Source organism: Meles meles, chromosome 1, assembly GCF_922984935.1.
Source record: "Meles meles chromosome 1, mMelMel3.1 paternal haplotype, whole genome shotgun sequence".
NCBI lineage: Eukaryota > Metazoa > Chordata > Mammalia > Carnivora > Mustelidae > Meles > Meles meles.
This window is the reverse complement of record NC_060066.1, coordinates 123121612-123243507: the sequence shown is the minus strand read 5'-3', so window position 1 is coordinate 123243507 and position 121896 is coordinate 123121612. Positions and strand designations below refer to the sequence as shown.

At 40.7% G+C, this 121896-nt stretch overlaps 2 protein-coding genes and 1 pseudogene across 2 annotated transcripts; 2 read left to right on the top strand and 1 right to left on the bottom strand.

Moving 5' to 3' along the window:
- The first annotated feature begins 209 nt into the window (after positions 1-209).
- FAM102B (family with sequence similarity 102 member B) lies at positions 210-95638 on the top strand. Its single transcript, XM_046005659.1, has 11 exons — positions 210-710; positions 43248-43368; positions 54757-54786; positions 59880-59996; positions 64011-64057; positions 79175-79278; positions 83524-83619; positions 83762-83951; positions 84048-84175; positions 84960-85029; positions 91825-95638. Exons 1-11 carry the CDS (start codon positions 571-573, stop codon positions 91865-91867), a joined length of 1086 nt encoding a protein of 361 aa, XP_045861615.1. The 5' UTR covers positions 210-570; the 3' UTR covers positions 91868-95638.
- Positions 44412-44530, top strand: LOC123927732 (annotated as a pseudogene).
- A 6053-nt stretch (positions 95639-101691) lies between the features above and the next one.
- On the bottom strand, positions 101692-110964 carry HENMT1 (HEN methyltransferase 1). Its single transcript, XM_046005649.1, has 8 exons — positions 110923-110964; positions 110179-110254; positions 108711-108830; positions 106954-107066; positions 106194-106328; positions 104003-104182; positions 103148-103322; positions 101692-102284 (listed from the first exon to the last, which is right to left on the bottom strand). Exons 3-8 carry the CDS (start codon positions 108819-108821, stop codon positions 101850-101852), a joined length of 1149 nt encoding a protein of 382 aa, XP_045861605.1. The 5' UTR covers positions 108822-108830; positions 110179-110254; positions 110923-110964; the 3' UTR covers positions 101692-101849.
- Between the last annotated feature and the right edge of the window lie 10932 nt (positions 110965-121896).

Sequence of the window (121896 nt, the reverse complement as noted above, 5' to 3'; positions counted from 1 at the left end):
TTTTGGTTGGGTTTGTCTTTTTTTAACCCCAGAGAGGCGTGACGCTCTAACTGCCCTTGTGGGTCAGTTTCCCGGCGAAGCGCCCGGCCGCCCCGAATTTCCTCGCCCGCCCTCTCGCTTCCGCCCCGCGGTGCGCTGCTGGGCGCCGCCTCTAGGGGCGCCTTGGGCCCCGTGGCTCTGAGGCGGCGGCTGCAGCGGCGGTCTTCCAGTCTTCGCCTTTCCCGGCTCTCAGACGGGCGGTGGCGGTGGCGGCGGCGGCGGTGGTGGCCAGCTGCACAACGAAAGGGCACCCACAGCCCAGGCGAGCTGCAGCACGACCGCTCCCCGCGGGCGGGCAGGGTCCGCGCCGCCGCGCTCCGGCCAGGGCTGCCGCGAGAGGCGGCGGCGGCGGCGGCCCCTGCCCCAGCTCCGGCCGGCCCGCGGCGCCCTCCGGCCGCGCTCCCGCGCGCAGCTCGCGGCCCGGGCCGTGGGGATGCGCGGGCTCGGGGCTTCGGCGAGCTGAGGCGGCGGCGCCGGCCCGCGCGCCCCTTGGGGCCGCCCCCGCATCCCGCTCGCCGGCGTCTGGCTCTCATGATGATGAAGAAAAAGAAGTTTAAGTTTAAGGTGGACTTCGAGCTGGAAGAGCTCTCCTCGGTGCCCTTCGTCAATGGGGTCCTCTTCTGCAAGATGCGGCTGCTGGACGGCGGCAGCTTCACCGCAGAGTCCCCCAGGTAACGCGCCCTCCGCGCCCCGCGAATCGCTGCGCCCGCCCCGCAGGGGTTTCTTCGATGGGCAGCTTGTCGTTCCTTGGCCCATTTGCTCTCTTCTCTTTCTCTAGAGCCTCTCTTTCTCTAGAGGCCAGTCTGAAATCAGGAGTTCATTGATCTGCCCAAAGTGCTTCGCAAATGGCCCATCTCAGCTGGGCTTGGCTCCTGGTCTCCTGATTCCAGATGGTTCCTGGTATCTGCGCTTCCCTCCTCAGTGCTCTGGGAATAGGAGCCATTGGCCAGAAGGGAGAGAATACTTCTGGTTTCTCTTAAGACATCTTCATATTTGCGAAATGCAAAGTGGAACTCGAATTGTTGTTAAAACAAAACCAAAAAGAACCCAAACTGCTTGAGTTTCAAGAGCCCTGGCCCTGGACGGAAACATGTGTTTAGTGTAACTCCTTTTCTCTTGGTGCGTATTCGGGGACTCTGAAGCCCAGGATGCAACCACAGTAGGCCCAATCAGGCTTGACTTGAGTCAAGTGTTCCCTGGCAGATGAGACAACAGTCTGTGCCTCATAGGAGAGCTGTGTCTCCAGTTACGCGCTAACACTCTCTGAATTACCAGTCTTGAGGTTGCCACTAGTGGCTCTCAGTGTGAAGGACTTAGAACCAGAAGGAGAGCCCAGACCTGCCCTCATTTTGAAATGAGGCTCTGGGCACTCTCCGGGAGAGTCATTGGCAGGTTACAGAATGAAGCCAAGGGTGATAGTGTTCCTTGAGTCACTTAAGGTCTGTTTGGCAGGTTGACAGATTTATCCTTAGGTTAGTTTTCCTTAAGAAAATAGGAGATTTATGGAATTTTTAAAAAAATGAATTTTAAAGTTCCTGAGATCAAAGAAAGAGATGGACAGTTAATGCTTATTTTGCCTAGATTTACGACTCATAGACTTTATTTTTATCCTAGAAATATTCTGCTTTCTTTTTACCTGTCATCCCTATTAGTATAAACCCATAAGGTCGATGGGTTGTGGAATTGGGATCAGAAATTGTCTGCAGTGGCAACGCTGAAGCCTATAGATGCCAGAAAATGTAAATGGCTAGTTGGCCAAAGCAAAGGATGTATAAAGCGTTATCGACTCTCAGAATTAAGAAAAAACAGTTACCAAGGATACTTTTTAAGATTAAACTGTGCTGCCAAATCTTTTGTGGTTATCCAGCTAATTAATTGCAGTACAATCATTTTTTTTAAAGATTTTATTTATTTTTTTGACAGACAGATCACAGGTAGTCAGAGAGGCAGGCAGAGAGAGAGGAAGAAGCAGGCTCCCTGGTTAGCAGAGAGCCCGATGCGGGGCTTGATTCCAGGACCCTGAGATCATGACCTGAGCCAAAGGCAGAGGTTTTAACCCACTGAGCCACTCAGGCGCCCCGCACTACAGTCATTTTTAACACACTGGTGAGAGAACAGTGTAACTTAAAATGGTACAGCAAATACTGTACCAGCTCCTCAAGTGTGGAAAAGCCAAAACCAATTCTTGAATGTCCTGTGGGTGCAAATGACTGCTTACCCTGGGTCTTACCCTTTTCTTTCCGGGTCCCACCTGGCCACTTCGGGCTGTTAGACCAGCTCTTTTGGGTCAGTGGTGACACCTGGTGGTCAGGGTACCTCTCTCTTACCTTTCTCCCTCAGATTATTGATTTGGCTTGCTACTCACAAATCAAGTTATTCCAGTATTGCACACAGCCATTTATTAAGCAAATACGTGTAGGTTGGGTCCTTTAAGTATATTATCTTATTTCATGCTCATAGCAAACCTGTAAGGTAGGGATTCCCATTTTGTGGATGAATAAACTGAGACTCAGAAGGCTCAACTTAACCAAGGCCTGCAGATCTGGTAAGTAAAATGTCAAAAATCTTGATACAGGTCTGCCTGATTTCAAACAGATTGATGCCAGATGAAGGAGAAAATTATGTGTTGTGCTGAATGGGGAGATCCCTAATAGTCTTAATAAGCAAGGGGTGTAATTTGATTTCTAATTTGCAAGAGTTGGAAAAAACAGAGTTTTCTGGGTTCAATTTACCCCTTTCTCTTCCAACAAAAATGTGGCCTTAATAAAAATCAGTAAGATTAAGAATAGTGCTCTATATAGCCAAACAAACAAAAATCCCTACAGTTTGGAAGGAAATGACTCATAATAAGGAGTCTGTGCCTTGTTAGTTAGAGGTAATTGGTGTAAATAAAGCTAAGAGCAAGGATTTAGAATGAGGCAAATCTGAAACTGAATCCCAACTCCATGATAAACTTGGGTGGGTTGCTCAGCCTCTCAATTTCCATCTATAAAATAGAAACCATCACTGGCATAATAGGGTTGCTGTGAGGATTTTTAGGAAGATGATGTACTCAAAACAGCTCTCACAGTGCTCTGGCACCCAGTCAACATTTTTTTTAAAAGATCTATTTGTCAGAGAGAGAGTGAGTTCACGAGAATACACACAAGCAGGGTAAGTATCAGGCAGAGGGAGAGGCAGTCTCAGCACAAAGCAAGGAGCCCAATGTGGGACTTGATCCGATGACCCTGGGACCATGACCTGAGTCGAAAGCAGACACTTAACCGACTGAGTCATCCAGGTGCCTGCATCCAATCAACATTTAAAGAGAAGACAAAGAGCTTGTCCAAGAGGGTTTGCTTCCTTTAAGATATTGATACTTAATTCCTTTATTCTGACAACTATAAGAGTGTTGGTTTGAAAAAGATACCTAATTTTTACAAGAAAAAATGAAACACCTAGGATGTGAATTATTTTTAAAATTGCATAACTTAATTTTTGGATGCTAGTCTAGGCATTGCATCTCTGATTAAATGCTAGATTTTAATTAAAAAAAATAAAATAAAGGGCACCCAGGTGGCTTAGTCGGTTGTGTCCCATTCTTGATTTCGGCTCAAGTCATGATCTCAGTGTCCTGAGATCAAGCTCCGATTTGTCTCCATGCTCACTGTAGATTCTTCTTGTCCCCGCACTTTGCTCTTCCCTCTCTAAAATAAATAAATTAATTAAATCTTAAATCTTTATGATAAAAAACTTGTTGCCAACCCCCCCAAAAAACACTTTATAGCCTCTTATAAATCAAATATGTTTACCATTATAACATTTCTCCCTTAAAAATATGAAATTTAACTACATAGAAAAGGGTTAACATAGCAAGCCCAAGACTACTTTTCTTAGAAAGACCTGCTTACAGTGTTTTTGCTGGCATCTGAGAACCAGTTCCCTACACTGATGTAAAACTTTTTTGAGTGTCTCACTGTGCCTAGACTACAAACAATGTGAATTTTGGTCTGTGCCAGGGGGAGAGTGCCTGTATGACCAGCTCCCAGATAAGCTTTCTTGGGAGACAATATGTGTTCCTGTAATTCGATGCTGGAGAAACTGAGTTCCGGGTGACTCTACTGGGAGAGGACTCTTAGAAGCTTCTACTTGGTTTCCCATGACTTTGGTCCATGGACCTTTTAGTAGGCTTTACTGATTCTGCTTTGTATCATTTCACTATAATAAATCTTAGCCATGGGGCTCCTGGCTGGCTAAGTTGGTGGAGCATGCAACTCTTGATCTCAGGGTTCTGAGTTTGAGCCCCATGTAGAGATTATTAAAAAAAAAAAAATCTTAGACACGAATACGACTATATGTTGAGTCCTATGAGTCTTTCTAATGGATCCCTCAACCTGGGGATGGTCTTGGGGATCACTGATACGTGAATGTACGTAAAATAATAATTCAATTTTTAGAAAAAAGGCTTAGAGGTACATTGTAAATTATAGGTGTATTTGACTTTATACAGAAACTAAAGAGGCAGATCATTCATTGCTCAGCACATGTAAATGAACATTTACCAGGTTTCAAGCTGTGTGGCAGGGGCTCTGAGAAGCATAACAATTATAAAGGCCCCATAAGGGAATTAGCTCTACTTAATGAAATTAGATCATAGATATATAATTACTTGACAGTAGGAGACAGTATGATTTCGTGCCTAATCAGTGGGTCAGTTTGTGAGTGTTGTTGAAATTCTACAGGTAAAGAATTTATTTGCAGCTGTAATGGTTGTGGAAAACCACAGTAGCTTTTCCCCTGAGCAGGCTGGGAGGATGAATTTGCATTGACAGGGAAGTGAGGCTGAGAGGTCAACTTGAACAGGTCATCAATAGGAGCTGGTGATAGAGCAGCCTGATTGCAGAGAGAGTTCACATTGAACAGAAGAAGATAAGGACTTTGAATACGATTATAGTTTGCTTTCCACTGCTCATAGGACAAAAGTCCTTTTGAGATTCTTGCACAAAGTTGTTTTATGATTAAAGTGGTATTTAAGCTGGATAGCTGACTGATTTTTGTCAGATTCAAGAGTGGATAGACTAGAAATGAGACAAATTAGGAGTCTGTTCAAATAACCCAGGCAGGAGCTAATACGAACCTGAATTTGGAGGTTTTTCATCTAAGTGTCTGATAAAATAATAATGCTATGACAAATGCCTTGATGCCATGCCAGAGTAAGGGAGTCAAGAAGAATCTTTTTTTTTTTTTTTTTTTGTCGAGGTGTATCACAGTATATGTGAGGCATGTTTGTTGATAGTATATTGTGAGGAGGATAAAGGAGGTAGGTTGTATGTTGGACGCAGTACATTGAGGTGACAGTGAGCCTGATTAGCAGTTGGAGACATAGTTATTGTGGATTTCGTAGATTCTGGTCTATTGTAAGTAAGCCTGCTTACTGAACTTTTCATCTAGAATTTCCTTACCCGTTTTGCCTTTTTAAAGATTAGCAGTGAAAATTAATTTTAGAAGGATCCAGTTTCTGCTGGAAAAGTGTGTTTAGTGGGACACCTGGATGGCTCAGTTGGTTAAGCCCCTGCCTTCGGCTCAGGTCATGATCCCAGAGTCCTGGGATTGAGTCCCGCATCGGGCTCCTTGCTCAGCGGGGAGCCTCTTTCTCTCTCTGCCTCTGCCTGCGCTCTGCCTGCTTGTGTTCACTCTTTCTCTCTCTCTGACAAATAAATAAATAAATAAAATCTTAAAAAAAAAAAAGTGTGTTTAGTGAACAGGTTAGAAAAAATATAAAGACTAGAAAGTGTTTATTTGTCATAAATGTTATTAAAATTGTCAAGTTTTATATACCATAGTTAATAAAACATTCAGATAATACATTATGTGATTATAGTAATCTAATAAACTGAAACCAAATTATTGCCTAATAATTTTTGAACCTTTCAAAAAGATAGAAAATTACACTATTTAAATCTTTTAAGTGCATCCTTCCTTTGTAAAAGCATTTAAATCTCTTGAGGTGTGTTAAGACTGTCAGAACAGGTTTCATTTCTGGTCTGCTTTAGTAACAGAATAAGGAAGAAAAATTTCCTGTATTTTTAGGATTCCCAAGTTTGCCTTATTTTGTTCATCTTGTTTTGTACTCATAGCTAACTACTTTCCCAGGTTTCACATGAGCTTGTGGCAAAAAACCGTGTGAATTCAGGGAGTGTCCAGGAAGCTAATGAGCACATCTGTGTATTAGATCTTTTACTTTGTAAACAAGCTGAAGAGATTTCTTCTCTTTGGCCAGAATATGTCTTCATGTTTTCAAGATTTTAGTTCATGCACATTATGTTTTATTATTTTGCACGTCCAGTTTTCTGAACACCATTTGTTGAAGAGTGTCCTTTTCCCACTTCATATGTTCTTATCCCGTTTTCTTGCCTCCTTTGTCCTATTTTAATTGAACATACATACAAGGGTTTATTTTTGGGCTCTCTATTCTGTTTCACTGATGTATGTGCTTTTATGTCCGTGTCATAGTGTTTTGATTACCATAGCTTTGTAAGATAGTTTGAAATCAGGTGATATGATACTTTTGGCTTTGTTCTTCTTTTTCAATGTTATTGTTTTGGCTATTTTGGGTCTTTTGTGGTTCCATACAAATTTTAGAATTATTTGTTTTAGTTCTGTGACAGAGGTCTTTGGAAGTTTAATAAGGATTGCACTGAATATGTAGATTGCTTTGGGTAGTAGAGACAGTTAAACAATATTAATGAGCCCAGAATTCTTTCCATTTTTTTAATGTCATCGTCAGTTTCTTTTATCAGTGTCTTATATTTTTCAGTGTATAGGTCTCTCACCTTCTTGGTTAAATTTATTCCTAGGTATTTTATTCTTTTTATACAATTATAAATGTGATTTTTTCCCCTGATTTATCTTTCTGCTACTTAATTATTGGTGTATAGAAATGCAGCAGATTTGGGGGCATCTATGTGGCTCAGTTAAGCGTCTGCCTTTGGCTTAGGTCATGATCCCGTCGTCCTGGGATGGAGCCCCACATGGGGCTCCCTGCTCAGTGGGCAGTCTGCTTCTCCCTCTCCCTCTCTGCTCCCCCTGCTTGTGTTTAGTCTCTCTTTCGCTCACTCTCTCTCAAAAAAAAAAACCAAACCAAACAAAAAACCTTATATAAAAATCTGTTGCATTTCTTTTTTTTTTTTATTATTAATTTTGCATCCTGCAGCTTTACTGAATTCATTTACTAGTTCTAACAGTTTTTTGGTAGTCTTTAGGTTTTCTATTTATAGTATCATGTCATCTGTAAATAGTGACAGTTTCCCTTCATTTTCAAATCGTTTGCCTTTTATTTCTCTTTTTTTGTCTAATTGCTGTGGTGAGGCCTTCCAATGCTGTGTTGAATAAAAATGAGGATAGTGGGCATCCTTGTCTTGTTCCTTAGATGAAAAGCTTTTAGATTTTCACTGCTGATGGGTGTCTGTGTAGCTCAGTAGATTGTTTGACTCATGATTTCAGCCCAGGTCATGATCTCAGGGTCAGGAGATTGAGCACCACATCAGGCTTTGCATTAGGCATGGAGCCTGCTTGAGATTCTCTCTCTACCTCTCCTGCTGCCCCTCCTACCCTAAAAAAATTAGATTTTTCACTGTTGAGTATGATATTAGCTGTGGTTTTGTCATTTATGGACTTTATTATGTTGAGGTACATTCACCTTATACCAATTTGTTGAGAGTTTTTATCTTAAGTGGATGCTGAATTTTATCAAATGCTTTTTCTGCTTCTATTGAGCTCATTACATGTTTTCGATCTTTCATTTTGTTAATGTGGTGTATTATGTTGATTGATTTGCAGATGTTGAAACATCCTTGAGTCCCTGAAATAAACCCCATATGATCTTGGTATATGATCTTTTTAATATGTTGTTGAATTCGGTTTGCTAATATTTTGTGAGCATTTTTACACCTGTGTTCACCAGGGATAATGGCCTGTAATTCTCTCTCTCTTTTTTTTTAATGATGTCATGGTCTCAGTTTGATATCAGGGTAATGCTGAGCTCATAAAATTAGTTTAGAAGCTCTCCCTTTTCAGTTTTGTTTTTGAAGAGTTTGAGAAAGACAGGTATTAATCTTTGAATTTTTGGTGGAATTTACCAATGAAGCCATCTGGTCCTGGACTCTTGTTTATTGGGAGGTTTTGATTATTGATTCAGTTTCCTTACTAGTAATCAGTCTGTTCAGTTTCTATTTCCTCATGATTCAGGCTTGGAAGATTGTAAATTTCTAGAAGTTTATCCATTTCTTCTGTGTTTACAATTTGTTGGCATATAATTGTTCATAGTATCCTATTATGGTCCTTTCTGTTTTGGTGACATAAGTTGTAACTTCTTCCCTTTAATTTTTTTTTTTTAATTTTTTTAGAGGGAGAGTGGGGAGGGGCAGAGGAGGGGGGAAGAGAGAATTTTTTTTTTTTTTTTAAAGATTTTATTTATTTATTTGACAGAGAGAGATCACAAGTAGGCAGAGAGGCAGGCAGAGAGAGTGAGAGGGAAGCAGGCTCCCTGCTGAGCAGAGAGCCCGATGCGGGGACTCGATCCCAGGACCCTGAGATCATGACCTGAGCCGAAGACAGCGGCTTAAACCACTGAGCCACCCAGGCGCCCCGGAAGAGAGAATCTTAAGCAGACTTCATGCCCAGTGCAAACCCCAATGAGGGGCTTGATCTCTTCACCCTGAGATCATGACCTAAGCTGAAATCAAGAGTTGGAAGCTTAACCAACTGAGCCACCCATGTGTCCTCCCTTTTAATCCCAGACATCCCCATTAATTCTGATTTTATTTATTTCAGCCATCTTTCTTTTTCTCTTGGGGGGAGTCTAGCTAAAGTTTTGTCAATTTTATTTACCTTTTCAAAGAACCAGATCTTAGTTTCATTGACTATTTATCTTCTTAATCTCTATTTCATTTATTTCCATTCTGATCTTTATTATTTCCTTCTTTCTACTATGGACTTCATTTTTTCTTCTTTCTTTAGGTGTAAAGTTAAATTGCTTATTTTTTTTTTAAGATTTTTATTTATTTATTTGACAGACAGAGATTGCAAGTAGGCAGAGAGAGAGAGGAGGAAGCAGGCTCCCCACCCAGCAGAGAGCCCGATGCTGGGCTCGATCCCAGGACCCTGGGATCATGACCCGAGCCAAAGGCAGAGGCTTTAACCCACTGAGCCACCCAGGCGCCCTTAAATTGCTTATTTGAGATTTCTCTTATTTCTTGAGGTATTGCTGTGAACTTTCCCTGTGTAACTTTTACTGTATCACATAGATTTTGGTATGCTGTATTTCTGTTTTCATGAGTCTTTAGGTATTTTCTTACTTCTCCTTTGATTTCTTCAGTGACCCAAGTGTTGTTTAGTAACCTGTTGTTTAATTTCCATGTACTTACAGTTTTTCCAGTTTTTTTCTTGTGATTTCTAGTTTCATACCATTGTGGTCAGAAAAGATGCATGATATTTCAGTCTTGAATTTGTTGAGACTTGTTCTGTAGCCTGAATGTGATTGATCCTGGAGAATGTTTCATGTGTACTTGAGAAGAGTGTATATTCAGATGATTTTGGATGGAATGTTCTGTATATATTTCTTAAGTTCATCTGGTCTAATGTGTCATTTAAGGTTAATATTTCCTCATTGATTTTCTGTCTGGGTGATCTGTCAATTCATATAAGTGGGGTATAAGTAAAGGTGCTGATATAATTAGGAATTAGTAAATTCTTACTAAATTATTATATTGCTATCAATTTCTCCCTTCAGATCTGTTAATATTTGCTTTAGATATTATGGTGCTTCTATGTTGGGTGCCTTTATATCTGTAAATGTTATATCTTCTTGCTGTCTTGTGCCCTTGATCATTTTTATTATAAATAGACTGTTTTAAAGTTCATTTTATCCAATGTGAATATAGCTACACCAGCATTCTTTTTGTTTCCATTGTTTTGGAACATCTTTTTCCATCCCTTCACTTTCAGTCTCTGCGTGCCTTTTTTTTTTTTTTTTTAAATATTTTATTTATTTATTTGACAGAGAGAGAGGTCACAAGTAGGCAGAGAGGCAGGCAGAGAGAGAGGGAGAAACAGGCTCCCCACTGAGCAGAGAGCCCGATGCGGGGCTCGATCCCAGGACCCTGAGATCATGACCCGAGCCGAAGGCAGAGGCTTAACCCACTGAGCCACCCAGGCGCCCCTCTGCGTGCCTTTCTGAAGTAAGTCTTGTAGGTAGTATATAGATGTATCTTATTTCTTTAACCCACTGAGCCACCCAGGCGCCCCAGATGTATCTTATTTCTTAAGCTAATCATTCACTCTGTGTCTCTTGATTGGAGAATTTAGTCCATTTACATTTAAAGTAATTATTGGTAGGTATATACTTACTGCCATTTTGTTAATTGTTTTCTGGTGTTTGTAGTTCCTCTCTTGTCTTTTTTTTTCCCTTGTGATTTGATGACTTTCTTCAGTATTGTGTTTAGATTCCTTTCTCATTTTCTTTTGCTATTTACCATAAGTTTTTGCTTTGTGGGTACCAAGAGGCTCACATATATTATCCTATATATATAGCAGTCTACTTTAAATTGGAAGCAGCTTAGATTTGAACATGTTCAAAACCCTATGCTTTTATTCTCCCCACCACATTGTATGTTTTTGGTGTCACTTTTTACATCTTTTAATTTTATGTATCCCTTAACTAATTCTTGTGGTTTTAGTTAATCTTATTACCTTTGTCTTTTAGCCTTTTAATAGCTTTATAAGTTATTAATCCACTAACTTTGCTACATATTTACCTTTTCCAGTGAGATTTTTACTTTCATATGTTTCTTATTATTAATTAGTTCTATTTCTTTTCAGTTTAAAGAAATCTCTTTTAATATATCTTATAAGGCAAGTTTAGTAGTGATGAATTTTGCTTTCACTTGTCTGGAAAACTCATTCTCTCTCCTTCAAATCTGAATGATAACCTTGGCAGGTAGAGTATTCTTGGTTGGAAGTTTTTTTCCTTTCAGCGCTTTGGTAATCTCATGCTACTTCCTTCTGACCTGTAAAGCTTCTGCTGATAGCCTTATGGGGTTTCCCTTATACATAACAATTTTATTTTTCTCTTGCAGCTTTTAAGATTCTCTCTTTAACTTTTGACATTTTAATCATAATGTGTCTTGGTAGCTCTCTTTGGGTTCATTGTATTTGGAACTCTCTGAGCCTCCTGGACCTGGATGTCTGTTTCTTTCCTTATGTTAGGGAAGTTTTCAGCCATAGTTCTTCAAGTAAGTGTTCTGCCTCTTACTCTCTTTCTAACCATTGTGGGACCACTAAAACACAAATATTATTTCATTTGATGTCCTAGATATTCCTTAAATTATCTTCATTTTTAAAATTCATGTTTCTGTTTGCTGCTATGTCTGGGTGAGTTCCATTTCTTGAACTAACAGCTCACTGATCCACAGTTCTGCTTCATCCAGTATATTGTTGAGCCCCTATAGTGTATTTTTCAATTCAGCTATTGTATTCCTTAGCTCTGTGACTTCTGTTTGGTACTTTTAAAAAACGTTTTCTATGTCTTTGTTGATGTTCTCATTGGGTTCATCCATTCTTCTCCAGAGTTCGACGAACATTTTTATGACCATTACTTAGATTTTTTAAAATCAGGTAGCTTACTTACCCTGCATCATTAAGGCCTTTTTTCTGAGGTTTTGTCTTGTTTTTCTATTTGGGACTTGTTTCTTTGTTTCCTTATTTTACTTGACTCTCTGTATTTGTTTCTATGTATTAGGTAAAACAGCTACCTCTCTATCTTGAAGGAGTGGCCTTGTGTAAGTGATCTTCCTTCTCATTTAACATTTCCCTAACTCCTCGATGTTTCTCAAACCTTTGTGATTGTCTAAGCCACCTTATTTGTTCTTAATATGCCCCAGTTGTTGAGGCTGCGTCAAGACCTATTATGATCCAAGGACAGGAATCTCATTTAGCACCTAGTTTGGAAGCCAGACCCTCAGGCAGGAGCTTTTAAAGTTTGCAAATATATTAAAATCCTGTGGAGGCACAGTTATAATCTCTATTAGCCTCCAGACCAGGAGATTTTGAGGTACCCCCTGGGCAACAGTTGCAAAAATCTGGGAAGGTTGGGGCACCTGGGTGGCTCAGAGGGTGAGCCTCTGCCTTTGGCTCAGGTCATGGTTACAGGGTCCTGGGATTGAGCCCCACATCGGGCTGTCTGCCCAGCATGGAGTCTGCCCACCCCCTCCCCCCACCTGCCTCTGTGCCTACTTGTGATCTCTCTCTCTGTCAAATAAATAAATAAAAATCTTAAAAAAAAAATCTGGGAAGGCTTGTTGAGCCATAGCAAGGATTGTATTTCCCTGCTTATATTCCCTGGATATGCCTCCTTAGCCTCTAGATGTATGGGAAACCTGAAGCCTATCCCTCAGGCTGAAGCTCCCAGCTAAGTAAATAGGCCTTTTTCACAGGAAGACTAGGTTGTGTTTCAATCTGCTGTCTTTGCAGCACCCAGGGCATGGTAGCCTACCAAGAGCTTTCTTTTGGACTGTTACAGTCCTGTGGAACTCTAGAATACCAGTCCTCTTGGCTACCAGGGTCAGACACTCAACTGAGGTTCCCTATATGGATGGTACATGCCCATTGGTTTTAGTAAAGGAGCTGGAAGGTGTAGGGGGTTGGACACAGTGGGAAAATGCCTTAACTTCTTGCACTGGTAGCATTCAACAGTGCAGCAAGAGAGTGAGTGCCTTGTCTCTATACATCCACTGACTTTAGGCTTGGGAATGGGAGGATGTCCCAACTACTCATACTTGCCAGCCCCAGCCAGGGAGTAAGGGGATGGGTTGCAACAGCCAGTGCTGGCAGACTTTAGCTAGGGAGCAGGAGAACTCCACAACTGTTTATGCTCTCTGGTTTTGGCAGGTGCCACGACTGGTCACCTGACCCATCCCAACAAGGCAGTGAGAGGATACCACATCCAAGGTCACTCACCTGTGCTAGTAGGCAGTGTGGAGAGTTAACAGTGGTGTCTGCCAGTGCCTCTACATCTGGGAAGCATCTAAACTGTCCCTTACTCCTCTGGCCAATGCCCCCAGTTCAGCGAATGAATCTCTCCCACACAAAACCTTGCCTCTTTTCAAACTACTGTTTTTTCTTTGGGTCACAGGGTGAGTGAGACTGTATGTGAACCCTCCAAGAGGGGAATCTCCCTTTCCTATAGCACTTTGGGATGCCCTGACATCAGACCTATTGTTTTTACAAGCCAGACATTCTGGGGGTTCATCTTCATGGTTCGGATTCCAGAGACTGGGACCCATTGTGGAGCACCCACCCCTGACTCCTCCAGAACTTTCTGTCTGGTGAGATCCCTCCCTGTTCTATATCTATATGGCATCTTTGAGGTCGATACTTCCGGGTCACTAGGAGAGTGCGGGATTCCGGGGCCGAGAGCGGCTGGCGGATCCGGGACCTCGCGTGATTCTCGGAACCCGAGTAGGAGCGGCGTCTGTGGCTATGGCTGTGACTCTGGACAAAGACGCTTATTACCGGCGAGTGAAGAGACTGTGCAGCAATTGGCGGAAAGGAGAAGATGAATATGCCAACGTTGATGCCATTGTTGTATCAGTGGGTGTTGATGAAGAAATTGTTTATGCCAAATCAACTGCCTTACAGACATGGCTCTTTGGTTATGAACTAACTGACACCATCATGGTCTTCTGTGATGACAAAATCATCTTTATGGCCAGCAAGAAGAAAGTGGAGTCGGTTTTTGGTTTGCTTGGTTTTTTTGTTTTGTTTTGTTTTTTGGGTGAGACTATTTCTCTGCCTCTCCTACCCATCTTGATGTGGTCCTTTTTTCCTTTGTTGTGGAGAGTACTTCATCTAGTTTTTAGATCTTTATCAAAGAGAAGTGATCCATATGTGGCTATAGATTTGGTGTGTCTATGGGAGGAAGTGAGTTCAGGATCTACCTAGGCTCCCATGTTGGACCCTACCACCCCCATCTCAGAATTCTTTTTTTTTTAACTTATTTATTTTTAAATTCTAGTGTAATTAACATATAGTGTTATATTAGTTTCAGATATAGAACATAGTACATCAACAATTCTATACATTACTCAGTGCTTATCATGGTAAGTGTACTCTTAATCTCCACCACCTACTTCACCAATTTTCCCACCCATCTCCCCTCAGTAACCACCAATTTATTCTCTACATTTAAGACTGGTTTTTTGGGCCTCTTTTTTCCTTTGTCCATTGTTTTATTTACTAAATTACACACATGAGTGAAATCATATAGTATTTGTGTTTTTCTGACTGATTTATTTCTCATTATACTGCCTAGATCCATCCATGTTGTTGCAAATGACAGAATTTCTTTTTTATAGCACACACATATGCCACATCTTCTTTATCCACTCATCAATTGATGAACACTTGGGCTGCTTGCATAATATGGCTATTGTATTTAATGCTGCAGTAAACCTAAGGGTGCATATATCCCTTCCAATTACTGTTCTCATATTCTCTGGGTAAATACCCAGTAGTGTGATAACTGGATCATATGATAGTTCTATTGTTAATTTCTTGAGGACCCTCTATTCTGTTTTCACAATGGCTGTACCAGTTTGCATTCCTACCAGCAATGTACAGGGGTTCCTTTTTCTCTGCATCCTCTCCAATACTTGTTTTTTGTGTTTCTGATTTTAGCCATTTTGACTGGTGTGAGTGATAGCTTATTGTGGTTTTGATTTGCACTTCCTTGATGATGAATGATGTTTAGCATCTTTTCATGTGTCTGTTGGCCATCTGTATGTTCTTCGGAGAATTGTCTGTTCATGTCTTTTGCCTATTTTTATTGGATTATTGGGGAACGGTAATTGAGTTGTATAAGTTCTTTATATATTTTGGATATTAACCCCTTATCAGATAGATTACTTGCAGATATCTTATTCCATTCAATACATTGTCCTTTGTTTGGTTGACTATTTTCTTTGCTGTGCAAAAGCTTTTTATTGGGGCGCCTAGGTCGCTCAGGGGGTTAAATCCTCTGCCTTCGGCTCAGGTCATGATCCCAGGGTCCTGGGATTGAGCCCCGCATTGGGCTCTCTGCTCAGTGAGAGTCTGCTTCCATTCCTCTCTCTCTCTGCCTGCCTCTCTGCCTACTTGTGATCACTGTAAATCAATGGAATCCAAGTAAATAAATGGAATCTAAAAAAAAAAAAAAGCTTTTTATTTTGACGTAATCCCAATAGTTTATTTTTCCTTTTGTTTCCCTTGCCTGAGGAGACAGTCTAGAAAAATGTTGCTACAACTGATGACAGAGAAATTACTGCCTGTGCACTCTTCTAGGATTTTTATGGTTTCAGGTCTCACCTTTGGGTTTCTAATCCATTTTGAATTTATTTTTGTATATGATATAAGAAAGTGGTTCAATTTCATTCTTTTGTATGTAGCTGTTCAGTTGTACCAACACGATTTATTGAAGAGACTGTCTTTTTCCCATTGCATATTCTTGCCTCCTTTGTTGAAGATTATTAATTGACCAAATAATCATGGGTGTATTTCTGGGCTCTTGCTTTTGTTCCATTGATTTGTCTGTTTTTGTTCCAGTTCCATACTGTTTTGATTACTACAGCTTTGTAGTATATCTCGGTATCTGGGATTGTGATATCTCTAGTTTTGTTCTTCTTTTCAAGATTACTTTGGGTATTCAATAGGGTCTTTTATGGCTCCAGTCCTGTGAAAAATAGGGATTTGATAGGGATTGCATTAAATCTGTCAATTGCTTTGTGTTGTATGGACATTTTAACAATATTTTTTCTCTCAATTCATTAGTATGAATATCTTTCCATTTATTTGTATCGTCTTCAATTTCTTTCATCATTGTTTTATAGTTTTCAGAATATAGGTCTTTCACCTACCTCCTTGGTTAAGTTTATTCCTAGGAATTTTATTTAGTTGGGTGCAATTGTAAACGGAATTTTCTTAATTTCCTTTTTCATTATTAGTGTATTTAAATGCAACAGGTTGGGGTGCCTGGGTGGTTCAGTGGGTTAAAGCCTCTGCCTTAGGATCAGGTCATGATCTTAGGGTCCTGGGATCAAGCCCCATATTGGGCTCTCTGCTCAGCAGGGAGCCTGCTTCCCCCTCTCTCTGTGCCTGTTGTACTGCCTACTCGTAATCTCTCTCTGTCTCTCTCTATGTCAAATAAATAAATAAATAAAAACTTTAAATGCAACAAGTTTTTGTATATTGATTTTTAAAAAATCTCTTTTATAGGGGTGTTATCTCCTCTTAGGTTAGGATATATGTTGGATACTGAATACATATATTAAAAAGTAATAAGTGGCTTAAAAGATATAGAAGTTTATTTCTCTCATTAAAATTCTAAGCTGATGTGGTGGCTCTCCATTGTCAAGTTGTCAGGGGCCCTGGCTTTATCTTGTTGCTCTGTCATGCCCAGGGTATTGTTCTCATCCACAGGGACTAAGTTAGTTCAGCCCACATCCGAATTTTAGCCACTAGAAAGAAGGAAAGGGGAAGGGGAGGTTCCTATTGCCCAGAGCTTATTGACCAGAACTTAAGCAGAAAGCCAAATCCAGCCCCAAAAAAGGCTGAGAACTATAGTCTTTGCTGGATATCCATGTGCCCAGAAAAAGATTTAGTTATGATATAGAGAAGGGGAGGACAGATATCAGGGGACAGTTAGCCTCTGTCATACCACTGTTTTGTTTGGGTTTTGTTTGTTTTAAGTAGGCTCCATGCCCAGCCTGGAGCCTAACATGGGACCAAACTTACGACCCTGAGACCAAGACCTGAGCTGAGGTCAAGAATCGGACGCTCGGGACACCTGGGTAGCTCAGTTGTTTAAGGATCTGCCTTTGACTAAGGTCATGATCCCAGGGTCCTGAGCTCGAGTCCCACATCAGGCTTCCTGCTGAGTGGGGAGCCTGCTTCTCCCTCTGCCTGCTAGTCCCCCTGCTTGTGTGTGTGTGTGCGTGCGCGTGCATGTGTGTGCATGTGCACGTGCATGCTCTCTCTCTCTGACAAATACAGAAGTAAAGTATTTTTTTAAAAAAGAGAGCGGAATGCTTAGCCTACTGAGCCACCCTGGTACCCCTGTCACACCACTGTTTTAGAAATGGGAAAGTTGATCCATAGAAAACAACATAATTTGTTCAAGGTCACCAATCAGTTAAATGAAAGATATTTGAAAGACTGTCCCATAAAAGAAGAATAGGTTTATGCTGGGTACATCAAAGGATGGAACATTAGATTAGTGGGGACATGTTAAAGAAGGCATGTCTCTATCCAATATAGTATTAGAAAAGTAATCTCTAATATTTAGAAGAGTGCAGTAGTGAATATGCTATCTTGGTACCCTGTTCATTTGTCAGGGACGTTGTCCTTCATAGAAGGATTGATGACCTAGATTATTCTCATGACCCTTTCTGACTCCAGGGTTCTATGATTAGGCTTTCCGTTGTATTTCCTAATACCGCTCTTCCTACATCACCCATTTTAGCCCAGACTGGTCAGCTTATAGTAACCAAATGTTGGCATGTTTCTGTCTCCTTTGTACTCTCCTTTTCTCACCTCTTCTTCCCCATTCTTGTCATTGATTCAAATTCCTACCATTCGTCAAGAGCTGAATCAAATATCTCATCGGCTTTATGCCCATACTTGTCCCAACCTACAATCCACCCACTGCTTTCCTGCCATGTTTACTACACAGTGTGTCCTTAATAAATGTCTGTTACCTGTTGGATGAATGAAATCCTTCCTCACTGTCTCACTCTGATTTTACCTTTCACTCAATTTCTGTAGTTCTTGTTTTTACCCACCAGTCATTTTACCCAAATTTGTTCTTTTAATTGCCTTCATAAAAAATTTCCATGCAGTGTAAACTTATGGTAGTAAAAATAAATACAAGAAAACGTAGAAAGAAGTATTTAACTGTTTATCGGGGTGGGGGGTGGACAGGGGAAGTGGGATGGAAGAGAATTCCTTAGCAAGGTTCTGAAAAAAGTCTAACTGGAGAAGGAAATGAAATGATAGAAGAAATAGTACATATACACAGTGGCAAGGCACAGCGACATGGTATGTACTGGGAGCACTGTGAATCCAGGTTTGCCCCGCCATCCAGGCGTAGAGCATTCCTATGAAATCTTTCCTAAGGCAACGGCATAAGGTAGAGAGTACCACCCTGCTTTCCAAAAGTTCACATTCTGCCACTTAACATTTAGGAAAGATCTACCTTATTTAACGGTAACAGCTTTTTTTGTGAAAGCAAAAAATCCTCTTCAGATTTCTTTCCATTAGCAGGCACTAAGGTAGGTCTCTCCTAAATATGAAGTGACAAGACACAAACTTTCAGAGTGAGGCATAGTATTAGAGTATTTTCCACCCTTATTTTCTGGTTCTGCTTTCTATAGTTTTGATTACCAGAGATAATGTGCAGTAAGGAAGATCCTCCCTCTAACATGTAGTCAGAAGGTGAGCAGTAGCCTGAGGCTGTGGCACAATGCCTGTGTCACTTGACTCACTCAGCTCACACATTTCGTCATCTCACATCATCACAAAAAGGGAGAGTACAGTACGCTATTTTAGGAGAGAGACCACATCTGTTTCTTGTTAGTTATCTTTGCCAGTCTCTTACTGTGCCTACTTTATAAATTAAACCTTATCATAAATACGCATAGGAAAAAACATAGTACAAATAGGATTCCATGCTATCGGGTTTTAGGCATCCACTGGGAGTCTTGGAACATATCCCCCTGGATAAGGGGGGGGCACTGCTATAATCGTGTATTATGCTGACACATTAAAAGAGGGAGAGAGAATGGTCTCTACAAGGAGTCTCTCCCTCTGCCCCACCCCCCATGATTGCTATCTCTCTCTCTCTAAAGAAACCATGAATTTTAGTGATGGCAGTGTGTATGTTCATGCATTCTTCTCCAGCAGTGCTCATAGGTTTGAGATAGGAAAAAAATGGACAGAAAGTTTGATCCAGGTTTAGATATTGTAGTTATGTGTAAAGGCCAAGGAGGCAAGAGAATTAGAGTGTTGGTGAGAAAGGAATTTTAAGCAGTTGCTCATGGGGTCCATACTTCATAAGGAAAGAAGCCAGGCCAGGAAGATAAATCAGGAAAACAAAATGGTTAGATGATACAGGTCTCAGTGAGTGTAAAGAAAAGTACGTGTGAAAGGAATGAGGCTGTGACAGAGTTGCTGGAGTCAGAGATGTGCTTAGAGAGCAGGATATTGAAGCTTTGAGGATCCTTCCTTCAGTTTTGAGTCAGGAGGGTTGGCAAGGAGCAGTGTTACTAAAGTGGTGGGTGTGAAGACAGGCATAGGGCAAAGAACTCTGAGCGTAGGGTGTTAGGTCATTTGCATGGTGTTAAAATAGCCGGTATGATTGCAGGTGTTGGGGCCAAAAGAGATAAAAAAAAGCAGTACTTCATTGGGACATTAACTAGGAGAGGAAGAAAGTAGTCTTACATTACGGCCTGATGTTACATGCCTCAGGCTTGGAAGTAGAAGAGTTACAGCTTACAAATAACATTACGGGGTTAGGAATATGCTAGTGCTGCCTTCTGTGGAAGATGGGGATGGAAAATAAACATCACCTACTCTCAAAGACTTCAGCACAGTGTTCTCATGAGATAGTTGGTTTCGGTTAGGCAGTGAGTGGAGTGTTGTTACATGAAGAGGTTGAGACTGTAAGAGTTTACTTAACCCTCTGGGATCAAGGTTTCAGGTGACACGACAGATGAGTTGGAAAGGAGAACAGCAACAGGAGAATGAATCAGAGCGAGGAAGAATAGAGCAGTAGGAAAGAGCCTGCTGGGGATTCAGAAGGGCTAGGCAACAAGGACCTGCATCTTGGTCTTTTCCTGTGGATTACAGGGATGAGAGCGTATGCATAGAACTGAATAGCCTGGAGATTTCTAATATGGACATGAAATAATTTAGTGCTCTAAGGCCCAGGTAATACAAGACAGTTGCTCCAGCTGTCTCTACTACTTCTAGGCATGCAAGAACAAGGTCATGTGTGTCTTGCCTTCCACTTCCTAGAAAGCCTTCTCCTTGATCATCTGTCTCTGTTTCACAGCCCCTACCTACAGATTTGATCTTTACCTTCCCTAATCTTGTCGCCTTGTTTCAGAGGATAACTCTTCTTCCTTCTGTTTAGTGCCAACGCACTCCCCTGCATCGCTGACCCCACCTCCACCTAACTTCCCTCTGTCTCTCTCTTTGTTCAGTTCCGACCCAAACTTCATGAAAAGATAATCCACATTTGCTGCCTCTTAAGCATTCCTTCTTCCTGCCTCAACCCTATACTCTGATATCTGCCCCGCCAATCAGTGGAAACCCTCCTTGCTGACCTCATCAGGCACCTCTAATTGCCATATCTGGTCAATATTTTCTCATTCTCATGTTTGTGCTCTATTTGAAGTCACCTGGTAAGTACCAATTTCTTGAAACTTGGCTACTTTTGTTTCCATGAATTTTCGTCTCCACCTCCACTTCTGATTCCTCTGAGGTCACTTCTGTTCATCTTCTTTTCTTCTCTTCTTCTTCCTTCTTCTTCTTTCTTCTTCTTAACTGACTTTATTTTTTGAGCAGTATTATGTTCCCAGCAAAATTGAGTGGGAAGTATAGAGAGTTCCCCTGTACCCCCTGTCCCACACATGCACATCTCCTCCATTGTCCACATCTCCCAGCAGAATGTATGTTTGTTACCATTGATGGAGCTACATTGACACATCATTATCACCCAAAGTCCATGGTTTTCATTCAGGTTCACTCTTGGTGTTCTATATCCCATGGGCTTTGACAAATGTGTTCTGACATGTATCCACCTTTGCAGTGTACAGAATGTGTCAGTGCCCTCAAAATCTTTTTTTTTTTAAGATTTTATTTATTTATTTGACAGAGAGAGAAAGAGAGAGATCACAAGTAGGCAGAGAGAGAGGGGGAAGCAGGCTCCCTGCTGAGCAGAGAGTTTGATGTGGGGCTCGATCCCAGGGCCCTGAGATCATGACCTGAGCTGAAGGCAGCGGCTTTAACCCACTGAGCCACCTAGGCACCCACCCTCAAAATCTTCTCTGTCATCTATTCATTCCTCCTTTTCCCTAAACCTAGACTCCATAGATGAGCCTTTTCTAGAGTTTCATATAATTGGAATCATACAGCAAGTAACCTTATTCAGATTGGCTTCTTTCATTCAGTAATATGCGTTTAAGGTTCTTCCATGTCTTCATAGCTTGATAGCTCATTTCTTTTTATCACCAAATAATAATTTGGTGGTCCAAGTGTACCAAAATAATCTATTCACCTACCATTCATTGTATATGCATGTGTATATATATGTGTGTGTGTGTATACATTTATATATATTTATTTTTATATTTAATTTTTATATATTGTATATTTATATTATTTATAAATTTGTGTATATTAATTTATATATATGTGTATGTATAAAATTCCATTTATGAGAGTTACCTAGGGTGGTCATATTCATAGAGACAGAAAGTAGAATGATGGTTGCTAGGACCTTGGGGGAGGAAGGAATAGGAGATTGTTTAATGTGTATAGAGTTTCACTTTTACAAGAGGAAAAGAGGTTTTAGAGATTGATGCAGCATGAATGTATTTAAGACCACTGAACTGCACACTTAAAAATGGTTAAGATAGTAAATTTTATGTTACATATATTTTACCACAGGTTTTGTTTTTAGTCTTTTTTTTTTAAGATTTATTTATTGGACAGACAGAGATCACAAGCAGGCAGAGAGAGAGGGCGGGGGAAGCAGGTTCCCTTCTGAGCAGAGAGCCTGATACAGGGCTTGATCCCAGGACTCTGAGATCATGACCTGAGAAGGCAGAGGCTTTAACCCACTGAGCCACCCAGGCGCCCCTCTTTGCGCGTGTGCGGGAGGGGCAGAGGGAGAAGGAGAGAATCTCAAGCAGACTCCAAGAGCCTGACATAGGGCTTGATCTCACAACCCTGAGATAATGACCTGAACCAAAACCAAGAGTCAGATGCTTAACTGACTGAGCCACCCAGATGCCCTTTACCATAATTTTTAGATGAAAAAGTATTTCAGTCCCCCCATTTTTATTTGATCAAGCCAATTACTTACATATTAGTATATTTAGGTAATATTGATTAGTATTAAGAAGAATGTTTTCTCCTTTTTAAACTTCATGGTGCAGGAACATTTTGCCATGAATTTTCTGCATTGATGAATCCATTCAGTTATTCTGCAAACTATGTGATTTCTTAAAATTAAGACATATAGGTTTATATTGTAATTAATTTTTACCTAACAATTTTAGGCAATTCCCTCTTTTTCTCACTTGTATTTGTGCTTTCTAAAGCCATTTTTGCTTGTACTATAAGTCTTGAGATATATCTTATTTGTTCATCAACAAATAGCATTTATTGATAATGTCATGTCAAATTTATCCTTTATTAAATGTATTACCTTAATAAATTTGTTCTTTTTTATAAAGATTTTTTAAAAAAAATTATTCTTTTGAGAGAGAGACACAGACAGCATGAGAGAGAGAGAGAGAGAGCATGCACGCAAGCAGGAGCAGGGGGAAGAGGAAGGAGAGAGGGAGAAGGAGCCTTTTCACCAAGCAAGAAGCCTGATGTGGGGCTCGATCCCAGAACCCTAGGATCATGACCTGAGACGAAGGCAGATGCTTAATGGACTGAGCCACCCAGGCACCACAGTAAATTTATTTTATGAAAGTTCTGTATAAGACATTTACTTTCATCTTCTGCATGAGCCCTTTTCATGATCTCAAAGCATATATCCTTCATAACCGTTTATGAATATAATAAAATAATATATATTAATATATAATATAATTGTTACTGTAAACATAGGTATAAAATATAATTTTTAATCATCAGAAAGTCTGTAGTTTAGTGAGAGATACTGACACATATTGTTAAATGCAGTACAGACAAAGTCTGTGACAGAGTGACAAAGTACAGTAAATGTACAAATCAAATTGTATGGCAGTCAAAGGAGAAAGAGAGTATGTGATCTAAGCTTTGAAAGATTAGTAGGACTTTTCCAGTAGGGGTAAAATGGGATGGGAGAATGTCAGACTTTTTGACTTGTGTTTATTATTAAAAACTGTCTTAGGGATGCCTCGGTGGCTCAGTCGGTTAAGCATCTGCCTTCGGCTCAGGTAATGATTCCAGTGTCCTGGGATTGAGCCCCACATCTGACTCCTGGCTCAGCAGGGAGCCTGCTTCTTCCTCTGCCTCTGCCTGCCACTCTGCCTGGCTGTGCTCTCTTTCTCTCTGACAAATAAATAAATAATATCTTTAAAAAAAGAAAAACAACTATCTTAAAGAGCAGTACATTTATACTGAATCTTCATCAGGAAAGCATTTTCTAGTGTAGCCTTTTTGTAAAACAGACTGGCGATTCCTCAGATGTGAAAACAGAATTCCATATAACCTGGCAGTTCCTCTTAATATACCTAATTGAAAATGAAAACAAGTCAACACAGGGGCGCCTGGCTGGTTCAGTCAGTGGAACAGAGGACTCTTGATCTTGGGGTTGTAAGTTCAAGCCCCACTTTGGGTGTGCCGATTACTTAAAAATAAAATCTTAAATAAAAAGAAAAAACATCAACCCAAACACTTATACATGACATTACGTAGCAACATTAATCATAATAATCAAAAGTCAAAACAACTCCAGTGTCTGTCAGCTGATCAAATGGATAAATGTGGGACATCCATACAATAGAATATTTTTCAGCAATAAAAAATGAAGTGCTGATACATGCTACAACATGGATGAACCTTGAAAACATCATGGTCAGTGAAAGAAACCATCACAAAAAGCTATATATTATATGATTTCCTATTCTGGACATTTCATCTAAATTCAATCTATAGAGACAAAAAGTAAATTAGTAGTCACCCAGGCCTGGGGGTTTGGGGGGAAAAGGGGAGTGACTGCTGATGAGGTTTCTTTTGGAGGGGATGAAAAGGTTCTAAAACAGATTGTGGTGAGTTCACAATCTGAATACACTAAAAACCATTGAATTTTACATTTTAAATGGATGAAGCTTATCATGTGGGAATTATATCTCAATAAAGTTGTTTTTAAAAAGCATTTTATGGTGTACCTAGCCAGCTCAGTCCATAGAGCATGCAGCTCTTGATCTCAGGGTCATGAGTTCAGGTCCCATGTTGCAAGTGGAGCCTAATTAAATAATAAAAATAAAAATAAATAATAATAATGGGGCACCTGGGTGGCTCAGTCGGTTAAGCATCTGACTCTTGATTTCAGCTCAAGTCGTAATCTCATGGATTGTGAGATTGAGTCCCGTGTTGGGCTCTGTGCTGAGCATGGAGCCTGCTTTAGATTCTCTCCCTTTCCTCCATTGCTTATGCTTGAGCTCTCTCCCTCTCTCCAAAATATAATAATAATAATAATGATTAATAAGAAAGCATTTTCTGACAAAACTCTATTAAACCAATCTAATGTGTGGTAGGCAGCTGAAAGTTTGTGTCTGAAACTGAGCAAGATTATCAGGATTGCATAATTAGATTTTTAAATAATCCATATGGACAGATAATAAAAGCCAGAGCTGACATATAGAATAAAACATAAAGGCCGGAGGATAGAACTTTGGTAGACAAAGATCTAATTAAGGAAAATGAGTCTAAAATTTTCAAGAAGAATGTGGTTATCACAGAAGCTACCTGAAGAAAAATCTTTAGAGGAGAGTGTTCAGCTCTGCCATAGTAAGAGAGAGAGAGAGAGAGTGGTGTGAGAACTACTCTCTTTATTTGACAATTAGCAAGTCTGGTGAACTTTTTTTTTATTGAGGCATAACTGACATTTAACATTAGTTTCAGATGTACAGCATAATGACTTGAGACTTGTATACATTACAAAATCACCACCAGTACAATAAGTCATTTGCCACCATATGTAGTTACAAAATTTTTTTTTTTAAAGATTTTATTTATTTATTTATTTGACGGCGAGAGAGAGAGAGAGAGAGAGAGATCACAAGTAGGCAGAGAGGCAGGCAGAGAGAAAGAGGGAAGCAGGCTCCCTGCCGAGCAGAGAGCAGAGAGCCCGATGTGGGACTCGATCCCAGGACCCTGAGATCATGACCCGAGCCGAAGGCAGCGGCTTAACCCACTGAGCCACCCAGGTGCCCCAAAATTTTATTCTTGTGATGAAAACTTTTAAGATCTACTCTCAGAAATTTTCAAATATGCAATACAGTATTATTAGTATAGTCACCATGCTGTACATTATATCCGTGTGACTTAAAACTGGAAGTTACCCATTTGATCCACTTATCCAGTCATACATCAGGACACTGAGGCTATTTTCATATCTTGGCTATTCTAAGTACAGCTTGTTTGTTATTGTTAATAATCTTTGTTTTTGTTTTTGTTTTCTATAAATACTCAACAGTGAAATTGGTGGATCTTATGGTAGTTTTATTTTTAATTTTCTGAGGAACCGCTGTACTGTTTTCCACCATGGCTGCACCAATTTACATTCCCACCAGCAGTGTACATGCATTTCCTTTTTTCCACTTCTTTTTTTTTTTTTTTTGCCATCCCATTTTAATTTATTTATTTTTTCAGTGTAACAGTATTCATTGTTTTTGCACAACACCCAGTGCTCCGTGCAAAACGTGCCCTCCCCATTACCCACCACCTGTTCCCCCAACCTCCCACGCCTGACCCTTCAAAGCCCTCAGGTTGTTTTTCAGAGTCCATAGTCTCTTATGGTTAGCCTCCCCCTCCATTTTTTTTTTTTTTAATAAACATATGATGTATTTTTATCCCCAGGGGTACAGGTCTGTGAATCGCCAGGTTTACACACTTCACAGCACTCCCGATAGCACATACCCTCCCCAATGTCCATAACCCCCTCCCCCTCTCCCAACCCCACCTCCCCCCAGCAACCCCCAGTTTGTTTTGTGAGATTAAGAGTCATTTATGGTTTGTCTCCCTCCCAATCCCATCTTGTTTCATTTATTCCCAGTACTTATTTCTTGTCTTTTTGATTCTTCCCTTTCTGACAGGTGTAAAGTGGCATCTTGTGGTTTTGATTTGCATTGCCTTGGTGATTAATAGTGTTGAGTATCTTTCCTTATACCTGTTGGTCATCTGTATGTCTTCTTTGGGAAAATGTCTACTCATTTCCTCTGCCCATTCTTTAATCAGATTTTTTTTTTTATTATTGAGTTGTAAGAGTTCTAATTTTGGATCTTAACCCCTTATTGAACATATGATTTGTAAATATTTTCTCCAATTCAGTAGACTGCCTCTTCATTTTGTTGATGGTTTCCTTTGTTCTGCAGAAGCTTCTTAGTTTGATGCAGTGCTATTTGTTTTCGTCACCTTTTCTTTTAGAGTCAAGCCTGAAAAATCATTGTCAAGAACGATGTGAAGGAGCTTACTACCTGTGTTTTCTTCTGGGAGTTTTATGATTTCAGGTCTTATGTTCAAGTTTTTAATCCAGTTTGAGTTAATTTTTGCATATGCTGTAAGATAGTGGTCTAATTTCATTCTTTCACATGTGGCTATCCAGTGGTGAATTTCAGAGTGTAGTTTCGTTAGAGTCATAGGAGCAGAATCCAAGTTTCAGGAAGTCAGGGAGTGAGCAAGTGGTGAAGCAGCAGAAGTATTAAGTGTAATTGTGCTTTTGGGAACTTTGTTAATGAAGAGGAGAAAAGTGAATTAGTTAAAAGGGGGAAGAGGAAAGAACAATAGTTTTATGTATTTATTTTTAGAACGGAGACCCAAACATTCTAGGTTGGGGCAAAGAAACAGTGTAAGAGAAAATAGGGGTAGAAATATTTAAAACAAACCCATGACTGAACACCTTTCTGTTATATCAAAAAAAAAAAAAAAAAACAAATATTTTTTTCCTCTCCTGAAACTTGTTTATTAGTTTCAGAAGAAATTCTCAGGTTTTCCCTAATGAAATTCTATTCCCAAACATTGTGGCTTAGAAACTAGCTTACACCTAAGTCTTATTTTATCTTAATGAAATGAGAAAGTAACCATAGTATTGATTTTGGACCTTACATGTTCGCTTCATTTCATTTTAGTGAGTCATCATTAGCATAGCATTGGAATAAACTAATTTAGTGACATTTTCTTTCTAGTTAAAATGCTATATATTTCCTTGTTTAAAGACTGCAGCCACATTTCAGTAGCAATTTTTGGGAATTCTCTAGTGCTGGTGTCTAAACATAAAGTTGTTAACATTTTTTTTTAAAAGATTATTAACATTTTATCTTGTCTTGTTATCGTTTGAGGCCAGGTCAGGGTCCCATAGGGTCTTGTTTTTGTTTTGTGTTTTTTTTTACAAACACAAACGCCCCTTGTTACACAGAGATGTACCAGCCTGGACACGAAGGTCTCCGCATTTTGGTCATTTCATATGGGTAAGGATGACTTTCAGAAAGCTCAAATGACTGTCTTCCTTGGAGTGTCCTAGAAACATCACTATTTTCTCTGCGTCCAAGGCAGAGACAATTTTAGAAATAACAGTCCCAGGAACATAGAAAAGATTGTTCATAGTCCCTGCAAAAGAAAATAATTGGAACCAAAATTTTTCTCACAGGCTAAATTAGTGAAGTGCTTTTTATAAGCAACCGTAAATGTCCTTTACAATTTCTATTAATGGATTTCTATTCATGAAAAAATTAACTCAGTCATTAAGTTACTAAGGCTAAGCATTTTTTTAAAAAGATTTATTTATTTATTTATTTGACAGGCAGAGAGGGAGAGAGGAGGAAGCAGGCTCCCAGCTGATCAGAGAACCTGATGCGGGGATCGATTCCAGGACCCTGAGATCATGACCTGAGCTGAAGGCAGAGGCTTTAAACCACTGAGCCACCCTGGTGCCCCAGCATTTGTAATTATAGACAACTGAGCCCTATAAGGTCTCTCATTTTACTAACACAGTGTAAGTCTTCATGAAACAACTAAGAATTCAGTAATACCTGCCGTATTAGCTCTTGCCAGCTCCTCATTTGAGAAACTATGTGTGAGTGCCAAGTAAACCAAAATGAATTTGAGAGTTATTTTTGCTAAGGTCACCCATATAAAACCAGCATCCCAAAAAAAAAAAAAAAAAAAAAAAAAAAAAAAGTTGAGAAGCTATTTAAGTATTCATTGCAGTTTTTCTAACTCACCTTCTCTGGCCCCCCTGGGGTTTCCTTCCATGTGAGGAATGGTATCAGACCTGTCAAGCAATGCAGTATGATGCATAATCATGGAGCTTACACTGACTGTGGTAACCGTCAGCAGGAGATACCACGGTGGGTTTCTACCACTCAAGAAATCTCCCAGCCCACAGGCTCAGTATTGTCCTTCTCTGTTCTACCCTGGACCGCATCCTTTTGCTCCCATCCAGATCTCTCCCTCTTCCATCTCGTCCCCAGACCTCCCTTCAAAGTGTTGCCATGACTTATTTTAATTCACTTGTTTTGCATTAGTTTTTCTTCACTATTATATCATTATCATTATTTCTAAGAATTACCAAGACAGGGGCACCTGGGTGGCTCAGTGGGTTGGGCCGCTGCCTTCGGCTTAGGTCATGATCTCAGGGTCCTGGGATCGAGTCCCGCATGGGGCTCTCTGCTCAGCAGGGAGCCTGCTTCCCTCTCTCTCTCTCTCTGCCTGCCTCTCTGTCTACTTGTGATCTCTCTCTGTCAAATAAATAAATAAGGGCGCCTGGGTGGCTCAGTGGATTAAGCCGCTGCCTTTGGCTCAGGTCATGATCTCAGGGTCCTGGGATCGAGCCCCGCGTCGGGCTCTCTGCTCTGCAGGGAGCCTGCTTCCTCCTCTCTCTCTGCCTGCCTCTCTGCCTACTTGTGATCTCTCTCTCTGTCTTAAAAAAAAAATAAATAAATAAAAATCTTTAAAAAAAAAAAAAAAAAGAATTACCAGGACAGCCAGAGTAGACCCTTCACAGCACAGTTTTCCTGCTGTTTTGTCACATTCCAGCTGTGTGACTGGCTCATTTCACTCCAGAACTCAAGAATATAAGCGTTCTACATTCTTCTCCTCCTTATCTGTATCTCCAGATCAGTCCTAATGGGCGTGCATGTTCTTTTGAATTCACTATTTAATATTACTGAAGCAAATAAGCCTCTTCTAATACTCTAGAGTTTCCTTTCAATAATTATGCTTGTGAAAATACCCAAGGAGGAGTACTTCCGTAACACACAGCAAAACTTCACTGAAGTCCCATCTTTCTTGCTCTCAATATCTTTTAATTGCAAGGCAGCTCCCGACACATATAAAATGTCTCAGGAATTTATCAGAACAAGAGAATAATTTTACCCAGGGGCTCAGGAATGGTGTCATAGAAAAAGCTTTTGAGTGAAGTCTGGATTTACAACATTTTGTTCTTTACATGGTGCTATATATATGTAAAATCATAGTACTATAGGTAAAATATATATGATTTATATATGAATAATGTAAGTAATTATTTATATTTTATATATGACTTACCTATATAACATATATATAAATTAAATATCATTTGATTTTTGGGTACCTGGGTGGCTCAGTGGGTTAAGTTCCAGCTCTTGATCTCAACTCAAGTCTGGATCTCAGGATTATGAGTTCAAGCCCAACACTGTGCTCCACACTGGGTGTGAAGCCTACTTAAAAAAAAAAAAGAAAGAAACTAGACTTGAGCCCAAGTCTTCTGAGCCTAAACTTTTTTCCCAGTAGACTGTGTAGATTGGGTTGGATGGTAGGAAAAGAACAGAGCACATTTGGGAGGCACCCCAAAGGAGAAAACATCCCGAAGGCAGGTGTGCAGTGCAGGGACATAAAGCCCAGGTAGGGAATAGTGGGTAATTCAGTTTAGTGAAGAGTTGGTGAAAGTAAATCATAGGGAATCAAATTTGGGAGATTAAGGGCAGGCTGCGAGGGCTGAAGAAGTAGTTGAAGAATTGGCCATTTAATCTACAGACAAAATGGAACCATGCCATTTCTTGATATGGAAAGTGGCTAATTGAATGTGTGATGGAAGATGCAAGCTGTTTATAGCTTTTATTTTTACATGTTTTTAGACTATGCAGAAAGAAGAGAAAGTCCTTTTTGTTCGAAAGCGAAGTATTTTTGAAAGAATAGGTAACTCAGTAACTTGGTTTCTTGCCCTTTTTTTGAATCTTAAGGTCTAACTTTTAATTCATGTTTCTTATTCTTGCACAACATTCTTGTCTTATTTAGAAAGGATACCTGTGTAGTAACTTTTTGCTTTCCTTTGCTTTGTTGTTGTTTGGGGTTTTTTTAGTCCTTGCGTGTCTGACAGAATATCCTTTTTTCCTTCAAACACAATGGGTTGTTTGGACTAGGCATAGAATTCACAGTTCACATCTGCTTATTAGTTCTGTGAAGTTAATCCCTTTTCCCTTTAAGAGTTGTAGAGAACATATTTTCATTCCTATGTATATAACTTGATTTTAAGTACATGTGTTCATGAAAGATTTCACCTTATTGAAATAGGGAAGCTTTGTATAGTATTCTTTTTTTCCTCAATTAAAGATTTGGCTTATTCAAGTACCTGAAAACATTCTACAATGGAAACTGTTATTAGATGCTGCTTGTACTGTGCTATGGCCCCCACACACACTACCACGCTGTTTGCAGAGGACTTGAAATGCCACTGATAGTTTAAAAACTGTACACCTAGTGGAGAAGTGAGGAGGACAGTTTAACGCTTCATTTGGATCCAGAGGTGCATCAGATTAAAGGACAGCTCCCATCAGCAAACAGGTGTTTCATGATGATATCCAAGAAGAAATGGTTAGTGGTAGACAATTCAGAAACTCTTCCTTTAAAAAGTTTCAGATCACAACCCTTGCAGAAAATGCTGATGCCCTACACACTGATTCTTGGTCCAGGAAACATGGGTCTTCCAGGTTCCACATGGCCAGGGTCCCCCTACAATCCCATTTGTGTGCTGTAACTGTGAGGCTCCTTTGGACCAGACGGAGAGCAGGTGGATTCTGTACACCATCATTCATCATGGATGGCAGTGTAAAAAATGATCCAAATGACCATGACCAAGGCAAAAGATGTCTTAAACCCTTCTTTTGTGAGCTCCCATGTGCCACCATATTCATCCTCACCTATCTGTAGGTAGTTGCTGAAGTAGAGGTACAGGACTCCTGCACTGATCAGCAGAATCCTGCTATTGCCAGGAAACCTCACAATGGTAACACTCCCCAGATGACACCCAGGACCACAGGGATGATCTGTTGGAACCAGTAGATCGCATCTAAAAATTCATCCTGTCCTCCTAGGCTGCAACGCTCTGCAGCACCTTGCTCCAGACACTTTGAGGGTCCTGTTGGCCAGCTGCTCTGAAGCGGCTCCTTTTTTTTTTTTTTTTTAAGTTTTTTTGTAATTTTCATTAAATTTTCTTAAATTATCCTGTGCATTCTTTGTAGTATACGGTCTTTCCTTAGATTAGGAATGGGTTTTTCTCTGTTACTTCATTTTTTAAATTATTTCCTTCATCTGTACTGTCCTTTCTAGAAAGTAGGGAAGTAATGCTATATAGGATGTGTATATTTATAGCAAAATAAATTAATTTTCTTGGGTGATAAAATATTCTTGTCAAGGTTGCCTGGGAGGCTCAGTGGGTTAAGCCTCTGCTTTCATCTCAGGTCATGATCTCAGGGTCCTGGGATTGAGGCCTGCATCGGGCTCTCTGCTCATCAGGGAGCCTGCTCCCCCTCACCCCCACACCGCCTGCCTCTCTGCCTCCTTGTGATCTCTCTCTCGCTCTGTGTCAATTAAATAAATAAAATCTTTAAAAAATATTCTTGTCAAAAATATTTATTTTGATACATTAGAGTCATGAAATTTTAGCATCTAGTTTAACACCTGTTTCTAAATGAAGATGTTGAAGTGTTAGGTTAAATGTCTAGTTAGAACTCACTTATCTAGTTCATAATAGAAAACATCTTGCTTTTCTATCCTGTGCTCTTTCTGTATATCATCCTGCTTTTCTTTCACTGGCTGTTAAGCTGAGAAGTTATAAATAGAAAAACTGTGTGTTAACTGACTGGTGAACTGGGTATTAGTCTTCCTTTTTTATATTATTCTAATGGTTTCTATTAAATGCTTAGAAATGTGACCAAAAAGTATATAGAAAAAATAATCTATGACTATATATATGGGAACTTAAATACATGTCTCTTTTGGCAAACATAAATTCATATTTTACTCATAAAAACAACTACTCAGTTATCATACTATAAATATTGGCATAATTTTGCATACTTTTTAAAAAAATGACTTTTCCTGTTAGGACATCTGCTAAATCACTGAATGACAATCTTTCTTGCATGTGACTACAAAGATTTTAAAAAATATATTCAGATTATGAACACTTAAGTATTCAAACATTTATTTGGGGACCTACTGTATGCCAAGTAGTAGCGTGTGTCTCTAAATGAAATGTCTCTAAATGAACCCAGGACAGTTCTGGGTTGGGGAGCCTGGATGGCTCAGTCAGTTGAGCATCTGACTCCTGGTTTTGACTCGGGTCATCATCTCAGGGTTGTGGGATCGAGCCCCACATCAGTCTCCATGCTCAGCAGGAAATCTGCTGGAGATTCTCTCTCTCCCTCCCCTTCTGCTCCTCCTGCCCACCCAGTTCCTGCTTTCTCTCAAATAAAATCTTAAAAAAAAAAAGGAAAAGGAAAAATTCTGGGCAATGAACAGTGATCTGTGGACAAACTTGGCTGAATTAGAGCATATTTTCTCTTCCCTTCCTCATGATGAAAGAGGATCCCCTTCTTCTGTTGAGAACCAGTCCCCCCAACTATTGTTCGATCCACATTTCTTTTGACATTCTCAGAGATGGGTCCTCCCTGGTGCCATTATTCATACCTCCTCAAATCTTTGACTTTTTCTTTTTAGTGGTTGTTTCCTATCAGCACTAAAACATGCTTAAGTCTCCTGCATGTTAGTTGAAATCTTCTTTCTACCCCATGTCCTTATCTGACTGTCACCTCTTTTTCTCCACTATATTACTACTATCTCTACCTCCTATATTGATCTGCCTTCCCCCCTCACCTTTGCATTGAAACTACACTTGCTGGTGTTCTGCATGTTCTCAGTGACTTCATTTTTGCTGCTTTTTCATCATTATCTTACCTGCCCTCTCTGAAACAATTGATATTTTTGGGCAACGCTTTCTTAAAAATCCTTTCCTTGGTTTCAGTGACAACAAGATCTGCTTTGCCTCTCCCTTTACCCTTTGGTTTCCTTTGCCTGCCCCTTTCTCCTCCCATACCTTCCATATCAGTGTTCCCTATAGTTCCAGACTCTGCCCTCTTACCTTCCTACTCTACCCACTCTCCCTGAATGGCCTTATCCATACCCATGATCTCAATAACCATTAACATGCTGAGGACTTAACATTTGTATTTTCAGCCATGTGCTCTTTTTGAATTCTAGGTCTGTATATCTGTCTACCTACTGGACATTTCTGAATGAGGGACTCTCAGGCTCCTCAACCTCAAAATGTCCAAATTCTGGATCATCATTTCCAGCAGAATGAATGAATAAATGAATAATGAATGAATGAAAATCCTCTGTGTTCAATTTTTTCTGCTGAATGATGATACTGTCCACCCAGTTACACAAGTCAAAAATGCCTCTAGAGTGCAAGAGAATCATGTATGTTTAGTGTTGTAATTAAAAGTCACAGTTTTATAGATCTAATTTATCATTGGATTCTTTTTTTTTTTTAAAAGATTTTATTTATTTATTTGACAGAGAGAGAGATCACAAGTAGGCAGAGAGGCAGGCAGAGAGAGAGGAGGAGGCAGGCTCCCTGCGGAGCAGAGAGCCCGATGCGGGGCTCGATCCAAGGACCCTGAGATCATGACCTGAGCCGAAGGCAGCGGCTTAATCCACTGAGCCACCCAGGCGCCCCTATCATTGGATTCTTAAAAAATATATATATTTTTGCTTCAGTTCCCAAAGGTTCATTTTCTCATGAATCTGTATCACTTATCCTTTGATTGTTGAAAATAATTCCCTACTTATAAATTTAATCATTATTTCTCTCTGGTGGGCAAATGTAGGTAGACTTAGAACTACTTATATTCTTAATAATAGCAACTTCTAACATTTATTATTGAGATCCACTGTAAGCCAGACACCATTTCAAACACTGTGTGTAATAATTCACTTAGTTTCCAAACACTGCCTTGAGGTGTAAGTCCTGTTACTACCCCTGTTTTGTGGAGGAGGGGACAGAAATGCAGAGAGGTTAGGGAATGTGCCCAGTATGACAGCTGACAAGTAGCAGAGGCAGGATTTGAACCCCAGCAGACTGGCTCCGGATATAAGCCCTAACCTCCATGCAATAATATTGTCTGGCAAACAGCTTGCATTCCTTACAGCAGTTTTTGATCACTGTTTCTAAAAAGTTTAAAATACTTTAAATTACCAAGGCATGGCATAATTTTAAATATATGTGTAGAGTATACATATGCAAGTTATTCTTAGAATATTAAAAGTGCAGTTTGCTGGTATAGTAACTAAGTTATAAAAAATGGATCCATAATTTTCACTTTATATTAATTTTTAAAAAACTTTTTAGACTTTTTTTTAATCTTGAAGGATAAACAGTGGTCATAGCAACATTTATCTTCTTTTAAGTCCTTTGCTTATGTATTTTACAATCAGCAACTTTATCGTTTATCTTAGAAATACTTGACTTTCCACAGTATCAACACAAATCCTATTCTTTTGCTTTGTTTCTTGAAAGTGGTTAAGCAACCATATAAAACTCATAGGAAATTAATGACTCATATAACGGAAAACATTACTAAATGTGACTTTTGTCTCAGTTGCCAAGTAGTCTGGGTTTGTTTCCATGGTAACCCATCAGTATAACAAACTGTCACGAACTAGCTTTGCCACTTTTTTTTGTTTGTTTTTGTAGTTTGGACAGCTTTCTGGCAGCTGTGTGTATGTGCATGTATATTTGCGTGCATGTGTGCACATTAAATATTATCACAAAAAAATCCGAGTAATTGCCTAGGGCATACAAAATTTTTTCTTTTTTAGAGAAATTGTTTAATATTCCAGGACTATTACTCTCATGACATAAAATCAAAAAGATCCCCTAAATTATCATCTTTTTCTACTTGAATTCCTTTTAAGAAAGGACAGCTATTTTTAAGCTTGTAATTTTTTAAAAGTTGTTTCAAATATTGGTTCATTTGAAATATATGTAATCATAGAAGCATCTGCCGACCGAGAGAAAGGCAGAGAAAAAAGGAAAGTAGGACTGCATCCTGGGAAATGAGGACTGAATGGAATGAGGGAGGAAGCCAATTCAGCCAGTTCTTGGCAGCCCCTCCCCTGGGTGGCGGTACCCAAGGATACAGAATGACACTGAGGCATTCAAGGGAACTAGGCAGACCACATCGTACATGACACCAGGCTTTCACCTGAATCTGAGTTGGGGAATGATTCTTAGAGTAGGTCATTTAATTCTTAAGTAAGAATTAAACGGGTAAATGTAGAAAGTTGAAAGGGAGAGTAGATGGCATATAGAGGAAAGAAAACAAATGGGCATACAAATGAGAAATAGTGTGAAGTACATGGGGAATGACAAGCAGTATGAGACAGTCAAGAGACTAAAGATAAGCAGAACCTAATCATGGCCATGTTAAGTAGGTTGGAGCTAATCCTCCAAGATGGGGAAGTGGGGAATGATTTTATTATTATTATTTTTTAATTTATTTACTTATTTTAGAGAGAGAGTGAGGGGGAGAGAGACTCTGAGGCAGACTCTGCACTGAGCACAGAGTTGGACGTGGGGCTCAGTCCCATAATCCTGAGATCAGGACCTGAACTGAAACCAAGAGTCAGACACTTAACGGACTGAGCCACTCAGAACCCCCTTCAGTGAAGAAGGATTTTAAACAGAGGAATGACATTATGAAATTTGTTTCTTCACTTCGAAGGAGCTCTCCGGTAGCAATGAGAAAGGTTGATTTGAGTGAAGACCATTTAGGAGGCTGTTGCCATATTTCAAGGAAGAGCTATTGAGGGACTGAATGAGGGTAGTGGTGCTAGACACAGAAAAGGGGTTGATTTAGGAATAATTGTGAAATAGCATAGGCAGGAGTCGGTAGTTGGGACTGTTTATTTGTAACTGATGCATGATATTTATTTATTCAGTCAGCAACTATTTATCTAGTGTTTACTGTGGTTGGCAGTGTATTGTCCAGAGTGTTTTGCTTGACCGTTACTTTTGCCTTCACCATTTCTGAGTTTGTCCTCCAATAAGGATTCTTTGTTGTGTGACATCATGAGTTAATTAATGATCATGTACACTTTTCATAGCCTTAGTTCACCCCAACCTGATCTCTTGGCTCATTACTTTCTTACTTTCACATAAGAACCTGCTCCCGAGTCTTAGCATATATGTCAGTCTACTACTTGGGAGAGAGTATTCATGTGTCTGGATAGTGTCTTGATTCCTAGCAAGTGGATCTGAGCTTATTTGTGGTTTTGTTGGGTGGGGCTCTACAGGTCATGAAAAATATGTACAATATATACAAAAATGTGCACAAAACATTTCATCCGTAATATTTTATTTTTTAGCTTTATTGAAGTCTAATTGACTAATTTTATATGCTTAAGGACAAATTAATTATATATGCTTAACAACTTGATGGGGTGCCTGGGTGGCTCAGTCAGTTGGGTGTCCAGCTCTTGATTTTAGCTCAGGTCATGATCTTAGGGTCCTGGGATCAAGCCCCGTGTTGGGCTCCTCACTCAGTGGGAAGCCTGCTTGGGATTCGCCCTCTCTCCCTCTGCCCCTCCCCCTAGTCATGTGTGCACTCTCACTCTCTTGTGTTCTTTCTCTTAAATAATAAATAAATGTATTATTTTTAATAAAATAATCAAGTATTTTTTAATATTTATAAATATTTATATTTATATAAACATGTATATTTATATAAGTAAATATCTATAAATATTTATAATTAAAATAATTAAAATTTATTATTTTATAATTTCTTAAAGAAATCTTTTAAAGAAGGTAATTTGAGATGTTTAAGATTTATGTACACATTCTAAAATGATGACGACAATCAAACTAATTAACATATCCATCACCTCACATAATTACCTGTTTTTTCTGGCGAGAACACTTAAGATCTGCTCTTTTAGCAAATTAGCAGTATGCAATACAACATTGTTAACTATGGTCACCATGCGGTATTTTAGATCTCTAGAACTTACTCATCTTGCCTAACTGAATTCTGTACCCTTTAGCCAAGATCTTCCCTATTTCTCCACTTTCTAATTCCTGGCTACTACCATCTTACTCATTGAGTTCCACTATTTTAGATTCCACATATAATTGAAGTCAGGCAATATTTGTCTTTCTGTGTTTGACTTCGTCACTTAGCGTAATGTCCTCCACCCTTACCCATGTTACCACATTTACTTCTTTTTTCTGGCCAAATAACATTCCTCTCTGTGTGTGTGCCCACGCGCGTGTGTGCGTGTGGCATACCTTCTTTAGTCATCCCTTGACAGACACTTAGGTTGTGTCCATATCTCAGCTATTATGAACAATGTTGCAGTGAACATGGGAACACAAATATCTCTTCAAGATGTCAGCTTCATTTCCTTTGATATGTATCCAGAAGCAGGATTGCTGCATCATAAGGTAATTCTATTTTTAATTTTTAAGAAACTGCCATACTGTTTTTCATAATGGCTATAAACAATTTACATTTCCATCAACCATGTAGGAGAGTTCTTTTTCCCCCACATTTTTTTTTTAAGATTTTATTTATTTATTTTTGAGAGACAGAGCAAATGGGGGAGAAGGGCCGAGGGAGAGCAGACAACCCACTGAGCAGGAAGCCCGACGTAGGGCTTGATCTCAGGACCCTGAGATCATGACCTGAGCCGAAGGTGCCACTCAACCAACTGAGCTAGCCATGCACCCTTTTTTCCACATTCTAACCACACTTATTTTTTGTCTTTTTGATAAAAGCCACGCTAATAGACATGAGGTCGTATCTCACTGTGGTTTTGATTTGCCTTTCCCTAATTACAATCATATATCTGTTGGGCTTGTATCTTCAGTTAAGAAATGTCTTTCAGGTCTTTTGCCCATTTTTTAAATTGTGTCGTTTGGAGGTTTTTTGGTTGGTTTGCCATTGAGCTGCTTGAGTTTCTTATATATTTGAAACATTAACCTCCCATCAGATAGCCGGTTGGAAAATATTTTCTCCCATTCCATAAGTTGCCTTTTCATTCTGTTGATCATTTCCTTTGCTCTGCAGAATTTTCAGTTTGATGCAGTCCCATTTACCTAGTTTTGCTTTTGTTGCCTGTGCTTTTTGGTGTTAGACCCAAAAAATCATTGCCCAGACCAATGTCAAGAAGCTTTTTCTCTATTTTTTCCTAATAGTTTTACTGTTTTAGGTCTTATGTTTAAGTTTTTAAATCCATTTTGTATTGATTTCTGTATGTAGTATAAGAGTCCAATTTCATTCTTCTATTGTGAATAACCAGTCTTTCCCACACCACTGTCTTTTTTCCATTATGTTTTCTTGGCAGTGTTGTCAAAGATCAGTTGAGTGTGAGTGAGTGGAATTTTCCTGGGCTCTCTATTCTGTTCCGCTGGTCTATATTTCTAGGGGTTTCCCCCCACAATTCCATATTTTTTTAAATTGCTGTGACTTTGTAATACATTTTGAAATTAGAAAGTGTGATGCCTCCAGCCTTGTTCTTCCTCAAGACTGAGTTGGGATCTTTTGTGGTTACGTAGGAATTTGGGCATTATTTTTTTCTAGTTCTATAAAGAATCCCATTGGGATTTTGATACGGATTTTGTTGAATCTGTATGTCACTTCGGGTAGTAGAGCCCTTTTTTTTTTTTTAAGATTTTTATTTATTTATTTGACAGAGAGAGATCACAAGTAGGCAGAGAGGTAGGCAGAGAGAGAGAGGGAAGCAGGCTCCCTGCTGAGCAGAGAGCCCGATGCGGGACTCGATCCCAGGACCCTGAGATCATGACCTGAGCCGAAGGCAGTGGCTTAACCCACTGAGCCACCCAGGCGCCCGTAGTATAGCCCTTTTAACAGTTAATTCTTCCAATCCTAGGCTATCTTCCCATTTATTTATATATTCATTACTTTCTTTCATCAATGTTGTATAATTTTCAGTGTACAAGTCTTTCACCTCTTTCGTTAAATTCATTTCTAGGTATTCTTTTTGTTGCTGTTGTGAATGGGATTGTTTCCTTAATTTCTTTTTCAGGTAGTTCATTGTTTATGTATAGAAACACCACAGATTTTTTTTCTTTGTATTTTGATTTTGGGAGGGGTCTTTAGTGTTCTCTATATGTACAGTCATATTGCCTGCAAATAGAGCTAATGTTACTTCTTTCTTTCTGATTTGGTTGCTTTAATTTCTTTTCTTGACTAATTGCTCTAGCTAGGATTTCTAGTATTATATTGAATAGAAATGGTGAGAGAGGGCATCCTTGTATTGCACTAGATCTTAGATGAAGAGCTTTCAGGCTTTCCTTGCTGATTATGATGTTAGCTGTGGGCTTTTCATATATAGTCTTTACTGTATTGAGGTTAGTTGTTCTTATACCAGTTTTGTTGGAAGTCTTTATCATGAGTGGATGCTGCAGGAGAAGCGTGCTAAATTTCATCTATTCAGATGATCATGTGGTTTTCTTTTTTTTATATTTTATTTATTTGACAGAGAGAAAGAGAAGCAGGGGGAGCATCAGGCAGAGGGAGAAGCAGACTCTATTTTTTGGAAGAGTTTAAGAAGGATTGGTAAAAATTGTCCTTTGAGTGTTTGGTAGCATTCACCCAAAAACTACGTGGTCCTGGGGCTTTTTGTGGTGGTGGTTGTTCAGAAGTTTTTGATTATTGATTCAGTCTCCTTATTTGTTATTGATCTATTCAAGTTTTCTGTTTCTTCTTGGTTCAGTTTAGTAAGTTGTATGTTCCTAGGAATTTATTGATTTTCTCTAGATTATCTAGTTCATTAGCACTTAACTGTTAATAATAGTCCCTTCTGATTTTTATTTCTGAAGCATCTGTTTTAATGTCTCTTTTTTCATTCCTGATTGTCTTCTCTCTTTTTTTCTTAGGCTAGCCATCAGTTCCTTGATTTTTTTTTTTTTTTTTTTTTTTTTTCAGAAAGTCAACTCTTGGGGCACCTGGGTGGCTCAGTTGGTTAAGCAACTGCCTTCAGCATAGGTCATGGTCCTAGGGTCCTGGGATCAAGCCCCATGTTGAGCTCCCTGCTCAGTAGGAAGCTTGCTTCACCTCTCTCACTCCCCTTGCTTGTGTTCCCTCTCTTGTTGTCTCTTTCTCTCTCTGTCAAATAAATAAAATCTTTTAAAAAAAGTCCACTCTTATTTTTTTTTCTGTTTTTTAATTTGACTTATGTCTGTGATAATCTTTATTATTTTCTTCCTTCTAACTTTGGGCTTAGCTTGTTCTTTTTCTAGCTTTGGGGCATAAAGTAACATTGCTTTATTAAAGTTCTTTCTTTTTCTAAAATTTTATGCTTGAGAGAGGGATAACTTGCAAGAACACAAGTTGCGGGGCAGGGAAGCAGAGGGAGAGGTAGAACCAGACTCCTTTCTGAGCAGGGAACCCAATGGGGTTCAATCCCAGGACCCTAAGATCATGACCTAAGCAGGCCACCTGCTGAGCAAGCAAGGAGCCCAATGTAGAGCTCGATCCCAGGACCCTGGTATCGTGACTTGGGCCGGAGGCAGAGCCTCCCAGGTGCACTGATCATGTGATCACGTGGTATTCATCTTTCTTTTACTGTGGTTTATCACACTGATTTGCAGATGATTCTTGTAATGTGTTATGAAATTCAGTTTACCAGTATTTTATTAAAAGTTTTGCATTTGTGTTCATCAGGGATATTGGCCTTTAGTTTTCTTTTTTTGTGGTATTTTTGGCTTTGGTATCAGAGTTATGCTGGCCTCACAAAATAAATTTCAAAGTACTTTCTTCTGTATTTTGGAAGAGTTTAAGAAGGACCTTTTATATTGCATAATAGCAATTTACACACCATTATTACAATATTACATTATTCTATATTTGTTTAAATATTTACCTTTGCCAGAGATATTTATACTTTGATATGCTTTCATTATGGGAACAGAGGGTTATGGAAGTGTATTTTTTTTCCTTTAAGATTTAATGTCACATCTTTTTTTTTTTTAAGATTTTATTTATTTATTTGACAGAGATTACAAGTAGACAGGGAGGTAGGCAGAGAGAGAGGATGGGAAGCAGGCTCCCTGCTGAGCAGAGAGCCCAACCTGGGGCTCAATCCCAGGACCCTGGGATCACCACCCGAGCCGAAGGCAGAGGCTTTAACCCACTGAGCCACCCAGGCGTCCCTTAATGTCACATTTTTTATGAAAACATATTCTTCATCTCTGTTCTACGCTATAATTTCAGTTATCTGCTCATATTTATGATGCTATGCTAGGTTTTTAATCTCTTCCCAAGCCCACCAGACTTAATGTTGCCTTTCTCTACTCTCTAGGCAAACTAGATCAGTATTTCTGTAAATATTCCTTTCCTGTTTGTTTTAAAGATTTTTATTTCTTTTAGAGAGAGACACAAAATGTACACAAGTTGAGGGGGGGCACAAAGAGGGAAAGGGAAAGAAGCAGACTCCCTGCTAAGCATGGAGCCCAATTCAGGGCTCCATCTCATGACCTTGAGATCATGACCCAAGTTGAAACCAAGAATCAGACGCTTAAGCAACTGAGCCACCCAGATGCCCCAATCACTAAAGGTTCCTAATGAAAAAAAAAATGTCTAAAGTTATCACATTGAAACCTATAATAAAATACATGCCCTCCTCTCCTCTTTGTGTATCTATTTATATGTGTATAAATAAACATGCATGTGCATACCACATATAAAAACATACTTGATTATGGTTTTTAAATGATTTTTCACTTTGTAATTCCTGTTCTTGGATTTCTGTATGTTGACAGACAAATCCATAAAACCAGACTGATTGGTCCTGTACAAATTCACTTTGTACAATTTTTATTCACCGAGGCAGCTACGAGTTGCCTATCACATTCACCACATCAGTTATTCCTAACTGTCCTCAGCCTTTATCTAAATTTTCAACTCACTCATCATCTCCTGTCATTCTATAGAAATAACCTCTCCTTTTCCTTTCCTAAGAAAATAAAAAATTATTCAACCTGGGATCTCTTGCCTTTCCCTTTTAGTTTCTCCAGTTTTTTCTTTATTTTCACCCTTTGCCTTTCTTTTCTGTGTTGGAGGAATAATTGTCCTTCCGTTTGGCGGCCAAGGCCTCTACACTTACACAAAACAGTAGCGGGAACAGCAGGTACAAAAGCCTGGAAACTTGAAAGAGCAGAGTTTGTGGGGAAAATACAAACTTTCCTTTGTGGACAAGTAGGCTTTTGAGTTAAACAGTCCTGGTTTGAATGCTAGTGCTGGGACTTACTGCCCATATGAACTTGAGTTAACTTTTCTCCTTGGGCTTCATCTTTCTTATCTATAAAGTGGATGCCAGCCAACTCCTTGGGTTGCTGTGAGATTAAATACCATGGGGTAAGCTGACAGCAAGTGGTAACTGCTGTAGCTTTTATGCCTGGAACAGGAGTAAAACTATAGCAGTAGTTCATTTCAGAATAAGTATTTGTTTACATTTCTGTCTCTGATACTAACTGTAAACTACAAGCCCTACAAGGTTAGGAACACTGTCATTCTCATCTTCATATCTCAGACACCTAGCACATAACCAGCACACCAGAAATACATATGTATTATGAGCTAAATGAATGAGTAGTGAAGCTTCAATTTATATTGATATAAATTGATAAGTAATTTCACTTTTTAAAAAAATTTAAGTTTCTGTGGATAATTAAAACCTTCTAGAGATTTTCAGATCACATTGTTAGAAGTTTGTTTTCTTCATGTTTCCAAATACTGGCTTTTAATCTGTCACTTTTGCATTTTAGACCTGAATGAAAGAGTGCGTGTGCTTTTTTTAACTAACCTGTCATGAATAGTAATTAATTGTTTGTCTCCCCTCTCCCCATTCAGGGAAGTGGTACAAGCAAACTGTGTTCACTGGAGGAAGAAGTTCTCGTTTATGTGCAAAATGAGTGCAAGTGCCGCGACCGGCATCCTGGATCCTTGTATCTACAGAGTATCTGTGAGGAAGGTATAAAAATAGCCAATACGTCTCCCCTTTCAGAAACCATAATTAGTTCCATAGTCACTGACTCACTTTATTTAGCTCTACTTCATTGTTAGAACTGTTACATGTAATTACACTTCACACTTGCAGCAATAATATAAATTACTGTGACAAATAGGATTTAAAAAAACCTGAAGTCATAAAGTATTACTCAAGAAACTTACCTCACTATCAATACACAGTGAAGTATTGTCCTATTTGTATTATTTGGGAGGGTTCTATCTATCTTTATCCCGCCATTCATTAAATTTCTCATTGTTAGGCATTATTTGAGGAACTTTACATATATTTTGTCTAAAAACAACCATGAAAATGGGTGTTATTTTTTGTAATTTCGGGAAACTGAAGTTCAGAAAGGTTATCACTTGCCCAAATTCACATAGCTAGGAAATGGCAAAATGGGGACTCAAACAAAAATCTTTCTAATTCCAAGGTCCTGTTTTGTTTTTTATATCATTTCCTTTCCACATTAGGTTGAGGCATGTTCCTAGTAACCTACAAAGATGGTAATCTCAGGTGGATCAACTTAATATATATAGAAATATGTGATCCTACTTTTCTGGGGTGAAAAAGAGGGAAACCATTTGTAACCACTATAGGTGAATGAAACTATTGGCTTTAAAATGTAACCTTTATGTTACATCTTATATACATTTTTAGAAGATTTTATTAATTTATTTAAGAAGATAACATAAGCAACGAAGGCAGCAGGCAGAGGGAGAGAGAGAAGCAGACTCCCCACTGAGCAGGGAGCCCAATGATGTGGGGCTTAATCCCAGGACCCCAGGATCATGACCTGAGGCAAAGGCAGACACTTAACTAAACCACCCAGGTGCCACTACATCTTATATACATTTTTAAAATTACCAATATAATACATAACATGTTCAAAAATAAAGGGAAGAACTTAGAATGAAAAGCAGGAGTCCCTTGCCTTGTTCTTTTCATTTCCAGTCTTACATCATTCTTTATCAGATAAAAAGTTGTATTTTTAATTTACTTTCTCTAGCTTTGTGCAGTGGCAGTATCGTAGCCAATGAGGTTTATCCGAGGCGCGGTTATTGCTAATTGAAAACTTTAATTTACTTTCTCTACTTTTTGAGTGAATTGAAAGCACTGTGTTGTGTCTAGCTGTATTTTGTTATATTGCTTAATCTACTCAGTTAAGATGTAAATATACATTTTATAGATTATATATACATTTTATAGATTTTAAGCCTTTAATGAAAATATACCTGTGAAAGGTATATTGGAGTAGCAATAACTTCATCAGGGGGACCCCTGGGTGGCTCAGTCGGTTAAGGGTCTGCCTTCAGCTCAGGTCATGATCCTGGAATCGAGTCTCACATGGGACTCCTTGCTCAGTGGGGAGTCTGCTTCTCCCTCTAACTGCCACTGCTCCTGCTTGTGCTCTCTCTCTCTCTGACAAATTAATTTTAAAAATCTTTAAAATAATAATAATAATAATTGCATCAAGGATTCCCTAAAGGAAGGATAATGTAGTGAAAGAGTGTATGTCATCATAGTGACGTAGGTTTGAGTCCCAGATATGCTGCTTATTATTAGGAAGTTCTCTGACTTCCTCAAAAATCAGTTTCTTCATCTAACCTAAGAGTATAATAATTGCTTTCTCTAAAAGGGGAACCCTCTTACTCTGTTGGTGGGAATGCAAGTTGGTGCAGCCACTTTGGAGAACAGTGTGGAGATTCCTCAAGAAATTAAAAATAGAGCTTCCCTATGACCCTGCAATTGCACTACTGGGTATTTACCCCAAAGATACAGACGTAGTGAAAAGAGGGGCCATCTGTACCCCAGTGTTTATAGCAGCAATGGCCACAGTCGCCAAACTGTGGAAAGAACCAAGATGCCCTTCAACGGACGAATGGATAAGGAAGATGTGGTCCATATACACGATGGAGTATTATGCCTCCATCAGAAAGGATGAATACCCAACTTTTGTAGCAACATGGACGGGACTGGAAGAGATTATGCTGAGTGAAATAAGTCAAGCAGAGAGAGTCAAGTATCATATGGTTTCACTTATTTGTGGAGCATAACAAAGAACATGGAGGACATGGGGAGATGGAGAGGAGAAGGGAGTTGAGGGAAATTGGAAGGGGAGATGAACCATGAGAGACTATGGACTCTGAAAAACAACCTGAGGGTCTTGAAGGGGCGGGGGTGGGAGGTTGGGGAACCAGGTGGTGGGTAATAGGGAGGGCACGTATTGCATGGAGCACTGGGTGTGGTACAAAAACAATGAATACTGTTACACTGAAAAGAAATTTTAAAAAAGTAAAAAAAATAATAGCTTTCTCTAAAAGCAATTCACACTCTAAAAGTTCTGAGGATTAACTGAGATAGAAGTAAAGCATCCTACCTTCTCTTTCTGCATTAATTGCTGCTGTAACTCATATTGAAAACTTTACTAAATGGAATTCTCATAATTTTTGAAAGATGACCAGTCAGTCTTTTGAATTTTCATAAAAAGAAAGCATATAACCAGTTTAGAGTAAAGTGTAACTGCTAATTAAAGACAGTCTATTACAAGAAAACAAACAACTAATTATTTTGTAATTTAAGGTAGGGGAAACAAACCAGTTCCTCAGATTGTGATGGTTTGGCGTATTAGTTAGGGCACGTACAATAAGCTGCTGAAGTAGATACCCAAATATATAATGACATAAACAGGACAGAAGTTCATGTCTTTCTTGGGTAATAGCCAAGGGATCCTGGGCTGGTAGAGCAGCTCTGCCATCTTCACCATATGGTGCCCATCTTTAGATCCAAGGGAACTACTCCAGTCTTGCTATCTTTCAACCATTGAGAAAATAGAAAAGGCCACATGACAATAAAAGAATCCATAAAGAAAAATTAATAAACTCATCTATATGAACATTTTATGCATTGCAAGAAAAAGTACCTTAAGCAAAGCTGTAAATTAAGGGAAAACATCTGCAAACCATGTCAGAGGACTAATTTCCTTGGGAGGGAAAGAGTTACTTCAAATAAATCAAGAAGAAAAGATCAATAACCCTTTAGAAAAATAGGCAAGGATGAAATATATATTTCACAAAGTGGAAAATATAAATAGCTTTCAAACTACAAAAAATTACTCAATCTCACTCATGTATGTTAAAACTACAAATAAGGCACCATTTTTTACCTATAAATTTAACAAAGATCAAAAAGTTTGATAAGGCACTCTGTTGCCTAAGGCATGGGGAAGCAGTCCATCACCTGTCAACAAATATGTGAGCTCCTGAAAGTGCCAGATACTGTTCTAGGTACTGAAAGGACAGTGTTGAACTGGAATGAGTTTCTGCCCTCAAGGACTCTGTTGTCTGGTTGGAGCTGGGGAAAAGAGTGATAGGAAAGACAGAGAGTAAGCATGTAACCAAATAAAATTGTTTTCAGATGGTAATAAGTGTTGTATGTAAAATACAATGAGATAATAGAGAATAACTCAGGGAGAGGAAATCATTTTAGAAAATTAGGGGAAACTTCTCTGAAAGGTAACACTTGAAGAGGAGGCACCCATGTAAAGATCTAGGAAAAGACCATTCTTGAAGGAGTAGGACCTTGTATTAACTAATACAGTCAAGGTTCTCCAAAGAAACAGGATCAATAGAGTGGAGAGGTAGCTATATAGATATAGATTTATTATAAGGAATTGGTGTACACAGGCCAAGAACTCCCACAATCTGCCATCTGCAAGCTGGAGATGGCGTGGTGTAATTCCAGTCTCAGTCCAAGGGCTGAGAACCAGGAAACTGATGGTGTAACTTCAAGTCAAAGCCAGAGTTAATTTAATTAGGAGTGCTGATGGTTTAAGTCCTAGTCTTAAAGTGGGAGAAAACTGATGTCCTTATTCAAACAGTCAGGTAAAGAGAGAGAATTTAACCTTCCTCAGCCTGTTTCTTCTATTCAGACCCTCAGCAGATTGGATGATGCCCACCCACACTGAGGAAAGCAATCTGCTTTCCTCTTTCCTCGACTGATTAAAATGTTAATCTTATCCAGAAACCCTTACAGACATAGCCAGAAATAGTGTTTAAGCATATATCTAGGCACCCCATGGCCCAACAAGTTGGCACATGAAAGTAACTATCCCATACCTGAAAGTAAAAAGGCCCTGTGTTAGTTTTCTAGAGCTGCTTTATCAAAGTACCACAAACTGGGTAACTTAAAACAGCACAGAGGTATTGTCTTCTAGTTCTGGAGGTCAGAAGTGAAAATCAAGGTGTCAGCAGGGCCATGCTGTAAAGGCTCCAGAAACTGTTCCATCCCTTTCTCCTAACTTCTGGTAGTTCAGGTATTCCTTGGCTTCTAGGTGCTGCACTCCAGTTACATGACTGTCTTCTCCTTTTGTGTCTTCACATCATCTTCCCGCTGTGTGTGTCTGTGACTATGTTCAGGTCTCCTTTTTTTTTTTTTTTTTTTTTTAAATAAGGGCACCAGTCATGTTGGATTAAGACCATATTCTAACTGGATTACGTATGTATATCCAAATACGATCACATCCAAGGTACTGAGGGTTAGGACTTCAACATATCTTGGCGGGGGTGGGGTGGGAGGAGAAATGCACAATGCAATCCATAACAGGTCCCAAGATTATAATAAACCTGGGGATTTATGTTTCTGAAATTAAAGTACCAGCTTATTAAAGACCACCTGTCCCTCTGAAAACAGCCAGAAAAGTTAGACACAATATTAAAAACGCTGCTTGAAGGCATCATAGCTGCCAAGACAGAAAGGACTTAAGAAGCTTAGAATCATAGACAAGGGAAGGATAAAGAGATGAGCCTGACATTTGGTGTTGCTTTTTCCCCTCAAAGCATTTGCTAAGTTGCAAGCAGTGGTTAAGAAGCTGAGCTGAAAGCAATGGCTGAGGAGAAGCTAGCTGAGATCCCAGCAATTTCACAAGACTAAAGGGACAAAAACTGGAGTCCAGTACCCATCAGCTGGAAGGGCCTTTGTAAATACCCCAAACTTTTCATTGGGACTCCCTAAGAGTTTCAGCCTAGAAGGAGTGTAGTGGATATAGGTCAGCCTATACCAAGATTGAAATTTAGCTTCTAATCAGCTTAATCCCTGCTTAGATGAAGGTGATCTGCCCCTTTCAGAACTTGTCAGAAGCAAATATGTATCTTCTCTGAAGGAAAATAACATTATTCTGAGCCTTAAATTACTTCAAGTTATCATGCACAAAAATTACCAAGCATCCAAAAGGCATGACTGCATGACCAAAAATCAGAAGGAAAATAGATAATGAAAACAGACTCATGGAAGATACAGGTTTTAGGAAGATCAGAGACAAACTTTTACAGTAACTATAGTGAGTGAACAATATGGGGAATTTTATTAGAGAACTAGAAACTATATAAAAAAAAAAAAAGAAAATTGAATTTTAGAACCAAGACATGAAATAACCAAAATTTAAAGTAAATAGACAAGGGGCAAGCAGCTGGCTTGGTTGGTAGAGCATGGGACTCTTAGTCTTGGGGTTGTGAGTTTGAGCCCCATGTTGGGTGTAGAGATTACTTAAAAAAATTATTTTTAATAATAAAGATAAATAGATAAAAATAAATCTCAACAGTTGGCTTTAACAGCAGGCTTACCAAAACTGAGGAGAGGTTTGGCAAACTGGAAAATAAGACAAAAGAAAATACCCAGACAAAATCACAGAAAGAGAGTAGAAAATACAAAAAAGAATGTAAGACATGAGAAATAGTATAAAGGTCTAACATATATGTAATTGGAGCCTTAGCGGGAACAGAAAGAGATTGTGGCTGAGAATATTCTAAAAAGATGAAAATTATCAAGCCACTGATTGAAAAGTATTATAAACCCCATTTAGGTTAAACAACAAATCTGTCATTTTTTTAAAAGATTTTATTTATTTACTTGACAGAGATCACAAGCAGGCAGAGGCAGGCAGAGAGAGAGGAGGAAGCAGGCTCCCTGGGAGCAGAGAGCCCGATGTGGGGCTCGATCCCAGGACCCTGGGATCATGACCTGAGCCGAAGGCAGAGGCTTTAACCCACTGAGCCACCCAGGCGCCCCAAATCTGTCATGTTTAAATGATGGAAGACCAATCTGGTTGGAAGATGGAAAAGATGGAGAGGGAAAGTTCTTGGTGATGAGGATGGAGGCACTAGATCATGTAGGGCCCTATAGGATGTGGTAAGGAGTATGGATTTTATTCTAACTACAGTTGGAATCCATTTGAGGATTTTACTAAGGAGAGATATGATCTTCAAAGATCAATTTTGATGCTATGTAGAGGATGCATTGCAGATCGACCACATAGGTGGTGGGGATGGTTCAGGTGAGGAATGCTTATATTGCCATGGAGTTATAACCAAAGAGATGGTATGACGGTATGATTTGGGATGTATTTCTGGAGGTAGACCCCCACTAATGGATTGGATGTGGTAAATGAGGGGAAAAAATTGAGGATAAATCGTAGACCTTTGCCTGAGCATATGAAGATAATTATACTATTTGTTGGAATGACAAGAGCTTAGAGTGAAATAATTTGGGGGACTGATAAGCAGAAATCAGCAGGCCTATTTTGGCCATGTGACATTGGAAGAGTCTATGAGATACCAAGTAGGAATGTCCAGTAGTCATTTAAAGGTACCGGTTTGGCACTCAGGGGAGAAGTCAGATTAGAGACAGAGACATGAAAGTTACCAGCATAGGGGCGCTTGGGTGGCTCAGTGGGTTAAAGCCTCTGCCTTCGGCTCAGGTCTTGATCTCAGGGTCCTGGGATCCAGCCCCGTGCCTGGGATCGAGCCCCGCATCGGGCTCTCTGCTCAGCAGGGAGCCTGTTTCCCTTCCTCTCTCTCTGCTTGCCTCTCTGCCTACTTGTGAGTTCTGTCAAATGAATAAATAAAATCTTTAAAAGAAAGAAAGAAAGAAAGTTACCAGCATACAGTTTTTATTTAAAGCTACAGATCTGGGATGCCTGGTTGGCTTGGTTGGTTAAGTGTCCATCTCGGTTTCGGCTCAGGTCATGATCTCAGGGTTGTGAGATGGAGCCCAACATCAGGCTTCACACTGAGAATGGAGCCTGCTTGGGATTTTCTCTCCCTCTCCCTCTCTCTCTCTTTCTCTCTCTCTCAAAACAAACAAACAAAACAGTAACTACAGACTTGAATGGGGAAAAGTATAGACATAGAAGATAACAAGCCCTGAACCAAATCCTGGATCACTCCAACACTCAGAGGTAGTATAAATTACAGTTAGCAGGAGATGAGCAAGAATTCATATGTATCACTTCTTACATCCTTTTGCTGAGTTCTTAGTCCCACTGCCATAGCACAACAGGAAGGTAGAAAATGTCATAATACCACATGATGTCACTTGTATGTGGAATTTAAGAAACAAAACAGATGAACATAGGGAAAGGAAAGGATAAAATAAGATGAAAACAGGGAGGCAAACCATAAGAGACTTGATAGGGAACAAACTGAGGGTTGCTGAAAGAGAGGTGGGTGGGGGGAGGGGAAACTGGGCTTGGGTATTAAGAAGGGCATGTGATGTAATGAGCACTGGGTGTTGTATGCAACTGATGAAGCATTGAATTCTACCTCTGAAACTAATAATACACTATATGTTACTTAAATTGAATTAAAAAAAATTTTTTTTAAATTATTGTCATTATTTTGGGGTGCCAGATGCCCACGTAAAAATACAGTTTTCTGTTACTTCAGAGAGCAGGGGAATGGATAGTTGGAGTACAGCTAGCATTCTTTCTACAGAGGCTGAATACAGAACTAGGTCCAGCAAATGAAAGTGAGAAAGAGCAGCCAGTGAGATAGTAAAACCAGGTAGTTGTGGCACAATGGAATGTTAGGGGAAAAAAAATCAAGTAAGAAAGGAGGTGGAGTGGCCAAGTTTGTCAGATGTTCTTGGGGAGTTAAGTAAGATGGAGATGGAGCCTTTGGGCTTTAACAAAAATGGACAACATTGGTAATCTTAAGAACTATTGCAGAGGGAAAAATGAGGACAAAAACCTGTTAGAAGTAGATCGAATCGATATTGGGATACAGCAAATTGAGAAGTTTTTGAGCAGTTTAGCTGTAGAGGGAAGCAAAGAATTAGCTAGAAGAGATAAGGATCATTTGGAGAAAGTTTTGTTTTATTTAGTGAAGTGTGCTCTTAAGGGATATGACAGTAACATAGTAAGAATAATTCAATAATTCATGATGGGGCAGATTTAGTGGCATGGCCACGCCAGACATCAGTGGGACAGGAAAGGGGAAGGGCAGCAAATATTCATAAATAATTGACTTTACCATAGATTGCTGCTCATCTTATTTCAATTCACCACTTTTTTGGGGGATGGAGGTGCTGGGTACATAGTACACGGTACATGTACATTGATGGTACATGACAAGGTAGGATTCCCCAGGTCCCTCTCCTTCTTCATGGGTCTGGAATGGAAACTGTTCAGAGGTCAGGAGATTCTCAGATGTTGGGGAATGAGTTAGGGCAAGAACTCCCAGCAGCTGAGGGCCTCTCTTTTCTTGTTCTGCTGGGACTGATGGTCCAGGGAGCTCTTACTCCTTGGAGGCCATGTGGATGATAAGGTCCACCACCTGGTTGCTATAGCCAAATTCATTGTCATACCAGGAAATGAGTTAGACAAAGTGGTCTTGGGGAGCAATGCCAACATCAAAGGTGGAAGAATGGGTGTCACTGTTAAGGTCACAGGAGACAACCTGGTCATCATTGTAGCCCAGGATGCCCTTGATGGGGCTCTCTGATGCTTGCTTCACCACTTCACCACCTTCTTGATGTCATCATATTTGGCAGCTTTCTCCAGGTAGTAGGTCAGATCCATGATTGACGTGTTGCAGGGGGAGACACAGAAGGCCAGGCCAGTGAGCTTCTCATTCACTTCAGGGATGATCTTGCCTACAGCTTTGGCAGCACCAGTAGAAGCAGGGATGATGTTCTGGGCAGTCTCTCTCAGTCATCATGCGGCAGCTTCCCAGAGGGTCCATCACAGTCTTCTGGGTGACACTGATGGCATGGAGTCATGAATCATGAGTCCCTCCATGATGCCAAAGTTGTCAAGAATGACTTTAGCCAGAAGGGCCAAGCAGTTGGTGGCACAGAAGGCATTGCTGAGAGTCTTGAGGGGGTTGCCGTACTTCTCATGGTGCATGCCCATTACAAACATGGAAGCATCAACAGGAAGGGCAGAGATGATGACCCTATTGGACCCACCCTTCAAGTGAGCTCCAGCCTTCCCCATAGTGGTGAAGACCCCAGTGGACTCCACAACATACTCAGCACCAGCATCACCCCATTTGATGGTGACAGGGTATCACTCCTGGAAGATGGAGATGGGTTTTCCACGGATGACAAGTTTCCTGTTCTCAGCCTTGACTGTACCATTGACTTTGCTGTGGGTAGAATCATAATGGAACATGTAGACCATGTAGTTGAGGTGAATGAAGGGTCATTGATGGTGACAGTATCTGCTTTGCCAGAGTTAAAAGCAGCCTTGGTGACCAGGTGCCCAGTAAAGCCAAATCCATTTATTATGATGTTCACCATTGTGTCTTAGGGACACAGCTGGCACTGCACTGTAAGATGTGGCTGTCTGTCAAACAGGGAGGAGCAGCGAGCTTAGATTCATCACTTTAAAGATGGAAATGGTATTCAAAAGAATGAAGTCTTGCCATTTGCCGCAACATGGATGGACCTAGAGGGTATTGTGCTAAGTGAAATGTCAGAGAAAGACAAATATTGTATGATTTCACTTCTACATGGAATCTAAAAAACAAAACAAAAACCAGAAACAGAATCATAAGTACAGAGAACACACTGATGGTTGCCAGAGGGGAGGAGGATGAGGGGATGGTTGAAATAGGTGAAGGAGATTACGAGATACAAACTTCCAGTCATAAAATAAATAAGTCAGAGATGAAAAGTACAGCATGCGGAATATCATTACTAATTTTGTAATTGCATTGTATGGTGACAGATGGTGACTACACTTAACCATGATGAGCATTGCATAATGTTTAGAATTGTCAAATCACTGTGTTGTAACCTAAAACTAATTCTTTTAAAGTGAGTAGGGAGAGGAGATTCTGACCCTAATTGTAATGGCAAAAACACACATACAGGATTATTGTATGCTGGGCTTTGTTCTAAGTGTTTTACACTTAGGTCACAACTGTGCAGTGACCTAAATCCAGAGATTTGGCAAATTATTGTATAGTTATCTATTTCAAATAAAATAAAATGTCAAGATGCCTATACTTTTTTTTTTATTATTTTTCGCTTTTGCCAGTCTTGTTCACATTAGTTAAGAGGGAGTCTACTATACTAACATAGGTATTATTTGTGTTTATTTATATATATGTGTGTGTATATATGTCTATATACGCACACACATACACACACATATATTTATATTAACATGGACAATATCATATATAAGTAGAAAAAAGTAAGATATAAAACAGTGTGTGTAGGGGTGCCTGGGTGGTTAAGTCAGTTAAGCGTCTGCCTTCAGCTTAGGTCATGATCCCACAGTCCTGGAATCGAACCCCGCATCTGGCTCCCTGCTCTGCAAGAAGCCTGCTCTCCCACTCCCCCTGCTTGTGTTCCCTCTCTCGCTGTCTCTTTCTCTGTCAAATAAATAAACAAAATCTTTAAAAGAAAAGAAATAACAGTGTGTGTAGTATGGTACATTTGAGAAAAGGCATCTTTTGGTTTGTTCCTAAAAGTTGGTAACAGTAGTTGTCCTTGGAGTGGGAGTTTCAACTCTTAATAAAATCTTTCCACAATGTCATTCATGTGCTTACTAATAAGTAAATAATTTAACCTTTCTTTGATGATTTGGGTTCCTTCAGTGTATCTAGGATACTTTTTGGCAATTTCTTCTTCAGAATAGATTAAAAATTAGCTTGTCTTCTTACCATTTCCCTTCTTCAGATTTAAGTTAAATTCTCAATTAAATGTCTGACAATTTGGGGGATGGGAGTAGGGTAGCCATCCAAATAGTTGAATTTAGGATCGTTAGAAATTTACTGTCAATATTTATAAGCATGTAAATATGTAAATATCTACTTCAGGATTATTTGATATGTTTAATTTTAATCTTTATTTTTTCAAAGATTTTATTCATTTTATTTGTCAGAGAGAGAGAGCACAAACAGGCTCCCCTCTGAGCAGGGAGCCCTATGTGGGACTTGATTCTAGGACCCTGGGATCATGACCTGAGCCTAAGGCAGACACTTAACTGACTGAGCCACCCAGGTGTGCCTAATTTTAAATCATTAATCATATGATATCCTTATAGTGTTTTTTTATCTTTCTTAGGAATTGAAAGGTGGAAAAGCTTATGCAAAGGTAAGTAAATGTTCTTTAACTCTTTTGGAACTTGTAATATTACTCACTGCTACTTATAAGCTTAAAAATTAAATAGTTTGCTCTTCTAATTGCTATTCAGGTTGGCTGTTTTTATTTATTATTATTTTTTTTTTAGATTTTATTTGCTTTAGAGAGTGCAATTGGGGAGAAGAGCAGACTCCCCACTAAGCAGGGCTCCATCCCACAACCCAGAGATCATGACCTGAGATGAAATCAAGAGTCATACACTTAGCCAACTGAGCCACCCAGGCACCCCAAGTTGGCTGTTTTTAAATAAAGCAACTTGGAGATTGAACAGTTGGATCCAGCAATAAATTACAGGCACATACTTCATAAAAACTGATTATAGGATGTTATTCTTACATTTCAGCTTCCCTACTAGAAGATGATCTCTGGTTTCCATTAAGTAATAGCATCTGTTAATACCGTCTCCCCTGCGAAGTGTTACTAATCCTGCCTCCCCTCACCCCTCAGTGGAATAGGACCTCTCCTCTGTGTTCTCTTAGCAGTCTGTAGTACATGATCACTACAATTCTTTATACTTCTACTAGCTATATGGGATTACTAATGATTTGTGTGCTCACCTTTTTGATGAATAGAAGGAATTAGTAATACTGCCAGAAACGCACATACTCCTCTTTTATTTTCATCTCTGATGGTATCTCTGTCAATTCAGTCATCTGCATCAGGATACCAGCTTAACCATCAACTCTTAAGTCCTTAAAACTATTTGGTTGCAGTATCAGTTAGGATGCTCTTTGCTACAAGTAACAGAATAGCCTCCTCACCTAGAAGGGTATTTTAATTTTGTTTTGTTTTTAATTTCACAGATAAGTAGATATGAAACAGAGCTGCAGATGTGAGTTAGAGCTGCTCCAGGAGTAGTTAATCCACTGACTAAAGGACGTCATCAAGAACCCATGTTACTTTTCTCTTTTCATTCTTCCATTCACTGTGTCATGATTTTATCCTTGCCTAGCTCTTCTCATGATCACCAGGTGGCTTGAGTTTTAGTCCATACAATCACATATGACAAAATCCAGCTGAGTGAGGAAATCTCTGAGTGAGAAAACTTTTCCTAGTCGGCCCTCAGAAGATTTCCCCATAACTTTCATTGGCCACAACTGGATGATATGGCCACTCCTAAATCAGGCATGGGCAGTAGGAATGGATTGCCATGGTAGCTTAAACTCATCAGTTTGACAGTGAGCTAAAGGTTGGGCTACTTTCCTTTTGCACATGGATGAGCTAAGGGTGGACACTTGAATAAAATCAGGGCTCTGACAGCAAGGAATATTAGAACATTGGATGATGGTGGGGAGGCAAAAAACAGGGTCTGCTGCAGTTGACAAATCCTGATTTCTCCCTTCTTATTTAAAAACCATCCCTTCTCTCCATTCACAAGGCAGGTGCCTTAGCTTATGCCTTCATTATTTCTTACTTAAAACCTGCACTGGCCTCTTACCTTTTATTCTCTGCCTCTGATGTCTCCCTCCATCCGTCCTCTATATTATTGCCATATGATCATTCTGAAATTCAGACATGATCATTCCTTCAGCACTTTTAGTCCTTCAGCAGCTATCTATTGGCTATAAAAGAAAATGAGATGAGAAGTCTTTAGCTAGCATTTAGATCTGTCTTGGACATCATCTGTACATGCTCACACTCACACTTACTTAATTCTTATGCTTCAGACTTATTGCCCTCAGAAACCTCCTGGAGTGTACTCTGTTCTTTTACACTCTTTGCCTTGTGACTTGATATTTTCTCTGCCATGCATATGCTTCCCCCTTCCCTTGTCCTGTCAACTTATACAGCATTAAACATTCAGTTTAGTCATCCCTTCCCCTGAGAAATTTTCTTTTCCTTTCTGTCTTGTAACTGCCTTCTTCCATGCCAGCACTTGAATAGTTTTTTTTATAAGAATGTGTTTTCTGGGGTGCCTGGGTGGCTCAGTGGGTTAAAGTCTCTGCCTTCCACTCAGGTCATGTTCTCAGGGTCCTGGGATGGAGCCCCGCATCAGGCTCTCTGCTCAGCAGGGAGCCTGCTTCCTCCTACTCTCTCTGCCTTCTTGTGATCTCTGCCTGTCAAATGAATAAAATCTTCAAAAAAGAAAAAAAAAAAAAAGAATGTGTTTTCTTTCTGTCTTCCCTCATTTAACTGTGAGCTCCTTGACAGTAGGAATGATTTGTATTCCCAATGCCTAATGTTACCTTAAATGTAGATGCTCAGAATTACTTGCCAAATGAAATAATATCTACCACAGAAGTAACTAGTATCTATGTATATGTGCCATTTTAAGAAGACCGTTATTTCAGTGAAGCCAAAGAGAAAATCATAAGGAAATATGGACTCCTTCGTGCCTCACTAAGTCCTTGCCTGTCCTGTTCATCATTGTTTTTGCAATGTCCAGAACAGGACCTGGCACATAAAAGGTGCTCAGTAAGTAAATGTGGACCTTCAGCTTGAAACATCATAGTCTTCATTGGTAACCTACAGCCTAAAACACCACATTGCTTTACCTTTTTTTATGCTTTCTTAATGGTGACTGACCGCATTCTTTTTTTTTTTTTTTAATTATTCTTGGTGACACAGTAATACCAGCTTTCTAATAGTGAGTGCTAAGCCAATAGTCTGCTTTTTGTTCAGCAAATACGTATTAACTGCCAGCGTATGGAAACACTGTTCTTGGCACCAAACAGACCCAAATCCCTGCCTTTGTGGAGCTTATAGTCTTATGGAAGGTTGGAGGGGACAGACAGTAAACAAAATAAATATGAAATGTGTATGTATGTGATATGCTGGCAGTTACTAAGGAAAGGAACAAGACAGGTAAGGGTAAAGGAGGACAACTACAAGGTAGGGGAGGGAGGGAGGGAGGAGTCAGGGCAATAAGAATGGTCATGGAAGGCCCCTTAGGTGGTATTGAACATAGACCTGAATGGAGTGAGGAGGAAAGCTACAAGAAGATCTAAGAATGTGTCAGGCAAAAGAACAGTAAGTGTTAAAGGCTTGAGGCAGTCTTGGCATTTTCAAGAAAGAAGACATTGTGGCCAGGAGAGTAAATAAGGAAGAGGGTGGCCAAGGATGAAGGGACCGGAGACAGTCAATGTAGACAACTCTTTCAAGGAGATTTTTTATGAAAACAGAAAAATAGTCTAACGGACTGGAGAGAGGGGATGAGGTTTTCTTTTGTTCATTAAGATGGTAAAAACTCCAGCATGCTTGTGTGCTAACGGGAGTGGTTCAGTAGAGAAGGGAAACTTGAGAGCACAGAAGAGAGGGAGGAATTCCTGCAGCAGTGAACTTGAGTAGGCAGGAGGAGAGTGGTTGGCCTTAGGTTGGAGCACAGCTGGGTCACTTACTACAGCACATGGGTACAGCTGCAGAAAGGTGAGGGCATGTGGTCGGCAGTAAGAACTTCTGGAAGTTATGTGCTCTTTTGATTGCCTTTAGCTTCTGGGTGAATTAGGAAGCAAGGCGTCAGCACAGAGTTTGAGTGGAAAGGAGTTGCTGGAGATTTCAAGGGAAAGAGTAATATATGAAATACGGCCTTCAGATGATATGTAATCAAATAGCCCCATGAATCTTCACATGTTCATTAGTATGTGGCTTTACCATGGACACATCCAGGCTTTTCTGCTGATCTCTGAGACCCCTAAAAGGCAGTAAGGCCAGAGGAGCTATGTGAAAATTAGATGTGTTCTGACTTACTATTGCATTTAGGAATCATGGCCTTTCAACTGGTCTGTAAGTTCTTATTTTTCATTCTTTTTGTATCAGTTAAAAGTTACTAAAATGATGCTCTAGCCTGTAGTTAAAATCTTCATCTTGAATGCCTTCTTATATGCCCAATATGTATCTTAAAATCTTAAAGCAGGCAGCTTAAAATCTTCATTAGGTATTCAGGGAGATGTGCTTAATTGCAAATTCAAAACATTTTTTTTGTTCATTTTTAATAAAAGACTCCATATGCACTGCGCGTAGTTGTATAGAATAGAACAGACTTAGTTTAAAAAAAGGGGGGGCCTATTTCTTGTACCACTTGGAAATAAGAAATAGGGGTTGAACAACATCAGAGGACAGACCGTGGGTGATCTTTGGTAGCTGTAGAAAATGGGGATTGAGGGACGCCTGGGTGGCTCAGTGGGTTAAAGCCTCTGCCTTTGGCTTTGGCTCAGGTCATGATCTTAGGGTCCTGGGATCGAGCCCCTCATTGGGCTCTCTGGTTGGCGGGGAGCCTACTTCCCTTCCTCTCTCTGCCGGCCTCTCTGCCTGCTTGTGATCTCTGCCTGTCAAATAAATAAATAAAATCTTTAAAAAAAAGAAAATGTTGATTGAACCTGAGTAGTAATGAGAGGAAGGAAGAGGATTGATCTAAACTTTTGGAGAGCAGCATTGAGGGTTGTTGTAGGGCACAGTTTCGGAGAAGGGGAAAAGGTTTCATAAGAAGGGATTTAGCTTAAGTGTGATCAGCAAAGCAAATGCTGTGGAATGTGGTGAAGGAGTAGGGGCTTATACTGAAGAAAACTTAAATCATTCTGTTTCTTGCATGGAAAGTAAGAATTTAATAATCTGCAACTGTTTGCAGTCACCAGTGGTTAACTGGGCATGGAGCCAGAGCCAGAATAGGGAGAAGAAAGTCTGATCAGTTTTCTTTATGAATATGCAAATAATCATGATTGGTCTGTTACTATTTCCCACAGTGTGGGGTGAGTACCACTGCTACTTGCAATGATTTTAATTGTTTGATAAACATTATTTCTACTTCAACAGTTAGGTATTTCAGTGTGTACAGAAAAAAAATATATTTAGCACATCAAATATGTGATTTGAGATCGAATTGCCTAAGACAAGATTAGAATACTTAACACATTTTTACAAAAGAAGCGAGCCAATCTAAAGACACACATTAAGCAAATAATAGAGCAGATACTGTTAAGATGGTCAAAATTGCAAATGACTGATTTTGAGAAAACTTGTCTAGAGCATGGGTTGAATGTTTATTTTAAGGAGAATATGATAGAAGCCTAGTAGATATTCTATTAATATAATTCCCTTTCTTTTCATAGCTGGGCTTTGCAGATCTAAACCTGGCAGAGTTTGCTGGATCAGGAAATACCACTCGTCGCTGTTTACTGGAAGGCTATGATACCAAAAATACAAGACAGGATAATTCCATTCTTAAAGTAAGCACGTTTTGAGATTTACATGTCAACAAATGAGAATCTCTGCCTTTGAATAAGCATAGGTGTATACAGTCAAGGGCAAGATGGGATCAGTATGAGATCATAAGCTGACCACGCCACTGAAATACTCACCATCCAGGGGAAGAGCTTCCCAAATCATTGAAGCAGCGAAAGTAACAAATGTTCACCTTCATGATCCAAGGTATTTCTGGAGCTGTGAATGTTCAGGGAGTAGTATATACAACTGCTACAGCGTAAGGGCTCATAGAGAGTAAGGAGCATGAGGAGTGAAGACCTTAAAAATGTTTGTCACTCCCAAAGAGTGACTTCCCAAGCATCTGTGGTGGGTGCAGAAAAGTCACTGGGCTTTCCTATAACTAGTAAAGTGACAGGTGAAACTCACTTTATGCATCTGCCCTCTTGTTTCTAAGTACCATTAGCAGCCTCCTATTCTCGTGGCTACAGAGGAGAACATACACTTGAGAGAGTTGATGAGGGTATTAAATGAGACCGATTGAAAAAATATTTGTAAAGCACCTTGTACATAGTAAGACTCACTGGACAAACTTTTTGCTGTATTTTAGTTAGGTTACCCCATGATGGTAAGTTATCTAACATTAAAAAAGGAAAGTAATTCAGAATAAAAACTGGATGGTCAGAAGTTAGTGGAGCAAAGAATTCCCCAACACCTACACTTTTCAAACTGCATTTTCAGTAAATAAACAAAAAATTTCAGAGCAGTTGCATATACCTGTATGACATAAACAGTGATGGATAGGGTAGATTCCAGATGAAGAAGCTGAGACTCAGGTTAAATGTCTCACTAAAGTCATCGGTGGCAGAGCAGAGACCAGAATGCATATCTTCTGCCGTGTAGAGTCAGTGGTCTTTTCATGTTACCATGCTGTCTAAGCACCAGACTCAGAAGGAACAGACTGTGCTGTTCATTCTTAGACTCATCCCAAGACAAGCCACTAAATTCAGTTTCTTCATATTTGCCGTATAAGAAGCTTTGTAATCCTTCTCTGAATTAATAGTGTCTTCGTTAGAAATTGAAATAAGTTTCTAATTTCAGACTCCCCCATCCTAACCCCATTCCTACCCCATTCCTTAGAGCCAGCTCCTGGAGTGTCCTCTGACTCCCCATTGATCCTTTCACACTATCTCTCCCACTTGGTCCTATAAAGAACTTGCTCTTTTTTTTTTTTTTGAGTGCAAGAACATGCATGCGCAAGTTGGGGAAGGCGCAGAGAGAGAGAGAGAGAGTCTCAAGCAGACCCCACACTGAGTGGAGAGCCCGATGTGGGGCTCGATCTTACAACCCTGAGATCAAGACCTGAGCTAAATCCAAGAGTCAGACACTCAACTGACTGAGCCACCCAAGCACCGCATAATTTACTCTTCTATAAGTCACACGATTCAACTCTCACACTCTCTCTCTGCCTGAGCTCTGTCATCTCCTGGCCACCTAGTTAACTTCTTTCTCCTGCTCATCGATGACTTAGCTCTTGGCTCACAGATTCTCTTTCCATCCCTTATGTCGTCATATTTTGGTGGCTTCACCATCTGATGGGTGATCTGTCCTTGTGGACTGTCTTCTCTATGCATTCTCTCCCTCGAGCTAATCTTTTATGTGCCAGAGGCCTCTCTGTTCCTTAAACTACCCTTCTCCAGCATCCTTTTCTTTTTCTTCTTCTCAGTTCCTCCCCCATGGCCAAACTCTAGACTTTTCTATCTCTAGAAACTTCGCCACTGGTATTCCCCTCTGCTACTTTTGTCTCTTACATTTCTAGTCCTCTTGGTCTACTGCTCACTTAGCTGTCCTTCACCTTACTGTTCTCTCACTGTCTACCAGCCTCCACTTCCTTCCACTTCCCTCTTTATCCAGCTTAGATTCCAGAATCCACGATTCTCATGCTTAAAAACACTTCTTGTGGGGCACCTGGGTTTCTCAGTTGCTTAAGCATCTGCCTTCAGCTCAGGTCATGATCCCAGGGTCCTGGGATCGGGCCTCACGTCAGGCTCCCTGCTCAGTGGGGAGCCTACTTCTCCCTCTCCCTCTGTTGCTCTCCCTGCTTGTGCTCTCTCTCAAATAAAAATACTTCTTGCTCCTTTGCCCATCTCCCTCATTGCTCTCTCCCAGCGAATGCCCAACCCTAGTTAAACTCAACTTTAACTGTCCTCTTTGGGCCTGCATCCTAATTGCCGAACGTTGCTGGAGAAGATCACACAACCATCCAGCTGCCATTCCTACAGTCTTGCTCCCCGCCATCAAGCAGCTCTCCTTCCTTTGTAAGTGTCCTTTCCCAGTTACCAAATACTCTATTTTATACCTTCTTTCTTCTCAGATCTCTACACACCACCCTTGTTCTCAGCTAGTGGTCTTACTTTATCCTTTATGAAGAAAACAGAAGTCATTAGATTCAAATTCCTTCATCTTCCTGTTGCAGAATTTACAATTCTTCCTGTCTTTCCAGCCCTGTTACCCCTTCTGCCCCCATGACAATGAAGGAAATGTCCCTCTCCCTGTCCAAAGTCACTCCTTCCTCTTAAGTGCTACAGTCCAAAGCTTGCCTGATCAAGAGCTTTGCAGCTTGGACTATCCCTTTTCCTAACCATCTCTGTCTCCAGTGAATTATGCTCATTAACATATGAAGAAACAGCTCTCATATCTACTGTATTTAAAACAAACACCTCCTCCATTCGCTATCCTACTCTTTCTGTTCTCCTTCCCCACACAGTGTCTTACAAGCTGCATGTGCCATCTCCATCCCTTCTGAGACATTCAGGATACTCAAGAGTGCTGTTTTTACGTACTTAGAAACCAGACTGTGGAGTTCTAGGAAAGTGGAGAAGATAAGGATGCCCGCACAGCTGGCTCAGGTCCCATGTTTAATAAGTGTAGTGCTCAGAAAAAGAACAGTAGTAGAGGTATAGAGGTGAAGAAATAAGAAAGAAATGAGGTTCTATTAGGATATATGTCAGCCACTAGGTAGAAAATATGCACATAAATAAATATTCTCTTCTTCATAAAGATCATGAGTTTCAGAATTATGCAGTCCTAGTTTGAGATTTCAGATCTGCCCTTTATTAGCTACCTGATAGTGAAAATATCACTTTGTCTCCTGAGCTTAAAAGGAAAGTATGAGTCTCTCATTGGAGTTTTGAATAGTAAATGAAATCTTGCAGTATACAACACTTAGCTTATGCCTGGCACACAATTCTCAAATCACAGTTGCTGTTAACATTGTTGTTATTCCTGCTATTACCATTATTTTTCCTGCAAGAACAAAACAAGATCCTATGCCCTAGTCTTAAGAGACTATCAGCAAGTAGAGAAAAGCAGCATTTCAGAAAGCATTAACAAAACTGTAAATTCTGTTTTGTTTTGTTTTTTAAGATTTTTTAATTTATTTGACAGAGACCAAAGCGAGAGAGGGAACACAAGCAGGGGGAGTGGGAGAGGGAGAAGCAGGCTTCCTGCTCAGCAGGGAACCTGATGCAGGGCTTGACCCCAGAAGTCTGGGATCATGAACTGAGCTGAAGGCAAACTTAACCGACTGAGCCCACTTACCCAGATGCCCCTAAATTCTGTTCTAAAGCTAGAGCAAAGGCCAGAAGCATTCTGCTCTCACAAGCCCCCACAAGCTCCCCTTGAAGCATCGACATGGCAGGTTGGAGGGAAACATTCCAGACACTGAAGCACCATAGGAATCTGGGAGACTAGGGCGACCAGTGCACCCCTGCAGGGCATCACATCGTGGCACTTGCTCTCCCTTTCCACCTTTCCAGCACTGATTTTTGCCATTACCAAGTTTTGAATGTTGGAAAATGGTCTGTATAAACAAGCAGCAATTTAATACTGGATGTAACTCAATTCTGCAATTGCTTTATCAAATAATCTCTAAGTAGGAAATACTGACCTAGGTTCTGTGGGGGAGGTGTGGGTTAGCAGAACATGGCTTCTCCTCTCAAAGGGACTTTTGTAATCACATTTCTTTTTCTAATACCCAGGTTTTGATCAGTATGCAGCTGATGTCTGGTGACCCGTGTTTTAAAACGTAAGTCGATTCTCAGTAAATGAATTATTTATCTGAAAGTATAATCGTGATTTTTTTGGTTTAAATTTTTACATTCATGTATTTTTTTTTTAAGATTTTATTTATTTATTTGACAGACAGAGATCACAAGTAGGCAGAGAGGCAGGCAGAGAGAGAGAGGAGGAAGCAGGTTCCCCGCTGAGCAGAGAGCCCGATGTGGGGCTCAATCCCAGGACCCTGAGATCATCACCTGAGCCAAAGGCAGAGGCTTTAACCCACTGAGCCACCCAGGTGCTCCTCATATATTGTATTGTTTACCCAGGAAGGGACCATTCTTTTCCTAGGAGACTGCCTGACCCACATAGAAATTACTATTAACCCTTTACCAAATGAGCTCCCCACACTCTATATTTATTTAGGCTGTAGATCTTTCATCATCTTCAAGTTTTGGGTGAAACTATACAAAATGAGTTTTTTAATTTGATCTCTGTGGACCTAGTCTTGTCTTCAACAAATACTTGTTAAATGCCTTACCATGTGCTAGGCCCTATTCTAGACACTAGAGAAACAGCAATGAGGAAAAAAAAAAAAAAGACCATCCCTGATATCATGGAGCATATATTCTTAAGAGGAAAACAGTAAGCTAAGAAATAAATGTATAATATAAAAATGGCGAAGAGTGCTTTGGAGAAAAATAATGCAGGGTAGGAGGGCATGTGGGGAGGAAGGTTGCTGTTTTATAGAGAGAGTAGTCAAAAAAGAAAGTCTTCCCTGGCAGAGATGGTATTTGAGCAGAGACCTGAAGGAGGGGGGAAGCACACCATGCAGATATTTGGGGAAAGAGCATTTGAAGTAGAGGAAACAGGGACAAAGGCCTCAGGGAGAAGTGTGTTTGGTATATTCAACAGGCTGCTGGGAGACCAGTATGTCTAAAACAGAGAGAATGGGGAGAAGGGGGATAGGAAATGGGATCAGATGATAAAGAGTCTCTTTGGCTACTTATAACCCGAGATAAAAAGCTACTGGAGGGTTTAGAGTAGGGGACTAAAATTATCTGACTTATGGCTACTAGGTAGAGAATAGACAATTTGTGGGAACAATGATGGGAGCAAGGTCAGAAATAGGTAGATGAGTTAGGCTGTTGCAGTAGTCCAAGGTTTAGGGCCAGAGTAACTCATTTACTGAAATGAGAGAGCCTCTGAGAGGCAAGGTTGGAGGTTGGGAGCTTAGGTGTTGGACATGTTATGTTGGAGATCCCTATTTAACATCCAGCCAGGCACCTCAAGTAGGCAGTTGGATATGGCACTACAGGGTTCGGTGGGGAGGCCCAGGCTGGACATACACATTTGGAAATCATGACATCATCATCACATAGATAGTAGTTAAAGCCATGGGATTTGATTAAATGACCCAGACAAAGTGAGCATAAATAAAGAAAAAGAACACAGACTGAGGGGTGGGACACCCCAGTGTGTTGGAGATTGGGAAGACGGGGAAGAACCAGCAAAGGAATAGCTGTGAGAGAGGAGGAAGGAACCAAAGGAGAGGACTGGCCTGAAAACCAAGTGAAGGAGGTGTTTCAAAATGGAGAGATTAATCAGCTCTGTCCCACACCGTGGATGTGGATCACAGAAGATGAGGACTGAGAATTGACCTTTGGATCTGCAGTACAGAGACCATTGGTGCCTTCAACAAGCACTTCAGTAGAATGCTATGAGCCTGCAGCCTTACTGGAGTCAGTTAAAGAAGGTTTGGGAAGAGAGAAATTGGAGAAAATATAAACAATTCTTATGAGGAATTTTGCTGCAAAAAAAAAAAAAAAGGAACAGAAAATGGGGTTACAAATAAAATGAGGATACAGGGTCAAGGGCAGGTCTTTGGGTTGTTTTAAGATGAAAGATAGTTCAGGATATTTGTGTACTGATAGGAATGGTTCAACAGAGAAGCCGAGATATGGTACAGAAGAGAAAAAGGACAGTGTCCTTGGACTGTCAAGAGGAATGAAGGTAGGGAATAGGCTTCAGATGCAGGCAAATGAAAAGTGGAAGCAAATAGAACTTATTTTCAAATTGTTCCTGATTTCTTAGTGAAATAGGAAACAAGATGATCACTGAGGAGTGGGGATGGGAAAGACAGAGGTGGGGGTTTGAGGAAAGATGTGTAAAAGTCCTCAGAGTGTAGGAGAGTGAACAGAATGGGAAAAGGCAGTAGGATTGCTCATTAGCAGTCCAGAAGACCAAAAAAAAAAGCTAATTATATATTATTTGAATATCTGAGAAAAATATATTTAGAAAAGGAAACCTTAATTATTTCCCTGTGTACCAACTTCATGTTTTTTTTTAATTTTTTTATTTATTTCTTATTTTTTCATAAACATATAATGTATTTTTATCCCCAGGGGTACAGGTCTGTGAATTGCCAGGTTTACACACTTCACAGCACTCTCCATAGCACATACCCTCCCCAATGTCCATAACCCCCTCCCCCTTCCCCAATCCCCCCTCCCCCCAGCAACCCTCAGTTTATTTTGTGAGATTAAGAGTCACTTATGGTTTGTCTCCCTCCCAATCCCATCTTGTTTCATTTATTCTTCTCCTACCCCCCTAGCCCCCAAGTTGCATCTCCATGTCCTCATATTAGGGGGATCATATGATAGTTGTCTTTCTCCGATTGACTTATTTCACTAAGCATGATACGCTCTGGTTCCATCCACGTTGTCGCAAATGGCAAGATTTCATTTCTTTTGATGCTGCATAGTATTCCATTGTGTATATATACCACATCTTCTTTCAACTTCATGTTTTTAATAGTAACGTCCAGGGGCTCATGAGTGGCTCAGTCAATTGAGGGTCTGATTCTTGATTTCATCTCAAGTCATGATCTCAGGGAGGTGAGATCAAGCCCTGTATCAGGCTTTGCATTCAGGGGAGAGTCTGCTTGAGATTATCTCTCTCCCTCTCCCTCTGGCCCTCCCACCACACTCTCTCTCAATCTAAATTTCAAAAAAAATTTTCAGTAGTGATGTCTATATAGTTTCCTATTTACAGTGTTTTATAAAGATGAAAATACATATTTTTGTCCAAAGCAGTTATTGATTAAACTATGCATTTTACTGTAACTTATCCTTCCTGTGTTGTCCTCTCTCAACCATAATTTCCTGACTTATTTCTTTATATCCTGCTCTCTTAGGACTAAACAATTTTTGCCATACTGTATATGGCTTCTTAGGTGACAGTGTTTTTCTAGTGGAATCAGCTTAGGGTGAAATGAGAAAATGAGCAGCAAAAGTAAGTAGAATAAAAGGAATTCATCATTCCTTCTCATGAACTTACAAATATTCTCTTTCTGGCCCTTTCTCTAGCATTTTATCTATTTGTGCAACTGAAATACTAAAGAGCTCAAAATAGATCATCTTATATTCTGTATTATCTCCAGGAATGTAAATCTGACAGTCTAGAGTTTCTATTTATAGAAAAAGATGTTTGTAACTTATTAGAATAAACAGACCTTACCTAATCCCAAGATACATAAAAGTATTTCTCAGGAAAACAAAACCCCCAATATTTATTTTCTTTTCTCTAAATATCTGAAATTTTACATGTGTTCTTGGATAAAGGACAGCTCTAACACATCCATGCACTTGTACATGCTGAGTGTGGACTGAATAGGAAAGTGTTTAAATGATGTAAAAAGTAAATTTTTTTTTCTTTTTTTTTTTTTCATTTTATTTATTTTTTCAGCGTAACAGTATTCATTCTTTTTGCACAACACCCAGTGCTCCATGCAAAACGTGCCCTCCCCATTACCCACCACCTATTCCCCCAACCTCCCACCCCTGACCCTTCAAAACCCTCAGGTTGCCCCAACCTCCCACCCCTGACCCTTCAAAACCCTCAGGTTGTTTTTCAGAGTACATAGTCTCTTATGGTTCGCCTCCCCTCCCCAATGTCCATAGCCCGCTCCCCCTCTCCCAATCCCACCTCCCCCCAGCAACCCCCAGTTTGTTTTGTGAGATTAAGAGTCATTTATGGTTTGTCTCCCTCCCAATCCCATCTTGTTTCATTTACTCTTCTCCTATCCCCCTACCCCCCCATGTTGTTTCTCCATGTCCTCATATCAGGGAGATCATATGATAGTTGTCTTTCTCTGATTGACTTATTTCACTAAGCATGATACGCTCTAGTTCCATCCACGTCGTCACAAATGGCATGATTTCATTTCTTTTGATGGCTGCATAGTATTCCATTGTGTATATATACCACATCTTCTTTATCCATTCATCTGTTGATGGACATCTAGGTTCTTTCCATAGTCTGGCTATTGTAGACATTGCTGCTATAAACATTCGGGTACACGTGCCCCTTCGGATCACTATGTTTGTATCTTTAGGGTAAATACCCAGTAGTGCAATTGCTGGATCATAGGGTAGTTCTATTTTCAACATTTTGAGGAACCTCCATGCTGTTTTCCAGAGTGGTTGCACCAGCTTGCATTCCCACCAACAGTGGAGGAGGGTTCCCCTTTCTCCACATCCTCGCCAGCATCTGTCATTTCCTGACTTATTAATTTTAGCCATTCTGACTGGTGTGAGGTGATATCTCTTTGTGGTTTTGATTTGTATTTCCCTGATGCCGAGTGACGTGGAGCACTTTTTCATGTGTCTGTTGGCCATCTGGATGTCTTCTTTGCAGAAATGTCTGTTCATGTCCTCTGCCCATTTCTTGATTGGATTGTTTGTTCTTTGGGTGTTGAGTTTGCTAAGTTCCTTATAGATTTTGGATACTAGCCCTTTATCTGATATGTCGTTTGCAAATATCTTCTCCCATTCTGTCAGTTGTCTTTTGGTTTTGTTAACTGTTTCCTTTGCTGTGCAAAAGCTTTGGATCTTGATGAAATCCCAATAGTTCATTTTTGCCCTTGCTTCCCTTGCCTTTGCCGTTGTTCCTAGGAAGATGTTGCTACGGCTGAGGTCGAAGAGGTTGCTGCCTGCATTCTCCTCAAGGATTTTGATGGATTCCTTTCTCACATTGAGGTCCTTCATCCATTTTGAGTCTATTTTCATGTGTGGTGTAAGGAAGTGGTCCAATTTCATTTTTCTGCATGTGGCTGTCCAATTTTCCCAGCACCATTTATTGAAGAGGCTGTCTTTTTTCGATTGGACATTCTTTCCTGCTTTGTCGAAGATTAGTTGACTATAGAGTTGAGGGTCGATTTCTGGGCTCTCTATTCTGTTCCACTGATCTATGTGTCTGTTTTTGTGCCAGTACCATGCTGTCTTGATGATGACAGCTTTGTAATAGAGCTTGAAGTCCGGAATTGTGATGCCACCAACTTTGGCTTTGTTCTTCAATATTCCTTTGGCTATTCGAGGTCTTTTCTGGTTCCATATAAATTTGAGGATTATTTGTTCCATTTCTTTGAAAAAAAATGGATGGTATTTTGATAGGGATTGCATTAAGCGTGTAGATTGCTTTAGGTAGCATAGACATTTTCACAATATTTATTCTTCCAATCCAGGAGCATGGAACATTTTTCCATTTTTTTGTGTCTTCCTCAATTTCTTTCATGAGTACTTTATAATTTTCTGTGTATAGATTCTTAGTCTCTTTGGTTAGGTTTATTCCTAGGTATCTTATAGTTTTGGGTACAATTGTAAATGGGATTGACTCCTTAATTTCTCTTTCTTCAGTCTTGTTGTTGGTGTACAGAAATGCAACTGATTTCTGCGCATTGATTTTATATCCTGACACTTTACTGAATTCCTGTACAACTTCTAGCAGTTTTGGAGTGGAGTCTTTTGGGTTTTCCACATATAGTATCATATCATCTGCGAAGAGTGATAGTTTGACTTCTTCTTTACCAATTTGGATGCCTTTAATTTCTTTTTGTTGTCTGATTGCTGAGGCTAGGACTTCTAGTACTATGTTGAATAGCAGTGGTGATAATGGACATCCCTGCCGTGTTCCTGACCTTAACGGAAAAGCTTTCAGTTTTTCTCCATTGAGAATGATATTTGCAGTGGGTTTTTCATAGATGGCTTTGATAATATTGAGGTATGTGCCCTCTATCCCCACACTTTGAATTTGATCAGGAAGGGATGCTGTACTTTGTCAAATGCTTTTTCAGCATCTATTGAGAGTATCATATGGTTCTTGTTCTTTCTTTTATTAATGTGTTCTATCACATTGATTGATTTGCGGATGTTGAACCAACCCTGCAGCCCTGGAATAAATCCCACTTGATCGTGGTGAATAATCCTTTTAATGTACTGTTGAATCCTATTGGCTAGTATTTTGGCGAGAATTTTTGCATCTGTGTTCATCAAGGATATTGGTCTGTAGTTCTCTTTTTTGGTGGGATCCTTGTCTGGTTTTGGGATCAAGGTGATGCTGGCCTCATAAAATGAGTTTGGAAGTTTTCCTTCCGTTTCTATTTTTTGGAACAGTTTCAAGAGAATAGGAATTAGTTCTTCTTTAAATGTTTGGTAGAATTGCCCTGGGAAGCCGTCTGGCCCTGGGCTTTTGTTTGTTTGGAGATTTTTGATGACTGTTTCAATCTCCTTACTGGTTATGGGCCTGTTCAGGTTTTCTATTTCTTCCTGGTTCAGTTGTGGTAGTTTATATGTCTCTAGGAAGGCATCCATTTCTTCCAGATTGTCAAATTTGTTGGCGTAGAGTTGCTCATAGTATGTTCTTATAATTGTCTGTATTTCTTTGGTGTTAGTTGTGATCTCTCCTCTTTCATTCATGATTTTATTGATTTGGGTCCTTTCTCTTTTCTTTTTGATGAGTCTGGCCAGGGGTTTATCAATCTTATTGATTCTTTCAAAGAACCAGCTCCTAGTTTCATTGATTTTTTCTATTGTTTTTTTGGTTTCTATTTCATTGATTTCTGCTCTGATCTTTATGATTTCTCTTCTCCTGCTGGGTTTAGGGTTTCTTTCTTGTTCTTTCTCCAGCTCCTTTATGTGTAGGGTTAGGTTGTGTACTTGAGACCTTTCTTGTTTCTTGAGAAAGGCTTGTACTGCTATATATTTTCCTCTCAGGACTGCCTTTGCTGTGTCCCACAGATTTTGAACTGTTGTGTTTTCATTATCATTTGTTTCCATGAATTTTTTCAATTCTTCTTTAATTTCCTGGTTAACCCATTCATTCTTTAGAAGGATGCTGTTTAGTCTCCATGTATTTGGGTTCTTTCCAGCTTTCCTCTTGTGATTGAGTTCTAGCTTCAGAGCATTGTGGTCTGAAAATATGCAGGGAATAATCCTAATCTTTTGATACCGGTTGAGACCTGATTTGTGACCCAGGATGTGATCTATTCTGGAGCAGGTTCCATGTGCACTAGAGAAGAATGTGTATTCTGTTGCTTTGGGATGAAATGTTCTGAATATATCTGTGATGTCCATCTGGTCCAGTGTGTCATTTAAGGCCTTTATTTCCTTGTTGATCTTTTGCTTGGATGATCTGTCCATTTCAGTGAGGGGAGTGTTAAAGTCCCCTACTATTATTGTATTATTATTGATGTGTTTCTTTGATTTTGTTATTAATTGGTTGATATAGTTGGCTGCTCCCACGTTAGGGGCATAGATATTTAAAATTGTTAGATCTTCTTGTTGGACAGACCCTTTGAGTAGGATATAGTGTCCTTCCTCATCTCTTATTATAGTCTTTGGCTTAAAATCTAATTGATCTGATATAAGGATTGCCACCCCAGCTTTCTTCTGATGCCCATTAGCATGGTAAATTGTTTTCCACCCCCTCACTTTAAATCTGGAGGTGTCTTCGCGTCTAAAATGAGTTTCTTGTAGGCAACATACTGATGGGTTTTGTTTTTTTATCCATTCTGATACCCTGTGTCTTTTGATTGGGGCATTTAGCCCATGAACATTCAGGGTAACTATTGAGAGATATGAATTTAGTGCCATTATTAGCCTGTAAGGTGACTGTTACTGTATATTGTCTCTGTACCTTTCTGATCTACTACTTTTAGGCTCTCTCTTTGCTTAGAGGACCCCTTTCAAGATTTCCTGTAGAGCTGGTTTGGTGTTTGCAAATTCTTTCAGTTTTTGTTTGTCCTGGAAGCTTTTGATCTCTCCTTCTATTTTCAATGATAGCCTAGCTGGATAGAGTATTCTTGGCTGCATGTTTTTCTCGTTGAGTGCTCTGAATATATCATGCCAGCTCTTTCTGGCCTGCCAGGTCTCTGTGGATAAGTCTGCTGCCAATCTAATATTTTTACCATTGTATGTTACAGACTTCTTTTCTCGGGCTGCTTTCAGGATTTTCTCTTTGTCACTTGTAAATTTTACTATTAGGTGACGGGGTGTGGACCTATTCTTGTTGACTTTGAGGGGGGTTCTCTGCATCTCCTGGATTTTGATGCTTGTTCCCTTTGCCATATTAGGGAAATTCTCTCCAATGATTCTCTCCAATAGACCTTCTGCTCCCCTCTCTGTTTCTTCTTCTTCTGGAATCCCAATTATTCTAATGTTGTTTCGTCTTATGGTGTCACTTACCTCTCGAATTCTCCCCTCATGGTCCAGTAGCTGTTTGTCCCTCCTTTGCTCGGCTTCCTTATTCTCTGTCATTTGGTCTTCTATATCACTAATTCTTTCTTCTGCCTCATTTATCCTAGCAGTGAGAGCCTCCATTTTTGATTGCACCTCATTAATAGCTTTTTTGATTTCAACTTGGTTAGATTTTAGTTCTTTAATTTCTCCAGAAAGGGCTTTAATATCTCCAGAGAGGGTTTCTCTAATATCTTCCATGCCTTTTTCGAGTCCGGCTAGAATGTTCAGAATCGTCATTCTGAACTCTTGATCTGACATATTACCCATGTCTGTGTTGATTAGGTCCCTAGCCTTCGGTACTGTCTCTTGTTCTTTTGTTTGTGGTGATTTTTTCCGCCTTGTCATTTTGTCCAGATAAGAGAATATGAAGGAGCAAATAAACTACTAAAAGGGTGGCAAAGACCCCGGAAAAATGCGCTGTAACCAAATCAGAAGAGACCCCAAATTGTGGGGGGGAGAAAGGGGATAAAAACAGCTTCTGAAAAAAAAAGAAAAAAAAAAATTTAAAAAATAAAACAAATAAAAAATATAAAAAAGAAAGAAAAAATATATATATTTAGATGAACTAGTCAAAAAATGTTAAAAAAGAAAAGGGTAAAAGTTTAAAAAAAAATTTAGCAGAAGAAGAAAAAAGAAAAAAGAAAAAAAAATTGAAAAAAGAAAAAAAAATTGAAGTAGCCGCAAGACTAAAGAATCATGGGGAGAAAGCCATGAGTTCCGTGCTTTGCTTTCTCCTCCTCTGGAATTGCTCTGCTGTCTTAGGAATTGAATCTGCTTTCTCCTTGATAGATGAAATTCGTTCTGGCTGGATATTTTGTTGATCTTCTGGGGGAGGGGCCTGTTGTAGTGACTCTCAAGTGTCTTTGCCCGAGGCGGGATTGCACCGCCCTTACCGGCGGCCGGACTAAGTAATCGGCTCGGGTTCGCTTTTGGGAGCTTCTGTTCCCTGAACGCTTTCCGTAGAGTTCCGGAGGACGGGAATGAAAATGGCGGCCTCCCAGTCTCCGGCCCGGAGGAGCCGAGAGCCTGGGGCCCCACTCCTCAGTGCGCCCCCAGAGGACAGCACCCAAACACTCCCGTATCCCCAGCCTCCAGCCGCGCTCCGAGCTCACCCAGCCTGCGACCAGTTCAAGGTAACCCCGAGCTGAGAGTTTAGTCCTCGGCTCTGTCTCTCCAGCCGGCTTCTCCGTTCTAATACCTGCGAGCTCTCCGACACTCCGACACCCCCGATCCTTCTGTGACCCTGCGGGGCCTGGGGCCACGCTGGCCCCGCGTGGGCTTCACCCCGGTTTAGCCCCTGGAGCAATGTCCCTCAGTGGAACAGACTTTTAAAAGTCCTGATTTTGTGCTCCGTTGCTCCGCCGCTTGCCGGGAGCCGGCCCCTCCCCCCGCGGTCTATCTTCCCGTCGTTTTAGATTCACTTCTCCGCCAGTCCTACCTTTCAGAAAGTGGTTGATTTTCTGTTTCTAGAGTTGCTGTTCTTCTTCTCTTCACTCTCCCATTGGATTTGTAGGTGTTTGCAATGTTTAGATAAGCTATCGAGCTGATCTCCTGCTACCTGATGTAGTCTCAGGCTGCTACTTCTCCGCCATCTTGACTCCTCAGTAAATTATTTTTATTAGGTTGTATTTTAGTATATATCAGAAATATAAAATCACAGTGCTTTAGAGCTGAAAATAATGTTGGAAGTTGTCTAGTCCAGTGATTTTTTTTTTTTTTTTTTTCAGAATATTTAGCCACAAAGTCCTTCTGCTCAAATGTATGATGAATCCCAGTATATAGCATTTTTCTATTGTGGGGCAAAAAGTTATAATACCTTACTACCCCTGAAGTCTCTAAGGGAGCTTCACAGTTTTAAAAGTATTATATAATCCAAATTCTTATCTTAAAGATGAGAAAACTAAGGCACAAAGCAAATGAGTGACACGACTATTTGTCTGTAAAACCTAGATGTAAGTGACTAACTGCTGGGGAGGTTCATTCCACTATTTTCTCTGCTTTTGTCTGTCTTTGAATTTTTCATGATAAAAAGTTTTTAAAAACCTACCAGAGAAACTAACAAGAATACAGCAAATCTTTAACATTCTCAGCTTTAAATTCTAGCTTTGATATTTTATCAGCAGAGGATCTGTAATATGGCTTATATTATTTTTCTGAAAGACAAATTTCATACCATGAGCCCATATTTATGCATAAGACAGCTGATAAGTCAGGGTCATAACTGTCTGCCCTAAACTCTCTTTTGTAGTCTGTGCAACTCATCAAATATCCACCAGCTCTAGTAAAAGAATGAAACCGGCTGAAAGGAAAGCAAACCACTAGTGCTAATAAAGACAAAGGATATTTTGGGAGAGAAATTCTATGCTTCACTGACACCTGACAACTTAGTGGGGAAGCAGATCTAGGGATGATGTAATCCTCTTGAGTAGCTGGGGCTCTGGAACATTCACATTCTGGGAGGAAGGAAATTACTATTTGTCAAAATGATTTGATGACTATTATTATCTCCCAGTTTAATTCTTGAAACAACTCCTTGATGCATTTTCCATATTTTTTAAGTGAGGACCTTGAGGCTCAGAGGTCAAGGAACTAATTTGTCCAAAGTCCCAAGACTCACTCATTTATTCAATACATGTGCATTGATTGTCTACCATGTGCTAACATTCACCAAACTAAATTAAGACCAGCCCCTGCTCTGAAGGATTCACTGTTTATTTGGGAGGTGGACACAGGACATTGATGCTCTCAAGGCATAGAGGAGAGACGATCCCTAACTACTTTTTCTTAAAAACCAGGAAAGTTGGGGTGCCTGGATGGCTCAGTCATTTAGGCTCAGGTCATGATCCCAGAGTCCCAGGAGTGAGCCCCGCAGTGGGCTCCCTGCTCAGCAAGGAGCCTGCTTCTCCTTCTCCCACTTCCCCTGCTTGTGTTTCCTCTATCTCTGTCTCTCTGTCTCTCTCTGTCAAATAAATAAATAAAATCTTTAAAAAAAAAAAAAAAAAAAAAAAGGCCAGGAAAGTCTTCACTGAGGGCAGGTGACACTGAGCTAATTTTTAGGGAATGAATAGGAAATTATGAAGCAGAGGAGATGGGTAAAGACGCTCTAGGAAAAGAAAATGGCTTGCACAAGTTTATTTGCTGTTACAGGGCAGGAATACTAAGTAGGTAATATCGTCACTTTAGGTCCTTTTTCACACACTGTAAACATTACTGTGAAATTAAAATCTCATCTCTTTCATTCTGTAATTGAGCTTTATTACACCATTTCTGATAAGGGGTACAAAAACATTTTCAGAACAAAAAGGGGTAACAATAAAAACTGAAACAAACTAAACAGTCAGTGATTATTTATTCAACATGGACTGAGTTGTCTAGGGAGACTTAGGAGAGCTACCAGGGCCCAGCTAAGATTTTAAATTTGCCTTAATATCGTTCATTTCCCATAGTTAATGAATTTTATCCATAATGCTTAGCTGCCCCAGTATTTGAGCAGTTAATGAAGAAAAGTAAAATTGTACAGGCTTGGGGCTCTTCAAGGTGCTGGAGATTGCAGAACAAGGGGTGCCAAACTGAAGGTATTGCTAAAAGTGTCATGGCCCTGAAGTCAGGCTGGACTGGAAAGGGCAGAGATGAGAGAGGGTGAGAAAGGGAAGAGGCTACAGGCTGAGACCCCTGAAGGCTGGAGAATGGGTCTACGAGGTGGGGGGATGGAGACACTGTAATCAGGCCACCTGTGAAAGAACAAAGGACCTGGCATTAAAAAGATAGGACAGGCAGGCATGAGTCACCATTAGTGATTAATGATTGTGACTGTAGACTCCATTCTTTTTAAGTGTATTTGTTTTGCATATTACTTTTTCTTACGGAATATTCAATGCGTGGGTGTTTTGTTTTGTTTTTCCACTGTTATTTTACATTATTTAAAAATCCAGCCTTTGGTAATTGAAAAGGTAGGTCTAGGCCAGACTGCAAAGGGCCTTACATTACCATTCTAAGGAGTTCGAGCTTTATCTGGAAGGAGCTATGGAAGTGTTTTAAACCAAAGAACAACATGTTCACATGCACACTTCAGAAGGACCACAGTGACCAAAGCACAGATAAGAGGGAGGCTGACCTGTGAGGAGACTCTCGTGGTCATAATGTATAAAGAAGACCAAACGGAAGTAATTAGTGGAGGCTGACAAGAGATGATAAATAGGAGAAATATGAGAGAGTCTGTGTGATTTGGAAATTGATTGGCTGTGGAGAAGTGCGAGTAGGGAGGACCCAGAGGGAGCATCTAGGATTCTGGTTTTGGTCACTTCATGGACCATGATGGCATTCAGAGTAGGGGAATACAAGAAGAAAGCAGATTTGGGAAAAGAAGATGGCTTTAGTTGGGGATATATATTAACATCAGTATACTTGCAGGACACATACCTGAAAATATCCCAACAGGGGGCTCAATCAGTTAACATCCAACTCTTGATTTGGGTTCAGGTCATGATCTCAGGGTCCATGATCTGAGATCAAGCCCCATGTTGGGCTTGCACTGAGTGTGGAACCTGTGTGAGATTCTCTCTCCCTCTGCCACTCCCCCAGCCTCCACTCCCACCCCCGATTCATGTTCTAGATAGATAGATAGTAACGTTTTAAAAAGAAAATATCCTGCCAGGGTGTGCAATTTTGGAATTTAGGAGATCATAGGATAGAAATAATCTATAAATTAAATAGGTTTAATGGCAATCTTAAATGTCTCTGTCTTCAAGGACCTGAATAGCCTGAGGATTCTATTGAGATCATATAGTAAGAATTAAAGAATTACCACATAGCATATGTACACATATAATATATACACATTTACACGTGACTACATGTATAGTTTTATATATACATATATGAACATATACAGATAACCACTACTTTGAAATGTACTTTATATTGCTTTTTTTGCTTTACTTTTTTTGTTACTGTTACGTCTACCTGGCTTAATGTTTTATATAGAAAAGATAAATTCTGTAGATTTGGGCAGCTGAATGACAAGTACTGAACCGTCACGAGACTATTAAACTGTGGTGTATTTAATGCGCGGCATTCATGTGACATTAGCACCCCTCCCCAAGATGTCTACGTCCTAATCCCCAGAATTTGTGAATATGTTGGATTCAATGGCAAAGAAAAATAAGGTGGCAGTTGGAATTAAGGTACTAATCTGCTGGCCTCAGATAGGGAGATTATTCTGGGTTCTCCAGGTGGGCCCAATATAATCCCAAGGGCCCTCAAAGAGAAGAGGTATAATCCAAGGGAAGAGATAATTGGAAGACAGGGTCAGAGGGAAATGTGAAATAACGGAACAGAGAAAGATGCAATTTTTCTGGCTTTGAAGAAAAGAGGAAGGAGCCATGAGCTAAGGAATGCAGGTGGTCCCTGGAAACTGGAAAAGAGGGAACAGATTCTCCACCAAAGCCCCCAGGGAGGAGTGTGGTCCTGCCAACACCTTGATTTTAGTCCAGTGGAACCTATGTCAGACCTCTAACCTGCAGAAGTGTAAGATAATAAATTTGTGTTGGTCTCTAAGTGTGTGGTAATTTGTTACAGCAACAAGAGATGACTAATATACTCAGGCTAACTAATTTTTGGTCGTCTTGATTTTGGAAATACTTTTTTAGTTTATTTTAGTAATCCTTATTTTGGAGGTACTTTGCTAGTATGCTTTGAATTTCAATAAATACAAAATAACAGAAACGAGAATTGCCACATAGTAGGTCAGCTTCATGAGTCCTTCAACCACCTTTCTATTTTACCTCAAGTCAACAAGGCATAGTCTCTAGGAAGATATGATTTTTTTTTTTTTTTTCTAAACTATCAACCTCAATAGGTTAGGGAATGTTTTATGTAAAAACAAACAAACAAACAAAAAGTTCTTGTTAGAACTCAAACTTGCCCCTCCATGCTACATAGCTTCCATAGGGAGATAGGAGCCTAGAATTGGCCAATGAAAATATATCCATCACCTGCCCCAGAGAATCCAGCCCAGAAAGCAAATCTAAACAACTGGAGTTCTTTACAGCACCCCCCCCCCCCCCCCCCCCCCCCGCCCGGGGTAGGTGAACTGTTTACAGAGAAGAAGGTAGAAGACAAAACCATTGAAGCAGTTAGTAGAGCCAACAAGAGAGCTGGAGCAAGAGGTGTGCACCACTCCCATCCTCAGATGCAGAGGCGCTTGATGCCCCACACGTCCCCGTGTTGTCTCAGAGTTGACACCTGAAGCATCACACACTGATGGTGCTGGGGACACGTGGACAGAGCTCCTCTCTCCTTCCCGGACTCCGTGAAGGCAGTGCCCTTTCTGATCTCTCCTTCTCTGTTGAGTAAAAATCCTTTTTTTCCCCCCATGAATCTTTTTCCAGTTTTGAGGAAGCTCATACAGTATTTGTTGATTTTTATTACGCTCACCCTCAATGAGGTAGCATTATGCAGGTACCTTACTAAGGCTGCATTTTGACTCCACAGCCAATCATTACCACTATCAAGTTTTCTGATTCACCCATCAATCAAGTTCTGATCCTTAGGAATATTTTTTTTTATAGGCCTCCTTCTACATCGATGTCTATACCAATTGCTGGTGAATCTGAATCTCTGGAAGAAGACAGAAAAGGTGGAGAGACTCTCAAAATCCATCTCGGAATAGCAGGTATGGGTGTGTGGCGTACTCGTTTTTTCATTTGTGCTACTTGACATCCTGAAAGATTCCCCAAGTCCCATGTCCCACCCGGACTTAAAATTCTATGGGTAGGGCCACCTGGGTGGCTCAGTGGGTTAAGCCTCTGCCTTTGGCTCAGGTCGTGGTCTCAAGGTCCTGGGATCGATCCCCGCATCTGGCTCTCTGCTCCGTGGGGAGTTCCCCCTCTCTCTCTGCCTGCCTCTCTGCCTACTTGGGATCTCTCTGTCAAAGAAATAAATAAAATCTTTAAAATAAACAAACAAAAAAATTCTACGGGTAGATAGCTTGAAATGGGCCAATAATTATCAGCAGGGTTTTAATTATGGAGTTTTGGGTTAAGCCAATGCTTCCTTTGTCTAAAACTTTAGGCACTGACAGATTAAGAGTTAAACGTTGCAGTGACACCCACTCCCATCACACCCCTCCCCTGCTGTGTACTTCTCCTCCCTGCAGGTACAACCTGCAACCCTGGGAGTTTGCCCATTCCATGTGCCCAGCAATCTGCTAGCCACCTGTCAGGTGCTGCTCCTCCTCCCTGGATCGTTTCCTCTCTCAGTGGTTCCCAAGCAGGAGTGTACATCAGAGTCACCTGGTGGGCTCGTTAAACCTGCTGCCAGAGGTTTTGATTGGGTGGGTCAGGGCTGTGGGCTAAAAATCCTGTTATTGCCTTCACAGTGCTTCCAAGCAGACTCCCAGCTGTCCACAGAATCTGCTCCAGGAGTTAAAAGCAGGGTGGGGAAAATGTTAAGCTGGTGGAAGAAAAAGGATTTAAGAGATTCCTTTCTTCTCTTCCTTTTGAGCAAGGTTATTATTTGAAAGAATGCAAAGAAAGGTGTAGTGATGAGATTAACATTTTCACAACCATCATAGATATGCAAAGAGAAGATTTCAGGTCTCCTGATTTAGGATCAGTGACTCCTTTGCATACTTTTATCCTTTCTATTAGCTCTCTCTCTTCAGGATTTAAACTGAATTCTTTATTTAAAAAAGAAAAAAAAAAACCTCACTGGCCCTACATCCTTTGTCTACTGCTCTTCTTTGTGCAGCTTCCCCTCTGCTTTCCCCTCTTTTCCTTCCCTCTTTCACACCTTTTAGAGCCAAATTTCTAGAAAGAATATACTGTGCACATTTATTCCTAAATACATGTGGCACCTGGCTTCTGTCTTCTGACCTGTCCTGATGATGGCTCTAGTAACATGACTGTCAAGTCCTGTGGGCATTGTTTCTGCTCTCACCTGACTTGGCCATTCACTCTTTCTTGACATCGTCTTCTTTCCCTTTGCTCCCACCTCCCTGACCTTTCCTTCTCCAGCTTCTTGGAGGCCTCTTCATCTTCTTCCACCTTCCTCTTCCCACTGTCCCTGGGCAATATCCTCTACACCAGGGGATTTAGCTATCACATTCATGTAAATGTGATCATGTAAATATGAATCAAACCCTTCAGTTTACAAATCTGTGCTGCCTCCAGACCTCCCACCTAAACTCCAGGGGCACATTTCCAAATGCTTTCTGGGAAGGTCCACTTTCCATGTTCCCTGTTCTCCTGAAATCCATCTGTTTGTTTCTCCTCAGCCAGACTCCAAGTTCTTCCAAATCAGGTCTTGTCTTTGTACCTCCAGCATCAGGCCAGGGGCACGGGAGCAATCTACTGCGCGGTGACCAGGCGTCCTCAGGCACCTCAGGCTCCCCACACCTGGCACAAGTCTTCCCAACTCTTCCTCCTGCATCTTTTGTCTCACTTACCCTTGCACACTCATGTACTTGGCAATCAAGCCCTGCTAACCACCCCTCACTCTCAGCTGGGTGATTGTGAAAGCTTTTACTCCTCCACGCCCTGTCCATCCTGTGGCCGGGATGTAGATTTGGTCACATCACACCCGTGCTTAGAGCCATCCAATTATTTCCTCCTTTTTTTTTTTTTTCTTTAAGATTTTATTTATTTACTTGACAGAGAGATCACAAGTAGACAGAGAGGCAGGCAGAGAGAGAGAGGGAAGCAGGCTCCCTGCCGAGCAGAGAGCCCGATGTGGGGCTCTATCCCAGGACCCTGGGATCATGACCTGAGCCGAAGGCAGAGGCTCTACCCACTGAGCCACCCAGGCGCCCCCGAATTATTTCCTTCTTTAAACGCATAGAAAGTCCCTCACTACCAGGCATCTGTTCATTTCTCTTTTCCCTTCAGTCATATCTGCCCAACTACCCAGTGTTCTGACTGTACGAAACAGTCTGTTCTCTGCACATGCGGCATGCTTTCCCCCCCAAGTCTTGCCAAGGAGTTCCTATATGAGATTAAAGATCTTGAGTTAGCTTCCTCTATGAGGTCTTGCCCCAACTACCTGATGTACTTGCCCTGTGAAGCTCTTAATAATGCTTTCTCAGTTCTTGCCACATTGTGTCGTAACCACTTATCCCTCTAAACTCTGAGCATTTGGGGCACCTGGGTGACTCAGTCAGTTAAGTGTCTGCCTTTGGCTCAGGTCATAGTCTCAGGGTCCTGGGATCAAGTCCTGCATCAGGCTCCCTGCCTGCTTCTCCCTCTCCCCACCTCCTGCACATACACTCTCTCTCTCTCTCTCTCTCTCAAATAAATGGATAAAAGTATTTCTTAAATCTTTTTAAAAAATAAATGAATGGGGCATCTGGTTGGTTCAGATGGTTAAGCATCTGCCTTCGGCTCAGGTCATAATCCCAAGGTCCTGGGATTGAGGCCCGCATTGGGCTCCCTGCTCAGCGGAGAGCCTGCTTTGCCCTCTCCCTCTGCTGCTCCCCCTGCTTGTGGTCTCTCACTGCCTCTATCAAATAAATAAATAAAATCTTTTAAAAAATGAATAAATAAGCTCTGAGCATTTATTTTGTATCCCCTATATCTTATATACTACTGGGCACCTAACTTGGTAAGAGTTTAATAAATAATTATTGAATGAATACATTTTGAAAACCGGTAGATAAATGGATGAATTAAAATCTGAGACAACCCTCAGAGTAAAAGTTTAGTCCTGTATCATTCCTGATTCATGAACCAATACTTCGGGTTTCGATCTTGATAGAGCTCACTTTTGTGTTTAGGACCACTGTAGAGCAGGCCCAGGGATGCTGATTTGGAATCCTATCTTATGGCCTGTCCAGAAGTGAGAAACCTTTGCAGAAGGGCCAAATCGCTCCAGGAGCTTCCTTGGTGGGCAGCATTTCTTGGTCCGGCTGCATCCAATATCATTTATAGAACTGCTGTATAATTGCTGTATTACTCGGTTGGTTTCCTTTTGCCTCTAAGTGAAAAACAGTTCTAGTTTCCAAATATTTCACGCTAATGAAAATGGCCACGGTTTTGCATTCTGAGGAACCTCATTCTGGAAATACATCATTGGCATCTGGAATATGCATATTATCAGGAACTGCTAGAAATGACAGTTGGTGTTTTTTTTTTTTTTTTTTTTAAAGATTTTATTTATTTATTTGACAGACAGAGATCCCAAGCAGGCAGAGAGGAGGCAGAGAGAGAGGAGGAAGCAGGCTCCCTGCTAAGCAGAGAGTCTGATGTGGGGCTCGATCCCAGGACCCTGGGATCATGACCTGAGCCGAAGGCAGAGGCTTTAACCCACTGAGCCACCCAGGTGCCCCGAAAGTTGGTTTTTTAGTTTGGGTTTTTTGGGGTTTTTTTTTTTTTGTACATTTACTTTGAAACTGAATACTATAATCAATTCCTGAGAACTTTTATTCTCACTGCTGCATTCCATGCTGTGTTGATTTAAACCACAGACATTTGCCCAAATTATAGCCTAGCACTAGCAACACTAACATTAAAATGACAGAGTGCTCTTTGGTTTACTGCTGTGATGGATTTTTTTGAGAGCAAGATTTCCTCAAAAAGCACACAAAAACCTGGCTATTTTGTAAGTATAAGAATACATCCAACTCATTTTTATTAGAGAAATATTGAACATAAAAGCCAAAATGGTTTAAGATAGAGTGCTATTAAATCTTATGGGAAAGAAAAACAACAACTATATTTCTTCAGTAAACTCAGGTATTTACATTTTTTTTTTAATTTCTTGCGACAGAGTTGACATTGTACCAGTTTATAAAAGGGTCTCTTTCACTTTGTAAATAATTTTTTTGGTAATGAACTTGGCAGTTTATAAAATCTGCAGATGAGAATACAAATTGACCATTGACTTGTCGGCAGTCTTAGTAACATCGTGTTATGACATGTTGCAGATCTTTCAGCAAAGAGTGCCTCTGTTCCAGATGAACTTGGTGCCTGTGGACATTCTAGAACATCAAGCTATGCAAGCCAGCAGTCAAAAGTATCAGGTAGAGCCTAACAGTGAGGCTGAATTCCTTAGACATTTATTGCTCTAAAGGATTACTTGGAATTGCTGGGGTGTGGGAGAAGAATGCCTGATTGCAGTGTATTTGATACTCATATTTTATCCAAAGTGCTTTTCTCTGACAGGGTATAGCTCCTGCCACTCCCGGTCATCCAGTTTCTCGGAGCTCTGCCACAGAAGAAACACCTCAGTGGGAAGCACGTCAACAGGAATTGAAAGCATTCTAGAGCCCTGTGATGAAATTGAGCCCAAAACAGCCGAACCAAACCTTGATCTAGCCGGCAAAGAAGATATGGCTTCAGACCTGCTCACAAGGTATGTGTCAGTTTGTGTTTAAATGGAGAGAAAAAACAACTTTATTTTCATAACATAAGAAGAAGGAGGAGAAAATTTTAAAAAAATTTTTTCTAGATGCCCAGTGAAGCAAGATTCTGTAGAATCTCAACTGAAGCGAGTTGATGACACCAGAGTGGATGCAGACGATATTGTGGAGAAAATACTCCAAAGTCAAGACTTCAGCCTAGATTCCAGTGCGGAAGGTGGGTGGATAACATTAAATGTGCATAGTTGTCTGCAACCCAGGTTTGTGTGGTCCGTGTGCCCAACAGGAAAGGAACCCTATATCACACTGTTGTATGCTGGTAAAGAAAATTTCATTGCCCATGAAAATCTGAAGATAACTTTGTAGCTCATGTGTTTCCAGGAATGGATATTAAATTGGGAAAAGAATGAACTTTAGTTTGAAAACACCAATTTTAAAGAAAGGTTCTTTGTGTATGCCTCAACGTCCACCATATTTACATACCTTATGACAGATGTCTCACTTGTTTTGACATAACTGGACACAGGTACTTCACATCACTGTATAATTTGGAGAGTTGGGTGGTGATCTTGAGATGAGAGTGAATAACAGAATCCTTTATTCCTTCCTCAGCATGTTCACTGAGGCTGAAAATTTACATGCCATCAGTTTGAAAGGTGTAATTACTCATACTGGTGTGAATAAAGAGCAGTTAACAATGGACTTAGTTTCACTGTGTAACTGGTTGTAAAGAGAAATAATTAAACCTTACTGTAGAAATTTATAGGAAGAGATGTCTTCTTTACTCAGTTTTAAAGAAAAATAGCTTTAGGGAAGTTGATGAGAAATAACTATGAGGATATCTTCTAGATTGCCTATTTGAAAACATGCATGTAGCTTTCTAAGTTTTTTATTTCTTAAATAAGACTGAAATGTAAAATATGAATTGAGTACAAGAGGAATATTGTTTGACAATAATCTGATAAGTGTCCCTATAACAAATATTTAAATGTGAATTGCAGAAGAAGGCCTGAGGTTATTTGTGGGACCCGGGGGAAGTACGACCTTTGGCAGCCATCATCTTCCAAGTAGGTATGTAGTCTGCCTTTTTCTTTTAAATGTTCTTGAGTGGAAGATGAAGGTTACAAACTTTGTATGAGACTGAGGCTAGAAAACACATACAATGCTTCCATGTGAAGAATTATAGCTCTGAGTTTTCCTTATCTTGAGTATGTTTGAAATTATATTTTGTAAGTTTGTTGATTTTCTTAAATGTGTTTTTAGAATGTGTTAGTAGAGGACCAGAAGAACATGAGGCAAGATGCAATGAAAAGGGGTGTTTAGGGACCCCTGAATGGCTCAATTGTTAAGTGTCTTCCTTCTGCTCAGGTCGTGATCCCAGGATTCTGGGATCAAGTCCTGTTTCTGGCTCTCTGCTCAGCAGGGAGTCTGTTTCTGCCTTTCCCGCTGCGTGTGTGCATTCTCTTTCTCAAATAAATAAATAAAATCTCTCTCTTAAAAAAAAAAAAAAGGATGTTTAGGGAAGAGTTCTTAGGGGATGCCTGGGTAGCTCAGTTGGTTAAATGTCTGCCTGCCTTCAGCTCAGCTCAAGGCCTGATCTCAGGGACCTGGAATATGCTCCCTGCTCAGTGGGGAGTCTGCACTCCCCCTGCTTGTGCACTCGCTCTCTCTGACAAATCAGTCCTTTGAAGAAAAAAAAAAAAGAAGAGTTCTTAATCTGCTATTTTAGAAAGAGCAAAGCAGAATTATATTCCAGTCAGTTATCTTCTCTATCGTGAGCTGTTACACGGCCACTCAGCAGCATACACTTGGTATTAACCTTTTTTGTACTCCCCTCTTCTCCACCATACCAGAGTCTAACATATATACTAAAAACAGTTGTGAAAGACCAAACATCATTTTGGGAGTTAATCAGATTCAAATGAAGAAAAGGCACCTGCCAGACTCCCCGCTCTGATACCTAGCCATGCAGCAAATAGTTGTGAGCACTGATGCTCAGAACACTTGAGAAATTCTGATCTCTGCTTTGATGTGCACCCCAGTACTCAGTATTTCCACATAGTATCTATGGAGAGTTCCAGAATAAGTCAGCATTGGGTTAGGGAGCCCCCTTGGTCAGAGACAGTTATTTTATTCTCTAATGCTCAAAACCTGAAAGAATGTCTCATTCATTTGTTCCACCAGTACTTGTCTTGCTGAGTACCTCCTATGTGTTCAGCATCTTACAGGGTCCAAAAGATATGAAGGATACAGTAAATACCTATAATCAGGGTGTGATAGGTAAGAAGAAGACTATGAGGGAACAGTTCATTTGAACTGGGGTTTTTAGAGGATGTAAGCACAATTTGTAGTTTTCATTCCCTCTCGCTGACTTACTATTCATTAAATTCAGTAACTGCTTATTATTCCAAGTCATGGGTAAGGATGCAAAAGCAGAAAGACGCAGCTCACCCTCAGCGAGCTTATGTTCTGAGCACATGGGGCTGGCAAATTACAGCCTGTGAGCCAAGTTGGTCCACGGCCTGTTTTCGCAGAAATAGTTTTATTGGAATACAGCAACACTTATTTATGTATTATCTATGGCTGCTTTGATGCTCCAGTAGCAGAGCTGAGTAGTATGGAGAGATCAATGGCCCACAAAACCTAAAATATTTATTTATTTATTTATTTTTATTTATTTATTTTTTTAAAGATTTATTTATTTGACAGATAGAGATCACAAGTAGGCAGAGAGGCAGGCAGAGAGAGAGAGAGGAGGAAGCAGGCTCCCAGCCAAGCAGAGAGCCCGATGCGGGGCTCGATCCCAGGACCCTGGGATCATGACCTGAGCCGAAGGCAGAGGCTTTAACCCGTTGAGCCACCCAGACACCCCATCCTAAAATATTTATTATCTGACTCTTCCTAGCAGATGAGATAGACAAACTAAAATTATAGCAGTATAATAAGTACTATAATATAGAGAAGTAGAGAGAACAGAGATGGGACCGCACTCACACAGAGAAAACTTCCTAGAAAGCTGACACCTGAAAAGAGTCTTGGGGAGAATTAAAAAGTAAGTGGAGGGGTAAACAGGTGGATATGAGGAAGACAAATTTTCCTGGTAATAGGTTCAAATAGAAGGAACTTACAGGCATAATAATCACAATATCTAATTACATAATGGTAAATATGTAATAATTATCATTGACACTTATGGAGCATTTATTTGTTTTATGTCAGGCACATATATATGTTTGATTCAGTTCTTGCATTATCTCTTTTAGTACTCACAAAGTACTATTATTAGTTTTTAAAAAGAGAAAACAAAGAGGTTAAGTTAAAGGAATTTTCCCAAAGCTTTAAAACTAATAATAGATAAAACCAAGATTCAGACTCCTATCTCTTTGAGTCCAGACACATTCATGGTAACTCACCGTATTCCTAGCTGGCTTGTGACTAATATAACCTATGCAGGGACTTGCCAGGGAACAGGTACTTCTGAGGAGGGGGCATGCGAAGGGAGCTGTGGAACATGGGGTTGGCAACAATCTCAAAGCCAGGTTGTAAATGGTCTCTTTCACCATCACAAAGAGTTTATTATCCTTTTTTATCATGAGTACAGTTTGATCATTCTTTGTAGAAAAGTGATCTATCAGATGGGCATTTTAGAAAACTAGCCATAATTTGTAGTGAGAGAGGGAGTGGGGGAGGGAGACTGGAGCAAGGAGAGACTAGTAGCAAAGAACAGATAGAAAAATAACATTTATGAGGACAGTGATAAGTACGGTAGGGAAACATGTGTTTTTGATTTAAAGAGTTTGGGTTTATATTCTAGCCAGACCACTTTTGGGGCCTCAGTAAATCTTTTAACTTTAATGGAATTTTTAGTTACCCCTGTTGAAAAGTGGGGATAATCATGAGATTGATTTAAAGAGTAAATGACATAATATACTCGGTAAGCTCTAGCAATTATTAATTTAGGTGGAAGAATAGCAAATAATACAGCTCCAACCAAAAGGAACCAAAATAATAAATGCCCAGATAGATCTCTCCTCTCATTTCTGACTGCTCAGGGTCCCAGTCAGACTTCCACCCCATCTGCTTTACTGATGTCATTAACCTCTGCAAGGCTTATTTTCCTCACCTGAAAAACGGGAGTGATAAATATTACCTAACTCACAGGATTTTGCTGAGGATTAAATTAGATAACTTATGTAAAGTATTTAACACAGTGCGTAGCACATGGACAGCTCTCAGTATATGCTAGTTGTGTATGTTATTTTTATTCAGAGGAAAGAAAAATAATTTCTATGAGAGATAATCTAGGACCTAGGCTATAAAGGCATTCATAATTCTGGGTCCCACCCCCTCTCCAAATAAATGTTAGTAGAATCATCACCCAGTGCCTGAAAGCCTAAAACGATAATTAGGGGTTGAAATAGACGATTAATATCACATGCCACAGAAAGACTGAGGAATGTTGGAGACAGTGTATTATGGTGAAAAGAGAATGGGCCATGGAGTCAGACATGGGTTTCATTCCTGGTTTAGCCGTCATGACCCAGCTTGCCTATAATCCTGACAAATTACATCTCTTACTTGCCACCAAAAAGACATATCATTGGGCTTAACAACACAGGCTCTGGAGTTGGGCTCCCTGGGTTCAGTCCCAAGCTCCACCAAGTATCAGCCATGCGTCTTCAGTAAGTTACCCCACTTCTCCCTGCCTCAGTCTCCTCATCTACAAAATAGTGACGATAACAGAACCCACCTCATAAGAGTTATACAGCTTAAATGAAGTGAGGTAAGACATATAAATGATTTAAAAAAAAAAATCTGGCATGCAGTAAACACTCAAGTACTAATATGCACAATTAAAGTTCTCTCTTGCAGAGTTGCTGGGAGATGCCTAGCACAATACTTGTGTAGGTAGGCTCTCCATCACTAGCTGGTGTGTATCAGCAATGAATGTGCTGGCATTCAGTCTGTTCTGAGAGAGAATCTGGCAGTGCAAGATGGAATGAGAATCATTAAGTCACTGAAGAGGTACGAGAACCATGCATACCTAGTTAGGAAAGTGAGCCTTGAGAATGAAGAGAACAGAACAACAAACAATAGCGACTTGGGGAGGAATATCCCCAGTAATCCCTTGAAGCCAATGGATGCAGCCTGACCAGCTCAGGGATGCCTACAGACATTGCAGGGTTGCACCTCCTTGTTTGCCTTTGAGACATTTAATTGCTGACAAAAAGTCTGCTTTCAGTTGGTTCTGTTCCTCACTGTGATTTATCTTTCGTCTCTGGCCATTTTTAAGATTTTATCACTGGTTCTTAGCAGTTTGGTTATGATGCACCTTGGTGCGTTTTTCTTGTGTTTATTCTGCTTGGAGTTCATTGAGCTTATGCATCTGTGGTTTAGTTTTCCTCAAGTTTGGAAGTTCTCCAGCCATTATTTTCACCTGCCCCTCCTTCTGTTATCCTCACCTACAGATTCTAGCCCCTAGCCTCCCTGAGCTCTGACCTCTGACCCCTGCTCTCAGAAAGACCACCTATTTGTGTTTGGGTTCTCCCTGCACTGCAGGCTGGAAGGACCCTGAAGGAAACCGCTTTGGGCTTTCTTCACTGAGTCCATTCTCTTAGGACCAGTCCTGTACTGCCTGTTGTCCACTGTGTGAAACTATTGTTTTACATGTGCTGTAAAAAATTTTCTAGTTATTCAAAGCAGGAGGGAAAGTCTGATTCCTGTTACTCCATCATTGCCAGAGTACAACCATTTTAGGTTGAGTGTGCAGGGGCGGCACTCAGCAAGGTCCCTTCATATTCTGAATTTCTTTAGCTGTGAATGAGTGTTCACTGGTGTTCCATTGAGAATGTTCCTGTTTCTTCTGCAGAATGAATCTATAAGAACAAGACCTCTGAGCAGTCAACTGGAGAGTCCAATTCAGTCCACAGTGGGCTGGTAACCAGTATCTCACTCCCATTGTTTAGAATTTCCTCTTAAAATTCCATATGGGAAGAGACCAGTCATGGTGGTTGCTTCCGGTCTTACTGATATCAGGCATACTCAGAGTGAAATGGTCAGGTAGTGTACCCCTGGCATCTTGAAACAGGAGGAGATGGGTACTGGTGATAACTTTAAGCAATAATACCGTCCCCTCCATGCAACAGCACCTCTTCAGCTCCCCTCCTGTTTACTCAGGAGGGCTCAAAGATCCTCCCCTAAAAATAAACTGAGCTGCCATCAAAAAGACCCTGCTTTTTTAGGCTTGTAGAAAACCTTTATCCTTCCAGATGAAGAAACAATAGAAGGAGCAGGTGTGTTCATTCCATTATAACACAGGGCCAAGATACTAGGTGCATCAGCAATAAAAAACCTTCTGTTGATGAGGCCATTATTTCATTTAAATACTTGTTTTAGTCGCAAAGCTTGCAAGTTTTAAGTTTTTAGCATTCTCCACATTTCATTCATAGAGGTCAGTCAGTACCTGGAAGATCAGGGCAAAGGCTAAGCTGCTGTAACAAAGATAACCAGGAATACAATGGCCAGGCTGATGAGACTGCTTGGCCTCAAAAAGTGATTCAGGGACCCAAGGCCTCTCCGTTTTGCCCTTCACCATCATCCCTACCTGTTGTCAAACTTGGATGGCTACCAGTCCAGAGCAAGCAGTTTCTCTTTATGAGACAGAAGTTGACACATCCCCACTCATGTTCCATGGAGGGAGGAACTGAGTCACATGCCCATACCTGTAATCAAAGGAGTTTAGGAAATGTGGCCTCTAGCTGAGAAGTCTATACAGCCTGTAGCTAGAACCATGAAGAAGGAGAGGATAGATTTAGGGGGACAACTAGCAGTATGCCAAACCAAGGTAATGAAGAAATAAACCCCTCTTCCAGATCACTTCATTTTAGGGGCACCTGGGTGGCTCAGTTGGTTGAACATCCAACTTTTGATTTTATCTCAGGTCATGATCTCAAGGTTGTGGAATCAAACCTCGGTGCTCAAGAGGAAGTCTGCTTCTTTGTCTCTGTCTCTCTCCCTGCTTTCTCCCTCTGCCGCTCTGCCCCTCCCCCTGCTCTCCTGCACTCTAATAAATAAATAAATAAATAAATAATTCTTAAAAAAAAAATCATTTCACTCTAAATCCATATTATATCAGTACAATCTACATCACTGACCACATATAAAGACATCAGCATGGGGCACCTGGTGGACTCATTAGCTTAAGTGTCTGCCTTCAGCTCAGGTCATGATGTCAGGGTCTTGGGATCGAGGCCCACATCAGGCTCCCTGCTCAGTGGGACGTCTGCATCTCCCTCTGCCTCTGCCTCTCCCCCTGCTTGTGCTTGCTTTCTCTCAAATAAATGAAATCTTTAAAAAAAAAAAAAAAGGAAAATAAAAACATTAATTAGCCTGTTAACTAAAAGAATTCTTGCATTTTCTAGAAAGGTACATTAAGACACCACACACTAAAAACAAATCACCTGTTAACTCTGCAAGGCCTGGGTAAATTGCCAGTCAGTATATACTCTTGGATGAGACTGATTTATTTATATATATATAATATTATATATATATTTTTTATATATATGTACACACACACACACAAAACATTTTTCAAGAAGAGATTTCCTGGCACAGGTTAAGATTTAGGAACAAGACTAGATTACCACAGGAACAAATAAGTGTGACTAGACCAATCCAATGTACTTATGATAAACATTACTATTTCAAGTACTCTCTATCTGTGATTTCTTTAAACTGTGTGGAAATCAAATCTAGTAGAACATGCCTAGTGCACTGTCTCTTTGAGGGCAAGGTTCACTAGAACAGTTTTAAGCATCATAGCTCAAGACCTTGAAGTGTTTTTTTCCTCCCCTCCTGTCATAGGGTCGGGTCTGGAGCTTATGAGCAAGTTGTGATCAAACGCTAGCAGTCAAACTCCTGAACTGGAGCTTCCCTGGGGCTCTGAGACGTGGGCAGTCAAGCTGTCGAGGCACCTCATTCAAGCACTTTCCTCTGTTAAGATGAAAGCCATCACCGATTTCTTCTCGGAAAGTGCCCACCACCAACCTGTCACACCCACCGAAAGGGAACATCAGAACTGGAGCACCCATGGGCTGGGCCTCGTGTTGCTAGTGGCACACGGCTTCTGCGGTCACTGCACAGGGTAATGAAAGGCCTGCTTTTCCTTTCAGAACAGCCAGGTGGGGAAAGCAGCACTATACACCCAAGTATAGTTCTGTATGACTTATAAAACCTGCAGTAGAGGTGTTCAACAGGTTTGGGCTCTAATTATATCATTTTAATGTTCCAGGAGGTAACAAGTGAATTATCTGAATCCCATAAATTCTGTCAAAATAGTTATAATCTCTTAAGGAAATCTTCTATGTTCTATCCTACGTACAGTATTGTACTGCTTATTAACTCTTCTTGATTGAATCATTGATATGAAGTTTGGGTGTTTGTGTGTGTGGGAAAATGTTATACTACAACTTAAACGTGTAGAGTGCTTAATTCTCACTGTATCCGTCACAGATGGAGTGTGTTTAAGTCTGAGATATGTGAATGAGTGTAATGCCATTATTATGCAACACGTATCGTTACTAGTTAATGTTAGATGAGCTGCAGAACTCCTATAGCACTATAGTTGAGATTCAAGGTAAGTTTCATATTTAATAGGTTAGGCTCCCATAAGGCACCTTAAGAGCTGTTCTAACTGAATACTATCTGCTGGTTTCAGGAGTCAGAATTCAGGACAGGAGGAAAATTGTAGCATGGTCAGAAACAATGGCCTTTTCTGTGTAAGTTCAGACTTATATCTAAAACTGAAAATTATTCCAAGGAAGTGGCACATAAAACCGGGGACAGCTGCTTGACAATACTGACATGGACTCGGTGATTTCCTATTTTAAACTCCCCACAGTGGGATACTATGTTTTTTTCTTTACTGTAACAGTCGTTGTTTTGAGACAGTAGGATACGACATAATCCAATATAGCTTTAAAAGTAAGAATATCTGCTCTGGATGCAGTTGAACAAGCTCAGCAGACAGACCATCTTTTTATCAGATGGGAAGTTTTTCTGGTCTTAAATGACAAGTTTTAATGTTCTTGGAGCCACTCAGTCACTGAAGAAAAATGCAGATTCTCTAGAACCAGTAATTCCCAGTCCTTCCTTTCAAAACCGTGTCCAGAAAAAACACGATACGTTAGAATAACTTTGGCCTAGGTGAACCATTTTTGTGTTGGCAAAGTAAGGGGAAAATATATTAAGAAATTTATTTCAATGTCCAAATGTAGAGCTTTGGAAAATTTTGAGTAGTTTCTGTTAGGGTTTTAGGTTTTTTAACATTTCAAGGATTAGGTATTCTACATTGATCCGGTTCTAATACAAATAGATATTTTTTAAAAGGTGAAACCCCGTGTTGGAATCCTTTGAATGTTGAGAGAGAGCTTGAGTCATTAGTAATACTTTTGTTATTTTGGCAGGAAGAAAATTGACCTGACCATTTTAGTCTAACCAAGGAAACTGTTGGCTTAAGTGGTAAAGACTTGCTTGTTCTCTGTGATTAACAAATGAGCTGATCCATCCATATATATTATTGGGGGGAACTCAAATTTTTAAGAGATATGAAACTAGTGTTTACAGATATCTATGACATGTTTTAAGAACATATTTTTCTATTTTTAAAATATTACTTCTAGGCTATATTTTTTATTGGCACTTATGCAAATAATTTTGCCATTTTGAAAATGATAAAAACTATTGACTGTAAGTGAGGTTCAGTGAGGACATTCTTTAATATGTAAAAGGTCCTGTAAATTCAGACATTGCCCATCTTATCCTTGCCTGCCCTCGGCCTGATACCTTTATAGACTGGCTCTCAGTATTTAAAACGTTACAGAATTATTTTTAAAAAACAAAATGTGGAGATCTTGAAAAGCATAAAAATCTTGCCTCTGTCATTTTAGCAGCCACCAGATACATCTTGATTTATGTAGTAGGAAATAATTTTAATAGAAACATTGATGAGGGAAAAGTCAGCGCAAGTCTGGATTCATTTTTTGTGTGGCATTGGTGGGCATACTTTGCAATCACATTTATTTGCAGTCCTCTGGAAATATTTGTTAAATTTTGCTTAAATGTCTGCCTTACTTCTCCAGTTTTTCTTAGAGCATGTACTGTGTAGCTATATTTTAACAATGTAGCTATTGTTAAAAATTGCTTTTTAAATACCAAGTGCACTTTTGGTTCCATCTGGAGTTGAGAAAATTGGATTCGAAAAATTAGATCTTAATATTGGTCTTTAAATATTAAAGTCAAATTTCAGATCACCCAGTCTTGGAGAATTTGCAAATCTATAACACTGTCTTTGTCTAATCCTATCCTAGAGAAGGATTAATGGTATATTAAAGCTATTTATTTGTGGTCAGATAAGGAAGTCTCAAATATTCTGTTTGGGGGAAATAGAGGGTCGGGTCAGAAGCCCACTTCCTGTGACTGGAGCTGGTAACTGAGACTAGAGGATGTCAGGGGTAGCAATGGGCAAAGAAGCCCAGGGCCATCAGTTTGCATTTTGATGGTTCATTCCCCTTTGTGGTGTGGAAGGCTTCCATATTCAGCAACGGTAGTGGATTAGTACTTATCTGAGAAAGTCTTGCCCAAGAATCCTAAAGTCCACCATCCCATTCTAGGAAAATACCATCAGAGCAATGATATCCAAACTGTATTCTTCATCAAGGTCCACCACTTAGCCCATTTGTTACTAAAAGGAAAACAAATCTTCAGCTAACCTCCAACCAAAACATAAGACATCCAGAAGTGAGTTCAGTAATTTTAGACTGAGATTGCCACTTCATCTAGACCACTTTGCAAACTCAAGCTAACAGTATTAAGTATTTAAGTACTCCGAAGTGTCAGGCTACGTTAAGACTTTAATGCTTAAAAGGCTTATATGATGGGGTTGCATTTTATTTTAACAGGTCTAACTGGGACAGTTGAGAAATTATACTCAGTCATTTCTCTTAGATGGTACGTCATGTGAGTATATTCAAGTACTGTAATTGAAATTATTAATGCCAGTGTCTGTGTTGGCTTAGGTACTATGCATAACTTTAATAGCTGAGATGTTTCTAATATAAAGTCTAAAAATATAAAGGATGAAGTAAGTTTAAAGACTACTCTGGAAATTAAGGCCTTATTACCTTATATACATGATTTTTCCTAAGAGAATATATACACAGTGTATTTTAAATAGTCTTGTGAGTGGTCTCTAGCTACTCTTTATATGACAAGGCTGGCAAATTTTTATTATTTACAACTATGTAGTCTGCATTTACAAATGTTTACCTTCATCTTTTATATATATATATATATATATTAACAAAATTCTGATATTCATTGACCAAATCCCATGCAGAGGAATACTTAGGATATATTGTTTGATTGTTTTTTGGAAATACATCTATCTTATTCTGGAAGTTGATATAACTTGTGCGTAATCATGTAAATGTTTATGGAAAAAAATTGTTATGGAAGTGATTCCATTAGTATTGTTCTAATACTTGGAAAATGACCTTCATATTTATATATTTGTTTTACTGTACAATTATAAATCCCAGACCTTTTTTTTTTACAAAAAAGTTTATTGTATTTGTAATAATGTAAAGGTGAATCTTATACCTGTTCAATAAAAATCATCTTAAACTTTATAATGTGTATACTTTAAAATGTCAGTTTAAGGTTCTGTCAAAAATCGGTCAGATTCTCTCCCAGGTAAGAAAAGAGAAGTGAAAGGATCCCTGTAACTTCTTCCTCACAGTTACCCCTCATTACCGGGTGGTGTAAGACAGTCTTAAATCCTCCAGTGAAAGACTTTTTTTTTTCTTTAAAGATTTTTATTTATTTATTTGACAGACAGAGATCACAAATAGGCAGAAAGGCAAGCAGAGAGAGAAGAAGGGAAGCAGGCTTCCCGCTGAGCAGAGAGCGCGATGCGGGGCTCGATCCCAGCACCTGGGATCATGACCTGAGCCAAAGGCAGAGGCTTTAACCCACTGAGCCACCCAGGTGCCCCAAGACCTTTCTTTTGAACTCTGAGTTTCACCCTGTAGTGAGTGGTGGGGGGAACATGGGCTCTAGAGTCAGAGCTGAGTCTGAATTCAGGCTCCCTTCTGAACCTGTTTCTAATTGAGGATGGAGATACTAACTCTTCTGGGTTATGCACAAGCACCCATGAACTATTAGGAATATAGCACAGTAAGCACTCCTCTGTCGAGCCAGAATTTGCCTTTGTGCAGCACCTACATACCTAATACCTTCGTTCTAGTGTTAGACACAGAGAAGATGGTCAACGAGTATGCCACTAGTAGAAGGTAAGATCCTCACGGAACTGATGCTCAGTGCCACCACTGTCCAGGCGGTTCCTTCCTTTGACTAGGTCCTCACAGAGGAACAACAGTGCCAGCACATTCCTTCTGCTGGTAACTACGATTACAATAGCAATGTGAAGAACCATGGTTCAGTATGGGTTTGAGCCCACACCTCTCTGCAGATTGCCACGGCTTTCCTGGACAGCGCAGATAATGAAAGATGGAGTGCGCTAAGCAGAAAGACCCTGTAGGATGGGGATAACATCGTGCCAGATCACAGCAGAAGCCGGCAGGACCCTCAGATCTACCCTCATGCTCCCTTGCCCACATCTCAGGCATGGAGTTCCCAGGCTCAGCCTTGTGACTTACACCCCTTCCTCAACACCCAGTGTTTTCTCTCCCATCCTCCCTCTCTCCTACTTCCCTCACCACATTTTGGTCCTTCATTCCCTATACCTGTGTATCACATACCTGGTATGGACAAATCTTTCTTTACATCTGGATGATAAGAAATATTTGGTGGAGTTAATTAATCCATCCCACATTACAAAGTGTACCAAAAATTTAGGAAGCAAACAAAATGGGCTTACATTTGAACATTCCCTGAGTTGATGACATCTATTCCACATGGCCCACGTGACAAGGAAACAAACATCAGAGATTTTCCTGCTTGAATTAATTTAGACCCCATTCCTATGCTCTTGATTTCTCCTCAACCACTGCCCTTAAGCTGACTTCAGCACTGGATCTTTAAACCATTTAGAGATTTCCAAGTATAATTGCACAAAGCTTCAAGTTACTTTGCCACTTCTTTGTACCAGGGAGTTCTCGGAGTGCAATTCCCTGTAAGTGGGGAAAGTGTGCCACCTTGTGGTATTTAACTTCAAGTAATTCGGTTCGACTTTCTCCCAAGCGACCCTTCTTTCCCAGTAGTCTATGGAATGAAGACAAAGGAAAAATACTTTTTTCATTACTAATTCTTTTAAGTAAACTCCCTGCCGACCATGGGGCTCAAGCTTATAACCCCCAGATCAAGAGTCCAACGCTCTAGCCTGCCAGGTACCCCTTTTCAATACTAATTTTATGTAATTTGAAATACTTGGAAAAAGAGATTTTGAAGCATCAGACTTTTACCCTACTTAAGTAAACTGCTTTCCCTTTAATGTGGAATTAATAAGATTGTCAGCTCCTTCTGTGTGGATTCCTGCTAGAAAGGACTGGATGGCTTCCAGAGGGAGGAGGCTAGACAAAGATAGCAGCGGAATAACAGAGCCTTTTCAACAAACACAAAGAATCTGACTGGGTCAAGGCTAAGGTACAAGAGTAGGGAGCAATGCGATGTGTCAGGGAAAGACCATAAAATGCTCAGAGCTTAATTTGACTAATTCCAGAGTCACACAGGAGGATGAAAAGGAGTAGAGATGAATGGCAGCAATGCAGGTGAAGGAGAGTCCACATAAACGTGACCAGCACATAAAGGGCCTGACAGGTAACTGGACAGAGTGTTGCTGGGTGATTTCCAAATGAACTGTATAAAAAGCATGACATGCTGTGGTCTTCAAAAACTAGTTGCAAAAGAGGTGAAACGTTTACTGTACCAGTTTATGAACTCTGGCTCCTCTAGCTTGTTTTGCTAGACCTTGGGAAAACCTGTAATTGTTCCCTATTTCAGGATATTCCCAAAGATGGGCATCTTATACTTGGAGAAAGCATGTTAGCCATAGTGAACACCCAGCATCCTTGAAGGTACGGCTCAAGATTCTAGCTTGCATGATGCTCCTCCCTGACCTCCTATCAGCAGCTGAACCCACAGGACTCTGTGTAACTATTTCATTAACATTCAGTGCAGTGAAATTCCTTGGAGCAATGACATCTTAAGTGTTTTGAGGCCTTTGTTTACAAAGCCCGTGGTCCATTCCAAGGATTTTCCTAGAAAAAGAAACAATCCACCCCTTAAAAAATGCACTGGTTCTTGCAAAACTGGAATCTACTTGTAGTTCCAGTTATTGTGAACCAAAGAACTTTTGGTGTCTCTAAGGAGTGCGATGGGATGGGGTACAGACAGTTCAGGGACACTTGTTTTGTCCTTAGTGTCTGGACTTTTTTAGCATAACAAGAAAAAATTGATTAAACATTTTAATTTTTTAAAAGATTCTACTTGAGAGTGCATAAACAAGGGGTAGGGGCAGAGGGAGAGGGAGAGGGAGAAGAAGCAGGCTCTCTGCTGAGCAGGGAGCCCAATCCGGGGCTTGATACCAGCACCCTGAGATCATGACCTGAGCTGAAGGCAGATGCTTAACCAACTGAGCCACCAAGATGCCCCAAGAAAAGTGAACATTAAAATGAATACAATAGATGGAACTGAATTTATAAAATATACTGCTAGTAATAAAGGAAGCTCATCAAAAAAATTGTTAATCATTTATGTAAAATAATTAGTATCAGAAAATTGTAATCCACTGGAATTCTATGAGGAATGGTGGGCAGGGCTGCTCTCTTCAAAAAAGTATTGAATGAGAGGCAGGGAGTTTCACAAAGATGGTGTTGGGGGCAGGTCTAAGGAAAAAGCATAATAAAGATTATAAAGCTTACTTTAAGGTCTATATAGTTCTGAATTATCTTAATTTTTACAGTATTTAACAGTTTTTGAAGATTATATAAGTGAGTTTACAGTTTTTAATTGGCAGGGCTATTCTTTTGTGTTCTGGAGGGAGACTAGAGGTAAGGTAGAAACCACCTTCCTCATCAAGATTTTAAGCCCCTTAATAACAAGTTTTAGCCAGAGCTTTCAACTTCTTTCTTATTCTGCTTCCTGTTGCTCACCAGTCTCTGAAACCAAAGGCTTCTCAAACCAGTATTTAGCACTGTTTTTTTAACAGAAAATTTGTTTTACCTAACATACATAATAAGGGACACATACACAGGCAGGAGTTCCTCTATAGGAAAGCAAAGGGAAGCTTCTTAAGGACTTTTAAACATCTCTCCCAGAAAGGGCAGCCTACATGGAGGAAAAGAACGTATTGATAACAAAGCAGGATTCAAAAATCTTAAATTCCCTCATGTCCCCTTTCACAGGAAGCTGCTGGAAAATAGAGTAAGGATGAAGGGGAGGGGCGCCTGAGTGGCGCAGTGGGTTAAAGCCTCTGCCCTCGGCTCAGGTCATGATCCCAGGGTCCTGGGATCAAGCCCCGCATCAGATTGAGCCCCGCATCAGATCGAGCCCCGCATCAGATCGAGCCCCACATCAGATCGAGCCCCACATCAGGCTCTCTGCTCGGTGGAGAGCCTGCTTCCCCCTCTCTCTCTGCCTGTCTCTCTGACTACTTGTGATCTCTGTCTGTCAAATAAAAAAAAAAATTAAAAAAAAAATTAAAAAAAAAAAAAAAGGATGAAGGGGAGGTGGCCATCCAACACTGCCCCTTGGGGGATGGGCTTTACTTGAGCTGGGGAATGCACTGGGAGGTGAAGTAAAGGGAGAGCAGCTAGCAGTCTGAACACTGACTGGGGTCCCTGGGTGGCTCAGTGTGTGAATTGGCTGCCTTTAGCTCAGGTCATGATCCCACAGTCCTGGAATCAAGCCCCATGTCAGGCTCCCTGCTCAGTGAGGAGCCTGCTTCTCCCTCTCCTCTCCCCCCTTTATCTCTGAAAATATTTTAAAATTTTGAGATACTGAGAACATAAGCTGGGGGCGGGGGTGGAGCAGTGTGCAGAGAGCGAGAGCCTGATGCAGGGCTCCATTCCAAGACTCTGGGATCATGACCTGAGCCAAAGGCAGATGTTTTAACACACTGAGCCACACAGGTGCCCCTCAAAAAGAGTGGCTGGAGATAACTAGTCTATTTCAGCAGGTCCCTACACTGAGATACCAACAGCCACCCAGGTGCCCCTTGGGTTGCCACTTTTCTTAATCAGGTATCGGATGGTTTAGTCTCAACCGTAAAGGACTGTTCTTCACTTTCTAGACCTGCAGCATGCCTTGCTATGAGGACTGGCTGCCTGCGTAAGGACATGCCCATATCTAACATTCCTCTAAGATTAACACGGCAACCTTATAGGGAACATTACTCTGGGCCAGGCGGTCTCAGTGCTTTAACTCTATGCAGTTACTGTCCCCAGGATACACACAAGTGAGCTAAAACTTCCTCTAATAAACCCAACTTTGGGTTTACAACAATATGAAAGAAAGTCTAATTGCTTTTGTCCCTTTAGAATGATCTACAACATTTCCATGGAAGCCATATGCAGTAGAAGTCATGCAGAGCCCTAGACAGACAGGGGCCTTTTGTTGGGGGGGGGGGGGGATTATCCCAAGAGTACGTCTACAGGTCCTATGTATTCAAGAGGGAAAAATAAGTCTAGAAAGGTGGGGGGTAGAGGGACTATGAACAGCTGATTAACAAGCTGTTATGTGATCAGATTCTATTCTTTTTTTTTTTTTTTTTTTTTTTAAAGATTTATTTATTTGACAGATAGAGACCACAAGCAGGCAGAGAGGCAGGCAGAGAGAGAGGAGGAAGCAGGCTCCCAGCCAAGCAGAGAGCCCGACGCGGGGCTCGATCCCAGCACCCCGGGACCACGACCCGAGCCGAAGGCAGAGGCCTTAACCCGCTGAGCCACCCAGGCGCCCCGATCAGATTCTATTCTTAAGTCCCTTCTTTCCTGCCCCTCCCCTTCAAATCCACTTTCTACTTATCAACATTTCAAAGAATCAAGCTGAGAACTATGGACCCAAGAGGCCTTTCCTAGGCACCCACACTCCACAACCAGCTGGTCCCTGGTTAGTGAGGATATGCCACTCATGGCAGACTGGCAAGTGGCCTAAAAGGTCCTTTGCTCCGGGTTCCTTCCCCGAGAACAGAAGACATGAACTGAGAGCATACACCAGTCCAGAATAAGAAACTACACCTCCCAGCTTTCCTGAGTGGTAAGGTGATCCTTCTATCTGCTCGGACAAGGAGCAGAAGAGTGGTATAGAATCAACCTTATCAGAAAGCCAGCCCATGGCCTGTCCCTTTCTTTGCTCTCTCTTTGGAATAGGACTTGGAATATTCAGGTGGTAACAAAAAGTCCTCCCTGAGATACATCACAACAGGAAGGCAGATGAACAGGTCCTTTGGGTGGCAGAGCCTGGTCAGCTAACCTCTACACTCAGGTCTGTGATTTAAACCAGTTTCCCCCCCAATATGAAGCTCTAATTCTCCACTGCTCTGACCACCCTGGTTCTACCCAGTAAACTACCAGGGAGGAGACTGCTCTTATCTTCAAACACTTCCTGTATGAAGTTTTAGGCAAGTATTACAGTACAGGTTAGAATTTAGCCCATAGGAAGTATACAGAATCCTATGAATTTAAAACTACTTATTCCCTGGGGAAAGGTTTTATTTGATAATCCAATTTGCTTTAAAAAAAAATTTTTTTTAAAGTCACATTCAACATGGGTCTAACAAACATGAACAAGCACATTATGGGCCCTCCACCGCCCTACAAAAAGCCTATGAAAAAAACACACGGTTAGAGAAATTGCAAACTAGGCTGCCTCACTTAGGACTCCAGCGCAGGGCTGACCAAATGCTCATCGAAGAGGCGCTGCGTGCGGTAGTCAACCAACTCCACCTGCACGGCCGTCTCATCTCCGTTCAGCCGCAGTCCCTCCGCGAGCACCGTGCGCAGCTTCTCCGCGCTGCCCGCCACCAAGCGGTTCACCTTCGGGTAAGCGAGGAGTCTTTCCAGCGGCACGTAGAACTTCTCTTCCACACTGTACGGCTTGGGGGACTGCTCTATTTCGGCCCTTTGAGCTTCTGTTAACCCGTGCTGCGGGGTGCAGCTGCCGAGTGGTACCACCCGGTCGCCCTCCTTTCTCCTTGGACCCCGGAGAAACCGGCTTTTCATCAAGTCGATGGCTTTCACTGCCTCGATACTCAGAGTAAACCGGAAGTATTTGCTTTGCTGTAAACTCGGGTATGAGGTGGTATAAACCTGAAGGAAAAATTACCAAGAGGTTTCATTTCCTTAGGAACCTGTTACCACATTATGAACTGGGTATTAACTACACACATGTATCAAATCCTCCCAGCCACGCATGCGACGATATCATGGGAATCAAACCAGAGGCACAGACATTAACTATCTGAGCTGCTTTAAAAATTCTAATGATCGGGTTGCCTGGGTGGCTCAGTGGGTTGAAGCCTCTGCCTTTGGCTTGGGTCAAGATCCCGGGATCCTGGGATCAAGCCCTGCATCAGGCGCTCTGATCAGCAGGGAGCCTGCCTCCCCCTTTCTCGCTGTCTGCCTCTCTGCCTACTTGTGATCTGTCTGCCAAATAAATTAAAAGAAAAAGAAAAAAAAAAAAATTCTAATGATGGAAGTCTCCCAAAGCCAGCTTTCCACCAACTCACACCAACCCAATGTTTCTTCTTGATATTAGAGGGAAATGGGTAAAAAAAGATTCTGAGGAGGGCAATGTGCTTATTCTTCAACATTATCTCCTGAAACCAAAAGGGCCTGAGAAGCTTGGAGGTTCAGGTGTTATACTCATTTCCTGGGCCATGCCGTGGAGGAGTGCTGCTGATCCTAATGGATTACTAGGGGGCGGGGGGTGGTGTCGCTGGCATATCGGCTTGTAAACTTTCCAGGACTCCTGCTCTTTCCCTGTAAGGTACTTTGAGACATGGCAAGAGGCCGGGCGGTCTCTAGGGCAAAGTAGACCAACCCTGAAGGCAGCTGTGGGCATGAAGGATTCTAAGCACATTTACATTTATCTCTACAGTGGGGATTACAAAGTTCACCATCCTAATCCATGTGCTTCTTAACCTGGCCGCTACCTCCCAAAGAAAACTCACAACTTCATAAACGTGTTCCTCTGGCTCTGAAATGCTCGATTCAGTTGGCTTTGCTCTGTTTTTCTGGAAGACCCCAATTTGGGTACAGTATCCAACATGCTCAGCTCCTGCTGGTGGATCCCCCACACCAGAAAACTCTACGGAGTAATGGTAGAGCTTTGCCACATCCAAAGCCCTGAAATCAAAAGAAATGCATTTCTGAAAGGTATGGTTAGATTAAAAATCACCAGTAGATAGAAAAATACAATGAGCTAAAATACTTCCCAAGTTGAAAATTCCCGCAGCAACACATAATGCCACAGGTTTGCTTACCTCTGAGGGGGCTTTAGGGTCCTGAGTCTATTTCCACATAATCACAAAAATATGGAGTAAGGGACAGTTAAGGAACAGGGTGTAGGCATGAAAAAGGAGACTAAATGGCTACAATCCCAACTCAGATTTGGGTTTGCAGTCATGCCAGAAACATGACCGTCTGTCCATCTGTCCAGGCCCTGGCAGGGAACACTTGGGCAGGGCATGGGGGCTCACCCTCACTGCCGTACAACCCCCTCCCTATTTTGTTTCCCCATCTCCACACCAACACTCCTACTCCTCATGCCTTCGTATCAGAAGTCACCTGGTACCCCAGGCTTTGCGTGGCTGCCTGAGACCTAAGAAATCAAAAACTTCCATTTATTTTGCTCAAATATCGTGGTCCTTTTTATACATCAAGCTGAATTTTGGAAATTTTATTAGGATAATAAAACTTTCGTAATGTGTGTATCAAGACTGACTTTATATAGCATTTTAAACTCCTGTGGGGTAATCTTCCCACCCGACCCCTTACCACAAAATTTATAACATTTATGAACTCACCATGTCTGAAACTGCTTTCTGTTCCACTCAAATCTGTGATCTGGATCTCTAAAGGTTGATGCTGGAAACAGGGGATTGAATTCAGAGTTCGGTGTGCTGATGACAACCATACCCGGAGAAAAGTACCCAAACACAACCTCAGGAAACTTGGCCAAATCTTCAGAATCTAAGTGTTCTATCCTGAAATGGTCAATGGGAAAGACAATGCAATTATTTTCCAAGCTGATTTAGCAAAAACAATTTCTATCTCTACATTTATCCCATCTGAATTTATGTAACAGTATTTATAGGACCTGAAACCAACTATTCCTATATCCTCACCCTGCACTTGGACTATGTCACCCCCTTTCAGGGCTCTGGACCTCACTGTCAGTAACCAGAAGTATGAGCATTAAGTGTAAGCTCCCCAGGAGGCCTGCAGTGCGAGGAGACCAGAATACATGCCTCACAAAAGCTGTGGGTTTCAGCATCAAATCCCAGCAGATTCTCACCCACACCTAAGGACCAGATCAACTGTCCCAGTACAGGCAGCCACTAGACCCAGGGAGCCATTTGTATCCTGATGCTGTATGCTAATCTAACCCACTTCTATCTTTGCCTTAAAGAGGAACAGGAGAGGCAATTTGACACTGAGTGTATGCCTAAAAAATGTTAAGTTTCTAAAGACAACAAACCGATGTGATTTTTTAGGGCAAATGTGCCCATATATCTCCCCATAACCACTTGGCAGGATGGTGATGGGAAGGAAACAACCATTCAGACCAGTAAGAGAAGACACATAGGTAAATGACTCAAACTCAAGTCTTCAATTTAGCTTCTTTGCAATATCAATGCAAATACTACACATCAAAATGTGTAGTTAGAGCTACAATGCACTTAGTGAAATTTATTGCTTTAAATTCACACATTAGAAGACAAAAAAAAAAAAAAAGTCAATGCATAAAAGCGTTAAGAAAATGGAAGAAATAGAGCAAAACTCTGAACCAGAAAATCATATGACTCAATATTCCCACTCCCGGGGTGAAATGAAAACTTGTGTTCATGCAAAACCTGTTCTGTGAATGGTATCTGGTCTCCATACTGGAAACCCAAATACCCTTAAGTGCTTGAAAAGGTGGTACATCATGAAAGGAATACTCAGGAATAAGGAAAAAATTGCCAAGAAATTAGATAAATCTCAAAAGGCACTCACTGGAAAAAAAAAAAAAAGTTTCAAAAAGTTACATACTGTATGATTACTATAGTGTTTCTAAAATCTATGCTACAAAATGGGTGACTACTTGCCAGGGGTGAGGAAAAGGTGTGGCCACAGAGGGACAGCCTGAGTTGTTTGGGTAAAGGAACTGTTCCATGCCTTGACTCTAAATTACACTGAATTACATGTGTTAAAATCCACAGAAATATACCTTTGCTCAAATACATTTTTGAAGATTTTTATTTGTCAGAGCACATGAGCACAAGCAGGGGAGCTTCAGGAGGGGGAGAAGCAGGCTCCCTACCAAGCAAGCCAAGCAAGAAGTCCAAAGCGGGACTCAATCCCAAAACCCTGGGATTATGACCCGAGTCAAAAGCGGACGCTTAACTGAGCCACCCAGGTGTCACTGCTCAAAAATATTTTACTGTGTTTAAAAATTAAGTAGGGGAGCCTGCTCAGGGGACAGTCTGCTTCTTCCTCTCCCTCTGTCCCTCCCCCTGACTCATGCTTTCTTCCTAGCATTCTGGCACTCTTGATCTCAAAATCCTTTAAAAAATGAGGAAAACTTGAATAGGTGAACCTGGATAAAAGGTATTCCTGGTACTATTTTCGCAGCTCCTCCATCTGTAAATCTGAAACTAAAGCCAATCCTGTCAAGTAATCTGCTGTACAAATAAATTTGAAGATTACGATTTAAATCTTGTTCGGATACCAAATTTACTGAGAATTCTGATTTCCTTTTCTTTTCTTTTTTTTTAAAGATTTTATTTATTTATTTGACAGAGAGAGAGATCACAAGTAGGCAGCAAAGCAGGCAGAGAGAGAGGCGGAAGCAGGTTCCTTGCTGAGCAGAGAGCCAGATGTGGGACTCGATCCCAGGACCCTGAGATCATGACCTGAGCCAAAGGCAGAGTCTTAACCCACTAAGCCACCCAGGTGCCTGGAGAATTCTGATTTCTAATAAACTTATACAGTAAGGATAGGTTTAATACTTACAGTTCAATACATGTTATCAAGTCAAATCCACACAAACGGGAGTCTTTTTGTACAGCAGAACCACGATACAAGGTTATAGTCAAATCTAGTTCCCGAGGAATGATGTAACTCCCCACTCCTGGAGACAACCTACCCCTGTAAAAACAGAAGGGATATTAACACTGTAATCTTTCAGAATCTCACCAGCAATAGAATTCTGATTATCTGATCCTCTGATCATTATCTACTGAAATGAATTTTCCAAGACTTGAGGTAGTAAGAAGGAAGTCATAGGGTTAACTTCCTCATAGACTACTGGCCAATAAGAACAAGACTGAATAGTGCTGATGCTCTTGCCTTTGACACTTTTGGTCTTCCAGCTCCCTGTGGACCAGTGATTAACTTTCTTTAGAAGAAATATGTCCTGAAAAAATCTACAGTCAATATATATAGGAGACTGGGGAGCTGCTCAGGCTTAAATTGAAAGAGGTCTGGGGCAATGTCAATCCTCTAATTGAGTTCTCCTCGTGTCCAGCATTAAGATTTTGCCATTTGAAAATTGAATCTACAATGCTTTGTCTACTATAATTTCTTGACAGGCTTTACTTTCTACATTGGCAGGAAAAACTACTGTAGCATTCACGATGTTATGGCACAGTCAATCGGTGACCTTGAGGCTCTCAGGGCCAATCTTTCAAAATAAGCTGTATAAATCTGACACTTCCTCATAGTGCCACTAGTTTTACATTAATGCACCATACTTTCAGAAACTTGGTATTACCCTCCCCATTCAAAGGGTTTGGCAGCAATATCTACTCCAACAAGATACTGAACGCAGGGGTGGTATTTCAGCATCCATAGAAGTGTGGCGTCTCCGAAGCCCAAGTCTGCAATCTACAGATGAAACAGAGCATTGGAGACATTATTACCAGAAGACAAATAGGACCGAAAGCTTTAGAGAGTAAGTGGTTATCAGAATTAACCATATAATTATGTCAAGATCTTTTTGGTAGAAAAAGGTACACAAAAAGGAAGTTAACCTGAAACGTTAAGGGATGAGTGGGCAGGGAATAAGCTGTGTTAGTGTTTGGACTGTAATGACTTCAGATGAGTACCAGGCACCCAGACCACCCCACATGGTAGGCAGTTACCCTATAAAACACAACTTTGAACGTCAGAGCAGCTTCTAACTTAAGTGCCTGATCTTGACCAATGTTTTAGGGATTTATGTTCAGAGTTAACCTAATCCCCTTAACGCACATTTGTATGTATTCTTAAATGGATTTCTTAATTATGCACTAAAGTCTTCATTAATCACTAAACACTATCACCTAAATTTCTGATTCCACCTTAGGAAATTAATACTTACAAAGTTTAATGGCACCTAATCCCCAAAATATCCCAAATCAGCTTCTAAGGTAGCTGACTGGCTCTAATCCAGCCTTAAGGGGGCAGCTGCCTTCAGCCTTAAGGGGGTATTTTTGGATACTCAGACATGAAAGATACCATATTATCTTAAGATGCACAGAGTGTTAATTCTGGAACAGACTAAAGTTTACCTCAAAATTCATTCTATCAGAAAACCAATTACAGCATTTACTAAGCTGCTTCCAAAAAAATTAAAATTCCCTTCTGGAAAATGGCATTATAATTATACCTTAGCAATAGGCCCATTCAACCTATATTCAATCCAATTTTTCCTCACATGTGTTTCATTTTTTACCTTTAATATTTTAGCTAAACCTCACAATTTACCACAATATTGCATCCTTAGCCATAAGCAGTTTCCTTTCTGAAACTGGCACATTTATGGACAGTAGGAGAAGGGTTACATGGCATTAAAAAAAAAAACAAAACAAAACACAAAACCTACTCTAGGGGCGCCTGGGGGCTCCATTGATTAAGAGTCTGTCTTCAGCTCAGGTCATGATCCCAGGGTCCTGGGACAGAGATCCACATTGGGTTCCCTGGTCAGCCAGGAGTCTGCTTCTCCCTTTACCTCTCCCCTCAGGCTTGTGCTCTCTCATTCTCTAAAATCTTTTTTAAAAACCTAGTCCAAAAGCAAACTACAGCCTTAGGAAGCTTTAAACTGCTTTTTACATAGTATACTCAGTTTCTTGTTAACCTAAATTGAGCTCAAGCTTCTCCTTCCCACAGACCCCTGAACTTTACCCTCTCTGAAGACAGAAGTAACTATTTACAGGATAGACTTAGGTTAATACGTTATACTATCCAATCATACCAACCTTTTCTCCCACTCTCCCACAAATCAGTTCTATTTACTCTACAGAAAAACGTTTTTTTCCCCCAACTACTGATGCATGCAGATTTTATGGTCAGAGTTCTCCCTATTGCACTGATCCCTTTCCTTCCTTGCAACACATCTTCAGATGAGATCTGGCATGTTCAGGGTGGTATGGCCGGAGACTGCAACACATCTTCAAATAATCTCTGCTGACCTGCCAAATCCTTAAGTTTTTCTTGTATTTTGACGATAAGTTGGTAAGACAGTCTTCTGTTTGGAAAGAAAATACCTACCTTCTTGTGTCCATGTTGATTGACTAAGTTTTTAACAAAGTGGTATCTCTGTTCATACACTGGTGGTTTGAACTCAATCACTTTCTTGCTTAGAACTTCACAATGATCCATACTGTTGCCCTGAAACAGAAGGGAGGTGTTCTAAATGATGCGCAGCTTCAGAAATTAAGGAAAAACCAGCCTCATTTCCCAGTTACTTGGTACAATACATTGGCCTTTCAACCTGACCAAAAATCACTCAGTGGTACTGCATTTCCTCCATGGTTCATCTAAGCCTCCAGTCTTATTTTTTATTAAGTGATAATATGGCTTTAAGATTCTGAGAGCTTATTAGAGTCAGCTGGAGGGAAAACTAATGCTTTTAACAATTCTCCCAACCACAAGGGACCTTTAATGAACTGCCAAAGCCTGGAATACAGGTAGGCTGGAGACAGACTTGTTGACTAAAGAAAGGCGCCTGTAAATGGTCTTCTGATTAGGCCTTGACCTAGACACCATCCTGTCCTGGGCCTGCTTAGGCCAGTTTCTCGCAAGAATCCTACCAAGTCAGCTTAGAGAATTCCCCACCCTTAATCTCACAGTCTGATCAAATTCCTTACCACCACCCCTTAATAATCCGATCTCCCGGAGCTGCCCTATCAAGAATCCTGTTAAATGCTGCTTAAAACCCAAAACTCTGTTGGTCTTTCTTCCATGCGCTCAGCCCCTCTGCTGACGCTGTAGCCATCTGCTGATGGTTACAAATCCCCGGCAGCTGAAAATGGGAGTTTCCATCATCTCTCCTCTATTGCAGTGCTCTTGTTGCTGTACTCCTGAATAAAGACTTTCAATTAAGTCTTAGGCATTTTTTCAAGTGTTCAGTAACCACATGTGGCACGTGGCTACCTATTATTGGACAGCACAGACTCCAAATGTTGTTCTCAGTGATTCTCTCTTCCTGGAGATTTCCTAGAAATGCAGACTCTTAGGCCTCACCCCACACCTCCTCAATCACCATCTTCAGTGAACAAGATCTTTGGTGGATCCAAAAGCACATGATCACTTAAAGAGTATTTTTTTTTTTTTTTTTTTTTTTTGACAGCGAGAAATCACAACTAGACAGAAAGGCAGGCAGAGAGAGAGGAAGCAGGCTCCCTGCGGAGCAGAGAGCCCAGTGCGGGGCTGGATCCCAGGACTCTGGGATCATAACCTGAGCCCAAGGCAGAGGCTTTAACCCACTGAGCCACCCAGGCGCCCCTTAAAGAGTGTTTTTAAAGTAGATTTTGCTACTTAAAATAACTTATACTCTTTTCACTTCATATACACCAAATGTGGAATTTTACCTTTTGTATATCCTTGTTCGATCTCATCCAACACCCCAAGAAATGCTAGGAGCTAAATTTGATGGGATTTTACTTTTAACTACCTCACAATCCATCTCAGGGATACCTCTTGAGAGTCATACGAACAGGTTTAGGAGCAGCATTACCTGTTTGTTTTCTTCAGTTTTGTTAAAACAAGAAAACAATGTATCCTTCAAGCTCTATGAACCAGCAATGGCTCAGCTGTAAAACAAAACAGCATTTTTGTAAAGGAGCCTGAGCACAAGAGGCTCCTAGATCAACCAGGGATAGAGCAAGTTTCCTCCCCTCTTTACATGTTACCATTTAATTGACTGAATTTGCTTAATAAGTATGGCTTCAGGCAAAACAAGCTCAGAAAGCCCAAGTCACCTTTCATCAGGACAAATGCAGCTAAATGCAGTAACAACTCTTCTCCCCTTTTCCCTGTTAGATTCGATACAAGCTGAACAATCCTATGAATTAATGACTATTTCTTAAAAGCCCTCAAGTTTATTATCTGCTTCATCACTCTTTAATCAGGCTCCACCATTTAAGTCACGACCCCGAGATCAAGAATCTCATGCTCTACCCCATGAGACAGCGGGCACCTCCAAACTGCTTTCAATCACTTTCTCACACATGATCAACAAATGAAATTTCGGGGAGAAAAAAAATGTCCGAAGTAACTGAGAAGCTAAAAACACTTCCAAAATCCAATTCACTGATGGACTTGAATTTCAATTCCGGTTCTCAGCCTAAAATGTAAGTAACATGTCAATTACCGACCTTTGAGTTACTAAGTCCTATCTCACCCAGCTCCCCCAAGTGACGTAATGTCAGAGTCCTCGAGTCCTCCCAGAGCATGAATACCCGGTCCCCCCACGTCTTACCTCCAAAGGGGCGCACCAGCGGGAAAGCAAAGCGCTGCGAACTCCAGCTGCCCGCCTGCAGCCGCCGCTGTATTTAACTTCAGGCCCCGCCCCTGAGCCCCGCCGGCGCCGCCTCGCAGCGTGACGTTACCCGCCCGCGGCCGCACCTGCAGCGCCCACACCTGCGCCACGGGCGCTCCCGCCGCAGTCTTCGGCTGCGGCCCGAGGTCTCGCTCGCGGGCAGACGCCCGGCCCTGTGCCTCCGGGCTCCGGGCTGCTAGACGTCGGTTTTGCGTCTCTTAACGGCCGCGGTGGCGCATGCCCCGAAGCCATTTTCGAGGAGTCCCTCTGAACCTTGGAGGAGACCGCTGTCCACGCCGCGTCCCCCACCGGCGCGTGGCTGCGACCCGGCCTGGCCCGGCCCACCGAGAGTCGAGACTGTTGGACCCTGGCGGCGCCGCGCCAGGCCTAACTGGCCTCCCCCAACACCCCCACCCCAACATCTTTCTTTATACTGAAGATGGTATTTAGAGTGGTGGCTTCGGCTTTCTCTGGGATTTACTCATTCTTCCCAAGTATCTTCCCTGTTACATGAGGTATACGTGTTAATAAACTCTGTTGTTCTCTTGTTAATAGGTCTTTTAATATAGGGGTCTCAGCCAAAAACTCAGAAGGGTAGAGAGAAAATAATTTTTCCTCCTCTTCAGGATGATTCCATTTATATGAGCTACCTAAAGTAGTCAAATTCACGGAGACAAAGTAGAATGGTGGTTGCCAGGGAGGGGCTAGGGTGGAGGGAAGGAATTGGGTGTTGATGGCTAATGAGTACTGAGCTCAGTCTGGGATGATGGAAGAGGGCCAAAGACGGTGGTGATGGTTGCACAACAGTGTGAACGTACTTAATGCCTCTGAACGACACACTTAAAATGGGAAGTTTTAGCACAACATGTAGACTTGTTGAATCAGTATCTTATACACACACCTGGAAAAAAATTTAAGTGTTATGTCTATTTTACCACAATTTAAAAATATTTAAAGAGATTTTTTTAGGAGTTAATAAATGGGGGCACCTAGCTGGCTCAGTTTGTTAACCATCTCCCTTCAGCTCAGGTCATGTTGATTGAGCCCCTAGTCTGGCTCCCCGCTCAGCAAGGAGTCTGCTTCTCCCTCTCCCTCTGCCCTTCCCCCTGCTCATGCTTGCTCGCGCTTCTCTCTTTCGACTTAATAAGTAAAATCTTTTTTTTTTTAAGATTTTATTTATTTATTTGACAGAGATCACAAGTAGGCAGAGAGGCAGGCAGAGAGAGAGAGAGAGAGAGAGAGGAGGAGGAAGCAGGCTCCCTGCTAAGCGGAGAGCCCAATGCGGGGCTTGATCCCAGCACCCTGGGATCATGACCTGAGCTGAAGGCAGAGGCTTTAACCCACTGAGCCACTCAGGCGCCCCAATAAATAAAATCTTTTTTTTAAAAAGTTAATAAATTATCTGTACAGAATTCCTGGATTTAGAGTTTTTGCCTTAAGCGGTTAGCTGGCTCATTTATGAACTTGAATTCTCATGTCCAGCTCCCTCTCCAAACGTGCCTATTTCATCATTTTCCTTGGTTTCCTACTCTTTCAAGTGTCAAGATCATCCTTGGCTCCATCTGTTTCCACCCTTCTCAGATTCGCACAATCACCAAATCTTGACCTCTTCAAACTGTCAGTTGCATCTACTCCTTCCAGCGGCTAGTACCCTTGCTTACCCTTTGTCGTCTTGTTTCCTCATCATGCCTAATCTTACCTTCTGCCCCTAGATTCTAAGTCCCACTGAGACCATGTGCTACACTTTCCAAATGAGTTGAAGTCACATAGACCTGTCCCCACCCACCACACTTTCTTTTCTCTTTACTCTTCATTGTTTAAAGATTTATTTATTAGAGAAAGAGAGCGTGGAGGGGGCGAGGTGGTAGGACGAGAGAGAGAAGCAGACTTCCCATTGAGCAGGGAAGCCCAATATGGGACTTGATTCCAGGACCCTGAGATCATGACCTGAGCCAAAGGCAGAGCCAGATGCCGAAGGCAGTGCCACCCAGGCACCCCTACCTGCATTATTTTTGTCTTAGCATTTACTGTCATTTGATAACCTACATATTTGTTCATTTGCTTATTGTCTGTCTCCTCCCCCTAAAACATTAGCTATAAGGGACTCAGTTTTGTTAGCTAGTATAGCTCCAGTGTCCAGAACACTGCTGGCCTGGTATATTGCAGGCCCTCATTAAACATTTCTTGGATAAGTTAAAGGATTATTATATTGGATACCTTTTGTCTGTTGTTATTTATTGTAAAATAAAATCTTGGACTTTGGCCAACTAAGAGGAGGTCTCTACTTGGATTCATGCACATTTATAACAAGGGTTTCCATAATAATTTCTAAACAAGTTTGTGTGTGTGTGCTTTTATGTATGTGACAGAGAAAAGGATACACACATATAACAGGTTATGCTCTCAACTTTCTACATGATTATACTGATTTTCTTTATAGTAAAAAAATCAATATTGACTTGACTATTACTCTCTAACCTTTGGAAATTTAATTACCCTCTCTGAGTGTCAATTTTTTCAGTTGCAAAGTGAGAAATAAGATTACCCGTTCGAGGGGTGCCTGGGTGACTTAGGTGTTAGAGCATGGTGTCTGTTTTCAGCTCAGGTCCTGGGATCAAGCCTGGCATCAGGCTCCCTGCTCAGTGGAGAGTCTGCTTCTCCTACTCCCTCTGCCCCTACCCCTTGCTTGTGCTCTCTTTCAAATAAATAAACAAGATATTAAAAAAAAGAGAGAGAGATTACCCATTCAAGGGAACCCTGGTTGGCTCAGTTGGTGGATCATGTGACTCTTGATCTCAGGGCTGTAAGTTCGAGCCGCACACTGTGTGTAGAGCTTACTTAAAAATAAAATCTTAGGGCGCCTGGGTGGCTCAGTGGTTTAAGCCGCTGCCTTCGGCTCAGGTCATGATCTCAGGGTCCTGGGATCGAGCCCCGAGTCGGGCTCTCTGCTCCGCAGGGAGCCTGCTTCCTCCTCTCTCTCTGCCTGCCTCTCTGCCTACTTGTGATCTCTCTCTGTCAAATAAATAAATAAAATCTTTAAAAAAAAATAATAAAATCTTAAAAAAAAAAGATTACCCATTCGATAACTGTGTACGGTGTACCTATTATGGACAAAGTACTGGTTTGAGAGAAAAAGACAGATAAAGATCCTTCTGGTGGCTTTTTCAGTCCAGGAGTTGTAGATGTGTAACGGGTGCAGGGGTGTCAGAGCACCTGGCTCCGAGGGTCATAAACAAATCAGGTTCAGGCACTGGCCACTGCCCAAATCCAGAGGCAGAGAGACAAGCAGCAGTAAAACAAGAAAGGAATTTGTTTTAGTGAGGTCAACACAAGGAAGACAGTGGACTAACTCCTCAAAGACTGTCTCTAAAGGGCTGAAAATATGTCTAAATTTATCTAAGGAAAATGTGGGATAAAGGTCGGGGGTACATGTAGGTAGGCAAAAGGGGCAGGTTGATCCCTCAGGGCCTTGCTGACTTGGGGTAGTCCATATTGCTTGAGAGGTAGTTTCAGCACCCACCAAGGGATGCTTTGCACACGGGGTCTTTTGCCTGAGTTAAGAGGTGAGCTGGAGGGGCGCCTGGGTGGCTCAGTGGGTTAAGCCGCTGCCTTCGGCTCGGGTCGTGATCTCGGGGTCCTGGGATCAAGTCCCGCGTCGGACTCTCTGCTCAGCGGAGAGCCTGCTTCCCTTCCTCTCTCTCTGCCTGCCTCTCTTGTGATTTCTCTCTGTCAAGTAAATAAATCTTTAAAAAAAAAAAAAAAAGAGGTGAGCTGGAAAGGGAGAACTCGATTAGAAAGTAGAGACAGATCAAAAAAATGGGGACAGTTGAGGTCCTCTTTCACATGTCTGCCATAAACAGGTGACTGGAAGTTATCCTGAATGCTACTTTGAGCCTGACGCTCAAATAGGATGAAATATTTAGAGGTCTTGGGAGAAGATTATTGTATTTTACATGTAAAAGGAATGTATAAACAGTTTGTGGCCAGAAGGAAACTTACGACAGTTTAAGGTGTGCTAAGATCCATAGGCACTGTCCACAGGTCCTGTCCCAGTGCTTGAATAGAACTACCTTTTTTGCACCCACTATAGATAGGAGAGCAAATGGCATATAATTTATACTCCAGAGTTTCTCTGAGGTATCAGGCTATTATCCACAGGACTTGACCTGAAATTGCACTATTGCCTGTTTTCCTCCCAGTCCTGCTTCCCCTCTTCCTTACCAGCTTCTCCTAGGAAGATCACTTGCACCTAAATCTTCATATCTCATAATCTGCCTGGGAGAACCGGACCCGGCTGGGTTTGTTTTGTTTTTAAGATTTTATTTATTTATTTTCCAGACAGAATGAGACAGAGGGCAGGCAGAGGGAGAAGCGGGCTCCCCCACTGAGCAAGGAGCACAATGGAGGACTCTGGGACCATGACCTGAGCAGAAGGCAGATGCTTAACTGCCTGAGCCACCCAGGCGTCCCCCTCAGGCTGTTTTGTGGAGAATTAACTGGACGCCAGGAAGAGTGGAAGCAGGCTGCCCACTCAGAAGGCCATTTCAGAAATCAGAAGTGGTACGATAGTGGCCTGGATTTTGTGAGAGCAGTGGAGGTACAATGAAGTGCACAGAGTCCAGACAAATTTTGTAACGACACAGCTGGCTGTAAGGGAAAAAAGGAGGACTCAGGACCACTTCCCAGCCTCGCGCACGTTACATGTGGTGGTGGCATCAGGTGTGGCCTCGACCTGCAGAATGACCGAGGTAAGCTCCTGGGCCTGTGCATGCTGCGGAAACACTCGGCTGGCCACTGCATCATCGCGTCCAACCGGATGAATGTGGGTCAGGTTGGCAAGGTGACGGACAGGTCAACGGACAATTTGAAATCTGTGCTATCTGCAGAGCCATTCTCTGGACTGTTGAGTTGGATGACTTACCTGGCCAAGACTGACGGCACCATCTCAAAGAACTTCTGAACAGGGAGGGTCACAGATGTGGAATATTTGGTATAAATAAATTGTGGCACCCCCCCCCCCATATTTACCAGTTTCCTGGTATGATCAATTGGAAGGATAGAGGTACCGTTACTAGGTGCCAAAGACTGTGGAGGAAGAAGATTGGAGAGGACTGAAAATCAAGCATTCAATCTGAGCCATGCCAACTTTGAGATGCCTAAAAGACATCAAGTAGAGATCAGAAAGTTAAATGGGTAAAAGTGCAAGGTGACAACTCACTTTTTAACTAGTTGAAATCAACTTTTTATTTTTTATTTATTTTTTATTTTTTATTTTTTTAAAGATTTTATTTATTCATTTGACAGAGAGAGAGATCACAAGTAGGCAGAGAGGCAGGCAGAGAGAGGGGAGGAAGCAGGCTCCCTGCAGAGCAGAGAGCCCGATGCGGGGCTCGATCCCAGGACCCTGAGATCATGACCTGAGCCGAAGGCAGCGGCTTAATCCACTGAGCCACCCAGGCGCCCCTGAAATCAACTTTTTAAAAAAAAGCTTTTACTTTTAAGTAATCCCTACACCTAACATGGGGCTCAAACTCTCAACCCCAAGATCCAAAGCCAAGCAGGCACCCCTAATATTAAAACTTGATAAGCATATCCTAGGAAACTAAAATTTGAGCCATTAGTTTTTCTAGCAAACCATTCATCTCAGGAACACTTCTGAGTATACGTGCATTGCCCTCAGCCATATGTGCCCTGCGGCCACAGGACATGATGAACTTATTCAGAGCTTTCCTAGAGGGATCCCGATTTTCCATAGTTCTTTTCAACTGGCACCATAGTAAAATTTCTATCTCAGCTTGGCTGGGCCACAGTGTCCAGCAATTTGTTCAAACATCATTCTGGGTGTTTCTATGAAGGTGCTTTTTCATCTGAGATTAACATTTAAATTGGTAAACTTGGACTAAGGCAGATGACCCTTTATAATGTGGGTGAGCTTACTCCAATCTGTTGAAGGTTTTGAGAGAATACAGACTAATCTCCTAGCAAGGAGGAATTCTGCCAGCTAACTGCCTTTGGACTGAAATGCAACTTTAGCCTCTGTCTCCACCTGCTGGCCGACCCTGCAGATTTTGGACCTACCTTCCTCCCCAGTCACATAAGCAAATTCCTTAAAATAAATCTATATACATACATACATACACACATACATACATATATACATACATACATATGTACACACACACATTTGGTTTTGTTTCTCTGGAAAACCTTGACTGATGCAGCTTTTGATTTCTCTACTATGTCTACTCTCTTGAGATTAAAAAAAATTAAGACAACTGACTCCATTCCTCTCTTCCTATGCCGTTTCACTAACCCCACACATCAGTGGATGATAATACCTCTGTGTTGGTCAATGATTTCTGCATAATAAACCACCCCAACTTCTACAGTTTAGAACAACTGTAGAACAAATGTAGTCATTTATGATTCCTCATGCGTGTGTCGATCAGCAGAGCTAGGCTGGCTCTGCTCCTCTCTGTGGCAGCTGGGAAGCATTTGATTTTGAATACATGTGCGAACTATCATGACCATTTATTTATTTATTTTTAAGACTTTATCTATTTGAGAGACAGAGAGTGAGTGATAGAGAGGGTACAAGCTGGAGGAGGCACATAGGGAGAGAGAGAAGCAGGCTCCCTGCTGAGGAGAGAGCCTGACGTGGGACTTGATCCTATGACCCATAGGACCAGAGCCAAAGGCAGAGGGTTAACCAACCGAGACACCCAGGTGCCCCATGACCATTTAAAATGTAATGTGCCCAGAAGAATAACCAGGAAAAAAGTTGTCTCCCTCCTTCTAAAAAGGGTTTTGTATGCTTTGTATTATTTCCTTTTTGGAATACTTATTCTCTCTTCTCTAACTCATTCTTCAAGACCCAGGTCAAATGTCATGTGTCCTGAGAAATCTAATCTTTAGGCAGGGGCTCCTTCCTCTGGGCTCTTGTGGCACATCATTCATAGTTATATCACTATTATTTATTACATCCAATGTAATTGAATGTGTATGATTTACCTAGGCTGTGAATTCCTTGAGGGTGAGGACTAGAGAATTTTAACCATATGTCCCAGCTATGGTGCCTGAAATCCAGAAGGTGCCCAATAAACTTATTTGAACAAACAAACTTCCTCTAGCACTAGAATCCTTAGTCTAATGTTGCTCTTCCTCAAGGAGCTTTTATACTTGTCAGGGTCACACAGTTTAGTGTCTATTCATTCTGTGATATTTCGTAAAGGGACAGAGAAAAGCTATGTTCAGTAAATGTTTGCTGATGACCCACTCTGATAAATGTCACCCTACTTAACAGTATTGGGCACATTGTCAGCCTTCAAGAAATGATTGTTGGTTGGATCATTAAATCACTGAAAGTCTGTTTCCCCCTATGCTGTTCCTGTTGAGTACAAAAGCCACCAAAAAGGAAAATATGTAGAAAAATTATAGAGGATTTAAATCTGTCTTCATTATGGGGCGCCTGGGTGGCTCAGTGGTTTAAGCTGCTGCCTTCAGCTCAGGTCATGATCTCAGAGTCCTGGGATCGAGTCCCACGTCGGGCTCTCTGCTCAGCAGGGAGCCTGCTTCCCTCTCACTCTCTCTGTCTGCCTCTCTGCCTACTTATGATCTCTCTCTGTCAAATAAATAAATAAAATCTTTAAATCTGTCTTCATTAGATCTTTAGCTTGTCAGTCCCTCCTAACATCAGACAGTACATGGCTCCTGATCAGATCATACTACTTGTTATTCAGATCATACTACTTGTTACATGTCTTCTCATGATATAAAAAAAAGTTAAAGGATTTAAACGGAGTATAAAATGCTGCCAAAGCAGTACTGTCAAAAACCATTAATCTTTAGCTATCTACATATTCCAGAGTAAGGAAAACACTGGACAGGAAAGAATTGTGCCCGCACAGTCATCTAATCTACCTAACCAAGACAAGCTGCATTATAAGGGCAGCTAGGGCACTTGGCTGGCTCAGTCTGTAGAGTATGGAACTCTTGGTCTTGGGATCACTGGGTTTAGAGATTACTTTAAAAGGGGTGGGTGGCGAGCTAAAATTATTCAGCACTCTACTCACCACTCAAGAAAATAAGGTATGCGGCAGCTCTTTCTGCCCATGGGTCCTATCCCTGTGCTTAAAAAAAAAAACCACCTGTTTGCACAAGAAAGGAAAGAAAGGAAGAAAAGGAAGGAAGGAAGGAAGGAAGGAAGGAAGGAAGGAAATAAGATATGCATTGCTATTCATTTTCTTTCATGTTACTCTTGTCTTGAATATGGTTTTTAAACAAATGTGTGCTGATAACCAGTGTTACATAAAGCACTACCTAATGCCTTAAAAGGATGGGAATTTTTCAACTTTCAACTGCAGATTCCCAGGATACTTGGTAAATACTCAAAAAATGTTTATAGGATAAAAGAATTCAGGGTGTCTGCATTTGCAGGACATTATCTTCTTGGTGAAACATTCCCTGGTATATTTTGATGTTACTGAGCAGTTTCTCCCTAATGTTTCCATTGACCCTGGTTGGAGAAAAAGATATAAATCACAGTGGATGAAGTAAGTAATAAGGTAAAAAACCCGTGGGAGCACAAATGAGGGGATAATTTATTCTGCTTTAGATATGAGTAGGTCAGACATATCTACACAGAATAGGTGGCTTCTCAGCTGGGTTGTATAGACAAAATGGGGAAAAGAGAGTTCTAAGGAAAGGAAATAAATTAATTCAAGTCACAAGGAAATGAATGAGAATGCCTTTTAATAAAAGGATTTCCCCAAAGTGCATTACACTAAATGTTTGAAGATTGCTTATAAGTATGAAGACAATTTTTAAAACCACATAATTAATATGGAGCCATTATGGAGAAAAAGTTTAATTTAATATGTGATAGCTGAGGTTAGATAAGTTAGAGGGGGAAAAAAATCTCACTCAATTTATCCGGTTCCCCTCACTTCATCAGACCAGCCCAAGGTCCTGAGAGGACCTAGCACGTGTTACATGGCGATTTTTAAAAAATAAATTTTGCGTTTAACTGTTTGATAATGGCTGCTCTCTTTTGCCCCTCTAACATCCATTTGTCATATTTCCACTTGGGCCAGGTGGCGCGGGAGGAATCTGTCACTAAGAAGTTGGTTTTAGGGTACATGTAATGTGTTCTTCATCAGACACTTCCATACATAGGGTCAAATACAATTCTCACATTATTAAGACCATAATTCCCATACAAGGAGTGAGCATGGGACAAAGTTTTATTTAACTCTTCAGTGAGGGAACCAACAGAATGACAGAGCTGCTTAAGAAAGAATCTGAATAACTGGAGTGTATATCGTAAGCAGGGGAAGAGAATGAAATAAGATTGCTAAGCTATGTATAAAACTGAATAATATCCTACCAATCAATAAAAACATAACCTTTGGAGAATCCTTGCTATAAAGCAGGAAACAATAAATTATTTGTCCTTCCAGTTAACCTAGGGCTGGAAACTGTTTGGGGTTTCTCACTCGCAGATAGTGTAGATAGTAACGTGGAGAAAGGTACAATACCCTAGAAAGGCGGATGTCTGCGAGCCAGGTTATACTCTGCCATGATATTAAAAATATCACACAATCATCAATCTCCAAGTGTTGATTTATTATTATTATTGTTGTTGTTGTTGTTGTTGTTGTTATTTTGCTAGTAGTGAGGTTATTACTGGCTGTCTTCCTGTGAGAATGGCCACAGAACTGTTTGACATCCTGACAGGTGCAGGCCCAGGGAGCCAATCCTAACATGAATGTGGCCGCTCTATAGTTAGGTGGGAAGTAAAAAAAGAAGAAAAAAGATTTGAAATGTGTGATTCCAAGAGTCTGGAAAATTCTTCCAGTTAACAAATGTGCAAAATTATAATATATCTATAATGTTTTTAAAAAGTATTTTTTCTTAATGAAGGCCCCTATATTGTTTAAGCCGCATTGGGTAAACCACAAACCTGGATCTGCCCTGCCAGGATCAGGCATAGAGGAACTGCTTGCACAACCTCACAGTGACTCTGATCCCATTCTCCCAATATAGTGTGACAGGACCTCAGGCACATGGGGGTCCTCACACTCAACAGGAGAGGAAATTTGGTCAACTTTGGTCAAATCTCCAATCCTGCTTCAATCACAGGTAAGAGGTAGGCAGATGGTCGAGCTCACTGGAGATGTAGGGCTGCCTCTGTGGGCTTGGGAGATAAGGACTTCTTAGAGAGAAGTATGGCAGAAGAGGATAGGACAGATGTATTGGAGGCCCTCAGGTTTCCTTATCTGTAGAATGAAGATGAAAAAGATCTATCTGACCTACTTGAGAAGGTCATTATGGTGAGAAAAATGAATTACAATCTCTAAAGAACAGTGTAAATTTAAGATATTTTTAAAACCAAAATGAATTTTAATACTCAATAAGAAATTAGAAAAAAAAATAAGAAGTTAGGGAGCTCTTCTAGATTAACAGACTAAAAGGGACATATCAACAAAACATAAGAAATAGGGACACCTGGGTGGCTCAGTGGGTTAAGCCTCTGCCTTCAGCTCAGGTCATGATCTCAGGGTTGCGGGATCGAGCCCCAAGTCAGGCTCTCTGCTCAGCGGGGAGCCTGCTTCCACCTCTCTCTCTGTCTGCCTCTCTGCCTACTTGTGATCTCTGTCTGTCAAATAAATAAATAAAAATCTTGAGAAAAAAACACAAGAAATAATTATTGATAAAAAAGACTAATGGGATATATTGAGCATTGAATATGCTCTACAAAATTTAAGATGAAAACTGTCATAGTGTCTTCAGCTTATTGTGAAATTATATTTATACATATATATGAATATAATACATACATGAAGCCAACACAAAATTACATCCATATGCATGTGTGTAGGCAGACAGAAAGGGAGAAGAAACAAATACAGCAAA

Bases quoted from the DNA above. Each gene is read 5' to 3' on its own strand.
- FAM102B (XM_046005659.1), top strand. From the start codon at position 571: ATGATGATGAAGAAAAAGAAGTTTAAGTTTAAGGTGGACTTCGAGCTG. The intron at 83,620-83,761 runs GTAGAGCCTAAC...TTTCTCTGACAG, and splicing joins CCAGCAGTCAAAAGTATCAG to GGTATAGCTCCTGCCACTCC. The intron at 83,952-84,047 runs GTATGTGTCAGT...AATTTTTTCTAG, and splicing joins GCTTCAGACCTGCTCACAAG to ATGCCCAGTGAAGCAAGATT.
- HENMT1 (XM_046005649.1), bottom strand. From the start codon at position 108,821: ATGGATCATTGTGAAGTTCTAAGCAAGAAAGTGATTGAGTTCAAACCA. The intron at 106,329-106,953 runs GTAATACCAAGT...CTGTTTTTACAG, and splicing joins AAACCCTTTGAATGGGGAGG to GGGTAGGTTGTCTCCAGGAG. The intron at 104,183-106,193 runs GTAAGTATTAAA...TGACCATTTCAG, and splicing joins TTGATAACATGTATTGAACT to GATAGAACACTTAGATTCTG.